The sequence below is a fragment of the Polistes fuscatus genome, unplaced genomic scaffold, assembly GCF_010416935.1.
Source record: "Polistes fuscatus isolate 324 unplaced genomic scaffold, CU_Pfus_HIC Scaffold13, whole genome shotgun sequence".
NCBI classification, from domain to species: domain Eukaryota; kingdom Metazoa; phylum Arthropoda; class Insecta; order Hymenoptera; family Vespidae; genus Polistes; species Polistes fuscatus.
This window is the reverse complement of record NW_025113031.1, coordinates 3,876,070-3,979,662: the sequence shown is the minus strand read 5'-3', so window position 1 is coordinate 3,979,662 and position 103,593 is coordinate 3,876,070. Positions and strand designations below refer to the sequence as shown.

At 35.7% G+C, this 103,593-nt stretch overlaps 1 protein-coding gene across 7 annotated transcripts; it reads right to left on the bottom strand.

Annotated features, from left to right (window-relative positions):
* Positions 1-9,690: 9,690 nt before the first annotated feature.
* On the bottom strand, positions 9,691-102,742 carry LOC122513973 (optomotor-blind protein-like). Of its 7 annotated transcripts, none has more exons than XM_043630535.1 (8): positions 101,276-102,742; positions 93,846-94,170; positions 64,937-65,050; positions 64,100-64,213; positions 61,718-61,880; positions 18,909-19,055; positions 17,916-17,992; positions 9,691-10,960 (listed from the first exon to the last, which is right to left on the bottom strand). In XM_043630535.1, the coding sequence occupies exons 1-8, from the start codon at positions 102,093-102,095 to the stop codon at positions 10,108-10,110; spliced, it is 2,613 nt and encodes an 870-aa protein (XP_043486470.1). In that variant the 5' UTR covers positions 102,096-102,742; the 3' UTR covers positions 9,691-10,107. The 7 variants fall into 7 exon arrangements, with proteins under 7 accessions (XP_043486470.1, XP_043486472.1, XP_043486473.1 ...); XM_043630537.1 differs by having other exon boundaries at positions 9,691-10,957; XM_043630538.1 differs by having other exon boundaries at positions 61,727-61,880.
* Between the last annotated feature and the right edge of the window lie 851 nt (positions 102,743-103,593).

Sequence of the window (103,593 nt, the reverse complement as noted above, 5' to 3'; positions counted from 1 at the left end):
GAGGACGAGTAGGGCTCGAAAGGGCCTTGCTCTTCTCTCTCGCTCCACCCGACGATTGTAAATCAGAGCAAATTGATCGCAAATCAGCCACGTCGGACCCTCCCACACGGCTCGACGCGAGAAAGGAAGTGGGTGGGGAGAAGGAAGGAAGAGAGGAAGGAAGGAAGGAAGAGAGGAAGGAAGGAAGGAAGGAAGAAAACGGGGCCTTATCGGCGGGCCTAAGTTGAACGCGCGAGCGCACGCCCACGCGTGTGAACGTTGCTGTGAAGGTTTTGCTTGTATTAACTCGCTTGTAGGTATATATATATATATATATGCTGTTGTTGAAAGCGACACACGGCGGTCTCTGAGCGAGCTCCAACGAGATGGGCTTTAAGCTCGTTCAGAGACCCTTAAGAGACTGCACCTTAAGGCGGCGTCGTTGTCCTCGTCGGTAAGCACAAACGTGCCGACAAACGTTGTCTACCTAGGAACGATCCCACTCTTTTCCGAGTAGCCCATCCCTTCCATTCGGGGCCTTACCGAACTCCTTCCACTCGTCCTGTCCTCCTTCTGCTATTTGGAATAGCGATGTCATTGATATTTCACTTAATATCGTAGTTTAAGAGATTCATTAGTTGGCATCGTTAATGGATTCGTATAAATGATTAATAAACTTAGACGCAATTGAATTTATATGAGAGACTCTCTTTGAAATTGTTAGACGCGTAGCTTATAAATAATAGAAAATTCTTCCAGTTAACGTTAGAAATTTGAAAGATGACACCCACGAGATGCCTTAATGATTCATTCGGTCAGTATCTCAAAGGCAAAGCTTCTTTCGAGTTACTCGCGATAATGCGAAGATTCTCTTGGACAGTTATTTCTGTGAAACTCGGAAGGCCAGTTTGCAGCTCTTCTATAGATATCTACAGAAGCGACGACGAAGAGGTAATACGCCGCGCCGTTGCAACCGAACCAACCGACGGCTCCTGGTCTCGGTGGATGGATACGGACAGGTCCGCATTGTATTCCGTGGCCAGTAAATCCTCCTCCTCGTAGTGTAAATGAGAGAACCAAACGGGAAGGAGGACGGTGTAGAGTTGGGTTCTCTCTTCGGGAGTGAAAGACAGAGAGAGAAAGAGAGAGAGAGAGAGAGTCTACGGCCAGTTTGACTTGCTTCGGAAGCAGGAACGCGAATTTCTCGAAACGCAGAAAGATAGAGAGGGAGAGAGAGAGAGAGAGAGAGTGGGGGACAAAGAGAAGTAGGATGATAGCGAAGAAGAATAAAAGAGAAGGATAGAAAGATAGAGATTTATCTCCTTTGCTTTGGACCTCTTTGTCGCTAGCCGCGGTGAGAAGTTCACATTTTTCAGCATTTTTTTCCGCAAGAAGCCCAACGCCTTTACCTACCTAGCAACCCACCCTAAGCACCCACCTTTGCAGGAGCAAACTCTCTCTTTCCGTCCTTCTCTCTTTCTCGAGTTTACTCTTGTCCTCTTATTTTTTCGCGTGTCTTTTACCGTCGCTGGCGTTTCGGTGGCGACGAGCCGCCGGCTTGTCGTTTGACCGTTCCGTCCGGCTACTGGAACCGGCCGAATTCCACGTGTGCTAAAGTTTCCTGGAAACCAACTCTTGCTCCCGTCTCTTCCCTAGTTCTCTCTCTCTCTCTCTCTCTTTCTTCAACTGGCTGCTCTGCCTACTTTGCCGGGCAGCAGCCAGTCTGTCTCTTCTCCCTCGCTTCGCTGTTTAAATATAAGGGAATACTCATGAAAGTCTTGGTAACTATCCTTCGTTAACGATCCGTCTCTAGAATCTAGACGTTTGATTTACTCAACAAGAATGGAATGTAATGCCAGGAGGTGAAATCTTCCTTTGGTTAGAATCGAATCCTGATCATTTTCTGATTCGATCTTCTATGCTAAAGAGAAAGAAAAAAAAGAGATAGGACTGGCTAGCAAGGATTCATATCTGATCGAATATTTTCTCGCTGGACGATTTCAGGATAGGAATCCCTCTCTTCGATCCTATAACGAGCACGAGAAAAATTCCGATCAGCCGACAAAGCAGGTCAGGCCTACTCGGAAATTACAACGTTTCAATTAGGAATCGATCGAATCGATCATGCGGGGATGGGTCTACGCGATATTCCTTTTTTTTTTCTTACAATCTCCCTCGGATCATCATCCTCCTTGTCATCATTGCCATCGTCGTCTTGTTATCTGTTTCACTTCTTGAACCATCCTCGTTTGATCTATTCTTGCGATATAAGGGGTGACTCATTCTTCTTATCTTCAGATCTAGAAATTTCTTATAATTCTTCGATCTCCATAAAGAAATCTATAAATGAAGATCTAAATCGTGTTTTTGGTTTGTTTGTAATTTATCGATTCTCACGAAATATACGAATACACGATATCATCTTTAGGTTCCAAGAACTTAATAATACTTTTATTCCATAATAAATATGAATGAATGAACGCGAACGTGTTAATCATATTTTATAGCCGGTAATCATTATATAGGATGATAAATTGCTTAATCTCGATCATAAAATTGCACAGTTGGAGAATAAGAGTGATACTATGAGTAACATTAGTTATTCTTCACCCAGTATAATATATATTTATATAAATTTGAGTTGTCTTTATTATGGGTATTTTAGAATTTGTATGCACCCAGAGATGCAGAAGTAAATGCACTTCTATCAGTGATTATCATTTGATTTAACATCAAACTATTTTATTTTTCCTTCTATTTGAACACCTTAAATTACTGTCTTTTAAAATATATATGCAAACGCATTTCTCAAGCCAGAGATATGTTTGTTAATAAAATGTTCAATTAATGAGAACATATCTGTTTAATATATCTAAGATAATATATTTTGAAGAATTTCTTTGTCTTAAGAGATAGATATTTGAAACTTAGAAAATGTTTTATTTAATTTTTTTAACCATATGAAACTTTGGGAGGATACAAATTCTAAAAAATACCTAATATAAGGACAACCTGATTGTATATATATTTTAGTCGAAAGTTAGGGATTCTAAGGGTGGAGGGAGGAGGGAGGAGGGCTTCAGAGGCAAAAGCCGACGACGACCTACCGACCACTTTGCATAGTTTAGTGTGGCGACACCTCCCGGTGTCAATTAAATCCTCGTGTCGCTATCAGACCGTTCTGAAGTGGTCCTTTTCTTGGACTCTTCGTTCTCCTTGTCTCTTTCTCTTTCTCTTTCCCTTTCTCTCTCTTTCGTGTTGTCTCTTTAATTTTCTTCAAGTCGACGGACCATCGAAAACCAAGTCCGAGTACTGCCGATCAAAGGGAAAGGAGCACCAGAACGCATTCCGATCAGTTTCTAATCTTTACCGAACGAAATGACAAAGACAGCAAACTGATTTTTTTTATCTTTTTCTTTTTCTTTTTTTCTTTTTCGATGATACCTTTTTTAAGATTTGTATAATTGCAGTCTTCTCGCCAATAAGATATATACTTCTTTTATTTCACTTTATCGTTATTAACCTTTTTTTATAAAATATGATTATGAATTATGAAAGAAAAAAAGGGCCGAATTGTAAATAATTTCGATGCATTCGATTCGTACCATATAAGGATTCTCATTTATTCCCAGAAGAGACTAGAACAATCGTAGGAAGGAGGACTTGGCCCTTGTCTAACAGAGCTCCAGGCACCTTAGTCGAAGCAATTTGTATGCTGATGGCTATCTTCGTGGAATAATTTATAAACGATATTAAAGCGAGCTCTTTTAGTCGGGCCACGCAACACGCCTTGATACTGAACAACCCTTACACTTCAACCCCCTACCCCTATTACGACTACTATTACTGTTTCTATCCAACCTGGGCTACCACGGAACTGCGGATACCGATTTGAATTTATCGACTCGTGGTTTTTACAATCTGTCATGTAACTTCCCCTAGTGCCTACATTACACGTTCAAAAAAAGTGAATATAGACAAAGAGGGGAGAGAGACAGAGAGAGAAAGAGAGGGAGAGAAGAGATTAGGATGTTCGAGAGAGAGAGAGAGAGAGAGAGAGCTTTCTACCTCGAACAAAATTCAAATGTTGATTGTGCTTGTGTCGTTTGTTAACGAATAAATAAATAAAAAACGCATCGATCTTCCCCCGAAAGGAATTCCGGCAAAATTTTACATACCTGTACAAGATGATCTTGATACTCTTCGGGGGCTTTAGTCCATTGAATTTTTATTCTATTATTTTTACCTACGTAGATTTAAATAAGAATGATATCTGGGTAAATAATTTCAATTAGAACATTTGGATAATTAATATTTTTGAAATAATGTTGAATGATGAGAACGAAAAGTAAATATTTAGCGAATGTCAAATTGGCTGTGGTAAGGGATAACCATCACACACACACGCGCGCGCAAACACACACGCACACACACGGAGAATTTGTGGATAAGGTATGCTTACGTGAACCTTCGTGAAAATCGTGACCTCATCGCGTTGAGACGCGAGACAACGAAAAGACAAGCTGCTTTCGTGATCGAATCGATTACCATCAAACTGCCTCATTACCTGGACTACCGTTAGAACAAGAGAGAGAGAGAGAGAGAGAACCGAAAGGAAATCGAAAAAAGGGACTACGATAAAAGTCAGCTTATGGTCGATACTAATGTCGTGTACTCTCTTACATTTTCTCTCTCTCTCTCTCTCTCTCTCATTCTCTCTCTCGCTCGCTCTATCACTTCCTTCTTCTTTGACGTTTCATTAATTTATTTGTCCTCGGCGTGCACGAATCACGTGACTCCATAAAACAATTCTTTTCTTTTTTTCCTCCATTCTTATAATAAATAATTGAAATAAGGGGATTGATATATTATTTTTTATTCTAAAATAGCCAGCCGCATTCGTACGAGTATAATTATCCTTCTTACATTTTTTTTTGACACACATTTACACTTTAATATTATATTTAATAAATTATCTTTTTCTTTTTTTATTTTCCTTCGTATTTTAAATTAAGTTGGATTTTTTTCGTCCTCTCTCTCTCTCTCTCTCTTTCTCTCTTTCCTTTTATTTTTTTTTAAGGAGACATTTATCAGGAGTAGAAAATAAATATGTATAACGCGTTGATGTATGGATTCATCGATAGAAATGCAAAAAGCCGCATAGTCACGATACATAAGTTCCTAATCTGGAAAATCTATTAGCCGTGACATTCCATTTTCATGGTCAATTAAATGCACCTCGGTGGAATGAATTGACGCTTGCTAAACGATGATGACTCCTCGGATCCTTTCACTTGCATCGTATCAGATCGATCGAGACGATAATATCGATACTTTGATATTTATCACCGTTTAGATATCTCGACGATTTATTAATGCATATCTTATGTATCTTCGGCGCTTTTTTCTCTATTATTGTATGATATATTTTATACCAATTAATTTGACTTTTCTCTCGCAATTTATTCCTTTATTTATTATTTATCGAGTTTTTTTCTTTTTTACCGAAAAAATTTCAATAATTTAAATTGCACAAGTATTATATTATATTTTGTTAAAGATTCTTATGACGAGACGAATGGATTTGTTTGTTTGTTTGTTTGTTTACAAGTAAATTATTTTTCAATGAAACGAAAAAATAAAAAAAAAATAAAATTTGTGATAAAAAGTTCGTTAAGAGTTCTCGAGACAAATTTCTTTTGGCATTATCGTATAGGAAGGATTCCAAAAGAAGACGGAGAAACGCATTCCATTCGTTCTCTTCTTATGTAGGTGCCGACGTATGTGTCAGGTCGACGTCCTCCACGAGTTTTCGACTGTAATCGTCGTCGTAGTCGTCGTTGTCTGGTAAAAAGAAAAACGAGAGGAAGAGAAGGTTGGAAAGGGCTGTTGTCAACGACAGTAAAAGCAAGTGCGTGCAGAGTTCTCTCGGGCGCCCGTCGTCGATCTTACCTTTATACCTACAGGATCTAACTGCCAACTCGTATGTATCTTGCAGCTGTTCTTTCACACCGATAACATCGCACCAATTGACAATTATTATACCTTATACTGTTCTAAGATTAAATAACGAACGAAACGTTGGGATGAAAAAATATTAAGATGAATAATCCAAAAAATGAGAACAAACGATAAAAGAGAAAACAATAAAATATATACGAGGATCAATGAAAAAGGGAAATATTCAAAGAGAGAAAAGTATAATTACGCGTTCTCTTTCTCTTTCTCTCTCGAAATAAAAATTAATTCAAGACACATAATTTTATATTTGTTAAATTAATATATATATATATATATATATCTATATATGTATATATGTGGGTAATTTTGTTAATCCCACGCGTTGATCTTGAAAAACGAGAACAATTTCGTTACTTTTTTTTCTAGACAAATGATAGGATATTAAAGGTAAATTTCGATAGGATGAATTAGGGGGAAACGGGTCGATTGGTTAATTTTACAATGTACAAATACAAATAATGGAGTATTAGAAATTTGCCGTGCAAGAAGGAGTTCACTTTTTTGACTCGTTGGCCACGCAAGACCGGCCCCATTTATTGCTTTTCTTTTTTTTTTCATTTTCTTCATCTTCATTTTCCATTTACTTTCTCTTTCTTTTTCTTATTTTTATTCGTTCTCACTCATTCACTCACTTTATTCTTTCGCACTTCATTTCTAATTCTTTCTCTCTCTCTCTCTTTTTCACACACATTTCTCGAGAAGCAGATTAATGTTCCTTTTTTTTCCTCTCTTTTCAATGCAACTAACGTCGTTTTGTGTACCGAAAATTGATTTTTAGGAAACATATCGTTGAACATTTTTAATTGAAAAGAGAGAGAGAGAGGAAGAGAGAGAGAGAGATATAAAAAGAGAAAGAGAGAGAAAGAGAAAGAGAGAGCGAGAGGAAATGGGTAAATTAAAATTATTTAGGTACTTTTGTTCTCTCTCTTTCTCTCTCTCTCTCTCTCTCTCTTTCTCTCACTCTTTCTTTCTCTCTCTCTCTCTCGCTCTTTTTCTTTCTCTACTCCTGATTTTAAATTAAATTTTCGTGTACTTTTGTTCTCGAAAAATTGATGAGAATCGCCATCTTTTTTGTTCCTTAAAAATAGACATTTTTATGGGATAGATTATTATTTGACTTTGTTGTAGTCTGATTTAATCGAATTTTTTCACAGTTAGGTGTGTGTAAATAGGTACACTTTTACAACGATGGTGCTCGTACACGCAACGAATATACGTTTATTTCCTATGGATCTTAATCGGAGGATAAAAATCAAAATCGATTCGCGAAATGATCGAACAAAGAAAAATTTGTCGGATGTCTTTTGTGTATTGTATGTTCGTGTGTGGGGATGGTGGTGGTGGTGGTGGTGGTGGTGGTGGTGGAAGGGGTGGGGGAATAAAACGTAGAAGAGAGACGAAGATCGTTTTGATTTCATTAATTAATCTAACCTTTGCTTGTTTTTTTTTTCTTTTTTTTTTTTTAACATAATTATAGAATGATCTATGGATCGATCGATCGATTATCTTGGCTCCCATCGATCTACGTGTCATACAAAATAAAAACAAATCTTTCGTTTACTCTTTTTTGTTTCCTTTCTGCTCTTTCTTATTCTTCTATTCCTTCTCCCCCGTTTTCTTTTTTCTATAATGTCCTTTTTTTTCGTTTCTTATCAATGGCCAATCCGATGTTCTCTTCTATTTTTTCCCGTTAAATCTTACCTCCCGCTTTTCTTTTTCTTTTTTTTTTTTTCTTTTTTTGTTTTTTTTTTTCATAACGATTTGTAGCTTCTTTCGAAGAAAAGCTTTCTTGACCCATTTCATTTCCTATCATTACATACTTGATAATTATCTACATCAATTGTTACTATTTATACAAAGTTCTTAGCTTCGGCTTGGATTCGTCGTTATTTTCGATATAGTTTAGTAGAAACAACAATAAAAAAGGAAAAAAAGTAAGAAGCGAGAGAAAAATAGATCAAAAATACAAAATAAACAACGAGATACGTATCAAAATGAAATTAAAAATCAATATAAGAGAATATTTGTCTATAATGTTAAAAATGAATGAGAAAAAAAAAAAATATCAATTTGATTTTCCTAAAGACGTCTTCGAAATAATACGACGAATCTAATCCGATCGGTGTCTACGATTAAAAGTTTTCGAGAGAGAAAAACGTTGTCCATTATTTGTATCGCGCGCGCGCGTATGTGTGTGTGTACGTGTGTGTGTGTGTGTGTGTTTATGGTGTGCGCGTGTATGAGTACGTGTATTCGCTTTTTTTTTTTTATCATTTATTTTGTATAATAGTTTTTTTTTGTTTCTTTAAAGTTGTAAAACATAGAGCGTAAGGAGAACGATCCCCCTGTGGATCCATAGATCCTTATCGATCCTTCTTCTTGCGCATTTTCAAACCGAGGGAAGCCTCGTCGTCGTTTACCATTAATTTATCTCCCGTTTCTCCCCGCTAATCGGTCTAATTAGAATTGTTCAAAACTTACTCGCACATTCATTCGTAATAACGCGTTTTTTGAGATTACGCGAAGAAAAATTTGAGATAAATTTGATCGACGATTGCGGATGTCCGGGAGAAAGTGAGATTGGTGATCGGTAAATCGGTACGAACGATCGGCCGCGCGTTTGTTTCGTCGATAATCGATATATCATATATATGTATGCGAATTAATACATACATATACAAATATATATATATATATACACTATACCGTGTCAAGCCTCGAACGAAATTGACGAATCAACGTCAAAAAGATGGCGATGGCGATGGCGATGGCGATGGCGTGGGTGTTCGTGATCCATTTTCTTTTTCTCTCGTCTTGTCTTTGTTTTCATTTTTTTTTCTTTTTTCATCATTTTGTTCATTTTGTTTTCCCAACGATTTCTCTTTTTCTAATCATTCATATAATTAATATATTCAATAATAATTAATACAGAGTAAAGGGGGATAGAGGCATAATTTATATTTATATATACATATATATATATATGTGTGTGTGTGTGTACCCATATATATATATATACATATATATACAATATAATATAATATATAATATATAATATCACTAGGGTACATATGTACAAAGGGCGCGGGACATTCGCAAATAATAATTAGGATGTGCTTTTTTTTTTTTTTCGTATTGCAAAATCTCACGAGCATTCCACAGATATATTTATCTTCTTATTCAATCTTTCATTCATATTTTTGTTTCTTTTTTTCTCATTCTCATTCTCATTCTCATTCTCATTCTCATTCTCATTCTCATTCTCATTCGCTCTCACTCACTCTCTCTCTCTCACTCTCTCTCTCTCTTTTTTTTTCTTTCCAAAGCCTTTTTTCCTGTGAAGCTCGAAAGCTCACCGCGTATATCGTACCTTCTCCTTCTCTCACTGTCTCTCTTATCCTTCCTCCTCACCTTCCTCCTCTTGCAAGCTCTCACGATCGCTCGGCCGATCGATACACGACGACGATGACGACGGTGGCGCCATTTTCACGAATCGTCCTTCCTCCCGTTAAATTGAAAATGTTTTTCGAAAAAAAAAACAGAAGGACAGAGAGAGAGAGAGAAAGATTGAGAAAGAAAGATAGATAGAGAGAGAGAGAGAGAGAACAAATAGAGGAAGTAAAGAAGAAAAGTTAAGAAAAAGGATAAACGATGAAGAGGACGCTTTCTCTCTCTCTCTCTCTGTTTCTCTTTCTCTTTCAGATTCTCATCCTCTCTTACTCCCAATCACCCTATTAGAGAAAGAAAATTGCACTTAATAGTTTTGATAGATCATTTTTGTTGTTGTTGTTGTTGCTTTAATTATAATCGTCCACTTGCGCAAGCAACTTCACACGGATGACGGATGAGGATAAGAACGAGACAACAATAACGATTTGGTGAGAGTAAATTATCGAGAGAAGAACGACAAAGAGTTCGAGCATCTTTCGAATATCGGAGAGACGAAGGTTCCTCTCGCTACGAGGGTTCCGAGGTCGAGTCAGGTTCCCTCTCGTCGGCGGACGGATCGTCGAGATCGAGGGAGCCATCGTCGTCGGGATCCAGATCGGGATCCAGATCGGGATCCTCCGGATCGTCGTTTGTGCTGGTTACGGGCTCGTTCTCCTGTCACGGACTCCCCCCGCCGCCGGTTTCCCCGTCGCCACGGTGCCCAGGCGTTAAGCTCGGACTTCTTCTTCTTTTGTCTTGAAGACCGTTTACCATGTTCTCGATAGATTTTAATTCGGTGGCGGATCCCGAAGTGGTCGAACCTAAGGTAGGCCCGCCGGTATTTGCCGATACCGTAGCCGGACCACCGGTAGGCGTTGGAGAACCCGTCGATGGCCTCGGGGGTGGGGATCTCGGGCTGAGGTTCCTACTCCCGGGTGTAACCGTCTCGAAAGCCGAGCCATGGGATGGCGCTGGTAATGTATACGGTGCAAATCTATGTCCTTTCAATTGATGTAGCGGACTGGCCAAGGGATGCGGGTAATGAGCAAATAGGGCTGGGTGCTGCGAAGCTGCCAAAGCCAGCTGAGCGTTGAACAACATACTTGGGGTAACTCCACCGTGTAGACCCAATGGACTAGGCGGTATTAACGGACCTGGACCTGGATATAATCCTGGTACAGGTGGATAGAGGTACGGTAGTAATGGCGGGTGCAAAGGTGGGCCCACCGACACGTCCGGGCGCGGGCCTTCGGATCCTGCAGCTCCTCCCGACACTCCGCCGCTCTCCGAACCCGACGATTCGCTACCTTCTCCTCTCTCGCTCGTTCTATCGTCCCTTTCCCGAGACTGTTCGCGTTCTCTATGATGATGAGCCGGATGCGGCGTCTCCGGACCTACCACGTCCAATAATTTATCCTCGTCATCCAACAAATCGTTCGCCGAGTTGGACGATCGCCGTTTCTCCGGGGATGCTGGACCACCCGACGTCAAACGAGAACCGCCTCCCGATACCGTCAACAGCGCCTGCCTTCTGCAACAAAGAGATGGAGTTAGCAATCTTTTAAAAAACCCTATGATAATTATATCGAATTTCCCTTATTTCCAAGTGACAATAATATTTCTAACGTATATTGCTCAAGATCGAAATGATACATGAATTTAGTTGGTTTATTTCTCGTCGCAATTGCGATGTAAAAAAAAAGAAGAAATAAGAGAGACGGGTTGACTTGACACGGATTTTCCAACGATCGGAAGGTGCTATCGGTTCGGTCGACCTCGACCGAGAAATTCCTCGCGATCGCGGAGCCGCGTCGCATGAAATCAAAAGATCCCGACGAGTCACCGACGAGTCACCGACGAGTCACCGACGATAATTCATTCCCTCTCTTTCTCTTCCACATACATACGTACGTGTACCGCGTTAGGAGCATTATAAAGGTTGTCTCTCTAACGTACACAGATTGCTGCACTCGCTGCTTCTACTCTCTACGATCTAGCGATTTATGCGAGTGCCGTGTAAGCGTATCGCCCCGAGGCGTGCGCGCTCTTGTGCTATTAAATTAATTATCTTAATTGCACCTTCGACGCCTTTTCCAAGTGTAAAAGATCGTCCTCGTCCTCTTCACGATAATAATCCTAATGCACACACACACACATACAATATATTTATATATATTTTTTTCTTTTTCTTTTTCTTTTTCTTTCATTTTTTATTTTATACATTTATGTAATAATATTTGTTGTTACATTTTAAGAAATGTCTATACATTGATCCTGATTAAAAAATGTTTCTTTTACATTGATCGAAAATAATCCTAATATACGCGGAAACGTATGTCTCGAGAAAGGATTTAGAAAGATGGTGAGTAGTAGAAGTCGAAGGTTCGATCGGCCGGTCTACTGCGAGACCACGTCTAACTCACTTCGGGTCTATGAAGAGAAAATTCTTCTAGTAGAAACGTGAAACGGGTACGTTACGCGCATGTGTAAATACATAGATAGTCTTTTCTAAGCTAGTATCTATCTATCTTTCTCTTTCTTCGTGGACACATGTATATACATATAAGGTGGTCCACATGAAGCGTTATGAACGTTCATTAACAATTTTGTAAGTTTTAAAATATATATATATATTCAACAATTTGTGAATAAAATTAAATATTTTTTGCGTGTGCATTATATTAATAAAAATGTAATGTATATTTACAATAATAATTTGCTGTTGGAAAAATGTGATTTGGGAGAGGTTAAATGAACCACCCTATAGAACGTTTGTATCTCTTTCTATGTTGGAAACACGTAACGTTCGGTGGAAAGGAATTGGAAGGCTCGATTCTAAGTATGATTGTGAGTTAGTATCACTGTTGGCTGGGAAACTATCGCTTATATAGAAAACTGGTATCTCTTTCTATCCCCTGGCATGAATTATAGTCGGTGCAAGAGTGTGGTATAATAAATTTCCCATGGTCCGTGGTGTGGCGCGGACTTCTGTAACTGCGAAACCGTTGCGCGATCGTTTTACAAATCATGCGTGAGTGCGTTCTAATTCTTAGAAAAGTTAGATTGTTCGTCGAACACGTTGGAAATACCATTTAAGTATGAATAGTTTTGTTTCTCAGAGATCTGATCGATCCAGAGCGAGAAAAAAAAAGGGTATCGATTTCCTTTCGTGAATTATTTTCAATTATCTAATGTTATTTCATTGGAAGATATTTTGATTAAATCACTAATTTTATAAATCATTTCTATACGAAGATTATATATTATTCATATAAGTATATACATTTATCTATGTATTTAGTTATATATATATATACGCATTTTCGCACCTTGTAAATAAATCTCATCAAACTCGATCGATTCTAAAACGAGTTACTATTATTCAATTAGAAATATTGAATTAGATAGAGTAATGCTTGGACAAGTGTTGTTTTATTCTAAGACCAATCGATTTGTATAATATTTTTACAGGCTACATTCATTTACAATCGCGATACCGACAAAATGTCACATGCGAGTGTTAATAATTTAAAAAAAAAAGAAAAAAAAAAAACTCTTATTTTTTTTTTTCTTTTTTCTCGTTGCAAAAGAATTACATTTGGACTCGAGAGAAAGTTCAATTTATTAATAGTCTATTTTATTTTCCTATTGACTTTCTAATTTCGTATCTATGTTAAATGCAGAGGAGAACCCGATCGTTGGTAGTTGTCAAAGGTTGACACGAAATTAGTCTCGTTGTCTAGTTTCGCCAATCAGAGAGTAAACTACTCTCTCTCTCTCTCTCTCTTTCTCTAATTCTAATCCTCTCTCTGATTCCCCAACGATTTAATATAGTTTCCTAACTCGCAAATACTTCTCTCTCTCTCTCTCTTTCTCTCTCTGTCTCTAATTAGACTATTTTGCGAAGAGAAATCTCTTGCTATGAATCGTTACAAACATGTTTCAAACCTTTGAAATTATAAGTAAGTAGTCGACTGTGTGTCCTCGGCAATCACCACAATTATTCTACTCTTAAGACGATTAGAACCCACGCTCGTGTAGATCGATTAGAACTCTCGTGTCGTAGAGAAATAAAAAAAAAAGTCACAAACATTTTAGAATAATTATCGAAGAATAAAAAAAAAAAAAGAAAAAAAATAGAGAGAGATTCGTGTTAAAAAGGAAAGGAGTATCGTAGAAGTATGTTTCGATAGATCGATGATGCCTTACTGTTACCTAATAAGATTTGTTGTACACACTAATACCTGGTATTAGAAGGGAATGAGGTGAGAACATTACCAGAGAGTGAGAGAGAGAGAGAGAGAGAGCGACAGAGAATTCTAGCACGAGATACAGAAGATAGTAAAGAATGATCGATCGAAGGAGAACGATAGTTTTTTTTTCTTTTTTATTTTTTTTTGAAAGAGGACGAAAGTGACCTTGGCCCAGAGCTGAGAGATAGCCTTCGAAGTGTTCGAATTACTTTGCCCTCGCAAATCGATCTAATCCGTTCACTAGAAATCATTGGAAAAGAACGCATTCCAATAATTAACTAATCGTTATTACGTTTTATCGTATTTTTATCGTTAATTGATTTTTTCTTATTAGATTAGATATTTATTTGATACACCTGACGAGTACAAAATTATATATATATATATTTTTATAATTTTTAATCTAATTTGAAGAATGTGTAAGAAATTAAACGATGATACGAGAAGTATAATGATAAAGAAATACGATAAATCGTAATTATAATAAACAAAATAATTAATCTCGAAATTTATATAACGAAGCAAAGAAAGCCATTAATTGGATAGAATTGAAGAGTTAATATGTTTTGTGGAAATGAATCAATGCATCTTCCGTAATAGTTTGGACAAATTTAATCTTCGTTGTAAGTCCCAGATAGAAGACTAACACAGACTGGACACAACGAGAGGCTTAACGATACCCTAATGCCGTGTAATGCGATCAGTGAACAAATGCACATATCTATTCGTCCACGTGTATGGGTGTGTGTATTCATTATACGAGCCAGATGCAACCGAGACGGTGTGTGCACTCTTTGGTTTCAGACGTACGTGTGATAAATCAATAGTGAGACATGTAAACAGGGTAGAATCCACCGATAAGTAAAACCCTTAACATTACTCCACGTTTCTTTTTTTTTTTTTTCTATAGAAACATCATTACATTTATTTTTATACTCGAAAATTGATTATTAAAAAAAAATTGATTAATGATATCGATTAAAGCATTTGAAAAAGAAAAATGATACACGAATATATATTAACGTATCGAAAAATTTCGTTATATTAGTCTCTAATTTGTCGTAAATCTCTATTAAATAGCGGATATATATCTCGATTATTCTTATTTTAATAGAGAACTTAACGAATGAATGATCGTTGAAACTGGTTTGACAGTGATACGTAACAATAATCATGATGACCTTTCTCATCATTTCCGATATAACATGGCGATAATGATATGACCCAGGTTGATCCCGCCTACGTCAACGAGATGATACCTTCTCCTCCTCCTCCTCTTCTTTTTCTCCCGAGTACTCGAGCTCGTTCTTTCGCGTCAGACAAAATGAAAACTCAGCTTGGCGTTGCCTTTGACAGGACTCTCGCTCGATTCGAGCTGTTAGTATCATCATCATCTTGTCTCTCTCTCTCTCTCTCTCTCTCTCTCATTTTCTCTGTTCTTTTACATCATCCTCGTCTCGTCTCTTTGCACGGAATTATAATCACCCCATCGGTGAGTCGACCACCCCGTCCATCAGCCCTCCTACTACTACTCTGGGCTGAACCCCCACCCCCTCTCGTTTGCACTGTGATGAACCCTCGGTGGGGGACGAGAGATGGCTAACACACTCCGTACTCGTTTTAACCCCGACAAAAGTAGAGAATAGAGAGATCGGAAGCGACTCAAAGTGATCCCAGGGACCCCACAGTCAACCTTGGATTAGGCGATGTCGCGTGGGTGGAGAAAGGCCACAACCGTGAATTCTCTCTCTTTCCCTTTCTCTCCTACTTTCCTACCCACCCCTTATCCTGCTGCTGCTGCTGCTGCTGCTACTGTCGAAGCCGTGGTACCTTGAATTTTAAATTACGCAACGTTTCCCGTTCTTTTTCTTTAGGAGCGCGCGCGTGTGTTTTATTCGTGGTCTAGTGACTTTAGAAATAGAGAATGAAAAGGGAATAAAAAGTTAAGGAAGAAAGAGAATTCCTTTTTTTTTTCGACAGTCGAATTTTTAACTGACGGAGACAGACGACAACTCGAGTTATATATTACGAAACGTAAAGTAATAATTATTCAATTGAAAATCTTCGCGATTATCTCCGACATTACAAAAATTCATCGTCATTTTGATATTACTTCTCATCAAGTAATCGTTACGGTTATTACGTTGGACATGCTAATAATAAATCAAAGGCAAAAAAGTGTTTCGCATCGAAGGAAGCAAGACGTTCACTTTTTAACCGGCGCATCGAATCGACTCGTTACAGGTTTAAACCACACCTGCTGTTCCCGCGACACACGAACTGACTCGTCATACTCGACGCAACTTAACGAATTCATATTCTTGACTTTAAAAGAAAGAAGAGGCTGAGAAGAACAACGTTCGATGAAATTAAACGCGTCCTATTACATTCCACGAATATCAAACGAAACATCGAATGAAACGAAACCGACCACGTATTGCCATAACAATAAAATATTTAACAAGGGTTTCTCGAACGACCCTCGAAATCCAACTTTAAATGGAAAAGCCTGATTATCATTAGGTCTCGTTGAAGGAAAAATAAAGTCTCACGTAGTTCTCGAAGTTGGAAGTAAACTTCGGGGTCCCACGTACGTACGTGTTCGGGAAAACGATTGACGAGTAGTAACGGCAACAAAACCACAACAGCTCCTCGTCGTAGTCGTCGTCGTCGTCGTCGTCTACCCTTCGAAGACGTTCTTTGTATCCCGCGTTACGACCTGCAGCGAGGATATAAAATTCAAAGCCACCAAGTGGCACCCTCCACATTAACGACAGCGCCGCCCCTGAGCATCAGTATGCTAATCCGATGATTGGCTATGTTCCAACCCCGAACTTTCTCTCTCTCTCTCTCTCTAACTCTGTTTTGCGGTTCATCTCTGTCCATTCCCTCCCTCCCTTCCTCTTCATCCTCTCTCCTTCCCCGAAGTTTCTTTTAATACATCTCTCTCGCTTTCGTGTTCACAGCATCCCCAGCTCCCTCTGTGGCTTCCCGATGGCATCCAACCACTCTTAACCGAAACCATAAGCCAAAACTAACCCTTATTCTAATTAGCCGTTGCCACGACGCGCCCCCTACTTTGCATATTTTCTCGATTAACCTCGCCCTTTCTTTATCCGTTTGAGCTCTAGCAGCAGCAGCAGCAGCAGCAGCAGCAGTAACCTTCTCCTCTCTTCATTTTCCATGAGAAATTTTCTCTTTTTCTTCAGTGTCAAAAAGAGACCGACAAAGAGAGAGAGAGAGAGAAACCAGGAGTTGCACTTTTTCTCATAGATTCTGGTTAAGTTCAACCTTTCCAACTTTGTTCTAAAGATTCTCTTCCTGTTGGTTCAAGTTTGAAGTCCTCTAAAGTCTCTAATTCATGACCGATCATTTGAAATTGGGGTTTAGATTAATCTTCGAATTAATATTATCTCGATCATTGTAATACTTTCTAATCGTACGGGTTATATATATATATATATATAAAGTACTAGAACTAACATAGAATCGTATGCATAGGAAAGTTAACTTCATCAAAATCCACTTGAGTTTTCACCCCTGTGTTACCGAGATGAAAATTGAAATGGGCCTTTGGTGGCAAGGCGAGCAAACCAAAACTATTTCTCTCTCTCTCTCTCTCTCTCTCTTTGTTCGTCTATCCTTCTCAGTAACATCCCTCAGGGGGTGGTCTCACTGTCATAAGCTCATAAAGCCGCAATATTGAATACAAATGGACGCTTCTGCCAGGCTATACGGGGTGCAAATGAGGCCCGTGAAAGCAAGCAAGCAACCCTTAGAGCTCAGAGGGTGACCCTAAGGTCGGGATAATGGTACTGATCGAGGGGAAGCCAAAAAGGTCCACGATCAATTAGGTCGAGACGCGTACCTCGTCATCGGCTGTATTACTTGCTTCTTTGTCAAACGTTGCCAACAAAAAAAAAAGAAAGAAAGAGAGTCCACAAAAATTGTCTCACCAAGGTGGAAAAAAAAGAATAGTCGAGTAAGCAAAAAAAACCAGACAAATTTCCATGAAACTTTTTCTTTCCACTCAACGCAATTATGTCTATACGTTAATTTATAATGAAAATATATTTTTAATGAACTATATATGAGATACGTTATTTTCATTATTTCTAACTTACACGCGTATTTTGTTAATTATAATTATATAATATTATAATTAACAATGAGATATATATATATATATATATATAATAAAAAGGGAAGAAAAATTTTGAAAGCGATACTTACTTTTTTTCTCGTTTCCCCGCACCAGTGTCTCGGAATCCTTTCGCAAACGGGTTGTTATCGATCTTCAGTTGAGTTATCTGAAACAAACGTAATGGAAAAATATTAATATGAATTTTATTCTAAATTTGTAGAATTAGAAAAGTACGCGTTTGTTATCTCGTCGACAATTTGTTGCAATACTATAACACACGATAAGTCTAACATCTAATTATTATATTCATCGGAAGGTGAATATGTATTATCCAAAATATAGGATATTCGTAGAAAAATCTTAGGATTAATAAAACAATGTATAATAAATGATTCGTTTATCGATACGAAAACCCCCAAGATAATAAATCAATTAAGAAACAAAACGTAACGTACATTTTTAATAACGAGTCCAAACGATAATATCGCTATTGCAGATTTTATGAATCGAACTTACCAGGCCAATGAAATAGACAGCGAGCATTTATTTTTCAAGTAAATACCAAATGACAAATTGACGTGACGCGCAAGAGAGAGAGAGAGAGAGAGAGAGATATCGATATCGTAGAAAATTTTAATGAAGAGAAGTCATACAAATGATAAACAAGAAAAATATATTAAAATGTTTATAAGTGAATGAATATCGAATTCATCGATAGTAGACGGACTCGAATATTATATATTAAAAAAAAAAAACAAAAAACAAAAAAACAAAAAGAGATATTATAAATAAAAAAAAATATATAGATACATTTTATATACGAGTATTAAACGTGAAACTAATTATTGCGCAAAATAATATTATAAAAAAAAACTTTAATTATGAAATAAAAATGTGAACACGTTGATTATAAATGATTTTATTTAAGAAATAAACTTTTATACAATACTTATTTGTAAAGTATCGTAAAACGGGGAGAGCGAGAATTTTCTAATCAGTCGATGACCTCTATCTCTCTATCTATCTCTCTCTCTCTCTCTCTTTCTCGTATAAACGAGAAAAGGAAACCGGGGTTCACTCACCTTCTCGTTTTGATATGCCGTCACGGCAATGAATTCTGTCTCCTTGAAAACATAACTCCTGAACGTCGAGTAGGGAAGCTTCAAGATGTCATTGGCTCGTACTAGATGAAACCTCGGTTGGTATTTGTGCATAGAATTCAATATCGTCTGGAATAAAAAGAAAGGGAGCATACATTGGGACAGACTATTTTTTTTATACCAATTTATAATCGAACGAATAAACTCATTAGTAAAATGTATAATAATTATAATATAATACATTTTTTTTTCTTTTTTTTTTATTAATTCACAATAGAACGTCGATTTGTTAATTGTTTCGTTCATTCGTTTAATTGATTTCTTGATTATTTGTTATTAATTATTGTTATTAAATGTAAACATACATTTTTGATAATACATTTTTGTTTGTTATCGAAAGGATATATGTATGTACATATAGTATATCGATATATATCGTATTAATTAATTAATCGAAATTGTTTTCAAATCAATGCGAATTATTATTTGTAAGAAACAATATTTGATTGATTACTTATTGTATAAATTTACGAGTATGATCGACGTTCGATTGTATATAAAAATAAATTGAAAAAAAAGAAAAGAAACAGATATCAAAAAAGCAGGCAGTCTCGTAAATAATAAAAAGAAAAAGAAAATAATATTAACGATGGTTCTTCTTTTTTTTCGTACATGCAAAAAATTAAGAAGAACCATAAAGACATGGAATAAAACAGGCTACGTCATGCAATAAAAATTAGTTTAATAAATCTTCCCACTCGCAAATATTGGCGATATGCATTTGCTGATCGTTTAGGTGAAATCAACGTATAAGTATACTTAAAAGAAAATGAATAAAGAGATAGATAGATAGATAGATAGAAAGACATCTAAGACAAGAACTTAGATAATAGAAGATCAATAAGCTTAAGGTGCTTAATGGCGAAGTGAATAAATAATAAAGCAATCGCGTGTGTGTGTGTGTGATTATGTGTTTGTTACATATCACGTTCTATCGAAGTACTTCCCGCAATATTTCCTATTCCTATGAGTTTCGAACTAGCTATAAATCTTCATCGATCCGAATCTTGCAAGGGGAGAAGTCAAGTTGACAAGACGTTCATTTTTTCTAAATTTTACACAGATGCAGGGGTGGTCCATCAGGACAATACAGGGTGTACACAATAAAATCTAATACTTCATCTTACCGTTTGCACAGTAGACTTCTACAATTGTGTATCGAAAATAATGAAAGTATGGAATAATAATTAATTCGAAAATCATTGTAGCACAATCTGGAGTATTACAAAACGTTAGATCGATCATTCGAAATCGATCCGAAAGAGAACGGTTCATTTTCCATGATCTTTAGCCGGTTCCCACGTTGGTGAACCTTTTCTCAAAGAGAGAAGAAGAAGAAGAAGTATAAGAAGAATAAGAATAAGAAGAAGAAGAAGAAGCAAAGAGAGAGAGAGAGAAAAGACTTCTGTACTAAAGAGAAGCAACCGATCGAGAATAAGACAGAAAGAGACGGAAAGAGAAAGAGAGAGTAGTGGCATGGTTCGTACAGGTTCGTGATTCAAAGTAGGTGGGCCCCAGGTAGCCAGGACAGATAACACCCAGAGATTACCGCGGACAGAGTCATTAGCAGCGTCGGCTTCTGTGTCGGTCCATACTATTCTCTCACTTTTTTCCCTTTCTCTCTCTCTTACTCTCTTTTACCTTCTTCTCCGTCCTCTCTCGTGTGCTTTTATCTGGCCGGTCAATTCACGTGGCAACGATATATACGTTGGACAGTTTGAGATTTTCTCTCTCTCTTTCTTTCTCTCTCTTTCCGTTCGTCTTTCACAACCTTTTATCTATCTTTTTTTCATTCTCTGTCTTCCTTGTACTTTTATCCACCTTCCATCTCTTCTTCTTCTTCTTCTTCTTCTTCTTCTCGTTTCACCGACGTTTACTTACTACTTTTATATATTTATTTTCTCTTTTCGTATCTCTCTATGTCTCTCTCTCTGTCTCTCTTTCTTTTTCTCTGACTTTCGTGACCCGGCAAAATTCAACGCGAGTAGATTAGCCTCGAAATAAGAAATACTAATTGCTCCGATCGTTCCACCCTCCCCCCTCCCTCTCCACCCGTTCGCAGATATTTTCTTCCATCTCACATCGGCCACACAGATTCGTCAAGGGACATTTTTTTTTCAACTCGAAAGTCCTTAAAGACGACGGATTTGGTTTTTTTCTTTTCTTTTTTTCAACGATACCTTTTTTTCTTTGCAATAAGAATGACAGATAAATAAATAAATAAATAAATAGACGAAAAAAGTGGGAGAAAAGATAAGTGGAATACGCGTGAAAAAAAATAGACGAAAAGATCGAAATATATAAATGAGAATATGTATAAATAAACGAGAGAGAAAGATAAATACGTGAAAAAGTATACGAAAAGATAGAAATGTAAGAGAAAGAGAGAGAGAGAGAGAGAAAGATAAAAGGAGAGATACGTTAAAATAAACGAGAAAGAGATAAAGATAGCTATATGTGCGATAGAAAAGGGAGGGAGTAATATTCGTTTGATAGGCTAATGACAAACTCTTAGATTAGAGCTTATCACTTGGTCCAGCGCTAATTATTTCCACTTTGTGCCGAGCCGATTGCCGACACCGTAATGGCGACTGCTATACCACGTTCCCCGTCTTTCTCGTAATTTTTTTTTTTTTTTCTTCTTTTTCTTTTTCCCTCTTCCTCTTGGGGGATCTTTATTCATTGCTCCTCCGAACTCTCGTCAACTCCATTCCTGAATCTCTCGATTATCGGCATCGAAGCTTCTCTTTCGTGTGAACTTCTTGACCTATGTATCCATCCATTTCGATATCATCCTCTCTCTCTCTCTCTCTTTCTTTCTTTAGTATAGTATTATATTTTGATTGGTACATTGCGCGCGTATTTTTTTTCTTACCTAATTGGACGTTCGTAAATCAAGAAATCTTAATTATTGCAGAATTATAATTATATCGGATTTAAAAATGAATGCAAATGTTGTTAATCGCTAATCTCTTTCGTCTGTCTCTCTCTCTCTCTCTGTTATTTTTTCCTTTCTATATTTTTTTTTCTCTTTGGAAGGGGGCGGTGGTGTTTCTTGGTTCTTTTTCCCCCGATGAAAATTTATTTCAATATTTTCTTTTTCATTTGTTATTTATTTTATTATTAGCATACTTGCGTATACAAGTATACTACTCTATGCTTGTATAAATGTTAATAGTCAAGGGTCAAATAAATATTATAATAAATGTAGTAGTAGTAGTGGTAGTCCACTCCCTTTCTTCCCCGTTTTTCCTCCCACTCCTCCTCGTCCTGGGTCGTAGGGAATCGTCGTCCTTTTTCACCATAGCCACCGCCTCCAGGTTCGTCCTATGACGCACGCGCGCGCGCGCAGAGTAAACCTTAAGGCTCATAGGTGTACCTAACTTATGTACCAGCCTTTGCTAAGTAACCTTATGACCGTCATCGGTTAACTTAATTTCAATGAAAAAGTTTGCTCTTTTTTTTTTTATCTCTCTCTTTATCTTTCTTTCAACTATTTCTTATTTGTGCCCATAATTGTGAAAGTGGTGTAATGGTAAGTCAAAATTAAAAACAAGAAGAAATAAGTTTATCAGTTATTTCACACCACATTATTTTAAACTGATAAATGAATTCAATGTCATGTTCACGATATATTGTCAAAAAATGAATCGTTAGATAACATTTGTTATTTCAATATTACGTAGAATTCATTTAGTATTCAAATGTAATTTTTTAAATATTTCGAAAGAAGAGATATATGATTTACGATTAGATCACTTTCATAATTATGGGCACATTTGTTAATACAACAACCTTTTTGATTTGCTTTTTTTTTTCCTATTCTCTTTATGATGGTACTACATAGTATAATTTATACGTATATACGTACATATATACATACATATAGGCGTATATTATATAAGGGTGGTTTTGTGGCACCATCAGAGTGGCGCCACCTTGGCTGAAAACGGCGGAGGAAGGAAAGTTTTTCCTAAAAGCAAGAAGGCTAGGCAACCAAGACGAAATAGTCTTGGGTAAAAGCTGCGGCAACACAAATACACACACACACACACACAACAAAAAGGGTGAGAGAAAGAAAAGACGTCGTAAGGGAGAGGAAAGAAAGGGAGGAGGAGGAGGAGGAGGAGGAGGAGGTGGTGGTGGTGGTGGAAGAGGAAGATGGAAGAAAGACTCCGCTGTTATATGCCATACCATGGTATGCCATGGTATGCTATGCTGCTGTGCCTGCTGCTTGTCCTGGTATCGACCGCCTGAAAAAGGGGTGGATTTTTCTACCTCTGGGCGGAGGACCAACCTTAAGAGAGGGTCGTGTTCTCTGGACTTTAAGAAAGGCCCCTACACCTTTTTTACGACCAACATTATTTTTCGATAACTCCAAAACAGATTTTTAACGTTTCTCTCTCTCTCTCTCTGGATCGTTAACAAAATTATAAAAATATTGAAATTTAGGAAAGATTATGAACAAACAAAGATGTTATAAATAACGTTCGTTAAATAATATCTTCCAAACGTATGGAATCGAAAATCTTGAGAACAATTGATACTTAAGGAAAGCCGATCGAGAATTTCATCGATTGATGATAAATGGATTGATGGATTAAAGGTAAGAGGGAAAGAGAGAGAGGAATATAGGAGGGTCGAGGAATGAATCCTCAGGGATTCCTCTGCCACTTACTCGCCCGGAAGCTAATTGGACCGAATCGGGGGTGGCTTTCCCATCATCCGGTTCGGGCATTATGGCCGACTCGCACGTAAGCTGAGCAAGCGACCAATCAGAGAGCGACGAGGTGGAACGTTTCGTGGTTCCTACCTTACCTTCTCTTTCTCTCGCACTCTCTCCCTCTTTTTCATATACACACAAACGTGTATGTACGTTCCCTTTCTTTTTCTAAGGTAGCGTGCGAAGATCCGCCATAAACATTTACCAAAGAAACCATCCAAGAGACTTCGTATCAACCCCCTCAACCTTTTTCTTTACCTTCTGGCCCCCACCCCTTACGAAATTAGGAACGAGTCTAAATAGAAACTAAAAGAGATGATATAAGGGTGGGCAAATTGATAAGCCATGTTTCGTATTATTAATTATGCGATGATACGATTCAAAAAAATAATCAGATTTAGGGTTGATATCGGTTAGATTGATACAAAATTCAATTCAATGATCTTCTTTATCTTTCCCCCCACTTCTGTGAGACGTTATAAATGATTTTAGAAGATTAATACAATTGAGAATAAGTAATAAAAAGAAAAAGTGTTCGTCGAAGTAATTTAGTAACGCGTGAATACGAAAAATTAATAAGAATAATTCAATTAGATGATAAATAAAGCGACGAATGGTTTCAACGAATCACGTTTGAATAAAACCACTGTGTGCCGTTGCTGTTGCTGCTGCTGCAACAGCGATAAACGTTATCGACTGTTCAAATGCGATTCCTCGATCGTTTAATCTACGAATGAAGGAGTATTAAATGCGTCCTACAGACACTCGATATATAAATACACATATTTTTTTTTTTCTTCTTCTTTTTTTTTTACGTCGAGGAGAATAGAGGAGGCGATTAAAAGAAGGCAAAAAAAGAGGAAGGAACAATAAATAAATAAAAAGAAAAAAAAAAGAGTGCTTTTAATCCGATCGAAGAGAGGCTCGAGAGTCTTCAAGAATGCGTATGAATTTATAAGCATGTATAATCGGGTGCTCTCGATATTTCTAATCGATTTCAGATATTTACGTAGTACCTTTATTGCATTTTTGCAAATCTCTCACTTTCACGAATGAATCTTAATAATCGGTAATTATAATTAATATTGTACATTGCGTTATGTATATTATTTGGTTGCACGTTTTTCTTCAATTGAAAATATGAATTTTTGAATTTTTGTATATATATATACATACAATATTGTGAAAAGATTAATTTATTAGTATATATTAATTATTATTATTATTATTATTTTCTTTTTTAAATAATTATATTTGTAAGTTTCATTTTTAATGAAACTATGAAAAAGTATTTTCTATTTGTTTGAAAAGGAAATCTATGATAAAAGTGGTCCTAGTTATAGGTACTCGTACTCGATATCGAAATAATCGATCTAAATCGTTGTGGAAAAATCAGAAAAACGATCGATATTTCTCATAGCGTAAGGATGAAACAATGCAATGCTTTTTACGTGTACACTCGCGCTCTGCCAAAGCTAAGAACTAACAAAAAGCATCTTTTCGCTTTCTCTTTCTCTCTCTCTCTCTCTCTCTCTCGTTGTAGATCCCTTCAGGAATAGAGCAAAACGCAAACGCTTGGTGTATTTTCGGCTCCTGGCTTTTGCTTATGTCAGAGACGCGTGCTTATGCGAAAAATCGTCGTTTTCCTCTCCTACCAGGCGGCTTTTGTTCATTGAGGAGAGATGCTAAGGGGAAGGAAAACGTTCTCGACGAAAAGCACCGAGTTTTTTACCTTTGCTCTGGTTGCTTATGGAAAAAAAGAAAAAGAAGAAGAAAAAGAAAAAGAAAAAGAAAAAGAAGAAGAAGAAGAAGAAGAAGAAGAAAAAAGACAAAATAAACGTCACCCTCGATCGAAGGGTAGAGAAGAATCTTCCTTTGATGGTATTCTCTCTTTCTCTCTCTCTCTCTCTCTCTCTCTCCCTGTCACGTGGAAATATATGTTTGAGAAAGATGAGAAATGCTATAACATGGTATGCTTGTGTTCGCTGAAGCGAGAAGATTGCAAGTGTGAAATTGTCGTTGATATTTGATACACACATATATGCGTGTAGGTTTTTTGTGTATATGTATATAAGCGAAGGGAGATAAAAAAGGTTTTCATCGGTAGTTAAAAAAGAGGGACAAAGAGAGAGATTATTCGAAATATTCCAAGAGTTTGCTTTACTGTCGTTCCTTCATAAGTAAAAAAATAAAAAGTTTTATCTGCATAGACGACGTATAATATAGGGTGCTTTCAAATATTTTTTTTGTTTTTTTCTTTCCTTGTTTTTGTTTTTTGTTTTTTCGTCGTGTCGTAAGTATCTATCACCGATGAAACAATTATATAGCATTTGAATAATTAGTTTCTTTGCTTTTTTGAGATCTCTATCGAACTATCGAAATTCTAAATCGTAATTTTTATTCGACGATGTATACGAAAAAGAACAAAATTAATAATATGTTCATCAAAATATGTTCTAACTTTTCGTACGTATTCTATAAAACAAACGAAAAATAAAGAAGAGTGGAGGAGGAGGAGGAGGAGGAGGAGGAGGAGGAAAACGAAAATAAAAAAAAAGAAAAAGTAAAAATAAAAAAAATGAAAAAAAAGGAAAGGAACGGAGGGATTATCAAGCGGAGCTGAAAGTACGGTGGCAGGTTTTTCTCGGCCGGTAGTTCGTGTTCCATGGGACAATAAACTCGGCCTGGAAACGAAGGGGGTGGTTCTCTAGATTCTTTCTCTTTCTCTCCTACATCGAGGGGGTTAGTTTAGCCAGAGCTTTCAGCCTTCCGGCATCCTTCCCTTTTTCTTTTCTTTCTACTCTCTCTCTCTCTCTCTCTCTCTCTTCGTTCTGTTCTTTTTTACTTTTTCTTTTTCTTTTTCTTTTTTTATACGTTTGACCTCGCCATGAGAGAAAATCACAGGGTCGTAACACCTCGACTGGAAATGAATCCTCTGGTGTCGAGCACCCTGGCACAACATTTCGAGGTATCGCCGAGGGTAAAAAAAGAAAAAAAGAAAGGAAGAAAAAAAAAGAGAGTCGGATTGATATAATCGCTTTCAATCAGCGCCATTGTTGTTGGTCAGCTTTATCGGACTCACCCCGGTGTACCCTCTCTCTCTCACCCCTTCAAGAGAGTGACAGAGGTCATTTGAAAAAAAAAAAAAGAAAAAAGCCGAAAGAAGAATAGTTCTATTAATGAAATACGAATATCGTCTTTTTTACCAAGAGAGAGAGAGAGAGAGAGAAAGAGATTAAATAGGGTTCGAAGGGTTGCGAGATAAGTATGATCTTCCTTTTAATGGAAATTTAAATAACGATTAGTCTAATCGAACGAATTAGAAATTTTTATTATCGGTGTATTCGCAATTGTTTCATTTGCGTCGATTCAAAACTTTCTTTATTGTTATATGAATATTATTATTATTATTATTATTATTATTATTATCACACGGAAGGATTCCCAATTCATAAATGTAATACAATTTTGACAAAATATTGGATTAACTAAAATTCACCTATTTTTTTTTTTTGGTTTTTTTTCATACAAATCGAATATTTCGCGCGTGGATTATAATTTTAATTAATTTTCAATTCGTGAAATCTTAGGTCTCTGTTGTCTTTGCAAAAAGACGAATAGAATCGTGCCAGGGGTTTCATGTATTTAATCTATCGTCGTCGTCTTCGTCTTCGTCGTCGTCGTCGTCGTTGCTTGATTTTCTTTTATTCTTTCTCATCCTCTCATCTTTCTTTTCTTGAATTATCGGAACGCCCTATCGCTCTCGACCTTTTCGAGATACAAGGATAACCTTAGAGTTCGGCACCGACCTCTATCACGATTCGGTTCTCAATAATTCGACGTAATGACGACGTCTTCTTTCTTGCTTTCTATTTTTTATTCCTTTTTTTTTCTTCTTCTTCTTCTGTATTTAGTATAGTTTTTATAAGCAAAAAAACCGATCATTGTTTTGTTCTTATAAAAAAAAAAAAAAGTATAATATATAAATGCGTGTGCGAATAAATTTAAAGTTATATAAAAAATATAATTTATAAATGAATAAATTTAAATGTAATCGAAAGAGAAAATTGTATGATAAAAAAATAATAGATCGAGGATAGAAAGAATAGAAAATAAAATGAGTAATAAAATAGAATGAAAAAAAAAAGGAGCGTGAAAGGAACCGAAGAGGTAAGCGTTAGCAGGTTGAAGTCCGAAGACAAGACGAGGACACTACTCGGAGAGGTTTAGGTCACTTCTGGAAGCAGTTTGTGTTTGCCAAGGCATCTGTCGTCGGAGAATATCGCTTGTTCTTGGTGTCTCGAGTACCACGGAAGGTGTCTCTTCGGAGACTTTCGGTAAAAACTTAAAAGATTTCATTTGAACAACCCGAGTAATAAAAGGTATACAAAAAATCCAAGAAAGAAAGAGAGAGAGGGGGGGGAATAAGAATACAGACAAATATAACGTGTGTGAAAGAGTAAAATAAAAAAAAAAGGATTTACAAATAAAATAAAATTATAATTTCATTTCAAATATAGAAAATAGAAATAGGGGAAAAAAAAATAAGATAAATGGATAGAAGGATAGAACGCAACAGAGATAGAGAGAGATAGAGAGACTAGAAAATTGAATAGAGAATAGAAAAGAGAAAGATTGATGGGATGAAATAAAATGAGAGAGAAAAAGGAAGAAAGAAGGAGAGAGAGGAACATTCCGTGCAAACACGGCAGCGAGTGTGTCTCCTACAGAGGCAGTAAGTAAGTTGGTTAAGCAGAGGTCCTAAAACATTCAAACGACAAACAGTAAAGAGCCTTCCTCTTTCTTCGGTTCTCTTCTGGTTCGGTCTGTTCACCCGTCGAACGTCCATTAGTAGAGTTTGCGCGGCGGCGCCTCTGATGTCGACCGATCACTGTGAACCCTCTTCTTTACCCTCCTCTTTATCCTCCTCTTTACCCTCCTCCTTACTCCCCCCTTTACCCTCCCCGTCCCTCTCATCGGCAAGATATCGACGCGCGTACCGGCCAAATAAATTACCTCGCAACCGATTCCTGCTTCTACATTATTTTTCGTTCCTTCACTTTTTATATTATAGTAAATACCTGTTTGTTTTTCTTTGTATTTGGTCACAATTTCTTTTTTTTTTTCCCTAGGAAAATTTTGTTTCTATTGGGGGGGGAATTTGTACGAAACGTATTCGGACGCAACAATCACGATGTTATTTATATTAAATCAAAAATGTGATTTATATATACGTAATATTAGGGAATTATTTAATAAGCAATTTGTAAGAACCGAATTTAGGATTCACCTGAAACGATCTAAAGATTTATGACTGAGAAATAGTCGGGGAAGAGAATTCCTTGGAAAAAGGGAGTTTCAAGGAGAGAACCTGGGCTTACTTACAATCCACTTATACTGCTTCTAACGAAAAGTAACTTTTTTATAGGCTGGCCTAATTCGCAACAGATGGTAGAAGACTGAAAACAAGGGTCGAACGAGCTATATCGAAAGTTAAACTCTCCGTAATATTTGTCGACGGAAGGAATTCTTATCGACGGTTTACAGATAGATACCTATTTATTCCTTCTTCGTTTAATTTCAAGGCCAACGTTACACGAATCGATCGCTCATCGACTCGACAGTCTGTCTTAGAAAAATCGATAGTCCCAGACCACTTAACCCTAGCGAAGCTAGCGAACGTCAAAAGAATACGCGAGAACACACATCCGAGAATGAAACGATAATGTGTTTTAATCGAATATTTCGGTCGTCGAAATAAAATCCTTCGATAAAATCATTGAAAACAACAAATTTCGATCGTTAATTATAAATAATAAAGAACGAATATCATCTTCCAACCACCACGCGCACCACGTAAAATTATCATTGACTGCTTTCTTTAAAGCGGATTCTGATAGAACTTTGGCTTCTCGATGAATAAAAAGAAAAAAAAGAAAAGAAAAGAAAATAAAAGGAAGAAGAAGAAATGGGAAGAAAGGAGTCAGAAATCCGCGAATTGAAGGGACCTTCCGTGTATTCGTCATCTTCTTGGCGCCAAGAAAAAGAGGGAGAGAGATAGATGTAAAGAGTAAAACGGGGGTAAGAAGCGGCGAAACGTCTAAATCGACGTACGAGAGAAAGAGAGAAAAAAAGGAGAGAGAGAGAGAGAAGGAACGAGTGCTCATTATGTTTCGGTAATTAGCCGAATCCAACGGGTGTTTTCAATTTAGTCAAAGAAGCCGCTTGTATGTTGGTCTGGTTCATTGCGAGGGAGTAGTAGGTGCTGCGGCTAAAAAGACTCAGAGAGAGAGAGAGAGAGAGAGAAGAAGAAGAAGAAGAAGAAATTCACGAGAAGAAGAAGAAAAAGCTTGCCACTTTCTGCCTCTCTCTCTCTCTCTCCCCTTTTTGGTATGCAGCTCGTACGATTGAAATTCTTTTGAAAGAGGAAGAGGCCAACGCAAGACGTATGCTTTTTTTTTTTTGTTGCCCATGAATTTTACGAAAAGAAGGGTTGCACGTAGAGGCTGCTGCTGCTGCTGTTAATATCCCTGTAAGATTGTGAATTTATGTAAACCGCTGTAGCACAAGAATTTCTACGTATATTATGAAATGATTGTACGTTGCATTCTTATATATATATATACGTAAAGAAAAAATTGTCTAATTATGATAAAACATTCGGTGCGTTTCGAATCACGATTATTTAACATCTCTGATAATCAATCATAATTTTTCTTCCGCGAAGATTGATGTAAAGCTTCCTCCTACCAGCGTGAAATTGATTGAAGTACTCCATTATCGACTAATAATAGTGTCTACGCGCGTGCATATATGTGCATGGAACGAAGTGGAGTAAATGAAGTCATATCCGGTGTTCTCGAAAAAAAAAAGAAAAAGAAAAAGAAATTGCGAAGTCTAACTGCACTCTCTGCTTCGGCTTTTAATTATCTTACTTCTTCTAATTGTTTATTTCGGATGAAAACATTTTTCGAGACGTAAGGAAAAAGAAAATGAGAAGTGAAGTCTGGCACATGATCCTTCTTTCTCTCTCTTAATAGCCAACTCGTACGATTGAAGTTCTTTTGGAAAATGCACGTTTTACGCGGCTAATAAGACCCCCCCACTTTTCTTCATTTTTTTATTATCATTATTATTGCAAAAACGAAGGTTGGGAGTTACCACTAATGTCATCGTACAAATTCGCGAATTCGCGCGTGTATATGTGCGTACATGTGAAGTCGAATTAATGAAGTTGAATTATCCGACGTTGGCGTAAAAAACATTGCGAAGTCGAGCTTTTATTTGCACTACTTCTTACTTCCAATTGTTTGTTCAAGTTTAACGAAAAAAATGAAGTGAAGTCTGCTGAGCAATCTGAAAACTCTGACTCTCTCTCTCTCACTCTCTCTTCGCAGGTGCATACCATAATTTTTTTCAAAAAAGCCATGTTTTCACCTAAGAAGTATGGATTTTTTTCGAAACGGAACTTATGCGATAAACCAGCGAGGATATTCCTGCGAATTTATGCGCGTGTGCGTATGTTTACGCACATGTACGCACATGTGTACGATGAAGTAGAGTTAATGAAGTCAAATATTCAAGGCTGGCGAAAAAAAATTGCGAAGTCTAGCTTCTAATTGCTTTATTCCGTACTTCGTATTGTTTATTCAAGTTGAAAAAACGAAGTGAGAGAGAGAGAAAGAGAGAGGGAGGGTGGGAGGGAGGGGAGAGAAGGAAGAGGGAGGAAGGGGGTTTCACGAGAAGATGAAGTAAAAGCATGGCAGACGGTCTCTCTGACTCTGCTGGAACGTAGTTTGCTCGTACGATTGAAATTCTTTTGAAAAAGGCGCGTTTTCGTAGCAATGCTGTAAAAGCCCTACCTACATTTTTTCTACCTTGCTCTCGCGAATATATACCTGCGGATATATGCGAATATATAAGCATATTCGCGCGTGTGCGTATGCGTGTAATGAAGTAGAGTTAATGAAGTGAAATATCCGTAGTTTGTAAAAAATGAAAAACGAAATTGCGAAGTCGAGTCAGTCAGTGCCGATATCATGGCTTCTAATCGAGTTACTTCTTATTTCCTATTATTTATTTCAAGTGGAAAAAACGAAGTATGGTAGTAAAAGGTAAAAGAGAATTAATCCCCGTTCGAAAATGCAATTTATCGAGAATTCTCAAAGTCGATATTCGCGATTATATGTTCTAATCAAAAAGTTAGATATTATTATTTTTCAAATTAAATAATCATAATAATAATAATAATATCGCAGTAAAATCATTCTAATCAGATTTGCAAAATCTTCTAATTACCCCGGGAAAAATATTTCCAATCGTTAATACCGCGAACCTTTTCCTAAAAAAGAAAAAGCAAAAGAAAGAAAGAAAGAAAATAAAAGAAAAATAAGAAGAGAAAGGAGTAAACATCCACATAATTTAACTTTCATTTGAAATAACTAATTGTAGAGAATCAAACGTGATTAATTACGCCTTATCTCTCTCTCTCTCTCTCTCTCTCTCTCTTGGAATATATCTCGGTTGTGTTGTCGATATTAACAGTGGGAGTCGGCCATATTGAAAAATGAGTTGAAATGATAAAATGCAATCTGGAGGGCCGATAATGGAGGAGGAGAGCAAGAGAAAGAGAGTATAAGTAAGAGGTAGAGAGGAGGAGAGGTAGGTGGTGGAGTAGGGAGGAGGTTGAGGACGCTTAATGGGTCCGCTTCGTCGGGACGGCTTCCTGCTTAACGCCGAACCACTCGCCTACGTCCGCTTGTTCCCTAATTCTGATTCGTCCTCTCTCTCTCTCTCTTCTCTCTCTTTCTCTCTGCATGTCTGTCGAGCTCGTCCAGTAGTCAGTCTGCTTATCTTTCTCTCTCTCTTTTGCTCAGTCACTCTCTTACTGTGTCCCCCTCACTCCTGACAGTCGGTCGGTCGATCAATTCGCCAATCATAATTTCTATCAGAGCCACCTCCGGGTGACGATAGCCGACAATCACGAGATTGCCGGACGCCTTTTGTCTCCCGCACCAGCAGCACCAGCACCAGCATCAGCACCAGCACCAACACCAGCACCTCCTCCTACACGAGCATCGACCATTGGTCAATCTTTTTTGCCACGTGTTTTGTGCGTAGCGTCACTCGGAGTATACGTTATATTTTGTTTCCTTCCTTTTGAAATATCTCTAATTATATTTAATATTATTTTTGTTTATTCTGAGAAAGTTGTTTTTCTATTTCTGATTATATTATATTATATTATTTTCGATTGGAATGTTCGTCGGTTATTTATTTTGAACAATTTTTATTTTGTTAGATGTTGCAATCAAGTATTTTATCGAGTATATTCAGGTGCGATGTATTTCTTGTTTTTTTTTTTTTCTTTCTTTCTTTTTATGACTGAGAGAATCGATTTTTTACGAGACTGTTCGAGGATACGTTTGTTATTTTTTTTTTTATTATGGTTTTAATGTTGGTTTAATAGCTGTTTCCGTTAAATGTTTGAATTAGGTAACGATTCGATATTAATTAATTCTGATTGGTATTTTTTTCAACCTCCCCTCCGCCCCGTTCTTTTTTCTATAGTTTCCAATTTAAGTTTTATTGCTGTTCTTTCTTTTTTATTATCGAATTAGTTAACGATCGTGTGAAATATTTTGTAGAGAAATTAAATTTTCGCGCAAATGACTGCAACCATCGACGATTGTATTACGCGAACAATAAGATTTAATACTCGAACGATAATATTGGTATTAATGTCACGGTAAGAATTGAAAAATCGATTACGAGTATCATCGACGAGAACGACGTTCTTACACCCTGTATTCCGTGTAAGAAAAAAAAAAAAGTGTGAAAAAGAAGACGAAGAGGAGGAGGAAGAAGAAGAAGAAGAAGAAGAGGAGGAGGAGGAGAAGAGGAGGAGAAGAGGACGTTGCGGTTAGCTAAGAAAGAGTGCAAGAGAGAGGAGTGGTTTTGCCTTCGGCAGGTGGAAAAATTTCGCACGAGAAAGCTTTCCTCGAGAAGCTTTGCTTACGAGAGAGAGAAAAATACGAAGGGTGAGAGAGAGAGAGAGGGGGAGAGAGAAAGAGGGTGCAAAAGGGAGAGTTTTTCTCACGTTCGCGATTCGTCAAAGCTGTACGATCTTTTACACATATGTGTGTAAGTGTGTTCGCGAATGTATAAATCTCCCATGTGTGTAGATATAAATGACACGCATACAAAGCAAGTACAAACACGCGTACAATAGACGTAGAGGTAAGACTCGACGTACTTTTTTTTTCTTTTTTTCTCTTTTTTTTTTTTTTAAATATGTAATGTGTGACGATGTAATTAAGCGACCGCTGCTCGACTCCCAGCCACTTCTACCCGACGACCAAGAAAAACTCTGTAGTTTCCGTGAAGAAACGAGAAGACAAAGTACCTGCTGCTTCAGATAAAAGCGATAATATTTCTTTACTTTTCATTCCTTCTATCTTACACGCACACACACACACGTACATATATATATATATTTATACGTTTCTTAATGATATATTATCTTCATATTTTTATACGTTAGAAATTTATCATTGTTTTACAATCGTCGATTAAAAAAAAGGAAAAAGAAGAAGAAAACAAAATGAACGATCGAATTCATTGCTTAATCGTTCCAGTATTCGATTTGATATTAGAAAAAGGACGTCGAGACGATCTCTCAATAATAAAAAAGAGTAACAAATTCCAAGAATAAAAATCATGAATAGCAGCAGCAACAGCAGCAACAGCAGCAGCAGCAGCAGCAGCAAACTATGAAACTAAAACGCATAGGTGAATTCTCCGAATACTGAGAGTTCCTGACTGGCTACTTTAAGAAAGGACAGAAGATGTTCCTTCTCTCTCACACTTACTCACTCTCTCCGTCTGTCCAAGCAAACTCCGGTTCGTCCTCCCACTCCAGCTCCTTTCACGGAAGATGATGGCGAGGCATATAGCCTGCAGGGCTACGGTTCGCTGCCTCTCTTCTATCCTCCTACCTCCCTCTTTCCTTCTCTCTCTCTATCTCTCTCTCTTTCTCTCCTTTTTCCCGTCGGTTAACTCCTGCGCAGGAGGAGAAAAAGGACGACAAGGAGATGTATATAAGAGACGGAAGATGATGGACCGAAGTAGGAGGAGGAAGAAGAACTAGATGGTTACCTTGGTAGGTAGATATAATGTAGCCAGCTGTAGGCAGTCGGTAATCACATGTTTGTTTAACCTCCAAAACCCTTCATCTACTAGCTTCTCCCTACCTGCCCCCTCCCCCCCGGTCCCCACCCCTTTCGACCACCCTAACGCGACCTGGAACTCTTCTTCTCTTAGGCCACCCTGGCAAACTCAAACAAAGATGTCGTTTCTTCTTTTTTCTCTTTCTCTCTCTCTCTCTCTCTCTTTATCTTATCCTTTAACTATATACTCCCATCTCTATCTTTTTCGAAAGAAATCAAGGCAACCTTTAATAGAGGGTATCCAACCAACGATGATGATGGATAACCTTACTTGTCTCTTCGTAGTAGCTATTAGACTATACATTTCACGCTTTTTAGAATGGTATCGAGCCGTGAAAGTTCTCGGGTCAATTGCGAGCCTCGTTCATTTCGTATGACAGTTAAAAATCTTACGAGATTAATTGTTTTTCTTGCTTTTTTTTTCTTCTTTTTTTTTCTTTTTGGTAATCAACCGCACGCTGCTGCGGATAATACGATCGTCGAATTTTGACCAGGATTATTGTTAGAGTAACGTTGACTTAACGAATTCGAACGGTTCGGTGTGTCATAAAAAATAAATAAAACGCGAAGTTAGAGAGCGAATGGGTGGAAAAGAAAAGAAAAGAAAAGAAAAAGATAGAAAGAGCGGGTTTTCAAGTTGTTTTGGAAAAAGGGTCGTCGTCGGCGCCGCGGAGTCGCATTTGATGTAAAACTCTTCTTTCTCTTTGGCTTTGCCGATAGAGGCGAGAAGTGTCGGAAAACGGTAGTCGATGGGAACCGCATGCGGGATTTTAAAGAACGTCACGAAGCAGAGTGGACGGAGTTTATCGTCCGGCCATGGCGAGAGGCGGCTCGATTAAAGGCAATGCTTCCTTATCTACCGGGTGTCCCGGGCTTTTATCTTAGTGGTAAAGGATTCCCGTGTTTTCAAGGAGATAGATCTTATTTATGCGAGCCCTTTCTCGGCTACCGATTAAATCGATCTACGCCATTGCCAACGCTTTATCCCAACATCCCATTTCCAGGTTCGACGAAAAAATCATTTCCATTTGTTCCTTTATTTCTTCTCCCATTATTACCACATTTATTTTCAATATTATCTTTCGGGTGTTATATATTTGTGACAGTATGGACGAAGTTAAATAATCGCGTTGGATTAGAAAGTTATTTTCATTAACTTTCTTATCCGAATAGGAAGAAATTATTTAATCGTAGGTACGATCTGTACTCGAAATGAGTTAGTCTAATCTTGCGGCACGTCGTACGCGATACCATAATATTGCTTTAATATAAGTCGGCGTATAATCACTTATGGAAAGAGAGAAGGAGGGAGGGAGGGAGGAGGGAAAGTAAAAAAAGCGTCGAGGCATAGGAAACCTCGCGTTATTAAAATATCGCGAGGAACGAGGAAATGCGATGCGAATCGTGGAAAACTTGAAAAATCTCATCCACCCTTTTAACTAGAAAATTTCAACGTTCTTATCGTTTTATAGACTTGCCAAGTTTACTACCGATAACTGTTGAATTTCATTTCCAAGTAAAATCGTGAAAAATCATTTCTCGAGGCTATCGATAAGACTTAAATTCATTCGGCTTCCTGAATTCTCTCTCCCAATCTAATAGGAAGAAAAAAAGAAATAGAAAATAGAAAAGAAGAAACAACAAAATATCGGAAAGAAAAGAAAAGAAAAGGTAGAAACGGCAGGTCGTTGTATACCTGCTTGTTAAGGTCCCGATGCCCAGGACTATTCGTTGAAAGTTTCAACAGTTAAAACAAAGCCTGCTGAGTCGAGGTACAAAGAAGAAGAGAAGGATGGGACACGTTCCTTGTGGTATCTTCGAGAAGGGGTTAGAGAAGGATAGACTATATGACGATGTAGAAAGAAAGAAGGAAAGAAAAACACGCGCGGAGAGGGAAAGAGAAAGAGAGAGAGAGAGACTGTCCGAAGGTGAGCTCATCTAAATCACAAATCTCAGACTCCATCAGCACACCTCCAACGATAGAGTCCACAGTTAATAACCAGGCTGGTGATCTTAACATAGGTGTATGTGTTCGTGCGTGTCTTGATGTACCCTGAAACTCCTCCTGTATCCAATCCTCTCGTTCTCCACCTCCAATACATCGTGAGACTGGACTTTACGTGTTACTTTACTACCACGTTTTAACTTAGCTTCGTGTTCTCCTTCCTACGCGAATGCGCGAGCGTGTTGGCGCGCGAACGTTCATATAGGTGCAAGGGGGAAACGGTCGAACTGCTCGCTCTCCTGCGCCTGTGCTGGTTAAACAGACCCCCCGCGACTTGGCGCCAGGGTGCTCCGCCTTCCACGGATCTTCTTTCTCTTTCATTTTTTCCTTTTTCTTCTTCTTCTTCTTCTTCTTCTTCTTCTTTTTCCATTTTTTCCTTTTCTACGACATAACACGAGAATCTTTTCTCCTTCGATTTTTGGACCGAACGCTTTCATTGCCCCTCGCATCCCAAATCGATTGTACAATAGTTACATATTTCTTCTCATCCCCGTTTAAACTTCCAAATATTTCTCCTTCCTTTCGATTCGTACTCGGAATCAAAAAAGAGAACGACAATTAGTTTGGAACCCTCCTTATTGCTCGTTTTCTTCGACACCGATGATCAATATTTAAAAGCTGTGCGCGAGATACTCGTTGGAACACTTTTATTTTAACGATCCCCATTCCTCCTCCGTTCCTGTCTTTGTGGATTCTTGCCAGAGGCGATTTCTCTGATAGTTAGGCACCTTGGTTAGGTGCGACTACCATATTACAGTAGACTATAATAACGATCTTGGTCTCTCAACACGAATCTCCTTGATTGCTGCCACAGCTATCACATCGTAATATCATCCTGTTTAACAACGCGCCTGACATTGTATCTTCCTATTTCTCTTAACAGACTTGCAAATTCGTTTCTATGTGTATCATCATTATAATAATACACCTTCCACAGTTAATATGATATTTTGTAACGAACAAATTTGTACCAAATGAGATACCTCGAGAAATGAGTCGTATCCTCGAACATTTCAGTTCAAAGGGGGTTAACCCGTTGCAATGTTATTTCTTTTTTTTTTTTTCTTTCTATTTTTTTCCTTTTTTTTGTTAAATCGACTCTCGAGTCAACCGTGATCCGATTTTAATATCAAACTAATTTATATTCGATATCATTTCGAGTTTCCATTAAACCGAATGAATTATCCTGGTAACAGGGAGATACCATATAATGCAATGGGATTTTGAAGAAGAGATCAATTTTCTTGGTAAATTTGAGGGGAGGATGATTTTCCCACGAACTTACCACCCACAATCTTTGGGGTTGTTCAAGGTCAAGCACACAGGTAACTGCCTCGAAAGACAGCCTTCGTCGTGCCTAACGAGTTGTTATGGAAATACGTCGAAGTATAATGAGTCCATGTAATGGGGATGATGTTGAAAGATACCTGCATCTTCTTCTTTTTTTTAAATCTTTCTTTTTTCTCTTTCTCTCTCTCTCTCTCTCTTTACGAGTATATGATATATTTGTTTTCTTTTTTAATTCGTTTGAAACCAATTGAAAAATATCTTCAACTTTGCATATGCAAAGTAATAATTATTTAAACGAAATTCACTCTAAAATAATGTTACTTGAATACTTGTTTATTTTTGTTATCGAATTTTTACTTAATTCCTATCTTTCACTGTCTTTCTCTCTCTCTCTCTCTTTCGAAGGTGGATGCTGAAGCGTTGAGTCATTTAATTCCTATCGTAAAATATCCGACTCTTCTCTATTTCTCACACACTCGTGTATTCTTTCCGCAATTCTCGCGCACCAAAGTGGACCTTTGCTACTCTTGCTACTTATAGCTTAAAGCCATTACACAAAGTAAGAATTCTTTTCTTTCTTTACGACTAATTTCTACGATACTTTCGAATGATTTTTCAAAGAATTTTAAAGAATTATTTCTTCTCGCCGATTTTAGTATTGAAAAGATATTACTATACGCGAAGTCTTGGGAAAAATTGTAATTGATTGAAGAAGAAAAAAAAAGAAAAAAGAAAAAAATCACTTAAGAACTTTCGACCTATACCGCGGTTACGCGCGATCAATTTTTCAACTTTGACCTAACCGAATCCTTTCCGCCGATAAAGGGATAAAATATCGATGTTTCTTGAAAAATGTTCGATATTCCTACGATTTAAAAGCCGAATTATTTTGACCACGAACAGAGTAAGAAAGAGATATAGGAGAGAGAGAGAGAGAGAGAGAGGGAGAGAGAGAGTGAGAGGTTTGTATCAGGATAAAACGGTCAAATCGAGAAGGGATCTTCGATATAGAGCGAGTATTATACCCTCTCGATGTATCCTATCGGGGATCAGTGATCCCTAGAGGACCCCGTGGTGGACCATAATCCCCAAAAGCCTCCTATAAAGCTTCCGTAAAAGATACCTCCGAGTAATACGATAGAAACGAACAGAAGTATCTAGGGAAGATGCTTTAGAGACACTTTTATCGTTATCTACCATCGAAAACTACTTCATCCACATATGACAATTTCCTTTTTTTTTATATATATATAATATTATTAATAATATATTTATATATATTATTAAGAACACACGGTATTTAAAAAGAAAATCTTCTAAAATTTGTTAATAACACGAAACTTTTCCCAACAATTAAATTATCTCAACGTTTGAACGTTTCATCCTAATTGAAGTTTCTATTTAATTTGGTATTACTTTGAAAAAAATAAACACATTTCAACAATTGTTACAATTAATTCCTCGACAAAACGTAGAGAATAGAAAAAATAAGTGAAATATAATTTTGTAAGACATTCCCCATATCGTAATTCGAAATGCTAAGAATCTCTTCTACTTCTTCTTCTTCTTCTTCTTCGTGACGAGAAACACCACGCATGGGTTTAGAGCCCATGTTAAAAACTAAAATTGACGGCCGATTTCCCATGAAATTGATGACCATTCCAGTTGGCGCCATGGTTGGCCCCAGGCGTCTATGGATTATGAATGGATTATGGTTGTTCCAGGCAACTTCCAAACAGGTTCACAACTTTTCGATCGTAAACGAAAATATAGGAGTTTCGTCTCTTTTTTCTTTTTTTTTTCCAAAATATGATATATTCATTATAACAATGAAAATAGATATCCAAATTTTAATTGATAATCAATCGTACTAACTATTGATCAATAACAAATTGTTCCATTATTTAAATTTTACTATTCGTTTTCCTTTACGTTTGAGAATAAAAAAAAAAGAAAAAGAAAAAGAATAATTTGATACGCGTCAGTTTTAGATTTTCGTTTGTGAAAATGAAAACAAAAGGTAAATTCTTTGATGATAAAACCTATAGGAATTGTGTCGAAAGTTATTTCTACGAGAGCTTACTTTATTTTGAACGTATCCGGAGAGGTTTGGACGTTTGGTAAATTGAAGTGGGAAAAAATAGGCGAAAGGAGAGGAAACGAGCGTGCACGGTGAACGTTTCGATCGTGGTTGATAGCCTCGAGGCACCTTTGCACGTTGTTGGATATATACATAACTAGGAGCCGGAGTTGAACAGGACTCGTTCGATACACGCTCGTTTCAACCCCTCACATGTCCTGTTCTTTTCTGAATTACTTTTTGCTAGAGAATTCGTTCACCTGATCTCTCTCTCTCTCTCTCTCTCTCTATCTGTCTGTCTGTCTGCCTCTCTCTTTCTATTTTACCTATTATTATTTTTACTATTTTTATTATTTTTATTATTTTTCTTTTTCTTTCTATCTCTCTCTCTTTTTGTTAATTCTCTTCGTTTAAAATACATACGCTCGAGCTTCCTATAACAAGGATAATTCGTTCAGTGTTTCATCGAAACCGTGTTAAGAGAAATCCAAAAGTAATACTCAACAGTGAAACGAAATTCGCTGATATGTAAGATTCGTAAAACTTTATTTATTCGTTTTAGATAGCAAAAATTGTAGTATTACGCATGGGAAACGTTTCGCGTAATTATTATATTTTGATTCTTTTTATTATTTCACCTAGATTTTTTCAAACTACTTTTTCATTTTTATTTAAAATTCTAGTCAATGATATATAATTAAAATGATTGAAATGATTGAATGATAAAAATAACATAAAGAAAAAAAAAGAAATATAATTCGTTCGGAGTTTAAATGGCTCGTCGTTAATTTTCCTTTAAAAACGGTGGTTAATACATGTTTGCTGTCAACGGTGTATCGGGAATGATACATAACGTGTTTACTTCATATTTTGTCCATATTACCGGTGACAAATATTTATCGTGGTTATTACCGAGCCGAAAGTGCAGTGACTTTGTAAAATACCGTTACACGAATACCACCGTAACGCCGCATACACGTATACGAATTTAATAATTTACGGATTTCTAATATCTCATTGAGCTTAACGATAAAACGTGCAATTTGGGATATTGCGTGTGTCGTATTTGGAAATATAATATGCTTTCGAGCAAACGTGTTTTTTTTTTTTTTGAATTTTCTCTCGATACGAAATTTTAATACGAATTTTAGACGACTAAGTTTTTTCTATAGATACGATCTAAAAACAACGAATGACGAACACGAATGAGAATAAAAATATATCTAGAAAACGTGGAGGAAAAAAAGAAAAAGTAAAAGCGTAAAGGAAAATAAACGAAAGATGAAATAAAATGGATGGATGGAATCTTAGAGGTGGTCTAGGATGATCATGGGCAAAATCGAAATCACGAGTTCGCTTAGTTTGGTGCTACTTCTACCTAAAGATGGGAAAGGGAATAAATTTCGAAAGTAATTGAGACTTCCTGACGGGCAAGAAACCAAACGAAGAAAAAAAAAGAAAGAAAGAAAGAAAAAAAAAAGAAACGTGCAAATGGTCGTTCTCTCTCGGTGGCTCGTAAAATTTCAGTGCAGGGACGCGAACGAGAAAACGACGTCGGATAAAAGAAGATAGAAAAAGAGAGAGAGAAAGAAAATGAGAGGGAACGTGTGAGAGAGAGAGAGAGAGAGAGAGAGATTAATGGGGGAAAATGAGAACGAGCTGCGAGAAACCGCGAGAAGGCGTCGCCGAGGGCGACGATAGAAAAGTGGCCAGGACTCGGTAATTTTGAGGTCGTTGAGAATCGTCTAACGGTTATTACCATCTCTCTCTCTCTCTCTCTCTCTCTCTCTTTTTCTGTCTCTTTTTATACCATGATTTTCAGAAGTAACGATTTTGCACGAAGGACGAAACTTTATCCTGTCATCTGGCCATTATCCTTCTTCTTCTTCTTCCCCCTCTCTCTCTCTCTCTCTCTCTCTCTTTCACTTTTCATCGAGTTGGAAAATTTCTATCTGTCTTTATTTTTCTCTCTTTTATTTTCTTTTTTTTCTTTTTTCTATAATATATTCGTCACGTATATATTCTAATCTTCGAATTAAAATTAGGAGGGATTGAAATAAAAAAAAAAAAAAAACAAACAAAAATGTATTTGCACGAATTTCATACCAACCATGCAACTGCTATTCTTTTCTATCCTATAAGATTGAAAAGAAAAAAGAAAGAAACTTTTATTTATTTACCTTTCATTCCTTGCGCATTTTGAACTCTCTATTTTCTTAATAATAAAAATTAGAAAAGCGTGTTGCACGCGAAGGACGAGCCAAATGGGGTCTCGTCTTTGTTCCCTCTTCCTTTCTAACAATTTTGAACGATCCAATGTTCTAATCCGTCTGTCTTCTATTTGCTATCTTTGTCTAGCTAATTATCCCTCGGTTAGAGTAGCAAGGAAAAAAAAAAGGTCTTCCCGACATTAATCTGCAATCGTTTGTTAACCACCAGAAGAAGGACCCTCTCCCCCTCTCTCTCTCTCATCCTTTTCATCTCCGATGCTTCCGTTGACGACGAGTTAGATCCTTATCGATCCTTTCTTCTCTCAGTTTCGAACCGAAAACACACCCATGTTTCGACTTGACTGCTCTTCGAGGAAAATTTCAAATTAACCTGGAGAAAACGTTTGAAAAACGTTTCTCTAATGCTTTCACCTTCGTAAATTACTAAATAATAGAGAATACACATTTTACGAATGCGTTAATAAAAATATTCGACATAGATTGAAAATACAAATCAATCATAGAACTTATCAATCGAATTAATTGAAATAAAATTAAAAAAAAAGAAAAAACATTCCAACAGCAATGCAGTACAATCTTTCCAAACAAAAAACACGGAATCTATTACTCTTGCCACCCCCCCCTCTGTCCACAACCCCATATAAATAAAAACGAAAGGAGACACGAATTCTCATTGGAAAAAAGTAAGTAATATATTAAAGCTGGAAGAAAAATATCTATAATAAAGAAAATATCGTTGATGAACGTATTATGTGCGGATAACGTGGACCGCCATCTTGTTCTTGCAGTAGTAGTAGTAGTAGTAGTAGTAGTAGTAGTAGTAGTAGTAGTAGAGTTGCCGACGACGACGAAATTCGTTAGTTAACGCCGGCGCATTGCGTAACGCAATACCTTTCCACGGGCTCGGGAGAGAACCCGAAGGAAGGATGTAACGTGGCAGAACGGGGAGACTTAAAGGACGTGTCGTGGTTTTCAAGATGTCGCGCCGGCTTAGCTGGGACAAACGCCAAAGAAGAACCCTGGACTTGTCGGGCTCACGCTCCGATGCTAAGCGACGACGTAGAGATTGCTCCTGCTCTTTCTCTTTCTCTTTCTCTTTCTCTTTCTCCCCCCCTCAGCTCCCCCCCATCTCACCTTCCCCCCCGACCATCACCCCTTCTTTCTATTCTCTATATTTCCCTTACTACCACCACACCTATTCCTCTTCTCTCTCCTCTTCCTCGACGCATCTCCCCCCTGCCCCCTGCCCCCTCCCCCGTCATAGCAACCACCATAGGCAAACATTTTCTAAACTCGAGGAAACATATTATACACTACTAACAATAAGATTTTGTTCAATTATTTTATATCGCTATTAACAATTGTTATTTAATTTTCATATATACAAACACGTACAAATAATATTATTAAAATGAAGTCCCAATGAAAGGGAGGAAACGTTCAACGAGATCAAAGTAACGTTTAAAAAGATTTTTCAACCCGTCCAATTTTTATATAATTTCTTTCATTCGTCAATTTTGACCTGAACGAGATATTGGCATTTTTTTTTTCAAGATATTCGATATTAATTAGTTATAAATAAAAAGAGTTTGTATTAAATTAATCACAGGCATTATGCGATATTTAATTTTAAAAATGAAGAATAGGCTTACGCGCCACTTTCAAAATAAACAGTCCATGTGTACATTGAAATAATGGTTTGGAGAGATCGATGCATGGATGTTATACACGGTTTCGCATAACGAGACACAATTTTTTAATTCATTTCTATTCGTAAATAAATTCGAAAGTATCCTTGACTTCTATGACACGAATAGATTTACTTATAATATTATAACGAAATAGTTAATTAATCGGTAATTAATTTATCTCAATGTCTACGAGTGTGTTATCATACCTTTCGTTTTTTAATCACGAAGAAAAACAAGGAAATGATCTTCTTAAGTTTGTAATATCAAGAAAAACGGTTCCATTGGTCCAAATATTGCGAAAGTTTAACGCGAAATGGCAATAAGTCATAAAAACGACGTTACGTATGTGGATTTCTTGCTACGTAGACGTGTCGTCGGTTTCGAAATCAAAATAATCGTTTTCTCTTTCTATCTTTATTCTTATTTCAATTTATACTCGTTTCCATCGATATTTACGTTACGTATAGTCTCGTAACGATGTTTTCCTTCCTGTTTTATTTTTTTTTTTATTTTTTTTAATAAAATAATGTTTACGTTATTAGAGTAATATTACGTTATTACAAAGTGTGTTTTGACGATTCTAATAAGGTTCTTATTAATGTTTAACACGTTGTGCTGATATAATTAACGCAAATTATATGGAATAATTGCGAATGATATTTTTTTTTTCCCTAAGATGTAAAAAAATTTCTAACGAGTGTGTCGAAATTATTCCAATTAAATTTTACGATTTAACGATATCGAAATAATCATTTCTCTATACGTGTAAATATATTTGACAAAATGTTAAAAAGAAGAAAAACAAATTTTGCAGTTGCATAAAAAAAACCTTGACGAAAGTGTACGTACGTATTTATGATAATGTATCGCAATTCGTTAGAAATGTTATTCGATAAGGAGTCATTTTACGATCGTTTTCGGGACTCGTTAGAAATTTCACGATCGCGTTTGTTGTTCGTCACTTTGCTAACTATCCGACAAACGTACCAAGGGATAAGATAAGCAATTATGGTGATCGTTAAACGTGCTAACTAGCCGATATATTATGCGACCGATGCGTAAGCAAGAATATGAATTATTACAAAGAATATATAAATGTATGTTGCAAGGACATCGTGCACCAATGTATCTCCACGTGTCACAGATAAAAACAAACTTAACTAATTAACGTTCCTATTATTATATATCCTATTTTTATTTTTTTCTTCCTCTTACTTTCTAAGAACGTTGGAAAAATAAAGAGAAAAAAGAAAAAGGAAAAAAAAAAACTCGCGTGACTTGGTTTACCTTAAGCGCGAGGAGGAGGAGGAGGAAGGAGAAGAAGAAAATATATTAGTAAATTGTAATAATTGGATAATGGTATGATTAGAAACCGAGCATGTCTCCTATCCGAGTATATTTTTTTTTTCCTTCTGCGACGTTTCGTTTTTATTTTCTTGCTTATTTTCTTTTCTTTTCTTTTTGTTTTTGTTTTTTTTTGTCAAATAGGTAATTATTATTTTTGCTAGAACAGATATATATTTATTTGGAAACGAGGAAATTCTTCGAGAACGTATGCAAAGCCTACATATATATATATACAAAAACACATATAGATACGCATACGCGTAGAATAGTAAAACTGTTTGGCAAACTCGAATTTGCTTGATTTCAGTTTTCGAAGAGATCCAAAAACGAGTTGGCGAGTTTCAACAAACGCGTGCCTTCCGTTTCGGTTCGCTTCGTTATGGCGGCGTGTGATGTTTTCGGAGGGTAAATATTAATTAGCGTGGCTTTCGCGCAGAGAGACACAGACGCATACGTAGAAGGAAAGAGAGAGAGAGAGAGAGAGAGAGAAACGTATACACACTATGTTCATTTCGTTCTCCGACGAAGGCTCTTAACGCGCACGCAAGCAAAGCGAGTTCGAGTGAGTTCGAAACGGTGTTAACTTCGAACAAACACATTTTCCTTGCTTTCCCAGTGACACCTTCCTTCATTTTCACCTTTTTCCATCGTTAAATACTTTCTTAAACAACGAGATCAATCGTTTCGATCGAAAGATACTTTGACTTCGAATAAGAAAACAATTTGTCTACGTTTACATTCCCACGATCGGTCGAAAAAATATTGAAAGAGAAAATATTTCTCGCAAAAAGAAAAAAAAATGGTTAATATGTTCAAAAGATTACGTTAATCGTGTAGAATTAACAAACTTAATGAAATATTGACCGATATCTACTTTACAACAAATGATTAATAATTAACAAGCTTTTTTATTGGAGTTAAATAAATGTTTCCTTTATCTATTAAATATTCATTTAATTATTGACAAATTCGTTATCGATATTTTTCTGATAATCGTTTGGAAAATAATATGATTCGATAATTTGCATCGATGTATCTTCGATAAAATTCATCAATGATTTATAGTATCTATGCGATGATTCGTCAATGAAATTTATATACTCTCGCGAAGTAAATCTATGAATGAGATTCTCTCATTGACGACGAACTTCTTCTGCATCGTAAATCATTGTCTACTTGCGTCGTAGAATTTTTCTTTCAAAAAAATCACTACATAAACAACATACTGTAAATCATTGATTGAAGACACTATAGACTCTTGGCATTTATAAAGTTTTCTTCATTGACGAATCACTTCGAAGATACACCGTAAATCATTGATTATCCGTATCGTAGACTCTTCTTTGAAAACAAATTCATAAATCATTTAATAAATCATTGATTATCCGTATCGTAGACTCTTCGTTGAAAAAAAATTCACATATCATTTAATAAATCATTGACTATTCGTATCGTAGACTCTTCTTTGAAAAAAATTCACAAATCATTTAATAAATCGTTGACTATCCGTATCGTAGACTCTTCGTTGAAAAAAAATTCACAAATCGTTTAAAAAATCATTGACTATCCGTATCGTAGACTCTTCGTTGAAACAAATTCACAAATCGTTTAAAAAATCATTGACTATCCGTATCGTAGACTCTTCGTTGAAACAAATTCACAAATCGTTTAAAAAATCATTGACTATCCGTATCGTAGACTCTTCGTTGAAAAAAATTCACAAATCATTTAATAAATCGTTGACTATCCGTATCGTAGACTCTTCGTTGAAAAAAAATTCACAAATCGTTTAATAAATCATTGACTATCCGTATCGTAGACTCTTCGTTGAAAAAAAATTCACAAATCGTTTAAAAAATCATTGACTATCCGTATCGTAGACTCTTCGTTGAAACAAAATTCACAAATCGTTTAAAAAATCATTGACTATCCGTATCGTAGACTCTTCGTTGAAAAAAAATTCACAAATCGTTTGATAAATCGTTGATTACGGTCACCATAGATTTTTTATTCATTTCCATCGTTCGAATGAGAATTGTTTCATTAATTCTATCATTTTATTATTATACGAGTAACGTAACTTTCGGTATTTTTTAATCGTCTTGAGAAAAATTGGTTCTCTTTCCGAAGAGGAGAGATATAAAGATGAAAGAGAAAAAAGATGAAGGCAAAGAAGAAGAAGAAGAAGAAGAAGAAGGGCAATCGTGTCTGGTCCAGAACGGCGCCGTCTTCTATCCGCCCTTCCATTGCCCTACCCGAAACTATCTCAAGAATCCTGTCGTTCTCACTGTGAATTCCCGACGTACCGTGGCTCCTTCTTCTTATATTTTTATTCTTATTCCATATTTCCTTTCCCTTTTAGTTCTTCTACGATGATAAGCAAAAAAAAAGAAAATAAAAAAAAGAAAATAAAATAAAAGAAAAGAAAATGAGAATTACAGAACGACGATTTAAAAAATACAATAAAAAATGATCTAATCATTGAGCCACACTAATCGAATTAAACGTATTCCTATAATATTTCATCGGAAATATTATTAATAATAATCGATAAATAAAAACTTTATAAGCAAAAAGAGAGAATAAATATATCCAATTAATCGATACATTATAAAAGAAACGAATCGTCTAACTCGTCCACTTATTCTCACTCTCTCTTTCTCTCTCTCTCTCTCTCTCTCTCGTTCATCCCTTCCCTATATATCTTTCTCTTTCTATTTCATTACTCTTCCTTTTCCCTTCAGCCCTCTCTCCGTCTCCCAGGACGTACCGCCCTCTTTCTTCGTATCCCTACCCCTTCACTCACCTCCCTTCTCCTTTCCAATCTTTCTCCACACACGTGTATATCTATACGTACGTACACCTACACATATATCGGTGTATACTCTCTCTCACGTAAGAGCTTACTCTTCATGGTCTTTCTGTCTCTCTCTCTCTCTCTCTCTCTCTCTGTTTCTCTCTTTCTCTCTCGTACGAGCAACGCATTTTGTCGCGAGCACGTAAAAGCTTGGACATTTTCGTGGTTGTAGGGAGAAAGGCGGCCCTTAGGTACATAGTTCAAGATACATATACATACATATATATATATACATATATATATATTTATGTATGTGTATATATAACACATATAATCCTCCCTCTCAGATCTACTTCTCTATACATATCCATATCTTTTTATATACATGCATTATATATATGTAAGCACCTATATACACATATTTTCTCGTCCTGGTGGGGCCGACGACCGCCTCTAGAAACGCCCTTCGGTCTGTACTTCCTCAACTCGTATTATGCGACGGTGAAGAGAACGCTATGAAGATGTCTCTCTCTCTCTCTTTTTCTCTTTCTCTCTCTCTCTCTCTTTCTGTTTCGTTATATTATATCATTTATATATATATTTATATGTATAGGAGATCCATTTAACAAGTTTGTATACTTTTTGTTATATTGAATTTTAATTTAATTTAATCGAGGGAAATAGAATATTTATATTATTTTTCATTCTTATTAAATTAAATATATCTATATATATATGTGTGTGTGTGTATCTGATACTTTTATTGTAATGAAAATTTATATACTTTTCTAAATAGGTGTATGTATATAAAGGTTTTGTCAAGCAAATTTTTCTTTTTTTTAAATGTCCACTTTTAGATAGGAGTTTTATTTTGTTGATAAAAAGGCTCATATATAAATATATATATATGTGTATGCGTTTATCTGATGTGTATTGTATGTAGGACAAGGCTTAAGAAGAATTTTCTATCTCTTCCTTTCTATTTTCCATTCTCATTCTTGCTTAGTTATTCGCTCGAAAGTAATAATTAGTCTTCTGTGCTAGTCCTTAATCACTCCTCTCTTCCTTAATTACTTCTTCTTATCTCTCATTTATTGTTAGAGGAGACACCAGAGGAAAAAAAAGTCAAGAGAGAAGAAAGAAAGAAAGAAAGTAGACAAATTTTCGTGATGCATCCTAGAATTCGTTCAACTTTGACCTAATTATTTTCACTCTGTCTTCATCATTTATTTAATTTTTCTTTTTTTTCCTTTTTTGTTTTTCACACTCTTTCGTTAATAATTTTTCATTCGTTAATTACAATCGATTATCGAACAGATGGAATACATTTTATCGACTAGTTGAATGTATCTTTTTCTATTTCACCTAATGTTTCCATGTATTACGTGGTTTATATTAATATATTTTTATCTTGTAATATATATTTCTTCTCTCTCTTTCTTTAAATTATACTTACAAAAAAGTATTAAAAGTTCATTACAATTGTATTAACATTTAAAAATAAAAAAACAAAAAAAAATGATACAAGTACTCGGCCGATGTATTTTGTTAATAATTTAGTTTCTACACACAGTAAACTTTTATATATTTATAATATAATAAATGAAAATGATATTACATTTTTGTTGTTGTTGTTGTTGTTTGCATGCGCATATAAACCATTGTCTTTCCTACTGGAATATGCATACGCTCGAGGCTTTTACATATATAAATATATGAGTACATAGATGCATACGTTTCGGCAAATTCTCTCTCTCTCTCCCTCTCTCGCTAAATACACACATATATATACAATACATAGATATAATTGAACCTGGCCTATGGGTGAGTACAGCACGTACACACACACGTGCTAATATAAATTTCGAATTTGTGAGTTTGCGTGTCCGGACGTATACTTTATGCCACATCACAGCTATTTCTATGGCATTTTTAAATGGAAAAATAACGTTGCTACGTTACTAATACTGGCTTTCCGAGTTATTTTCGGGATAAACCAACTAAATGGGATTTGTGGTTTTTTCGATATTTTTTTTTTCTTTTGTTTCTTGTTTTTTTTATTTTTTTTTTTCCCCTATTCTAATTTACCACGAAGACTAAACAAGTGAGGGAGAAAAGAGAGAGAGAGAGATAACGTGGTAACGTGCTCGCAGATAGAAGAGAGAGAGAGAGAGAGAGATAGAAATAGAGACAACGCGAATTGGCGGAAAATTTGTAAAATTTCACTTTGCTGCTCGAATTCCTCGGTGAATTCATTTCACGTTGGCCGACGCCAACCGACGCCGTCGGGGAAAAAAAAAAACGCGAACCGACGCGACGGCGGAAAATTGTTTCGCGGCTCTCTTTTAAATCGCCTTGCGGAAAATTGACTTGCCGAATGATTTCGTTTATATTTACTACGCTATTTTTCTTTTTTTTTTTTTGTTATTTCCCTCCCCCCCCTTCTATATAGATATATCTACTATCCTATTATCTATCTATCTATCCATCCTCGCGCTAATTTTTTTTCGGACAGATTTTCTCAAAGTTATCCACTTTTGTTTTTTTTTTTTTTTTTATTTCGTCCGAGTTTCTAATTTATGCTTTTTTCGAACCCCACCCCGTTTAATAGCATAAAAATCGTCGTACTAATGTTTTCCTGACAGATTTATCTCAAAGTTATCTACTTTTGTTTTTTTATTTGTTCGTGTTTCTAATTTATGCTTTTTTCAAACCTTCCCAACACCCCTTCCTTCCACACACACACACACGTTTAATTGCATACAAATTAGACGTCACGATTTTTCTTCGAATCAATTTCTATTTGGCGTTATATCATCGTTTATAATGAACGATTAAACGAGACGGAGATAATCTTTTTATTTTTACATCTTCAATTTCTTTATCCTTTCTTTCCCTCTTTGAAATATAAACAAGAAAGTAATAAAGAGAGGATAAAAAAGAATAAGAAGAAGAAGAAGAAGAAGTTGAGACTAAGATTTCTTTAAGGAATATCTTCGTCCCTTTTTTGCATCTTATTTCATAATATCAATGACTCGGAAGATACTCCTCCTCTCGATGGTCAAAGACTTTTCTTTGAAAAGGGCGTAACACAAATTATTATTACGCGATTTACGATATTCTTTGGGGAAACATAAATAAGACAAAGAATATCTTGGCCACTTAAACCGACGGTAAGATTATACTATGAGGGATGGGGGTGGGGGAGGGGTGGGAGGAGGAAAAGGGTGAGAAAGAATCGACACCTTAAAGAAAATAACTTTCCACTTCGAATGGAAAAGTAGCACCTTCGGATTCCGTTAAATAATCGTTTTAGCGTGCAAATTACATTCTTAAGAACGATAAGAAAAATAATGAAAAAAGGGGAAAAAAAAAAAAAGAAATGGGACAGTAAGAAAACGAATTTCTTTTTGCGATCTCTTAATTCTAATCGTTCGAATTTAATAATACATCATTTTCTATGCAATAAACAATGCAATGATTCGAACAACTACGCGTGGCACAATATAATATTTGAATAGAAATTTATTAAGATTTCGATCGACGGAGGTTGTAAAATAAATAAATAAAAAATCAGAAAAAGAAATAACCAATAGTTGATCGAATGGGCGAGACAAACACAGTCGCGTAAATGGCGACAAGGTTTTCGTAGTAGCGCGATTTGTTCGGAGGGTGAGTTGCGAAGAGAAAGAAAAGAAAAAAAAATAAAGAAAAAGAAGAAAAGAAAAAAAAACGAAAGGAGAAGAGAAGAGAAGAGAAGAGAAGAGAAGAGAAGAGTAGTTAAGAGGGGTGGAAGTACAACGTACATGGAGTTGAGACGACACTCGGGGAAGGCTTACTATTGGTCCGTTTCAATTCTCCGAAAGATAGATCGTCGTTGGGGATCGTCTTACGGGTTGTTCGATTCTATTAAACCTAGCTACCACTACATCTGTCTCTTTCTGTCTATCCATCTTCTTTCTACCCTCTCATTCCTTCCTTCTCTCTCTCTCTCTCTCTCTCTCTTTACTTTACAACCCCTAAAGAGCTTAGCTTAGAAATCCATCGTTGACCCCAACGATCCTACTCTCTCTCGAACGTTCCGTTTCTTTCTTCTTAAATCAATCTACCCCTCCTTTTCCCACCCCTTTTTCATCTATCCTTCTCTAAAAGACGCCATCTTTTCTCGTACGATTACGATTCGTTCAAAATATCGGCTAAAAATATGTCTCATCGCCGTAATAATTACGATGCCAATATGTTTCGTGAAAAAAAATAAAAATATTCTCCCTACTCTTTTATAAATTTAATTATTTATATTTATCTATTCCGAATATTATTGCTCCAAATAATAACGGATACGGATCCTTTTTTTCTGCCTTTCGAATGAAGTATTTATACGTCGAGTAAGTGTATTTTCAATGGAAAGAAATATTCGATATCGATGTCATTCTTTTCAGTCGGAAATGCATCGATCCCATTTTATTTTCTACATCGCGTCGAAGTAACTATGCGATATTTTATTTCTAGTTTTCTATTATTAGAGAAAGAGAGAGAGAGAGAGAGAGAGAGAGAGAATTTTAGATATATACCTATAGAGACTACGTTTTATTTTTGGTACTACTTTTTTTTTTCTTTCTTTTCGTTGAATCTTAAATAAATACAAATTTTCAATAAAAATATTACCCGACGAAAGAATGAAATAATTTTATTATTTTATAAATTCTAATTAATAATTTTGTTTATTGTAAAAGATTTAACAAATGATTCCTAATTTATATTTAATTATTAGAATTTTCTTAGGCTAAATCCATACACAGAACTGGAAGGAAAATGCAATAAATTATTATTTATCTATCTTTATACGTTAACGGAGAGAAGTAGATACTCTATTTCAAAGTAGAGAACACTTTACGAGCACGCAACACGCTATTTTCAAATAATCGAGCATCGAGAAGTCCCATTATTTCGCATAGTATTAACTTTCTTTCACATTTACGCCGAATGTGTTCCAAATAATAATGGGGATAAGAAACTATCATAGATGCATCTATACGTAAGTATATATCTAAAGACCTACATGATTTCTTATAGTATTAAATTAACCAATGAATAATGTCAGAATAATTGATTACAACAATTGAAATAATAATATCGAACCGATAGTAATAAATCTATTTTGTCCATGATTCTATAACAAAAACGTTGATATATTATTTATTAGAAAACTTGTCACAGATAAGAAAATAATCGACCTTGGTATTGGTTTGAACTTAACTCGATGGTAGTTGTACCTTTCACGTTAGCCTAGCCTTTCTATCCCTTCGGAATAATACCGACCTTATGGATGATACATGCACGTTCAAAGTTACAGCTGTCAGCCTGACGCTTGGCTAAACCCAAGTTAACATTTCATTCTTCCGTCCGTCTAACGGACGAAACTTCGACGTGCATAAACTTGGAGAATAGGTGAAATAGGAAAGAAAGAAATAAAGAAAGAAATAAAGAAAGTGAAAAAGAAATATTGAGAGTTCAAAAGTGTACCGCGAATTCGCGCAAAAACAAAAATATTCTTATGAACGAATCGTAGTAGTTTCGTGTATTAAATCAACGAACTCGTTAATTTTTTAAATTATTTTTTGATTAATTAACATTACCCTGCATATATAGTTGGGTACAACATTTCTAATTTATTATAGAAATTGATGTGACGTTAAGAAATGAATTTAAAACACCGCGTGTACGTGTCGTAGGAAGTAGATTACGCGGAAATCGTAAGATTTGAAAATCAGTTCGCACATGTTAAGTCTTTTCATTTTTAAACGTCCTACGGCTTGCTTGCTTGCTTGCCTGCCTGCCGTCTGTCGTAACTTTAACAATCTTTCTATCTTTCTCTTTCCTTAACTTTAGTGAAGAAAACTTTAACTCGACAACAAAATATACTATATCTATGATATGTACACGTTATACTGCGTTTAATGTGTATTACATTACTCGACAATAAGGAGGACAACGTAATAAATTATGTATCGCTTTGCCAAGGAACGATGCACCCTATGTACCCAATGCGAGCAAATACAAAAAGTATAAATTTATTTGAAACAAATATTCGAAAAGAGAAAATTCTTCGAAAATCAAGAGTATCCGAAGATAATTCTAATTTATTATCAAATAATCCATCCCAAGATATAAATTAATAGTCTTAATTACTCGTACGAAAAATTGTAGAAAATTTTCTTTGAAAATTCTGCTCAAAAAATCAAACGAAACAAAATGAAATAAAATAAGAAAGGGAAGGAGGAAAAAGATCGGGGGCAGGGCAAGCCACCCTAACGCAATAATTACGATGTTAGCCAGCATCAGGAGCAACATCGGGTTGGTCTTTCGTTTACGTCGTCGCCACGTTATGTCATTATCCCATTTATTATAACGATCGGGAGCATCGCGGACCGGATTCCACGCCTGTTTCTCGCTCAACGGACGCAAATTGCCCGGTACTGAATCGGTCGGCACTCGTCGGACCCCACACAAACGTGCATACAAACACATATCTACGTATATGAAGGAAGATGCATCGGTCGTGGGATGATGTCTTGATAGGGAATGCATGTTCCTTAATCGCCCTTTAATCCATATTTTTCTATTTTTTTCCCCCCTCTCTCTCTCTCTTTCTATTTCACCCTTATTCTTTCCTTCTTTATGATTATCTTTTTCTTTCATTCTACCCCTTTCGCATTGATTATCTCTCTCTCTCTTTTAACTGACAACCACGAGGAACCTTTTTATTTTTTCTTGTTTGTTTGTTTGTTTGTTTGTTTGTTTTCTTTCCTTTTCCCTTTTTTCGTTGACAATTTCGTTATGAGAAAAAGAAGGACGGATATACAACGCACGCGTGCGTTTCTTCTCTTTCATTCTTCTTTCTTTCTTCCTTTCTTTCTTTCGTTCTTTTTCCTTTCAGTCCCAAGCTTCGAATTCGTACGATCGTTAAAACCGAGAACGGAACTGAACTCCCGAGGGAAATTTGCCGGAGTGCGTGCGAAACGCAGCAGCAGTTGAAAACGACGAGAAACTTTTGCTACGAGCGATACGCTAATGTTCAGAGAAAAGAGTGAGAAAAAGAGATTGAGAGAGAGAGAGAGGGAGAGAGAGAGAGAGGGAGAGAGAGAGAACGTTCGCAGAAATCGAGCCCTTTTCTCACGAGAAGAAGAGTAAAAAGGAAAAAGGGTCCGAGGATTGCAGCGAATTTGAAAGATTTTGACGTTAATGACGGTAATGATGACAATGATGATGATTATGACAAGTACCATCAACTTGGTTATTTACAAATGTCTTCCGGTTTGCGTTTGGAAGAAGAGAAATAATAGTGCATAACGAATGACGTTGCGTCTCTATACGAAATTTGTCTATTCGTTAATTACGATTAAAAGGGAAACGATTGAAAACTAACATGCGTACAAATTTCTAATGATAAAAGTTCGCTTTTTGTTTATTTTTAATAAACGCGATATACAAAGATAATTTACGTTTACTATTTGGATCAATTTTCTCTGCTCGGAAACTTTGCGATACGAATTATGAATATAATTTATACAAAAAAAAGAAAGAAAGACAGTATGAGTGGGAGGGTGGGAGGGGGGGGATATTCGTACGTCTTTGTGAACTCGTTTTGAAAATGTACAATTTCAATGTGTATTTAAAGTGTGAAATTTGCACGTAACACACTTTAATGCTACAATGAGGAAAAAAAACAAGAAGAGAAAATAAGAATGAAGGAGAAAGAGATTTGTGTTTCTTCGACGAGATGGACAGCAAAATGGCCCCCAACGACTCGAAGCTCACACTTACTCACGCACGTTCGTAGCACGCACGATGTCTCGAGGAGCACGCGATTCTGTAATGAGAGCGTGCGTGTGCACCCTCCGCCACCCCCCCCGCCACCCTTTTTTACCCCCCACCCCACTCTTTCTTCTTCTTCTTCTTCTTCTTCTTCTTCTTCTCTCTTTTCTTTAGATCGACTACGTGCACGCAAGCAAAACACGTTGACGATGTTGAGATGTCGAAAGAGAGAGAAAGAGAGAGAGAGAGAGAGAAAGAGAGAGAGTGCATCGTCGTTTCTAGTGTGTATCATTTTGCTTGTTTTTTTTTTTTTTTTTTAAGAACTTTTCTTACATTCAAATGATTTATTTAAAGACATTTATTTATCCATCAAGGTAGACACCATAAAGTTTAATAAGCTTTCTACAAAGAATGGGTCATTTATTTAATTCAATAATTAAGTAATTAAATATTATTAAAAAGAAAAAACAAAAAAAGATATATGTCTGTTAATTACTGTCATCGTGGAATTTACATTCGCGTCGGGTTTATTAAAAAAAAAAAGAAAAAAATATAAAAAAAAGTATACCTTCTCTCTCCGTCCTCATTTTCTGATTATTATTTTTTAACTGGTTAAATACAGACATCTATAAATTCAATATTGTAATGAGAAATATTAAAAAAAAAAAAAAAAAAAAAAGAAAAATGAAAATAAAAATATAAAAATATAAAAAATATTGCTGATATATAGATAGAGTCGTTATTCAAATTTACTGCACGATCGGAAAACAGCACTTCTGTTCTGTGTGTATCTACTTATGTAATATAGTTAAGTATTAGCTGCGAATAGGGAACGAGAGAGAGAGAAAGAGAGTGAAAGAGAAAAAGAAAGAGAGAGAGAAAAAAAAAAAGAAGATAAAAAGAGTTTGTAAATATTTTAAGCAGCGTAATCGTAGCATTTATATAGAAAATATGTATATATGTATTCATGTATATAGTTCATGAAAAGTATACCTTTTTTATAACAATCGTTAAAAAGTTATTACCAAGTTGTAAAACGGTACCATTCACTCTCGTTTAGTATTTCGCGTTTAAGGTCGCGTCAAATAATATTTTGTTTGTTTCTACATTTTTTTTAAAGACAAAATATTCTAAAAAATTAAAAATTCAATTAGTAATACAATTGTGGATGTATACCACATAGAATATATTATATTATTATACATTATTGTTATAAATTTGTTTGGAGAATGGAGAAAGGAGAAAAAAGAAAAATAATCGATTGTATCAAAATTACATAGAGAAAAATTAATTGATTATTCGTCAATTAATTTCTTTCCAAAGAGATTTTTCAATCAATTTGACGAGCTTGTTAAAGAAAAGAAAATAATAGAAAATAAAGAAAGAAAGAAAGAAAGAAAGAAAGAGAGTACGATAAAAGACAAGTTCTTCTCGTTTGATGTCGAAGAAGAGAGAAAGGTCGCGCATAATTCCTGTATTTCCAGTATTTCAGGTATTCGAGCCGATGTCAATCGACTACGACAACGACACCAACACCGACAACGACGACGAAGACGACGATGACGACGATGACGACGACGACGACGACGTCTCACAGCGAAGTGATCAGCACGAAATTCGATTCGAACTACTTCATTAATCGTCGATCTTAACGATGAGAGAAATAGAAAGAGAGAAAAAGAGAGAGAGAAAGTGACGAACCGATCGAAATTTACGACTATAATTAAATATACAAAAACAAATGAATAAATAAATGAATTGCACCAATCATTGTGGCTCAAACTGTTACTGAAAAAAGTAACTAGATAAAAATAGGAAAGAAATTACGATAAAAAAAAGAAAAGAATTGCTAAAACGATGTAAACAAATTTTTTTTCCCCTCATTATTTTAATAATAATAATAATAATAAACATTATTTTAATAATAAAATCGAGATGGAAGGGAAAAAAAGTGCAGCAGATAGGGGCTGCTCCCACGCTAATATAGAAACCGATTGATGCTTTTAAACGGAAGCGCAATAGGATCCCTTTTTTCAGGTTGGTAGTCCCTTCATCTTTCGGTGTCGCTTAACATCCCACGTATAAGCCTAAGTTTCCTCTTATTATTTACGTAGTCCCTAAACTCTCTTCAAGTCGACTGTGTTTGCACGGAATGCACTCATTTTTATTTGCTGTCCCTTGAATTTTCCCGAGAGTGCAAGCAACCTCGCTTATTTTCCTTTCGGGTCAACAAACGATGACTGATCGGGATTAGAAAGAGTCTTCAAGACCACCGATTCCTTCTGTTTGCCCTAATTTCCCTACTCGACTTATACAAAGATTTTGTTTCTCTTGTCGGGGAAAGGGTCTTTTAAATGAAAACTAATGTCAAACGATGTCAAACATTTTGGCGCCAGGAGTAGTAGCAAACTTTCCTTCTTAATTGAAATATGTTTTCTTTGTATTTTCTTTCGGTAAAATACATTGACGAAAAAAAAGATCTACGAAAATGAATTTAACACTAGTCAAAATACTAGTCTTTACAATTTAAAATTCCTGCTTCGCGTAACATTTTTTTTTCCGTAACGATATCATGACTTTTGTAGTAAAAACATGGCAAATTGTGTAAAATCGACAATTATTTTTATCCCTCTATTGTAATTTATCCAACAAACGTGTTCTTAATATCCTAATTTCTCGAAAGAGATTTAATCCGCAGGATCTTAAAGCTTATAAGAAAATCTCAGCCTCTCTCTCTCTCTCTCTCTCTTCGATAAATCGTTTATTCTCGCCGTCAAGAAAAAACGCCCATTTACGTCACTTTCTCAGCATCTAACGGAGCAAGGTAGCTTGAAAAGGGCTTCTATAGCAAAGACATTAGCTCACTTTATTCATACGAGTAGCTGGCGCACGCTCTTGAAAGACTTTCGGTCGGCTTGTAGGCAGTAGGAAAAAGAAAAGAAAGAAAAAAAAGCAGAAAGAAAGAGAGAGAGAGAGAGAGAGAGAAAAACATAAGAATAAAAATAAGAGAGAGAGAGAGAGAGAAGGACGAGGAGAATTTCTAAAGGGCATACTATGGGTCTTATTTCTCTCGAACACTTTAAATCTCCCAAGAATCTGGAAAAGAAGGGTTTAGTCTCTCTCTCTCTCTCTCTATTTTATATGAAAAGCAATGAACACTAGAGAGAGAGAGAGAGAGAGAGAGAGAGAGAGAGAAGTGGGGAGAGTGGGGAATATTTTGTCTATTAGCTTGGTAGAAAAAAAGGGTTCGACGATTTTTCGAGGAGCATTTTCTGGGTTCGTGAACAAACTGGATCCAATCTCAATCTTCGTCCATCTTCTATTTTTCTCTTTAACTCCCCCCCCCGGTTACCCCTTCCCCCTACTACTTCTCTCTGATCTTCTGGATGCTAGTAAACGTAGAAGAAGTTGGGCTTTAGCTTGGCCAGGATGTAGGTGAAGCGTGTATAACTCTACTACAATTCTTTCTCTCTCTACATGCTCCCTTTTTCTATACCACGCGAAGAAACTAGAGAAGAAGACGAAGAAGAAGAAGAAGAAGACGAATACGAAGAAGAAGAAGAAGAAGAAGAAGAACAGGAGGATGAGGAGGAGGAAGAAGAAGAAGAAAAAGAGGGAGAGTGGTCCCCGTAACAAAGGTCGGCCTGCTGGTCGCACACCACGAAGAAGAGCAAGCGACAAGGCAGGCAGGCAGGCAGGCAACCAAGCAAGCCAACCATTGACATATCCAACCTGGACCCTGGCTAAGGACTAGATTTCACGAGCCAGCGATGCAGGATCCTTCAAAGGGTGCCGACTCAACCACCGCAAAAAGGAGAAAGGTTCACAAGTAGAAAGAGACTGGTTAGATGAACAGAGATAGACCGAATACATGATCTTTAATCAGAGCAAATAGAAAGAGGAGCTGCTGCTGCTGCTTCTGCTGCTGCTGTGGCTGCTGATGCTGATGCTGATGCTGATGCTGATGCTGAGTTATATCGCGATGTAAAAAGAACGGAACAAAATTATGTACGATGATTTTTCTCGAACTATTCCAAAGGGGATTCGCGATGTTTGACTTTTTTTTTCGAAATAAAACGAAATAACTATGATTTGATATATAATCAAAAAAGGGAAAAAGAAAAGATGTGACATTCAAAGAGATAAAAGAGCAATTATATATATATAAATATATATAAAAAGAAGAAGAAGAGGTAAAGGGGTGATAAAGAGACAAGGCGAAGTTTAAAGAACGACGAAGTTACTCGGAGTCTTTTGACTGGACTCAAGTCAAAGAGAAAATGTCAGACAAAGAATGATCAACAATAAAGAAAAGGTTAAATAATGAAAAAGAGTAAAAAAAAAAAAAAGAAAAAAGATAGGGACAGCTGTATTTAACAAAAATTTCTGACGAAAAGAGGGGTCAAGGGAGGGTAGGGGAAAGGTTGTTGGTAGAAGAAAGAAAGAAAGAAAGAAAGATAGAAAAGGAAGTTCTTCTAAAAGTAAGAGAAAAAAAAAAGGGAAAATAAAGGAAAGAAAAGGAAAGGACGAGAAGGAGGAGGAGGAGGAGGAGGGAACTACTTGACAGCAAAATCCGTCGCGATAACTTAATCCCAGGATTACTCTCCTCTGCGGTTGGAATCCTTGCGGAAATCCGATCGTAGCCGCTTGGCGTTCCTGACGTAACCTCTTTCTTTCTCTCTCATTCTTTCCTTCACTTTCATCCTAGTTTCTCCTCCTCTCTCTCTCCCTCTCTCTCTCTCCCTCTCTCTTTCCCTTTCGAAAAAGATAGGAAAGAAAACGGGACGAGCAACGTTGCTCGGTTTCCGGTTACTCGAGGCGCCTCCTCAGGGCCGGTTTCCTACTCATTCTCGTAGCACGCCATCGGACCGGACCGGACCGGACCGGACCCCGGACGGACGGACGGATAGATGGACGATCGATCGATCGATTCTTTCGATTAATTCCGATTCGTGCTCGATTCCTCTGGCCCCGTTGCCTTCGTACCTTAGTAGTCAACCTACTGCACCGCACTGCACCGCACTGCATCGCACCGTACCGTTCCGTTCCGCGTCAGAGTTCCGGTCTTATCTCGATCTCGAGAGAAGGGAAGATTTCCAACTCGAGCTTGTAAGCTTGATCAAGAACGACGTTCGCTGATTTTGTTATTGACTTCGCTTATGTATATACATATATTTCTTTTTTTTCTCGTTTCTTTTTCTTACTAACAACTACGGTGTTTAACGTGTGCTCGTCTTTTACAAGTTCGGATCATCGATGATTTCTAGATCAAAGATTTATCTCTCGTTTTTCTCGACGGTCTGTCTAAGTCGCCAGTGTATTATACCGTAATTTCAATTTTGTTTTGCTTTATCATTTGCGAGTGGAAAGAAAGCATAATTTACGTTGAAAAATAAAAAGCCGTTAATCGGGATCGATAAATTGGCCAATACTTAGAAGCTAGTAAGTAAGTAAGTAAGTAAGTAAATAAGTAAGTAAGTAAGTAAGTAAGTAAGTAAGTAATTATTTTGTTGGCGTTACGTACAGTACTTACAAAGCCGTGCTTGTCGCTGATGTTGTTCGTGAGCTTGAGTTTATGGAAGCTCACGACTTTCTGCATCCATTGTTCGCCGCTGCTGGGTGAATCCGGATGAATGTACATTCTCTTCGGCATTTCTGGATCAGCCTTACCGGCTACCATCCACCTGCTGCTCCATCGATAACGATTAAGAGCAAAAACGAGAAAAAAAGGTTAATCAACCAAATCGATTTTTGTTTTCTTGCCTCTTTCGCGAGATATTTACAATCGGAATGATCCAGTGAATCTAAAGATCTCGCAAAAGATCAAAATTAATGGATATCGATTAACACCTTGCTCGATACATGGACATTAAAGAAAATTAAATGTGTATATTACAGTTAATTGAATTCAATTTTAAACGCTAATAATGTCATCCCATTATATCGATGTATGGTGTTAATATAAATAATAATTAATGAGATATCTAAATCGAAAGACAGACCACTTAGTAAAAAGATGTTTTTCATTATAATTATTATTAATCATAACTTTACTATTAAAATATATTCATTAGAAGATCATTGCAATAACATTTCTATCTATAAAGTCACATTCAAATAATTAGAATTAATTTTTGAAAGATAATATATTATATAGAAAAAATTCGTTGAACAAAAATTGAACAAGTAGAAAAATTAAATCCGATTATAAGTAACAAAACAAAAATCCCAAGAGGAGACGTAGATGAGAGTACTTTTCAAAGTTTCATCGTCGTCATCCACGCTCACAGGTGGGTCAAAACCGAACGAGGAAGAACAAATAACAAAATGAACGGAACAAAAAATGGAAATAAACAAAATGAAAAAATTTAAAAAAAAAAATAATATAAAAAGAAATAGAGACGAAAAATAAGAAAAATAAGAATAAGAATAAGGAGAAGAAGAAGAAGAAGAGAACTCGTTCGACAAGTTCCAAAGTGGCCTGCGGTCGGCGGTGTGATGTAATCGTTCATTGTGGTCTGCCTTTCGATTGCCCGCCTGTGTAAGAGAGACGCCTCGCGAGAACTTTTCTTTTAGAAAAGGAGAAGGAGAAGAGAAGAAGGTGGTGGAGATGGATGTGGAGGTGGTGGTGAGGGGTGGAGGTGCAGGAGGGCAAAGAGGAAGAAGGACGCGCGCGCGCGCGCGCACGCGCGAGACACCTCCAATAAAAAAGATGAGGATCCAAAGTGATCCTTTTTACTATTCTTACTACTACTACTACTACTACTACTACTACTATTACTATTACTACTACTACTACGACAACTATCACCCCTGCTGTACACTTTACTATGAATCAAACGCTTTTATTTTTATTTAACCCTAAATCATATTACAATGAACATTTATTGTTATACTCTGTGTCCCTTTATTATTTTTTCGCGATCGTTTAATAATTATCATTTGCAAAAAATATCCAAAATAATAACGTCGAATAATTATGGCAACATTCAAATAATTCAATGAGTTTTAGTTTACGGAAATATCGATTGAAAGTTAGATAGGAGAAATAAGACAAACTAAAAAACCAAAATGATTCGATAAAATTTGTAGATATTTGTAATTTTGGTCTTTATAAGAGGGGGAACGGGAGGGAAGGAGGAAGGGAAAGGATACGGAAACAATTTTAGGCTACGATTACCTTTCTTCGTACTCCCTCCCACTGTTCGTTCTCGCAGTTATCGCGAGGCATCATCTCTCTCGAGGCCCATGCAATGTGAAGGCTTGTTGCGATCCCCATACTAGTCGAAAGAATTTTCCCAGAAAAGTTACGCCCTCGCGTGATATCGTGAGAAATTAAATATATGTATATATATATATTATGTATATATATATATATATGTATATATATATATACATATTCTACCTTGTTTTTTGCATCAAATATTTCTTTTTTTTTTGCCACCCTTTTTTTTCTTCATCCTTCTAAACACAATCTAATCATCGACCAACATCCCTTTCGCGTTAACAACCTCTTCTTTTTTTTTTTCTCATCGAAAGTAAGAAAAAATTAAAGTCATAAATGAAAAATGAATTGAATATTTGATGAAACAATTGAAAGAATTGAATGTTAATAAAAAAGTATGATCGACGAGTATGAGGAATTGTTCGCAGAGCACGCTTCACACTTTCAAGTAGAGCTTTCAAATTTCGATCTTGATTAATTTGATTTTTGAAATATTCATTCAATCGTCCATGATTATAAAAGTGATGGAAAAGAAAAAAAAGAAAAAAAAGCAAGAAAAATCAACTACGATCGCATTAGATTCGCTAGATCGGATCATCGTTTAAATGATCCCAACGAGATTTTGATGGATCTAGAGGATGGTCGCGCGCTAAAGGCACCATGTTTTCTTTTTTTTATCACCTGTTATGAAACTTATATCGGCACTCGTCCGATGCCACGATGTCCATTAGCAGTATGTAGCTAGCTTGCCTGTCTAACCCGGACACCCTCACTTTATACGCGGGAAACATGCGTCTGCGAACAATTTTGCAATCGCAAAAAGAAAGACAAGGTCAATTAGTTTTACCGTTCACCGTTCTCTTTCTTTTCTATTTTTTATTTTTATATTTATATTTTTATTTTATTTTATTTCAATTTTTATATTATATTACTTCGTTTCATTCGTTTGGTTTGTAATTTTTTTTTCTTGTCATTTATCTCCTTGCCTTCCGTCATCGATCAATGACTACGCACATACACGCACACACATATATACACATATACGTACACCTGTTACAACTCGTCTCGAATGATCCTTATGAAATTTTTTTCTCTTCGATATATGTATCTCTTCCTCTCGTTAGTTGCAAATAAATAAATAATTACTATTAAAAGAGGAATCACGTAAGAAATGATTTTCTTTTTAGTTAAAGTAAATAGTAGTGGTTTTCTAGTTTACCGGTTCGGATGCGAAGCTAACTAACGAATAGAAAAAGCCTGATAGGTTGCTCCTAATTAACGGGATATATATACGTACTCGAATAAACTTTCAAGATTCGTACTGTAAATGTTTTTTGATTATAAAAAAAAGATGATATCTCTCTGATGGATAATTTTCATTAGGATCGTTAAAAACGAGTTGTTATTAATGTCGATAATAATTCTATTCTTTTCCTTTCTCTCTCTCTCTCTTTCTCTCTGTTTTTCTCTCTTTCATTATTTTCTCCAAGTTTCTTCGAGCTAACTCGAAAGCTCTACCTGTTGTGAAATTTGTATCTGTAGTCGTCAGCAGCAACGATGTCCAATAGGAGGATATACTTGGCCTTGGCATCCAGACCGGAAACTCGGAACTTCATTTGAGGGAACATCTGCCTGGACCCCCGATCAACACCGAAAGTACGATTACATTACATCTTATTATAATCATTTATTTTTCGACAATTATTCTTGCTTTAAGTATAAATGGGTCTTTCGAAAAGTATCCATCTATGACATATGAATAAATAAATTGTAATCTTGTAATTGTAAGAATTGTATCTTTTATCAAAATATGTTATTTCTTTATATATTAAGATGAATCAGAAATTCGTGCCTTTATTGCGTTGAAATTGCATAGTGGATTGTTTTTGTTAAATTAACTTTGGAGATATTCATTTAAAACACACGAACTTTTGGTTCATCCTAATATTAATCGAAAGACCCAGATATAAGAGAAAAATATAAAAAAAGAAATACATATAGAAGATATTCAATTTGTTGCATTATCCAATAAAACGAGTCGAAGTAGGAGAAAACTGCATAGAAAACTGATTGATACATACGTACTTATAATTTTCATTATTTTTCGACAAGTATTTTTCGACAATTATTTTTGCTTTAATTATAAATGAGTCTATCGAAAAGTATTCATGGGAAACTTTAACATGGATTTACATTTTGATTATGATCAACGACAATTATGAATTATTCTTCTACTAAAAACTGCATCTTTTATATAAAACTGTATTCTTCTCTAATACTAATCTAAAGACCCAAAATATAATAGAAAAATAAAAAATAAAACAAAATAAATATAAAAGATATATTGAATTTGTTGCATTAGCAGAGCGCGACGTGTATCCAATAAAACGAGTCGAAGTGAAGCGCGCGTTAAGAGAAATTGAAAATTTTCTCGAAGTAGGAGAAAACTACATAGGTAAGATACGTACGTACGTAGTTACATACGTAAGGTACATAAGAAGTCGGTAGTGAAAAGTGGATTAAAAAGAAGGTCGACGACCGTAAGACGAGTTCTGCGGGAGCGTAGGGTCAGAAAGTGATTCGTGCGATCGTCATAAAGTAATCCGAGAAGCGCGTCGCTTCCTGTAAGATAAACTTCGTGGTCTGCTTCGTTGATGCGCTGGTGCTTCTCCAGAAAGAAAGAAAGAAACAAACAAACAAACAAAGAAAGAAAGAAAGAAAGAATAAAAGAGAGAGAGAGAGAGAGATAGAAGGAGTCACGTCGTCAGTTCGAAGACGACAAGGATGCACGATGGAATCCTGAAAGGTCGGAATAGAAACGTGCACGAGTCAATCTCAAGTCCTGTCAGACGACGACGACGAAGACGACGACGACGAAGACGACGAAGACGAACGCCGGATGCTGGAAAGCGCCGAAGAAGAAGAAGAAGAAGAAGAGGTGAAGAAGGAGGTGGGAGGGGGAGGGAGAGGAGAGTCGAGCGCGTTCCCGCGGAATAAAAAGCAGATCTCGTTTCATCTCTTTCTCTCTATCTCGAGTAAACATACACATACATGTATAGAGTATATTGTATCGTCCATGTAAACGCGTTTCAGTGTATCGGAGTTAACCTGTATAAAACTGGGAGGGAGGCTGGGGGAGAGATCTTCGAGAAGATAATACGCGTTCGAAGTTATGGAGAAGTTTTGACGTATTAGACAATGTTGCAACCGTTTGTTTAAATCGTTTTTCTCTCTCTCTAATCGTGTAAAAAATATTGTACGTACGAAAATCTTTTTTTTTTCAAATTGGAAAATCACCGTGCTTTGCAACAAATCAAACATCGTCTTTATAATTAGATTCTTCTTCGTTTGGTCAAACATTTTACCTATAAATAAAAATAATAATATTATCCTATAATTAATTGTAAATATGAAAAATTATTTCTCAAACGCATAGATAGATCCTAAAATCCTAAAAGTCAATATATATATATAAATTACACATACGGATATATACGATAAATAATTAATTATAATATCTTAAGAATATATATATATTTTGTACCTTGAAATCTCAAAAAACAATTTACAATCTTGACGCATTGTTTTACACCTGAAAAAGAAAAACAGAACAGAGAATCGTTCCATAAATATGAAAATAAAAAATACGTTATATATACATGTAGTTCGAAAAGAATCCGAATCCATTTCTAGATGGATACTGAAAATGTATCAATAATCAAATCGAGGAAAGACGATTGATTTGACTTTTATGATTTTAATTCGAAAGGCTCTCCTGGGCTAATAGCTTTAGCCTCGACACAAATAGCAGGACGTTTCTTTAACGAGCCGAAAACTTTAACGTCTAACCATTCGTACAGTCTTTCTTTCGAGTTCACCTCGAGCGTTTGTTAAAAGAGAATCTTTTTGAATAAAATTACCTACGAAAGACAGACCTTTATCCTCTCTCTCTCTCTCTCTCTCTTGCACCCACCCACCCTTCCGCCCTCCTCCAAGACATCTTACGAGAACTTTGTTACCTTCTTCGCGAGCATGCTGGCAATTACGAGAGAATGAGAGAGAAAAAGAGAGAGGAGGGAGCTGGGCAAGGTAACGTGAAAAACTCGCAAAGAAAGAGAACCAAAGGAGAAGGAAATAAAAAGGAAAGAAGAAGAAGAAGAAAAAAAAGAAAAAGTATCTTAAAGAAAAGCTACCCTTCTCTGAAAAGACATCGACGAAGTTAGAACGAGAGTCACGCCAGTGTAAATTCTCACAGGTGTGCTCTCTCTCTCTCTCTCTTTCTCATGACACCCCCCACCCCACGCTCCTCATCTCGGTTAGTTTTCTTCAAACCCTCTCGTTTACACGCACAAAACTCTCTCTTTTCGACTAATTCGTTAAGCTAATGTTGCTTTTCTTCTTTTTTTTTCCATATTTTATCTCTAATTTTCTATTTTGATTCCTTCTTTTCTCGATATTTCAATTTTAAATAAGGATAAGTTGTCGATAAAATGCGACAGTTATTAATTTACGAGTATATTAATATTTATTTTAATCGAATTTAAATATGATTTTTTACATTTTCCGATTAAGCAGACTGTTAAAAAAAAAAAATGTAATCGAACGAAATAAATATTACGAATATTTATAAACTTATATAGCGGTAGATCTATGAAATTAATTGAACAAATTTGATTTTATTTGAACGTTCTTTTTTTAATTTTAGCTCGGACCCCGTTAACCGAAATACTTTTTCCATTAACCTTGAATGTCGAATAAATATAATTAAAAAAAAGAAAAAAGAAGAAAAAAAGAGAGAGAAGAAAAGAAATTTCTATCAAATAAATTCGAAATGAATACGATGATAGCGAGTTAGATTTGATCCGAAAGTGTTCGAAGATTACTTAAATTCGATGTAAGAGGATAAATCGTATCGTAGGAAAATAAAAAAAAATGAGGAAAAGAAGGAAAGATGAAGGAAAAAGGAAGAAGAAGAATAAGGAAAAGAATGAAGAAAAGAAAATATATATATCTTGAGCAGAAGTTTGCGTATTCTAGGAGTTTCGCGTCGGCCAAAGACGCGAGTGCTCTTACGCGTTACAACGGTGGAGGCCAATTACGGTAATTAGCCACGACCATAAACGAGTCCTCCTGAAGCGCGAGAAAGAAAGAGAAAGAAAGAGAGAGAGAGAGAGAGAGAGAGAAAGTTGGAAAAAGGAGAAAGGGAAAAAAAGAGACAATGCGACGCACACACGTAAACGCAATAAACATATACTCGCGAATATATCATTCAAATCCAGTAAATAACAATTAATCATTATATTTTCTCCGAGTTTAAAAAATAATCGATAAATCATTTTTCTTCCGAATATAACAAGAATGAGCGACCATATATGAAAAATATAAATAAATATATATCCGCGAATATATAATTCAAATCTAATAAATAACAATTAATCATTATATTTTCTCCGAGTTTAAAAAATAATCGATAAATAATATTTCTTCCGAATATAACAAGAATTAACATTGTATGAACGAACATATATGAAAAATATAAATAAATATATATATCCGCGAATATATAATTCAAATCTAATAAATAACAACTAATCATTATATTTTCTCCGAGTTTAAAAAATAATCGATAAATAATTATCTTTCTTATATCGAGAACTAACCATTCTATTAACGAACGATTGCAATTACGATAAATATTATAAAATTATTAATAAAATGTGTGCGTGATTTTATGTATTTATATATATATAACTCTTGAAAAAAAGAAAAAGGTACAAAAATGTATGTATAATATAAACGAGGAGAAATATACTCGTCGGAATATACTTGTTTATCAAAATCGACAAAGGTGTATATATGGTCCAGATGAACTCGAGATGCAGTACGATCTAAAAGACTTCAAAGGAAACGAAAGAGTGACAGAAGAGGGAGGGGGGGGTTGCAGAGAGAGATAAAGAGAGAGAAAGAGAGAGAGAAGAAAAGAGGAAGCGGCTCACCGCAGGGATTTTTGGTAGCATCTGCCTACTGTCCGCCCGTTCGAGAATTTTTCCGCAACGAGTAAAAAGAAGACCAAAAGAGAGAAAGAGAGACAGAGAGAGAGAGTGAGAGAGAGAGAAAGAGGGAATGAGGAGCACTCGCTCGCGATAAACGAGACACATTCGCATTCACGATCGAGGAGGCTGAAGGATACTAAGCCGGATTATCCAAGCTCTGCGAGCCAAAACAGCCTCCCGCGGGAGGACACGAGGGGATCTCATACCTATATATATATATATATGTATACCTATATATGTATATAGTATATATATTATATATACATGTTCCGTGTACGATCCTCAAATCGAAAACTCGTCCTACCGAAAGAGAGAGAAAGACTATCTCCAAAATAACCCATGTGAAGAGTCTATCATACTCTCTTTCTCTCTCTCTCTCTCTCTGTTTCTCTCTATCTCTCAAGCTTCGAAATAGCAAACCACCCTTTTGCCCTTTCATCCTTTCGAACTTTGATCGCAGTTTTCACGGATCTTAATCCTTCGTTTGTATGCGTACCTTGTATTCGCGTTGTTGAATCCTTCGAGATTTATTTGTAACTCGTATTATACGCCAGGCATTTATCTCAACTAAATTTGGATTCATTATTTTTCTTGTTTTTTTTTTTTTTTTATATATAAGAAATTAAGTAAGTTTATGCAAATGGTTCATACGTTGGAACACATATTTCTTTTTTATTTGGTTTTTTTTTTAAAATGCTATACTTTTATAAGAAGGGTAGACTGCTACTTTACGATTTCCTAATTTAACCATAATTTCTATTCTAGTTTGAGTTATTAACGAGCGGCAATAGGAATAAACAAATTATCTGCGACGTAATATATAGCTACGGTAGTTGAACGCACCCGTTGAAAGCTGTAAATCGTCTGATAAAAAGCGATAATGAACAAGTTGGCTTTTTATGTTGGACTCCTCCCGGTATCTCTCTCGGCTTCTCTCTCATTTTTTTTCTATTTTCGACAACAAACGTTGCTTCTTCTCGTTCTCTTAAATCGTTAGAAACTCGCGATAAGGATGAAAGAAAAGTACAACTGCGACCGAATTCTTCCAAATATCGGATATTACCTTTTAAAACGTTCACACGAATGGAAAAGAGAATAATCCCAGTGTTTTTTTTTTTCTTTCTTTTCTTTTTTTTTTTTTTTTTTATGTGAGAAAGGGGGCCCGCGTAACCCCATGACATTATTTTCTATCCTTTACTTTAGAACCATCGTACGAACAAACCCTTTTGGGAATTTAATTCTTTTTCGATTTATCGAGATTAAAGAAGACGATACGTACAAATTTATTTATAACGAGAAGAGAAGAGAAGAGAAGAGAAAAGGAAAGAAAAGAAAATGAGAAAAACGAGAATGAAACTATAACTTTGAAAATCCGTGATAAAGATGAAAGAAAAGTACAATCGTGACCGAATTCTTCCAAAAATCGGATAATACCTTCCAAAACGTTCACATGGAAGAAAAGGAGAATCCTTGTTCTTTTTTCTATGCGAGAAAGGGCCGCGTAACCCCATGACATTATTCTCTATCCTTTCTTCAGAACCATCGGACTAATCCTTTCGAGAATTTAATTCTTTTTCGATTTATCGAGATTAAAGAAGACAAAATGTAAGAATCTCTTTTGGAACGAAAAAAAAAAAAATAAGAAAAGAGAAAAGAAAATGGGGGAAATTCTAGAATATCCTAACCGTTCGAAATATAATTTGGTAATTATTGGAAAAATGAAAGTAAAAAAGATTAATAAAAAAAAATACAAGACGAGGAGAGATAATAGAAATAAGAAAGAGAGTGGGTGTGCGTACGTTCGTGCGGGTGCGTGCGTTTATGTGTGTGTGTATGAGAGAGAGAAAGAAAGATGGGAAGGAAAAAAATTGATGTAATTTCCTGGCAGGTTCACCGATGCGTACGATGATCACCAACGACGACTACATCCACAACGACGTCAAGATTTAATGACGTCAACGAGCGACGAAGCAGCGATGCGAACTGCGCTTACCCTCGAGCGAAATCAAACACACGCCGTTGGGGGTTTATCATCGATTTATTTGTAAATACCGTTACAAGCATCAACCCGTTTGAAAAGAGAGAGAGAGAAAGAAAGAAAGAAAGAAAAAGAAAGAGAGAGATCCCTACTCACTGTGCAACAGCGTTCGTATTTTCGATGACATCTTTGGAATCAGAAAAATCTTTTTTATGCTACCCAACGCGATCATTAACAATTTTTTCTTTCTTTCCTATTCGATCTTAAGAATTTTCAATATTGTTTATTTCAATGAAGTTTAATCGAATAATTCATAGAACGATGAGACAATTAAGTTACATAGTTTCGGATCGTTTTATACTTATGGTTTAGAAATAAACTTGTATATCACGGGGGGGGAGGGAGGGGGCCAGACAACAATGAAAATAAATAAAAACAAATAACAATTGTAAAGAATTATTTTCTCAAAGATATAAAGGAAAAATAAAAGAAAAGGTAGTAACATTTCACAGATAAGTTCAATCTCAGGTTAATAGAGAGGAAAACTCGTTGAGTTTAATTCATTCAAAATGTGGGTCGAGATTCGTTTTATTTCTTAGCATCGCCACCACCATTACTATCACCACCATAACCACCATCATCACTACTACTACTATTACTACTATCGCAATACCATTAAATAGCAGCACTTGTTAAGTTTTCCGTTTATGTGTATGCCGTAATTCCGAAGCAGAACCTTACCAAGAGGAACGTTAATAGTTTTACACGGATGCCTCCGATCTTTCAATGTTGTATTGCCAACGCGAGAAAAACTAAACTTGTATAAACATTCTGGTAAAAAATCTAGGGAGAACAAAGTAAACTCTCTAATCCATATGTGTATGTAATATGTAGGATATGTGTGTGTGTGTATGTGTCTACTGTTATTCCTGAGAATCTTCCATGATATATCTCAAACTGGGAGTGGTAAATGATTTGCCATATAAGGAAACGTAGTTCTGTTCGACGTGATCGACTATACAATTAAAAATAAAATAAAGATGAAAATACAATGAACCAAAATTCAACCATAATGTTTTTGTTCGATTCGAACGTTCATACATATTTTAAACGTTCCAATATATATATATATTGTATTGTAAACTAACATAAAATCTGTCATATCAATAGATGCATAAAGGCAGGTGTAGGAAGGGGCGAAATAATTAATTATTATTCTGAATAATAGAGAGAACGATTCGATTCTGTGAATAATATTTGAATTAATCGGAGATGATACGACGAGAGAACAAATTAGCAAACATTCTAATACGTTCATCGTTGATTTTGATATACATATATATATATACGCTTGTGTATATTAAGTATAAAGGAGAATGTATTCATTAAAATATATACGCGTAAATAATTTATTATAACAATTAAAAAACTATATAAGGTATAACAACGATTAATATTGAAACGCAAAAGAATATTCAGACTTTTGATTAGAGATACGAAAAAAGAAAATTGTTTGGGATGAAAAAAAAAAAAGATAATGCAAATAAAAAAAGTAAAGAAGTAATTTAAAAATTAAAAGGAACACCCGTTAGAGAAAAATAACAGAACGAAGGATGATAAATCGGTGACGTTTCGAAGCGAAAGGGAGCAGGTTGCAAGCGATAGAAACGTAAAAGCTGGAGAGAAGAGGGAAGAGAAGAAGGGGAGGAGGGTGGGTGAGTGAGTGAGTGGGAGGGAGGGAGGGAGGGAATGTTCTTTCTCCGTAGCGGTTTTAGCCAGGAGCGATCGTTACCGGGAAAAGGAGAATGATTCGCGTGCGAGAGAATATCGAGAATCACGCGTGCAACTTTGCTAAACACCGGCACGAGACTACTAAAGTCGTCGTCTAGTTTGTTCTAAGTAAATTCGTAGAAAAATTTCTATCATCTGATCTATCACCTAAAGCGCATTATTCTTTGTTTCTTCTTTTTTTTTCTAATGTCTTCCTTCCTCCTCTCACTCATTTACAATATTATAATTGAAATAAATTATTTTCTATTATATAAATTATTTTGTTTTTCGACAAACGTGCAAAGTACCCAGTAGTTCCTACTTATATATTCTAAATTTGTCCGGAGGAAACACAAATTTTACTGCGTTCCCATTTTATTTCTTTCGTGGAAGGGAGGGAGAAAAAGAAATTGTCAAAATGCTTATAAATCATCGTCGGAGAAAAAGGAAGAAAAGGAAGGAAAAAAAAGAAAAGAAAAAGAAAGGAAAGGAAAGGAAATAAACTTAACGCACCTAAGCTATTATTTTAATTTCCACGCGTCAAGAGACAACCGCCGGAGCAAATTTATCGTCTTTTTGATAACGACGCGAAAGACGGAAAAAGAGAGAGTTAAAGAGAGAGAGAGAGAGAGACAGAGAGAGAGAGGAAGGAAGAGTAAGAATAGTAAAACGGTTTAGAAAAAATAAGATGGAAAGAGAAGAACGTTGTGAGAGAGAAGATGCCAAGAGAAAGGATGGACTTTATGGGACGACGTAGGACAGGACACAAATCCACTTGCGAAGGGAGAGAATCGAAAGAGTAAGTGAGAGAAAGAGAGAGAGAGAGAGAGAGAGAGAGAGAGAAATCACTAGTTTCATCCTTGTCTCTCTTAAAAGTCGAACACGAGGAAGAAAGATAGAATGAGTCTTGTCGAACAAATCGGTACAAACGATCGTCGTAAAGCAGTTAAGGTCGAGTTTATATACGCCTCTTCCCTTGGTAGGGCCTCCGTAAGAGGCCCAGAAGGTACGAGATGAGCAGAACCGATAGGGAAACCGATAGTCCGTCGGATCCTTTCGAGAAGGGCTCCTTCCTTTTTCCATGCTCCCTCTCTCTATATGTTTTCTCTATCTTTCTCTCTCTCTCTCTCTCTCTTTTTCTCGAACCCCCGCAGCGAAGATCTTTTTTACCCTGGAGAAAGGGAACCAGTTGGAATATCTTCCAGTCTTTCTTCTTCTTCTTCTTCTTCTTCTTCTTCCTCCCTTTTGTTTTATACATATACATATACATATACGTTTTATAGTTATATGCAGGTAGCATAGAAATTTTCATCCTACTCGATGACATCTATCTGTGTATGTGTGTGTTAAGATCTGACAAGATTTTTCATTGAATAATAATATTTAATTTTTCAATAAATTTCTCTTTCCAAGAACGCGATAATAAAATGAAAAAAGAAATATGCTAATGAAATGGGAGAGGGAGAGGGAGAGAGGGAGAGACATATTTTGTAAAACGATCTAATCGCATTTTCATCGATCAAATATTATTCGGATTAGCTGTTGCATACGTAGAACGAAACATAATAATCATAGCTCAATTAACAGTATAATGTTGATATGTAAATACGTGAATGAGTCAAAATGCGTAACCGTATAAATTAATTTAGCTGCGTCGTTAGCACCGATCCGTCTGCTCGAATGCGCACAATAATAATAATAATAATAATAATAATAATAATAAACGAACGGTAGCTCAATATCGGTGAGAATAAAATTGATATAATAGTCGAAGGATGATTATGGACGCGAAACCAACGATACGATGGAAGACAAAGAAAATAATTTAAATAAAAAAAAACGATTCTTTATTTTTTTTTTACAGTCGCTCGTAATTTGCAAATCAAGCCTCTTTCTTTTTTATATCTATTTTTTTTTTGTTTATAATAATTCCATAACTGCGTTTTAATTGTTCAAGTTTATATAACGCGAGAACAAAAATTAAATAACAATACGATGTTATAAATATAAATCTTTGAAATATTATTTTGAAAAATCATGAAAATAATCGATAATACTCTTTGTCCGTATCTTTTATAATAATCTGTAAAAGTATATATATATATATATAACATACTTATTACTAGATATATCAAAAACGTTATACATGTGATAGAAAAATAAAAAAGCAAGGGTGCGATGCCTAAGGGCCAACCTTACAAGATTTCTTATTAGTTCATCAGGTTATCATCTTTCTCTCTCCCTAGCTCTCCCTTTTTCAGGTGTGAGAAACTCCGAAGAACTCGATCGTAATGACGAGCTATCGATATACAGGGTGTTCGAATTATAACATTTCGTTGTTATAAATTATATTACAAAGTAAATAACGATATAATATAAATTGCGGTAATTTAAACAATTTGAAAATAATTTCTAATTCTAGTTGGCGAGAAAAATATTATTGACAAAATTGCTTCATTAATTTAATACCGTTAATAAAGATGAAATATTTATTGATGCGAACACCCAGTACAAATAATATTCGTAGAGTGATCGATTTTTCGTACTCGTTCATACCAATTAACTCTCTCTCTCTCTCTCTCTCTCTCTCTCTCTCTTGTCTTCCACGAAATTCAATTTGATCGGGATCGAATTAAAAAAGACTCTCTGATCGTTCGAAATCAATAAATATATGTGTCGATGAACGACGTGTGTATAATAATAATTAGTAAGGAAGAAAGGAAGGAAGGAAACTTAGCACCTGTCGACGTTAACTCGATGAAATTATCAACGAAATCGATGTTTTACGAGTTCGCGCGATAATTTGCAATTAATAACATAAAATAATAAGTTCGTGCAATGATCTTAAGAAGAGAAAAATGAAATAATAATTTCCTTGGAAAAAAAAAGAAAAAGAAAAAGGAAAAGAAAAAGAAAAAGAAAATTATTTCATTAAATTGTATCATTACCTCGTATTCATTAATTGCTAATTAATTTTTATTCGAATTCAAATTTGTGTCGACTAGCAAAGAATCGTACGCCCACTCAAAATGAGGAATATATAATTAAATAAAAAATACATTTCGCGCAGACACTCTATTCGTAATAATTAAAAATTAATGAATTCCTATCGGAAACTTTCTATTCTTATATGAATTAATAATTGTGGGAAGGTAATAATAATAATAATAATAATAATGAAATATGAATAATTAATGTGTTATATAACGAAAGTTTATTAATTAAATTTCCGTAGAAAAATACGAAGAGAATAGGCGAGTAGATTGTTTGTCGTAAACAATATTTTTGTAGTTGTCAAAAATTTCTTCTCTAATACTCGTTGAATTAATAATTAATTTCATTAAAAAACAAACGTTGATAAGACGTACGAGTATACATAAAATACGTCGAACGTGTTCGCGGCAGCTGCCGAATGTGACTGGGGCCAACCTATTAAAGTTCTTTAGATAAAACTGCTGATTAATTACCCGCATCTGGTGACTAATTGATCAGATCAACTTCGACGCTGGCACGTTCTTATTGTGCGTGTACGTACACACCACCCATGTATTTCAGTGAAAAAATTCACATGCCGCGCTACAACATTTTATTTCAAATATAATATGTGGATAGATTTCGAGTTAAGACGAAAAATTCTAATAAAATTAAAAACTCGAATAATTATATAAATACGTGATAACTGTAAACACGATTCGATGTAAAAAAAATCGTTAAGATTTAATGCGAATCGTTGGACGTTTCCTACATTTCTTTTTTTCCTTTATTTATTTTTTTCACTCAAACATCTAAATTAATTTCAATTTAATTAAGATTAATCTTAAAGAGTTTTATAGTTCTCTCCTTCGAATCCGATGCTTAGAGGAAACGAAAAATAATTTTCATCGTAGCGATTAACGATTATAATTATTAATAATAAAAATATATTAGAAATAAAAATGCGCGTACGTTCTCGATGCTTGTATCTAATTAATGTTCGTTTTCATTTTCTATATTAATATATCGTTGAAAAATCGAACGATTTTATCTCGAACGGTTCTCCTTCGAATGCTTAGCTGAACGAAATGAAAGGAACGAAGAAACTAACCGAATCAAAAAATTAAAAGTCATATTATGACAAACTCCGACGACTTATGTAGTTTTTATTAGATATCCGTGTTACGTATTTACGTGTATGTATCTAAATTGCGACTTACCTTTTAGTAAAAAAAAAAAAAAGAATTCCTAACTTTCAAACGAATTATGCGAGGCAAGTGAAAAAAGAAAAGAAAAGAAAATGTCAATAATTTTAATGCATTGTATACAAACAAGTATGACATTTTGCATCGTGCGTGCAAGTGCACGTTGTTAATTTTATTTTCATATTAAAATTATAACGCACGTTTATTATATTTTTAATGAAATAGATTCAATCAAAAAATTTGATTATAATAAAATCGAATTTTTGACATTTAATATATATATTTTCCATGTCAAGGCCTCCAAATGAATTTTCATGAATATACGATGATAATGATCTATGATGAGAGCTTAGAAATGATCTCACGAGAAGATCGTCGTATTTTCTCGGAAGAGACAAGCCTTGCATTGATTCGAAAATAGTATTAAACGTGATACGGATCAGTGTTATAAATACGTACACGTGTATGCGCGTATGTGGAAATGGTGCATGCCTGATTAATTAGTCATCGGAATTTTTAATTTTTCCTTGCTTTTCTTTTTTTTTCTTTTTTTTTTTTTTTCTCGTGACGGAAAGTCAAAAGGCAGATGTCGTTGCTCGTATTCTTTTATTTCTTGCCGTTTCGCTAAATGAGAATAATTTTTTATCTCGATCAATTAAGAATTAACTTAAGAGAAAGTCGACGACAAAATAATTGAACGAATATAAAACGAAATAAAGAAATAAATATTCTCGTTTTGAATCGACAATTATTATTAATAATAAGTATCCCTTTTTTCCGAACGTTATCAATGTTTTCAAAAGGGTAAAAAAAACAATCGCATCAAAAATAAATATAGTTATTTTTCTTCTCGTAAGATGGTTATTTGAAGGAGGTATGAAAACGTAATGAATTCACGAAGCTTATTGGGGATTAATAATTAGCACGCGAAGGAAGGAAGCTCTTGAATTTCCTAATGACCTAATCGATCGAAGTAGGAGAAGAAAAAGCGAGGGTAAGAAAGAGGTAAAACAAAAAAAAGAGAAAGAGAGAGAAAAAAAATGTGAAATGACGCGGCGACGGGGGGCCGAGGGGGCGTGGGGGAGGGGGAGGGGCAGGGTGGAGACAGGGGGGGCTCGTTCGTGCTCGAGAACTTTTCGCGGCGAGTTTTCGCACCTCGAAACGCTCGTCGCGGATAAAACTGAACACGGGAGTGCCAAGAACCCTCTCACCATCGTTTCTCATTTCGTGTGAGAAAAGACGAGGAAGAGCGAAAAGAGTGGAGAGGAGAAGAGAGGAGAGGAGAGAAGAGAGAAACCTCAACATCTCTTTTTCTCTCTTTCTCTCACTTCACTTGGGCTTGAAAAAACACGCGATAAGAGCGAGAAAAGAAGACATAGGAAAGGCGACCGAAATGAACTCGGCACGTCTGGAATCGCGCCCTCTTTTTCGATTTCTCTTTCACCCCTTTCAACCCTTTCCTCCCCCTTTCCAACTCCCTCTCCTTCTCACTCTCTCTCTCTCTCTTTTTATACACTGGATCTCTTCTTAACATTTCCTATGGAATTCACGCGTTTCGTGTGCTCACTCGAACGTCATGAAAAAAAGAACAAGAGTAAATATTACTAGGTGTATCTCTCTTTTTCTCTCCTCTCCTCTCCTCTCCTCTTCTCTCTCGTCAGAGTTTTCTTTCTCCCATTCTACGTCTCATTTTCTTCTTCCCTTTTCTCGCTCTCTCTCTCTTTCTCTGTCTCTTTCTTACCCTTATTCATTTTCTCTTATTTTTTCTCGTTCGCTCTCTTCTTAACTCATCGTTTCTTCTTTTTTCTAATTCATTGTGCCATTCCCTTCTTTTCCAACCGATTGTCCTTATCCCTTTTTCTATCTTTAACCGTGCTCATTTTCTATCCTTATTTCTAATTCATGCATTTGAGAGATATCTAAGAACAAGATTGAAAATGAGGAGGACTCTGGGGTAACAGCTTTCTATTTGCATACTAGCAACGAGCCACCACCCACATCAGCAGCCGGCCCTTTCATCCCTCGAGTTCCCTTTCGACACCGGCGTTATTTGCATTCAGAAATTGGCCGTTCAGCACCGCGACGCGCGACCTTCTTCTTTACTTCCTTCCTTCCTTCCTTCCTTCCTTCCTTCCCTCCCTCCTGCCCTCCTATTTTCTTTCTTCGTCGTCTGTTAACATCCCTCCGACCCATCACCCCGACTTACTCTACAAATTTTCTAAACTTTAATAGATCTTTACCGATAAAACGAATGAGTACCGAGATGACGACGCGTCTTACTCTTACTCATCGTAATTGAAAATGTAAAAGAGAAAAAATGATCTCGAGGACAAATTTATTAACAAGCATTTTGTTTGGCGTATAAAAATAATTTAATATTGGTTTTTATCTTGTCCAGAAAGTATAATTATTAAAATAAGTGTCGCAGGGGGATTGGACGGGTTAAGAAAAATCTCGTTGAACGTTTCGTCCCTTTTCATTGGGATTTTTTTCAGCAAACTGAAATTTTGTATTATGACTCTTATTCCTATATATCGTATAATTCTATATAATTATAAAAATAATTTTCAATCGTCGATCAATATGAATGTATCTAGAGATAAGTATATCGAAAAGATATACGCGAACGTAGTAATCAGAGAGTAGACAAAATTCATCCTCTCGATGAAATTGAAGCGTTGGAATTGAAAAGATGGTAATAAATGTGAAACGGAGTTTGTCAAGGAAGGGTTGGGAAGAAAAAAAAGAAAAATGCGTTGCCCGAACGCTCAGCGAATCACTTGATTATCACGATGACACCTTCAGGCCAACGACCATTGTGTGCCTTTTCTTCATTGTACCAATTCACAATGCATCTCCTCCTCGTGATTCTTTTATTCGAAAGGAAGAGACATAGAGCATTGAAGTCTCATCTGTTAATCTTACGTCTTAAGATTTGTCATCATTCGTAGTATTTTACTAATTTTTAAACGCGTCTAGCTCAAATACAATTACACATTCGTGCTAATGAAACACATTAACACATTTGTCGCAAAATCTGATTGGAATAATTGAAATAAATGATTTAAAAAAAAAACACGTTTTTCTCTAATATCAATAATTTTCAAGGGAAAACAACAACGACAACTACAAAAAAATAAAAGTACATATAAAATAGGCGTATAGGTGACAACGGATCGTAAAGGATAATCGTTCTCTCGTTTATGTGAAATAGAGAAAAAAGAAAAAAGAGAAAAAAAAAATAAGGGAGGACGATAAAGAAGGGTCGGTCGGTTGGGTTAGACGCGACGATCTTGTGAAATAATTCATCGGCCCGAGGGGTAGCCTGTGATAATCTGTCAACGCTTAGCTCGTCAACCCGTAGGAAAAAAAAAAAAAAAAGAAAAAAAAAGGAGTGTAAAAAGAATATGACGCCCACGCGTTACGTATTCGTAGATACGTTGATAAGCATAACTGGTAGGTGAAACAAAGGACAAAAAAAAATGGAACGATCTCGGCGTGGTAAACGGTCGTTATCTATTCACACTGCTCGGACACTAATATCAATGTTAGCTAAGTGGTATGAATGTATATGTGTATGTGCATGCACGCGTGTATATGCGTGTGTTGTTGTATGTTAAAAGTACAGATGCACCTGCACCTAAGTACCCTCGTGCATCATTCAAACTCTTATATACGGGTTTGAGGATCTCATCGATTTTATTTTCTCTGATATGTACGTTCAATTTTATGATCGGATCGAACAAGTTTGCGCTTGCTTTTTCTCTTTTTTTCTTTTTTAAAGAAAGGGAGAGAGAATAAATACCGAGTGATCATTTTCTTATACATTTTATTTTATTTCAATTAAGGTAAGAAGTATTGGTATTAATAACGATCAATTTTTCTTATATAAACGAAGATTGTTATTTTTCGATAATCATTTATAAAATATAATCGAAATGATTTGGGATAAGTATTGATCAATTTTTTTTATGGAAGAAAACAAGTGAATCGGGTTGTTTTTGAAAATGAAAAACGAAAAATGGTAAAGAAAAGAAAAGTAATCGATAAAATTGCGCATTTATCGTAAGGATTTTTATTGAAAATAAATAAATTATCATAATGAATCCGATAAGAAGAGAGGTATAACGAAATCGGCTCTTAAATTTGTCCGATGTAAAAAAGTAAAATCTTATTAACGATTATTATCGCATAATAAAAGATGAAAATGAATACGGGCTCTGCTAGCAGCTGTCCGTTATGGAGATATCAGATTTCGATAATTTTCTAATATTATATGGGAAGGGGGGTAGGGTGAAATTTGTATAATTAACGTTCATCAATGAAATAATTCGACAGGACGTGAGACTTAAAAACTAATCATTTATTTATTTATTTATTTATTCAATCGTTTCTCTTATCATTTTTTCTCTCCTTCTTCTTTTCATTTCCTTTTCTTTTCAACGTCAAAAAATTTATTATCGTTGACAGTGCAAAAGTAAATAATAATGACTTTCCTTTTTTTTTTTTTCTTTCGAAGTTTAAAGTCTCGCATAATTTTGAAAAAACCATATTTACGTTTACGTTACTAACATTTATCAAGAGTCATATACTCGCGACCTTAAAAAGCGATAGACTATAATACCTGTAATACGTATGTACAATGTTTTAACTATTCAACGCTATCGTTAAATAATAAATGTCTATCCCAGAGGCGAATAAATTCTTTTCTTTTTTTCTTTTTTCTTTTAATTCAAAAATAAGAAATCATTTTTTAAAATAATATACAAGAATTAATATTATTTAACTTGTAAGCGCGCAATTGACATAATTTACTTATATATGACAAAGAATAATATATAATAACAAGGTTAGAAATAAAATCAAGAAAAATATAATCAAATCGATGCATTAAAGGAAGAATAAAAAAAAGGTGTGATAAATAAAAGAAAAAAAAAAGAAAGAGAAAGAAGAAGGTAGGGAATGAATTGATGAAACATGGTATTCGCACTTGCTAGTTGAACGTCATCGGTAGAGCTTAAGATAGGCTCGCGTGCAAAGCGATGCAATGCGTTATCTCGTAATCGCGTGTACGAGCTTCCGTAGCCTTGAAACGCGCCGCAAAGTGCCGTCGGAGATAAGGACATTCGTGTTTGAATAAAATGAAAAGGAAGAACAAGAGAGAGAGAGAGAGAGAGAGAGAGTTGAAAGGGGTAGGCACACCACCTACTACTGTTGGACTTGGCTGGGGGAGGGGGGGTGGTGATAGCGAAAATGAGGATAGAAAGAAGAATACCTATAGAAAGAACGTTGTAGAGAATGATCCACCCAACCCACCATCAAATTCCTACCTTTTTTTATATTCTTCTCTTGTTTTTTTTTTTTCTTTTTTTTTTGCCAAAAAGAAATATCAAACGATTTCGATATCGTCGAAAGGAACAGTCGGATCGTTCCCGATTCTTCTAATATTTATCTTTACCTCGGTCTATAAAATGTGAAAGTAATATATATATATATATTTGTCTATCTCTTTATGTTAAAAAGAATCTTTCTCTTTTACTTGTTTTTTTTCTTTTTTTTTTTTTATTTATAATATAAAAATCTCATCTTCTCCATATATCAGAAAATTTATTGAAAAATCTTAAAACGCCTACTATTTAGAAATCTGATCATTACTAATTTATTCTTTTTCAATTTTCTTATCTCTTTCTCAAATAAAGCATTGTAATATCTTCATCATTACTAAATAAAAAAAATAACAAAACCCGTTATAAAGAATCTTACAAAAATCTGATTATTTCTAATTTATTCATTCTCCTATTTCTAAACATTTTAATGTCTTCATTAACAAACAAACGTATGATCTTTCCGTTTTATCAAAAAATTATAATCTTATCGAATGTTTATATTATTTCTCTCTCTCTCTCTTTTTTTATCTGTAAAGGTAATCGTGATTCTCAACGATTAGAGACGTCTAAAGATTTTTTAAACCGATGTCACCAGCACTTTTTTCTCTCGTTCGTTCGTACGTTCGTCGGCAAAGTGCAAAAGGTACGAACGCGATAATGAATTGACGCTTGCTTGATATTTACGATCGTTGTTGTAAGAACGCGACGATTATCCGTCGTTGATTTATATAATCATTATCGTACGAGTCTCTTGGGATAATTTCTAATGAATAGGCTAGCTTAGATTATAGCTTCTGTATCCGGATATATCGCGCTATTAAAGTACCGTCAAGATTACTATCGTTACAAAGCTTCCACGATTTCGTATACCAACTCTTCTAATATCGATGAAAAAAATCATTTTTTCTAATCGTATGCGAAAGATAACGCGTTCTTTTTCCTTTTTTTCTTCTTCTTCTTCTTCTTCTTTTTTATATATCTAATTTCACTCAGAAATTAGATATAATAATAAAATAAATATATAATATAGTATATATTATAATATATAATATAATAATATAATATAATATAGAAATAAAAACGAACAGCTAAATAATATATATATATTGAGCTATAATTTTTGTTATTGTTGTTGTTGTTGCTTTATACTTAAAAAACAAAATATAATAAACAAATGTTAATATCATTGACGATTTTTCCATAAACAATATCTTCCCCGTTGTACTTTTTCTTTCCGAATGAAAATATACAAACCACAAATTTCATTAATCCAAGCACGGAAATATACTTTGTTCTTAGGGATTAGGAGAAACTAACGAGATAACAATTCGCTTGAAACGTTTTCGCATTACAATAAATAGTTAAATACGCGATTTGAATGGTTGATAGTTTAACGAACCATTTAACGGACAAAAATTTTTATCGGCATTTAAATTTTTCACCGGGGAAGAAACGAAGTAGATATTTCTAATGTTGTTAATTAGAAAGAGAAAGATATTGGAAATATAACCAAGAATATATCATTTAAATAAATGAGAAACGGGATTATACGAATTATTAGCACTGTTATCTTAAACTTGTCTTATTTCGATAACTAACTTATGTAGTCATGCTTTATCGCACGTATCGTTACACCGTACGTACCTGACACGTGTTTTTTTTTTTTTTGGTACTCTCGATATATACTTACTATGTATGTGTGTATGTATATATATATATATATATGCACTTACAATATGCTGACGTAATTAAGAACGCTTTTGGACAATAGATAAAACATACCGATTACATGACCGATACATCACTCAAAATATAATTTGTGTCAAAAAAAAAAAAGAAAAATTTCTTTTCTTCTTTTTTTTTTTTTTCTTTAAATACTAATAACAAATGGCCTTTTACCAAATTAACATTTTTATCGGAATAATAAATGGTATTTTGAAATAAAAATACTCATGGCAATTATAATTAATAAATAATGATAACGAACAATCATCATTATATTAGGATATTAATATTAATCGTCGAAGAGTTATTTTTAGCCTAAATTACGATACAATATCGAGATATTGTTGAAATGTTCTAAATTAGATCAAACAAAATCGTTATAATAAATCTTCTAATTCAAATATATCAAAAAAAAAAAAAACACACCTTCAAAGATATATTTCTCTATCCGTTTAGACGAGCAACTGCAAAGACTAAAAAACTTAGAAACTTTTCTTTTTGCACGACTGACAATGTGCCGTCTCTTCGAAATAACAAAAAAGAAAATAATAATAATTTAGCCAATGATGTTTCTCTCTCTCTCTCTAAAAAGAAAAAAAAAAAGAAAGAGAAAGAAAGAGAGAGGAAAATAGAAAGAGGGAGAAAACTTTCACAGATGTAACACAGTTATAAATGTCGTTTCAGTATTATTCCCCGAGGTGTTGCTTGTGGTTAGAATGATAGAAAGAGCAAGAGTGACGAAAAGAGAAAGAGCTAAGGATTCTTTCAAAAGAATCCCCCGTTTTTGCTGGCGAGGAGTAGTGAACGGTAAAAGAGTGTTATACCCTCCTAACAGCAGTAACAGCAACAACAACGGCAACAGCAGCAGCAGCAGTAGCAACAGCAACAACAACGGCAGTAACAACAAGAACAAGAACAGCAGCAGCAACAAAAACAACAACAACAACAACGTCGATACAAACTGAGGGAAAGCGAGAGTGTATGTTAGATAGAGAGAGAGAGGGAGGAGGGAGGGATAGAGGGAGAGGGATGCAAGTAAGTAGGATACTGACACTTCTCACCACTACCACACAATCATGAACTGCAATGGAGATATTCTCTTTCTCTCTTTCGCGACCGGAAAGCGCATTTTCAGGCTCACACGCGCGTGCTGAGACCACTACGGCTAATTACCGAGCCTTCAGACAAGACCAAAGCGACCCCTAGCAGAAAGAGAGAGAGAGAGAGAGAGAGAAAGCGTAGAAGGTTGTTAGAATGAGAAAGAGAATACCCTTATTCGTTCGTACGAGAACGGAAACAGAGAGAGAGAGAGAGAGAGAGAGGGAGAGAAAGGGATGAAAAAGAGAAAGAAAGAACGAACGAGAGTGAAAGAGAGAAAGAGAGAGAGAGAGAGAGAGAGAGAGGAAAGGAGTAAAGAAAAGACGACAGTAAGGGCGCATGCGCGTTCAAACGAAGACAGAACGATCCCCGATTGGTTGAACGTTTGAGAGAGAAAGAGAGTACGACGATGTGTACTTGGCCCTCGAGGCCAAGACGAAAGGGGAAAGCGAACGTTCTGGCAAGATGAGGAGGAAGAGGGAAAAACCTGGCTAGACCTCGCTAGAGGGAAGAAATAAGTACGATGCAAAAATCATCCCCGAACGAGTTAGGGCTAGTACCTAACGCGTTACACCACCAAACGAAGGGGGGACAGAGGGGGAGAGAATGACAACCACCAACGTGGCCCACAATTTTGCAACTTCGCGACGCTTCGATGCTTTTTTTACCCTTCGTCCTTCCCTTTCTTTTTTTTTTTTTCGTACATATACAATCGATTTGTCAGATTAAAAGATCTACGCGTGATTCGTTGATATTTTGTTTTTATTTTATACAGAAATATACAATTAATTCTTGGCCGAGAATTAATAAATCATTTTCGTTGAGTTGATATACGTTGACACGAGTTGTAATATAAATAACGTTACAAAGATAAGTGTAAATGGATATATTATAAACCGTGTTACGGTATTAATTATTATTATTTTATTAATAATTCATTGATATGAGAGACTTTGAATTATTCTTATTGAGAATATTTGTATTTTTTGTTGTTGTCTTATATCAATACATATATGCACGTTAAATAGATGATTAGAATGTAATTAATAAGGCGATTAGTTGGGCGTTATTTAAATTGAATAAAAAATCGTTCGAGCTAATTGACAATGAGATTAGAATTATTCAAATGAAATTGATACGGTTACGTTTATATTTATTTAGCGCAAATAAACGATTAACATAATTCAATAGAAAAAAATCATATGGTTTGTAAATCGTTAGATAAATTATAATCGTATTTTAATTAATATGACAATACGAATATAGAATATTACGATTCGATAATCAGGAATAATCCTATTAAATAGGTATAATTATTTTCGTTACGCACGCGACCAATCAGAAGGCCGGAACTATCGTCTACTGTTGAAGACGTCTGGGAACGTGCGAGCGATAATTACATGCTCTTTGTATACAAGTACGTCTTCTTTATCAAGATTTAAACGAGTATGTTGTATCTCGTGTTAAAGAACACTTGTTGGATAATGTTTTATATATAAATATATATGAATTTATTTTGCATTTACAAACACGCGCAACACGTATTGAGAATTTTTCTTTTTTTTTTTTTCTTTTTTTCTTTTTTTCTTTTTTTTATTTTCTATCAATGAATCCAATTTCTTTTCGACCGATCAGCCTGTTCGTTCCTTTTCTTTTCTTTTTTCTTTTCTTTTCTTTTTCTTTTTTGTTACTTTGTACATACGAATACAAATTTTCATATCTCTCAAGCATATATGATTTATATATCCAGGAATTATTTTTATTATCGAATCTTGAGTTTAATTGATCAATCAAATTCATATTCTCTTTACGATCGATACTCATCCTGACAACTTTATTAGTATATTTTTATTATACGGTCTTTTAATTATAACCCTCGTCGTGTTCAATACTGTTTGGTTTTTACTCTCAATTCTTTTTTTCTTTTTTTCTTTTGTTGTTGTTTAATGGGTAGAAAATTATATCGCGAAATATGAAATATATATAATAAGACAACTCGATGTGTACACATGTATATATGATAATGGTGTGATAAATGGCGTAGGTATATATATATTTATATTCATATATATAAATTCGTAATAATTCTAGAACACACTCCTTTCACAAGATCATTAAGCTTGCGTTATATAAATTGAGTGGGCTTTTGTACGTTATTGATTGATAAATCGGCAATTAGCAAAAATCGTTGCATTTTGGTAGGAGATAATCCCGGGGGAATTTTCCAGGAAATTGAGAGAATGAAAAACCCTACAAGAGGAAAAGAGAGAATAAATGTACGAATGAACGAACGAACGAACGAACGAACGAATATTATTTTCTGGGGAAAAATTGTTGGAAATGCGTAGAGAGTAAAAAATGGCGGGAAAAGTAAAGCGATATAAATAAGTAAATAAAAATATAGCCGAAAACAAAAGGATAAAAAAGTGCACACAGTCACGCGTGTGCGAGAACACACACACACGCGCACACAGACAGACAGACAGAACAATATATATATATCTACTACGATGAAATTAAATTGCATTCGTTAACTCGGTAGCACTTTATCGTATATTTCTCGACTAATCGACGAAGCAACCAAGCTTTTTGTCTTCTGTTGAGAAAAGTTTCGTCGAAGGGCATGCCATTTGAAATGGTAATCGCTTTTTCTGACAGCTCGATTTGCAAAACTTGAGTCGAACGATAACGAATGGATTAGATTTGAAGTACTTGCACAAATACGTTAACACACGTCCCATCTCTCTCGTCTGACATAATAGTTTCGATAACGATATCGAAAAAATGATTTCGAGTCTTGTTGCGATTAGAATTCGCATTTGCACACGAGGTATTCGAAAATGACAAGTAAAAATGAATATTCTTTTCCTTTTTTTTCTCTTTTTTTTCTGTTTTTTTTTTTTTTTTCTATGACGTATCGGAAGAATGTTACTGTCAGATATAATATTCATTTAATTCTAACACTCAGATTTCTCTCGAGGAATTTTCTATCGAAAGTGACCACGAACGAGAATAATTTCAAATAAACTAACGTATATTGCTAGAATAATGGAAATATTTGAACAAAATTCTTGTCTCAACGATAAATTCCATTGATTCATTAACGTTTGAAGAGACTAGGACGATAAATAATGCGAACAAGATGAAGATGAAGATGAAGAAGAAGAAGAAGGGTCAGGAAGAGATGTTAACGATGACAAAGATAAATTTCGTTAAGCCTATTATATAAGATTCGTGTGGCTCGCGCCCTCTTTCCTACTACGGCATTTTTATGGTTTGTTTGCCCTCGAAATTGTTGAGGGCTTATATTTGATTTCAAAATCACTGAGAAATTAAATCACACTTTTAAACTCGAGGGTGTTTAAACCGATCTTCTTTTATTTGTCATACTTATGAAAAAGAAATATTAGAAAGAAATGTAACGAGACTAGGAATAAATATTTAACACACACACACACACACACACATATATATACATATACACATAATACATGGAATATATTTAGAAATATTGACCCAATAAATATAAGTCTCCCAATTGTTCGATTTTTATTTACTTATTTAATTATCGATTTGCTTGTATTTTTTTTTATTTTTCTTTCTTTCTTTTCGATATATGGGAAAGGAAAAAAAAAGATGTGCAAGACAACAAGCAGGATTTAATTACGATACCGAACGGACCGTTTAATTGCTCGCAATCGGGTTAAGCGTTACCTGTTCTCTTAACAATGCTTGTAACACCCAACAGGTATATTCGCATTCTTCTTTTATTCACAACTTCTATAAATGGTCATGAACGTTTATTTATCGCTCTGATAAATTAATTGGGGATTAATTACAAGAGAAATAATTGCTATCTCGTTGTTTCGTCGACGGGAAGAGTGAGCGCATTGTAAAATTCATTTTCGATGCAGGTAAAAGGAGAAGGAAAAATAAAAGGAAAAAATAAAAAGAGAGAGAAAAGGGGAAGAGTTAAACAGAAAAAAAAAGAAAAAAAAAACAAGAAACAAGAAATAACGCGAATAATAACAACGAGGTATATAAAAAAAAAAAAAAAAACAAAAAAACGAAAAAGAAATTACGATAAAAGCACTTCTAAAATATCCTAAAACATCCCTATTAAACTAAAAATTAAGCAATGTAGGAAGCTTGCTTGTTGCAAAAGAAAAGAAAAATGAGAAAAAATGGCGAGAAAAAAGAACGAGCGTTGATCTGGTTTCGCTAAGCCCTTCGATAATTCGTCAACGAAAAGAGAGAAGAAAGTAAAATAGCTACGGGTGTGTGTTTTTAAGACGATGATGACGCGCGCGCGCGCGCGCGCGCGTATGTGTGTGCGAGGGTTCGCGTGTGCGTGACCGGAGGCTGTTGAATGGCCGGCAATTTGGGCAGGTAGCAAAGGAGGGGTCGAGGGGTGCAGGAAGGGGAGGCAATTTTGAGGCCCAGTTCCCCCCTTCGAGTAGTCTTCCGTCCTTTTCTATCTCTTCCTTCCCCCACTCTTTCGGCCTTCGAAAGTCCGCAAACCACACGACCCAACGAAGAGAGGGAGAGAGAGAAAGAGAAGCTTAAGGGTTTGTTTCGCAACGGGCCCAGGTAATATCTCGTTTAGAAAGATTACAGGTTCGAGAAGAGGCTGCCAATGTATAAAACAAACATCGTTAAGGCAGCCCTATACTTAAGACCCTCTTTCTATCTCTCTCTCGCTCTCGGTCTGTCTTTCTCTATCTCTCTCATTTTTCTCTTCTTCTTCGTTGCACCCTACACCACCACCCTCGACATTATGTATTACATATTATGCATTGTATATGTAATTGGTTAAATAAGGAAAGAAAACGTAGATTAGTATGTTTAGATACATATGTATATTATATACAGGGTGTGTCAGGAAACATCGTAACTTTTTCTAACGCGAATTTTAGGAGAGAACAGATTGATACGTTATTATTATTTAGATTTATCTATTGTATATATATGTAGGGGTATATATATGTACGCATGTATTTGCGTTTAAAGAACATAATTGCGATTCATGGAAAAAAACTCGATTCATATTTCTAATTACGTTCTAATAAATTTCAACGCGACATATAAAACGACGAGATTATTCGCGATTATAATGAAAAATAGACGATGCATTTAAGAATGATGATAATTATATCACTAGATCGTTGGAATTTGTGTGAATTCTTGTTAACGTTAGTCGTTTAAAGCGTCTCAGAAGATCGATCATTAGATGAGTAAGAAATTCATCGGGAATGTTTTTGTAAATGGTTTTATTACTTGCGTAATAACGTGTTAAGCGTATGAACACTATACTCGATCACTATACTCGATTATTAATTGTTAGAAAGAAAGAGGTTTCCTTGCTTCGTACGTTCTTTTCGGTGTCGATTGTCGCGTTCGATTTTTTTGTCTCTTTTTGTTTATCTATTTTTTTTGTTTTTTTGTTTCTTTTCTATTTCTTTTCTTCGAAGCACCCAGAACTTATTAGGAGTCTCGAGTCGAAGCGTCCTCGAGATCGACAACGAGCTTTGCTGCATGCGTACACGCGTCTTGTACGTTTCCAGTAGGTCACGAGAACGCACCTACACACATGTTCCTCAATGATGTCTATGTGTGTGACAGGGAATATACATATATACATATACATATATATATACTATAGAGGAGGAGTCTCGTATGCGTCAGGGTGCATTCTATATTGGACAAGTATAGAAACAAGAAAATATAAAAAGAGAATTTTATTTCTGTCTCTCTGCTAATTCTAATCCATCGGAACAGAACAATTGACATCTTCACTTGTATACCACTGTCTTTTCTAATCAATTTTTAATATATTCAAACTGAAAAATGTGAATAAAGAAAATTCAACAATTTAAATAACGTACAATTAAATGAGAATCGTGGAAAAAATAAACGGTTAAATCGAATTACAACAAAATATTCGAAAATAAACAAACAAACAAACAACAAATACAAATTCGTATGAATATTTTTCTAATATTTTAACCGATCGAGAGACAATAATCTAAACGAATTTTAATAATTAAACGATTTTAAGAAAGTTCGTCAAAGTTCAAAAAAATCGATTTTTTTTTTCTTCAATTTTTTAAACTATATATATATACAGAAAGAGAGAGAGAGAGAGAGAGAGAGAACAAGTTTTATAATGATAGCGACTAACGATAAGTTTCCTTACGTGTAGACAGGCAACGTAACACACATAAACGTGGACCTCCAACATTTTCTCTCTCTCTCTCTTTTTTTTTCCTGGTGGTAAGAACGACGTTTAATGTGCAACTACAGACCACCGAGTTTATGCTAGATTATCCACTGCAATCATGCGAAAGTCCGCGACGAACAACGTGACGGGCACGAATTTGAACGAACTTAACGTCTTAAAAATTAACACTAATAACTGTGAGAGGAAGCATCAAGTTTTCGACCTCAACACATCTATAATTATTAACAAATGAAACTTCAAAAATTACTTCTTCTTGCTAGGAACTAAAATTATTCTTTTTCTTTTAATTATTATTTACTCGTTGAACAAAATACGTAAAATAGAATTATTTGTAAATAAGACGCATGGAAAACCGTTGCAAACCGTACGAATAATTGTTTCCCATAAACATGTATATACGTAATATTACAATGAAACAAAAAGATAATAAATTTCATAAAGAAAGAAATGTGAAATGATTAATCAGCGTGGTCGTTCGTTAGATTTACGTCAAGGGTGAGAAAGCTGAGTTTCTATTCGGCCAGACTAACAGGAAGCAACCCCTTTATCGCAACACGTATAGACAGAAAAATCAAGTGAGAGAAAGAGAGAGAGAGAGACAGAGAATCCCCAATGGCAAATCACGATTTCCCTTTCTCGCGATACTAATGACGCAAATTAGGAGAGCAAAGCCGAAATCCACGTGCGAGTTTCGCATTGCGCTCTCTCTCTCCCTTTCTCTCCCTGTGCAGACAGTAAGAGAAAGAGAGACGAAGAACACCCTGTTTGCAATCGAATGTACGCGAGAGAGAGAGAGAGAGAGAGAGAGAGAGAGAGAGAGGATTAGTACTGTGTAGTATCGTATACACATGCAACAGGACACTAACGTTCAAAGATTAAATCCGTCCGATATATGCACTCGTGAAAAGCATCACAGAGAGACAGGGAGGAGACAAGCTCATGAACGTGTACGCAAACAATTAAATAATAGGAATGTTGAAGAGAAACGCACGCTGTGAAAAAGAAATAAAAAAAAAAAAGAAAAAAAATAGGAAAATAAAACCGTATAGAAGAATTTCTACGTGTGTATATACATCGGATGTGTATGGAAATCCTTAGATGTTATGTGTAAGTACGTAAAGTAGGAATGAATATGAGTAACATTGATATGTCGACACAATTACAAATATATACACACACGTATATTCTATACAAATGTACGTTTCTAGATGGAAATATATGTGAATGTAAACGCGAGCGCAAAAACACGCACCTGTACGCGTCGCACATGAAATATGTAAAGGTATATGCTCACCCTTTTCCAGGCGCGTGCTCTATTCTCAGCTATTATAGTTTTCAGCTCGTGTCTGTCTATCTAGAAGCCCGTTCTAACTTCTAAGCCTAGTCGCGGAAGAACGCGCTTTTCATTTCTTTTTAAATTACTTACCGGCCTATCTCTCTATCTCTAGTTCTTTTTTTATTTCTCTCTACCACCCTATCCACAGTCTTTGCTTTTATGCTTGAATCTGATAGGCTGCTCTACGCGTTTGTATAAACCATGATCGCTGAAGTTTACTTCGAAGGACGAAAAGTGGGCTATAGAAAGAAACCACTTGCTTTTGTCAGCAGCTTGTAAAGCGTTCAACGGTGCCTTTACGTTTCCTTAGTACCGATCAAGAAATCATGAAAATGTCATTTAATATTTATGGAGCAAGCTCGTAAGGCATATTTTAACGATCAAAATCATTTAACCTTTTCTTTACCTATTGTCAATAATTTTCTAATTCGCGTTTATACAAATTGTATAAAACATATTTGAAATATAGAAGATAACGACGAAGATGTCGCTTGCGATATTAATCGGTCTATCTCGATAAAGAGACTATTTCTTTGAGGAAAAATATTGTCGACAATTAATACGTTAAAGTAAGATTTCAAGGTACAAATACATTTTCCTATTGAGAACAAAATGGATACTCTTAAAATATATAAACGATGACGATCATGTGAAAACTTACCGGCCACTTTTGGTGATGACCATTTCGGTGCCAAGTTTATGAAACTTTTCCCAAAGTTCCTTGCCCTCTAGCGTGACTTTAGGATCATCGACTACCCCATCTTCCTCTGGATGATGAGGTGGTACCAGAGGATGATGAGGAGCGGCCAGGGGGTGGTGCGGTGCCAAGGGATGCGGCGAAGTATGCAGCATCCCCGGTGGCAAAGGTGGCCTCAGAGGCCTCATCGCTGGACCTCCAGGACCACCTTGGTGATGATGATGTAATGCAGCTGCTGCCGCCGCCAGGACTGCTGCTTCTTCGGGAGTATGCGGACCCAATCCTAAACCTAACAAATATACAAACAATCGTCAATACGATAAACGAATCCATTAACCCCCAGGACGATAACCATCGCCCAACACGAATAGATTAGATGAACTTGCTAAGATATTTCGATGCCTCTTTGCTTTCAATTTATTCTCATAAAAAGCCCAAGAACCCACCACGATTATAGATCCCATTTACAACAGATATTCTTCTGTCGGTCAAACGATCATTTCCGACAAATCCATTATCTCTCATTTAACATTAGAATTCGTTATCTTTTCCTAAATTCATTCTCATAAATCTCGTCTCCCAGATCTTTATCCAAACGAACGAATGGTATTTTCAAAAATTTCTTTCAAATTGTCCGAGAGCTTGCTCATCATCAATTTCATTTCCAATAATTATCAGTAAAAGTACTTTTATCTAAAAATGATGTATACATCGCGTAGTATACGTTTCTCAAATAATGAGATAATCGTTCATTGCAAAATTAATTTTGTCCTCGGTAATGTTCTTGAAAAAGAAAGTTCGGAAAGAAGAATTCAAGATAAAGATCGCGATGGATGATGACAGCTGTTAGGCGAATCATCCCTAGTTTCTCTTTCCAACCCCTTGAGAAACTTGAAGATCTTTCCTGTATTATTTCTTCATGTTCTTATTCTCATATACATACTCGTACTCGCACGTTGAAAGAATCCTCTTTGATCCGACCACAAGGAATAAGAAGTTGAAAAGTTTACGGGAAAGCTTATTTTCCTTTTCCTCTTTCTTTCTTTCTTTCTCATCTGCTACCCCTTAACCCCGCTTTTCTCTTTATTCATCCTCGTTCAGCTCACCTAAGGGTTCCTACCACTCTATTTGTCTATCTTACGAGCTCTAAAAAGAAAATGCCTTCGGGACGTTCTAAACGTTTGCAAATATAACTATAGATCTATAGATATAACGTGTACTACTATTCTTGGTACGAAGTAGAAGAGACGAGAACTTAAAAATAGAATTGACGTATTCGTTCCTCTACTCTTAGGTCAATGGAGCAATCTATCTGCTCTAACAATTACCCTATTCGACGTATGATCAAGAACGTTTAGTTATCGTCACAGATGTTGCGTGGATAAAGATAGGGATAGAAATTCTCTTCTAACAGTGAGAATTAGAACGTTCCAAATGAATTGTTTTTTTCAAAAGTGTTATCTATTAATTCGAATGAATTTGTTTTTTTTTATTTTCTTTATTATTATTATTATTATTTTGAAACACGAGCGCAAATCGATATCGAACGATTTCGTCGAACGGATGTAGAGTGCGTTCCCAATGTTTTAATGAAAATTCTTGAAAAAAATAATCGATCGCGATTGGATCGAATGAAAAATGTCGATTATCGAACGAGTACCTTCAGAGATCGCGTATTAATTTGTACAATGTTTATATTAAAGAAGTGTAAGTACCCAAGGAGATCGGTGTACCCGATCGTGTAATAATTTTCTCAATCATGATTCAATAACGATAATTCACCTATTACATGGATAAGTTAGAATTGAACGTTTACAAGAGAGATGTAATATATATCTATCTATCTCTGTCTGATTAACGCAATAGCTCATATTTAACTAACGACTCGCTTAATGTCTCGCGACGTGCCACGGCTTCCTGAATTTCCTTTCCATTTCGATTAATTACATGGAAAGGTGCGCGCGAGCGCACGCTCTTTATCGTAAAAATGTTTAAAACCTGTTGCACGTGTAGCGCTAACGTTGCTGGAAGCTGTGTGTTTGCAGTTGCAGTTGCAGTTGCAGTTGCAGTTGCTGTTTCTATTGGTGTCGATCACCGATACGTGTTAATCATCGAATTAATATCGCTTTTATCATTCCCATGTAAATTCAATTTATTTGTTCTTTTAGTTAATGCAGTAATTATCAAGCTTTTGTGATATATCGAATATTTACACACACTCGCGCATTCGCGTTCGCGTTCGTTCACTTGACTCGCGCGCCAGGGCACACGTATTATGCATATTTACGTTTGTATATAAACTTTTCTCTCTTTCATTTATTTCACGTTCATTATTACTACACCGAGTTTGTAAAGAGAACGGGGTAAAGAGAGCAACGAGGGGGGGGGAAAGTATTGACACATCACGTTTAATTAATCTAACGTGTTTTTACTCTTCGTGATTTTAACTAATTTTCTTCTTTCTTTTTTATATTTTTTTTTTTATTCTTCTTCTTCTTCTTCTTTTTTTTTCAATAAACGCATTAATATTATTTAACGATAAAAGGTACGTATACGATATTTTCATATGAAACTACGAATAATTGAGATGTGATTTATGAATGCGATATAAGTACTATTACTATTTATTATACTACTCGGTAAACGTACTAATTGAACAACTTTTTAAACGAGATTTGAATAAATGATTAATATCGATCGTAACAAGGAAACGGATCGTTTTATTTATATTATTAATAATAATAATAATAATAAGAGTAAGAAGACGAATAGAAAATTAAAACGAACACTTGTCATAATTCATTATTTTTTTAATATATTAAAATTAAAGAAGATCATTAGAAACGTTAGATCTCGCTTATCTACCCCAAGTTGAATAACAAAGTTTATTTGTTTTTTATTTCTCGTTATCTGTTCTTCTTTTTTTTTATTTTTGGGAGATATTTTCTTTTTTTTTTTTTGTTAGAAAGAGAAACAGAGAGAGAAAGCAATCGACACGCGAGAACAAATCGATCGACTTTTCCGACCGCACAACGTAAGCACGGCAAAAAATAAAATCACTTTGCCCGAGTTTTGTCGTCCGTCGATCGTGTAATCATTTTTATTTCGCGTTTCTTTTTTTATTTTTTTTTTTTTTTTTGTTACACGGTTTTATCATTTCCCTTTTTTTTTTTATCCCTTTTCTGCGATGTACACATTTCCCTTCCTTTTCTTTTTTCTTTTCTTTGTTTCTTTTTTTATTTTCAATTTTGTTTTGTTTGTTTATTTTTTCATCTAAAAGGTCTACCCCCTGCAAAACCAACCGTACGAATATCGACTCGAAAAAAAAAACGTTTCTCGATTTTTAATCGAAATATAAACCTATAGTTACACGTTTCTATACATATATGTATGTGTGTGTGTGTGTATATATTTTTTCCGTATTTTAACTTTTTTTTTCCCAAAAAGAGACGCAGTAGAAATTGTTTAAACATATTTCACTAACAATGCGAATTGTGTTTTTATCGCACGTTTTTGTTTGCCACCGTTGTGCTCCATGGGGGTGGGGGAAGGAAGGGAAAAAACAAAAAAGGAAATGAAAAAAAATACAAAACTGCTTTTGAATCGAGAGCTTGTCGCTTTCGAGCCGACGATAAAAACGAAAAACAAAAAATTCAAAACAAAGAAACAAAGCTCTTTCGATTTTGGAACAAATTAAAGATTAACGATTGTTTTGGAGAACAACAATAAATTACTTCGATTAAATATTTGTTTCGCAATGATTTAAGATGCGGGAAGCGCTGCGTTATTTTTTTGTTGTTTTTCTTTTTTAATAAATATTGTTTTATTAATAATATTAAAAAGATTAACACGTATGAGATTAAAAAATTATTTGAATCTCGAACGAAACAAAATGAACGTTTTCTTTGAAATACTATAATAAAATAACACGAACTTTCCGCTTATTTATACTTCCTTATAAATATACATCTAATTCTTTTTTTTTTCCACTTTTTATTTTATTTGTTAAACAACGAGGAAAATAAAAACGTTTTGATGAATTCAGATCAAAGGAAATTCTTTTCTCTCACTATTTTCTCTTCATTTTGTTCGTTCATTATAGAAAAGTATATAAAGTGTTGTAAAATATTAACGAAAGTGTTAAGATAAAAAAATAAAAGTAGCATTTAACCTTACGCAATATTGCAAAGAAAAGAAATTTCATGATTTTCGCGATTTTTCAAGTTAAATTCCAATGGTTTTTGGAAATAATTGAGACAAAGATACGATTATATTCCTCTTAGCAACTATTTAACAATTATTTTTTGCTAAAAATAAACTAACAACCACAGTTTTATCAATATTTTATTTTCACGAAAAGAAATAACAAAATATGAGAATATATTAAAAAATATTTCGATGAAAAGTAAACATTCGCGTTGCGATTCGGATAGGACAAGCAAATGTGAACAACAAAATGGCGCGAGATTGTAACGAAAATTATATTCTTTTATACGTTGAACAAAAATTCGAATAAATTGAACAAATTGTTCGTTTACGTTTCTAGAACGAGGTAAAAAAAATACAAAAAATTACGGGGAGTATAGCAAGCAGATTTGATCATTTCGCAATTGAATTCTCTTCGTTTTTTTTCTTCTTCTTCTTTTTTTTTATCATTCGAGAAAGGTTGAAAAATGGCTGCCAAACGAGTTTCCGTGAGCGGAGACTTTTCCATGGAGAAAAATATTTCCTTCGGCATTTACGAAGCATCAAACGTACCGACGTTCTCCCGTTTTCCTCGATATATATTCTTCATATGTACATATGTGTATATACGTTCTAGGGAACTTAGTTTTACACGTGGCATATTAATAATTTTAACGGTGTTGAAGGACTCGATAACGATAACGACAAGAAATGACGCGTTTCTTACACGATAATGTATTTTCTTATCGCGAATAATAAATAATAATCGAACGAGTGACATTTTGTTGAGTATTTGACGTTAACAACGATTATGATTCTTTCTTTCCATTGATTTACGAACGTTTCTTCATTTTTATAATTCCTAAGGAAACGAATTAAATACAAATCTTTCAAAAAAAAGAAAAAGATTAATTTAGACAATTTACCATCGCGTTGAAAACAGTATTTATCCTTTTTTACAAAATAATCCGAAAAAAAGAATAAAAAAGAAAGAGAGAGAGAGAGATAAGCGTTATGGTTTTACTTCTAACTGAGATTCTAACTATAAATATTATTACATGTATATTCATACGTATGTGTCCAAATAAAAATTGTATAATTGTATACTTCAAAGCGTAATTAACAAGAAAGAGATGAAATATTTTCAGACCGAGAAAAATAAATGGACAAAAATGAAATAAAATAAAAGTGTTTGTGGGGGCGGGGGCGGGGTTGGGGGACAAATGTTTTTCCTCTTACTTATTCCAATTAAAAAAAATACAAAAATATAAATGAAAATAATATTTCTATATCGAATAATCGATTTATATAAAATGTAATAACATATTGAGAATCCGTTTCTCTTAAAGGACGATGGCCTAAAGTATATCGCATTAAATGGAATAGGCTTAAAAACGGATTAGAAAGTTAGTAAGAAATTGTAGAAATTGAAGAAAAGTTCAAACGTGTTAGAAGAATATTAAAATATTGTATTTCGTTCAAATGATCGTTGGACTCGTAGTCGATCTCATTGTTAAGTATTCGTCGTATCTAACCGACTGACACGAGTTTAACGCGCTCACGTCTTCGTACCAAGCGCGGCAAAAGAAACGCACAAGTTACACGCACCGAATTTCGAATACCCGAGACGTCGGACATGCCCTTGGCAAGATTAATCGTCACTACCTACGCTCACTTGGACGAAAGCCCAACGCTAGACGAAAAAAAAAGAAAAGGAAGAAGATCCTTTTTCTATCTCCGTCTCTCTCTCTCTCTCTGTCTCTGTCTGTCTGTCTACCCGTCTTTATTTTTCTAATTTATTAGAAGACAATTTTTTTTCAATTACAGGAAAGAGTTGAAACAACAAACAACAAATCACCAGGTTGATCTATGAGTCCTGACAAAAGAATCATTTATATCTAGGAAGAAAATCATTTTTAATCTTAACCCCGACAACAACCATTACGAATTACTACCGGCAGATTAGAAATTTAAACGATTAAATACGTGACTTCTCATTGTTATTATTTGATTTCTTTTAAATATATGATATCATTTATTTTCAACATTTTAATATAAAGTGTCGTATAATTATTTTTATGTTTTCGACTGATTTTTGACGTATCACCTGTTGGATATTTTCATATTGGAAAATTGGATTAGAATTTTGAAGGATCGAGACTATATTTTATTATAAATTGTAGCAATATTTGATGAATTTGATTGACTTCATTGCATATTTCTAAACGACGAGAATGAATTAGAAATTTTCTATGAAGAATAATATATTTCGACAATAATGTAGCTTTAAGAAAATTATTAGATGACTAATTTTTTTTGACCGCAAGGCATTCGTTAGCCGTTACATATGCCTAAACAAAAAACTTTCACCGATAAACAAGTTGAAAAGTCCAACTTAATATTCGCAAAGTTAGCTGATAAAAATATAATAGAATACCTTTGCCACAACGCGTGTCAACGCAAACGTCGGAGATTAATTCATCGTTTAAGGTAACGAAAAGAATAAGCAGGCATGGCGGATAAAGTGGATGCATGTAATAATAAGATGACAGATAAGACAACACAGGATGAACAGCACATTATCAGCCTTCGAATCCGCCACACCTGTCCCTTTTTTTTCTTTCAAAGTTTTCTACCAAAAGAGAACGAGCAAACGCCAAAGTAAGAAAGTTTCGTAAGATTTTGCATGGCGATTTATAAGAACGATCATAGCGCAAACACTCCGTCTCTAAATTCTTATCAATGGAATCCAAAATTATGTTGCAACGTGGTATTAACATTCGGCAGCTCATTTAACTCACGAGATATGCCACATCGATTGCATTATCTTAGCCGACGTTATAACGTATTGCTGACGTATAGCAAGCGAATTTTTTCCGCAGCGTCACAACCGCATTCTCGATCTTATCCCACACACGCACGGCACACACATGAGCGCGCGCGCGCTCTCTCTCTCTCTCCTTCTGTTTGACTTTTTTATCTCTACATTGTTACAACGAACATTGCCCTGTACATACTGAACATGGAATTTTTCTTCGCGACAGAGAGAACAATTTCGCAGGAGAAATTTTCTCCGATCCAAAGATGGAGTTGTAATTAGTATCTCATCGATATTACTCTCGAACGGGACAAACGGAAATGAAATTTCGTAGACGAGGGGTGGGATTAGTCGGAAAATCGCGGTGGAAAAAGCGATATCGAAGGAGTACCTGGTGGCGTGATGCCGTGAGGGTTAAGATGCGGATGATGATGCGGACTGGTGAGTATAGCTTTGCCCTGCAGATGATGAGCCGTCGGCCCTGGCGAGCTGGTCGGAGGCAGATGAGCCGCCGGATTATAAAAACTAGCGGCTGCCAGTGCAGCGGCACTGAAGTAGCTGGCAGCGGCAACGGCCGAGGAAGGATGAGACAATTCCCTTTGGGTCGGTAAGGGTGGCGGAGTTTCGGGTGCCGCTGCCGGACTGCCGGGTCCCCCGGGTGGCGGCGATGCGCTACCTTGAGACGAGGAACCACCTAGGATGGGTGGATGAGTGTTGGCAGCAGTCAACAAGGAGGAAACACTAAAATCCGTTGGTCTCGGAGCGGCCGGTGCTGGCAAATGTTGTCCCCCGGCCGTGGAGATGTGGCCGTTGGGATTATTGGAGGTTAGTGCTCCAGCTGCGAGAGGACCAGCGGTTCCTCCGCTGCTGGCAGCACCGAGTGGTCCTCCACCGAGGGAGCTCGCGAGCGAGCTCGTCAACGAGCTTGCGAACGGCGAGTGCTGATTCAGAGCCGTCGCTGACGCGGGGTACGCCATCCCAGGCCCCCCCGCCTCGGCCCTCGGCCCCGTCTTCGCACCCTCGACCACGTTAGCCTCCAATTCTCTGCGTCTTAACCGTTGACCTACGACAATGTCGTCCTTCAAGGAGGAAGAGTCCTCCTCCTCCACCACCACCAACTCCTCAGGCCGTGTTCGCTGTTGCAGCGCGGAGGGTTGCGGAGTGCTGGCGCAGTGGGTACCCCTGCACGCTGTCTCCTGTTCGAATCTCATCGAGACGGGCGAGTGTGCCGAGTCGCGCGAGATTCCTCTTCGAGTGACTCTAACTCTTCTTCTTTTTTTTCCGCGTCTCTGTTATTTATCTTCCTTCCCTCTATCGACCACTTTGTTCTTTGCCTTTTTGGCTACTCTATCTTTTTCTCTCTCTCTCTCCTCTCTCTATATATCTTAAAGTCTCTTTTCGGAAAGCACGTGAGGCACTTATTCGATCACCACGCCAACATATTTCTTGCTTTCTCGTTCAGGAACGTTGAGGATTCTGATCCTTCGAACGTTCACGCCTTTTCCTGCCAAAGAGATGATTCACCCTCGCCTTCAACGACCCATCGATCCTTCCCTTCTTCATCTTCTTATTCATTCACTTGTCTTGACGGATACCTCTTCTATGTTCACTATCACGATTAAGTGAAACGATTTCGATCAACGATATTTTTCTAATCAAGCAGCACTCTCACTTTTATCGGATTGACTTAATCGCACCTACAGTTGCTCCCATCCTTCGGTAGGTAATCGTTCACTATTTTTCGTTTCACCAGAATGACTCTTTTTTTCCACTGTTTGCCAGAACACTCGTTTGGTTCACGATTTACACAAAAGGACAATTGGACAAGCGGATAATATAGAGCACGTATGAATGTTAAAGTGTGAGTGAGTGAGAGAGAGAGAGAGAGATTGTGTGAGAGAAAAAGAGAGAGGGAGAGAGAGAAAGGTATGGAAATGACGAGGATGAAGAAGCACGAGAACGTAGCTGCGCGAGACAGAAGCCACACTGTCCGACGGGCCGGGATCACACGAGAAACGACGCGTCGTCGTTCTAAAGATTAACGTAGACACGAGAATAGGAACACACCAGGTCAATTAAAACGTATTAATTTTCTTCTTGCCAAGGTATTACCGAAGAACAATAATAATATTCAGCAGCGGAATAAATATCTCTCTCTCCCTCCCTCTATCGAGTCCGATGTCTTTTCTTGAGGAGTCTTCTTGGTAGAGAAGAATAGATTAGAAAGGAGAGAGAAAAGTTTAGTTCGATACTCGATTGATAATTATTGAGATGATTTCACGAGATGCTCAACGATGACGGTCGCTCGATGAGACAGAATTGGGAAAAGGAAAAAAGAATAAAAAAAATATAATAAAGGAGCGTCTGATTTTTCCCTTGTTGACTCGAGTTGAAAACGTCGACTAGATCTGCCGGTGTGCTCGGTTGCAGAGAGAGAGCGGACGAAAGGTGTTACTTGGGTGGCGCCGCGATGGTCACTGAGCAGCGCTAGGATTGACACCTCCTCTGGGGGCTCACCCCCACACCTCCCGCAGAGGTGTTGGTGTGCTAAAGTCCCGTCCGGATTCGAGGAGAGCGTGTGAGTGCGTGCGTGTCCCTGTGTGCCGTCGAGCGTGGTAGGGTGACTCTCTTGCTTAGCTATACGTGAATCGTCCACCAAGTGAATAATGTCTAGGTATGCGTGCCCCGTAAGTGTATAGGTATACGTGT

Bases quoted from the DNA above. Each gene is read 5' to 3' on its own strand.
- LOC122513973 (XM_043630535.1), bottom strand. From the start codon at position 102,095: ATGAGATTCGAACAGGAGACAGCGTGCAGGGGTACCCACTGCGCCAGC. The intron at 61,881-64,099 runs GTGATAAAAAAA...TCGATGGAGCAG, and splicing joins CGATATAAGTTTCATAACAG to CAGGTGGATGGTAGCCGGTA. The intron at 10,961-17,915 runs GTAAGTATCGCT...TCTTTGTTGCAG, and splicing joins GCGGGGAAACGAGAAAAAAA to AAGGCAGGCGCTGTTGACGG.